This window comes from Lycium barbarum, chromosome 12 (assembly GCF_019175385.1).
Source record: "Lycium barbarum isolate Lr01 chromosome 12, ASM1917538v2, whole genome shotgun sequence".
Taxonomy (NCBI): domain Eukaryota; kingdom Viridiplantae; phylum Streptophyta; class Magnoliopsida; order Solanales; family Solanaceae; genus Lycium; species Lycium barbarum.
In genome coordinates this window covers 10,826,301-10,933,835 of record NC_083348.1, presented here as the reverse complement: position 1 = coordinate 10,933,835, position 107,535 = coordinate 10,826,301, and the positions used below count along the sequence as shown (strand labels likewise).

The 107,535-nt window shown below is 37.4% G+C and overlaps 2 protein-coding genes and 2 long non-coding RNA genes across 7 annotated transcripts; 3 read left to right on the top strand and 1 right to left on the bottom strand.

Annotated features, from left to right (window-relative positions):
* The first annotated feature begins 22,955 nt into the window (after positions 1 to 22,955).
* Positions 22,956 to 26,671, top strand: LOC132624319 (uncharacterized). The gene is made up of 5 exons (XR_009576531.1): positions 22,956 to 23,228; positions 23,705 to 25,976; positions 26,049 to 26,135; positions 26,227 to 26,306; positions 26,403 to 26,671. It is a non-coding gene; the product is annotated as an uncharacterized LOC132624319 (long non-coding RNA).
* A 17,774-nt stretch (positions 26,672 to 44,445) lies between these two features.
* On the top strand, positions 44,446 to 47,320 carry LOC132624785 (large ribosomal RNA subunit accumulation protein YCED homolog 2, chloroplastic). The gene is made up of 7 exons (XM_060339512.1): positions 44,446 to 44,671; positions 44,975 to 45,154; positions 45,870 to 45,959; positions 46,472 to 46,564; positions 46,652 to 46,732; positions 46,832 to 46,877; positions 47,055 to 47,320. The coding sequence occupies exons 1-7, from the start codon at positions 44,531 to 44,533 to the stop codon at positions 47,123 to 47,125; spliced, it is 702 nt and encodes a 233-aa protein (XP_060195495.1). The 5' UTR covers positions 44,446 to 44,530; the 3' UTR covers positions 47,126 to 47,320.
* Positions 47,321 to 47,688: 368 nt separating this feature from the next.
* LOC132624784 (uncharacterized) lies at positions 47,689 to 75,183 on the bottom strand. Of its 4 annotated transcripts, none has more exons than XM_060339509.1 (8): positions 74,894 to 75,183; positions 72,795 to 73,163; positions 71,672 to 71,724; positions 71,172 to 71,567; positions 66,620 to 68,111; positions 65,971 to 66,065; positions 56,994 to 57,135; positions 47,689 to 48,552 (listed from the first exon to the last, which is right to left on the bottom strand). In XM_060339509.1, the coding sequence occupies exons 1-8, from the start codon at positions 75,042 to 75,044 to the stop codon at positions 47,897 to 47,899; spliced, it is 3,354 nt and encodes a 1,117-aa protein (XP_060195492.1). In that variant the 5' UTR covers positions 75,045 to 75,183; the 3' UTR covers positions 47,689 to 47,896. The 4 variants fall into 4 exon arrangements, with proteins under 4 accessions (XP_060195492.1, XP_060195491.1, XP_060195493.1 ...); XM_060339508.1 differs by having other exon boundaries at positions 72,765 to 73,163; positions 74,894 to 75,182; XM_060339510.1 differs by lacking the exon at positions 74,894 to 75,183 and adding an exon at positions 73,787 to 74,854 and having other exon boundaries at positions 72,765 to 73,163.
* On the top strand, positions 57,771 to 62,826 carry LOC132624786 (uncharacterized). Its single transcript, XR_009576537.1, has 3 exons — positions 57,771 to 60,268; positions 61,023 to 61,067; positions 62,366 to 62,826. It is a non-coding gene; the product is annotated as an uncharacterized LOC132624786 (long non-coding RNA).
* Positions 75,184 to 107,535: the final 32,352 nt, after the last annotated feature.

Below are 107,535 nucleotides of genomic sequence, written 5' to 3'. Positions count from 1 at the left end.
GCCGGCTATGACTTTGGCCATTAAAAATTGATGCTTTCGCATCTCTATTCATTGCAGAGAGATTACCATTTTTAATAAGTACATTAGTTTTCATCTTTTGTTTGATGCTTCTATATTTTTCTATGTTTCGGACACAAAGGAAAACAGCTTATTCATCCTTTCTGTTTGTGCCGTGGTAAATCTTGAGGTAGTTAAACTCTCACGTGGCCATCCCACTTCACGAAGCCCAAGAAAATCCTTGGTTCGTTCGAAATTTTTCAACAAGCATTTGCTATGTGTTCAATGCATGACAAAAGACATTTTTCATCTCAAATCAATCACTGCATTGGGCATTTGCTAGAGTGCTACTGCTAGATGAGTTGCTGAATGAAGTTAGTGAGTCTTTTAAAAGAAAATAACTCATTCTTTTAATTTAAAAGAATAGTCCATTTTACGAGCGAAAGAATAACTTATTATATCAAGCTCATATCATAGAATAGAATCGCATTAGAAACAATCGAACCTAACTGAACTAATTGCAATTTGGTATTTGGTATGATCAGTGAAGAATTAAAAATCGAACACGAAATTCTTAAGAATCGAACTGAAGAACTGAATGCCCATCATTAATGTGGAGATCTCCTTTTCTTTTTGTTTTCATTTTCTTCTAGTTCCATTTTGGTTTTATCCTTATTTCTTTAACTGCAAAAAGATAAAAATAATTTGCCTATGAAATCAAAAGCTCTCGGTTTAAAATGAAATAAAATATCCATTTCGAAAGTTGATTACTGATTTACTGTAAATTTCCTGATATTGCAAAAGTAAGAAATGTACTTTAGGAAATTTTCTTTTTTTGAAAAAAAAGAAAAAAAAATCCTATATATTCCTTTCTTTCTAATAAAATGTAAAGTACTTGCATTTCTTTTCCCCATAATAAGAGGTCCTTATCCCAATTCCGATGAGCTCATCCACTGCAGCATTTTAAATAAGGTGCCGTTTGGCCATAAATATAAAAAATAAATTTATTTCTTTTTGAAATTTTTTAAGTTGAAGTTGTGTTTGGTCATAATTTTTAAAATTATAATTTTTGGTGAAATGTAGTGTAAAAAAGTGAAAAAAATTAAAAAATAAGTTTTTCTTATTTTTGATATTCTGGAATATAATTTTGAAGTTGTATTTCGAATATTTACGGCCAAACGCTTAAAAGTAAAAAAAATAAAAATAAATAAAAAAATATTTTTTATGGAAACGGCTACTAAGTATCATTTGTCTGCAAGGTGATAAAAAAAGTCAATCACCTTTCATCTGTAATAAATGATCAATTGAAATTACAATTGTACCTTTTTTGATGGGGGCAGCAACCGATGTACCTTTCTGAAGGGGCAGTAATCATGTACTTCCACCGTCCAATAATATTTGATCACATTATTAAAAATATATGTATCAAATTACTTATTTATTTATAAAATTAAAATAAATCAAGTAAATTTTCTCCATCTGACCCTTAGGGGTTGTTTGGAACGTAGATAAAATTATTTCAGTATTATAATTCTGGGATTAATTTATTCCATTTTTTGGGACTAATTTATCCTATTTTTTGAGACTAATTTATTCCATCTAAGAGAAGGGATAAAATAATACCAGAACTAATGGGATAAGATGACATATTCCATCTTTTATGTTTGAGATGCACTTTATACTTTGCTTGGTACAAGATATAAATTTATCCTGAGATAAATTTATAGCTTCTACCAAACATGGTACAAAATTAATCCCACAATTAGTGCTAGAATATCCCAGCTCATACCATGTACCAAACGATCCCTTAGCATCAAATGTTCTTGAAAATAGCTTATATTGATTAAAATATATTTATTAGAGAGAGACAGGAGTAAGATGTATGTTACTCGGACGCTTTAAAATTGTTGACGGATGCGTGTCGGATCCTCCTAAAGTAGCTTATTTTTAGAGGATCCGACATGAGTACGGCAGCATTTTTGAAGAGTCTGAGCAACATAGGGTAAGATAGTAAAATACATCTTTTATTTATAATTTTTTAAGAGGCGGGTAAAAAGAAAAGTGGTCAAGTAATGTGGAACGGATGGAGTACCTTTTTTGACGGGGGCAGTATGAAATAAATAACATGTGAAACATAAGAGAAATCTAACTGTCTAGTTACAGTGCTGGCTCGACCATACGGCCAGTAAAGTACTCCCTTCGTCCCATAATAAATGTCACCTTCGTAAAAATCACGTATATTAAGAAACAAATAATGCAATGTGAAGTTTATTAAATTATCCCTATATAAAAAAATTATTTTTTCCTCTTGATTAGAGCATGCATAAGTAGTAATCCTTTTGATTATAGGGAACCCAACAATATCAAGTTATTATGTGGCTTGCCCAATCATCATTTAGATGTTACTTTAACTTGTCATTTTTTTATTTAAGGATAGAGTTGAAAAAAACTAGTCAATTTATGTCTTGATTTTCTAAGGTGACACTTATTATGAGATAATTTTTTTTTACTAAAGTGACACTTATTATAGTACGAATGGGGTAATTGTCTGGGGCTCCAACTTTTTGAGGGTCCCATTTTAACTAACAAATTATCATATATAGTAATAAGATTATTGAATCATCAGAATTATTTCTATTTTTTTTTTGTTTACTTTTTAGCCACAAAGTCTTTGTGAACTCATACGACTTTCGTTCTTCCATTTCTTGTTCTTGGTTCGAACTGTTAGTTAAATTATTTCTTAATTTCATTCGTTTATTCATTCAATTCACAGTCACAAGGGATAGGAAGGACTTCTAGTCTATTAGAATCCCCTAGTATTATTAAATTCTAATTCACGCTTTTATTATTCTTATTATTACTAAATATTCTAATTCTGTATTATTTTAGTATTGCTTTTCTTTGCGCTGAGGATCTATGGGAAACAATCTCTCTACCTCTCAAGGTAGTGGTAAGGTCTGTGTACACATTATTCTATCGAAACTCTACTTGTGTGATTACACTGGTATATTGTAAATATTCTAATTTCAAAAAGAGATTTTTTTTTCTTTGAAGAATTAATTAGATCTCAAAAAGTAGCACTTGATAGCTATATTATTAATTGAAAAGGATTTGTTATGACAAATGAATTATAAAATAGTAATTAATGACTTCACATCTGAAAAGGCTAGAAAGATAGACTTTAAATAAAAATATATGTATATATGACGATCTTTCCTTTCTTTAAAAAAATTTAGAGCTTTTCTGTGAAATTTGGCTTTAGGCTTTCTATTTTGTTGAGCCTGTCCTGACTAGTTAGACCAACAAAAAGAAAAATTATCTGCAAGCGATCATGCGATACAACAATAACAAATTCAATGTAATTTTAAAAGTGGGATTTGAAGAGGGTAGAATGTACACAGACCTTATTTCTACCTTTGTGAGATAGAGAGGCTATTTCCGATCATGCCAAAGCTTTTTCTAATGTTATATGTTAATGAAATAATATGTATGAATGAACAGTTGGATAAGATTTTCTCGGTCTAGGAAGTGGTAAGCTAGGCACGCCCTAGGCCGAATCACATAAGATCTAAAAAAAAAAGAAATATAATGATAATAAATTCTGGTCTTACAAAATGTCAAAAACAATATTTCGTGCACCTTCCTTCGGTACATTATCATCCGACAACGTTAAAAATATGAACTAGAAACAATCTCTCTACCTCTCAAGGTAGTGGTAAGGTCTGTGTACACATTATTCTCTCGAAACTCTACTTGTGTGATTACACTGAGTATATTGTAAATATTCTAATTTCAAAAAGAGATTTTTTTTTCTTTGAAGAATTAATTAGATCTCAAAAAGTAGCACTTGATAGCTATATTATTAATTGAAAAGGATTTGTTATGACAAATGAATTATAAAACAGTAATTAATGACTTCAGATCTGAAAAGGCTAGAAAGATAGACTTTAAATAAAAATATATGTATATATGACGATCTTTCCTTTCTTTAAAAAAATTTAGAGCTTTTCTGTGAAATTTGGCTTTAGGCTTTCTATTTTGTTGAGCCTGTCCTGACTAGTTAGACCAACAAAAAGAAAAATTGTCTGCAAGCGATCATGCGATACAACAACAACAAATCCAATGTAATTTTAAAAGTGGGATTTGAAGAGGGTAGAATGTACACAGACTTTATTTCTACCTTTGTGAGATAGAGAGGCTATTTCCGATCATGCCAAAGCTTTTTCTAATGTTATATGTTAATGAAATAATATGTATGAATGAACAGTTGGATAAGATTTTCTCGGTCTAGGAAGTGGTAAGCTAGGCACGCCCTAGGCCGAATCACATAAGATCTAAAAAAAAAGAAATATAATGATAATAAATTCTGGTCTTACAAAATGTCAAAAACAATATTTCGTGCACCTTCCTTCGGTACATTATCATCCGACAACGTTAAAAATATGAACTAGTAACATTGTTTTTTCTTAGATTATGGTTAGGATCTACATATCCCTTAGTTTTTTTTAAGGGAAAAGGGTCAAATATACCTTTTTACTTTACTTTATTGGTTAAATATATTCTCCGTTAGTTAAAGTACTTAAATATATCTCTCTGTTAGCTAAAGTTATTAAATATACTCCTACATGGATGGAAATGACCAAATCAGATGCAATTAACCATTTAACCTAAAAAAAATACTTCATAATTTAACCCGACCCGACCCACAGATTTTGCTAAAGCTGACAATTCCAGAAGCAATTGAATGTTGCCGGCACCCATGAATGTGACAGGCTCTTGATGAATGATTTTTGAATTGGCAAGACAGTGGTATGACAAGCACAATGAATTGCGAGAACTAGTTTTTGAGGTTTTTTTTTCTCAACTTTCCGGTAAGAAGACACCAGTCCTCAAAGTTGGATGGTGTCATGGATGGAAATGCCCCATTATTTGTTAAACTAACTAATTTGTTTAGCCCACAACAAGGTTATCGAACCAAATGTAGTTGGTTAGACGTAATGAAGATGTCTTCTTTGTTCTTCCCAATTCATCATGGAATCATTAAAATGCGATTCAATATCTAAGACAACTATTAGCTGATTCTCTTACTTCCTAGTCCTAAAATGGAACTGAAGCTATTACATGCCATGATGGGGCATTAACTATCAGGTTAAAATTATGGGGTATGAATTTTTTTAAGTTAAATAGTTAATTTCATTTAACTTGGGCATTTCCATCCATGTAGGAATATATTTAACAACTTTAGCTAACAGAGAGGTATATTTAGGTACTTTGACTAACGGAGGGTATATTTAACCAATAAAGTAAATTAGAGGGGTATATTTGACCCTTTTCCCTTTTTTAATCAATATAATGAATCTCTTATAAGTTCTCCAACTGTACACCTGCCGTTCGCTCTTACTCCCTTCGTCTCATATTACTTATCACTTTTTGATAATTCCTAGTAATATGTTGCTGCTCGGGAAGGGGCAACAAAACTTTTCTTGGTAAAGATTAAAAAAAGGCAAAAGTCATAGATAGCCCCCTAAACTTTGCCACATTTTCCTCTGGGCTACCTAAACCGAGGGTTGTACCTATTGGGTACCTAAACCAGTCTAAATTTGATCCTATTGGGTACCTTTTTCACAATAATCAGCAAAATTAAGAGAGTGTATTACACTCTCCATGACGTGGCAACTTTGTCCAATGAAAACGTGACACGTGGCGGTGGGGTCCATCATAATAATCAAAAAATAAATTATACACCCCCTCCCCCAATTTTCATCTCCTTCGCGCCCCCCCTCCCCCCCCCCCAAACCGGCCGCCGCTCCCCCCACCACCGGCCGCCGCACCACCGCCCCCAACCGCCGTCTCCCCACCCCACCAATAATTTATTTCCCTTTTCTTCTCTTATTTAGGTCTATCAATGTCTTTACAAGACCCACCAACCTTTAATGAAAGGTGAGATAAAAAAAAAAAAAATCATAGTCATGGTGAATCCCCATTTTTTCCGGTGAACGAGTCATAATAATGGTGAATCCCCATTTTTTCCGGTGAACAAAATGGTAATGTTACTTTTCAGATCTAAAAAGGACAAAAAAAATAGTGGTAAAAAATAACATCCAATTCAAAAATTAATTTTATATAAATAATTACAAGAAATGAAGTGTTATAATGAAGAAGAAGAAGAAGAGAACAAAAAAAAATGGAAGAAGAAGAAGAAGAAAGGAAGAGAAACGTCCGGTGGATAAAAAAAAAAGTAAGAAGAAGGAGAAGAGAAGAGAACTACAGTGAAGAAGAAGAGAAAAAAAAGGAACGTACAGTGAGGTGGGGTCAGGGGACAGACAGGCGGCGGCTGGGGGAGGGGGGGAGGTGGGTTAGTTTTTTATTAATTTATCTATTAAATTTTATTTAAAGGAGGTAAAATTTTAACCAAAAAAAAATTAAGGATGAAAGGGCTGTCCACGCGCCCAACAAAAAGTGGAATCAATTGCTGCGCCACGTAAGCGCCACATAGGCAAAAGGTACCCAATAGGATCAATTTAGACCGATTTAGGTAGCCCAAAAAAAAATGTGACAAAGTTTAGGGGGCTATCTATGACTTTTGCCTTAAAAACAAATATAGTGTTTCTTGAAACCATACCATATACAAGCTACACATAGACTAGGCAATTTTAACATGTCTTCATTGAAGGGGATTTAGCTAAGAAGGTCTGGCAATTTTTTGGAGACTCCTTGGGCATTAATATGCAGAACCAGACTATTCAAGCAAGGTTTTTAACATGGTGGAATTGTAACACTAAGAACTCCATGCTGAGAGTGGCATACCAGTGCATCCCAGTCTTAATTTGTTGGGAATTGTGGAAAGCTTGGAGCTCTTTCAGATATGGAAACAAGAAATATTCGAAGGCCAAGATTTATTATGAAGTGATTCAACATGTGAAAGGCATCATGAACAAGAAAGGCTACAACATTGAGTCAAAAGACAACTGGAGCAAGATATGTAGTAGCATGGAAGCTTATAAAGCAGTGTTAACTAGCTTTCCTGTTGTTTGGAGCAAACCACCTGTGAATATCATCAAGATAAACACTGATGGAAGCAGTATGGTACTTTGTAACAAAGCAGGAATTGGTGGAATTGCTAGAAACTCTAGAGGAGACATTATTATGGCTTTTGCTAAAGCAGTGTAATTCTGTTCTAATAATAGTGCTGAAATCCAAGCTGCAAGTTTTGGTATAAACTGGTTGGACCATAATGATATTAACAATGGTATTATAGAGGTGGATTCAATCCTAGTGGTGAAGCGGCTAGATGGTGAATATAGCTCCCCTTGGGAATTCTTGAAGGAAATAGAAGACTTGAGGAGGATTATAGACAAAAGAAGAATCAAAGTGCAGCACTGTTTCAAGGAAGCAAACACAGCAGCTGATTCTTTAGCTAAATTTGGCAGCAACACACAGTTTAGTTTCATTGCTAACTTGTTTTATACGATGCAGGAAATCCCAAGGCAGGCTAGGGGAGCAGTGAGGATGGATAGAGCTCAACTAGCAAATTTCAGAATCAGAACAAGGAGAAGAACATGAAGTACATACAGGAGTGGAAAAGAAGAAGCAGCAATCAGTTCAACATGGAAGACATTAATCCAATGCATAGGCAGGAGCGTGATTTTTTGGACAATCTACTAACTATTTTTTGCTGGACTAATGGCAGCACCTTCACTAGGAATGTGTTACACCTCGGAAAAATTTCCCGTTGGTACGCAAGTAAATGAACTAATGAGGTGTGCGAGGAGTGAAAGTGTATAATGTTTCATGGGAGATGTATGTAAAGGGATGTGGATGATTAGAATGAAAAGTCGAGAAATGAGAAAAATTGAAAGTTGGCAAAACTGCCCAGTGGTCGTATATTGCAAAATACGGACCGTAAAGTGCAATACGGTCCGTAAACTGGCAGTCGTAAACTGCCATGCAAAAGCTTCAGCTTTCTGCCAGTGGTCGTAAAGTGCAAATACGGACCGTAAACTGGTATACGGTCCGTAAACTGTCAGGTCGTAAACTGGCATACCAAACTTCAACTTTCTGCCAGCTGAGGAAGAGGTATAATACGACCTGGTGGACGGACCGTAAAGTGATTTACGGCCCGTAAACCATGGTCGTAAATCACCATGCATGCAGGCCAAAGTTTCTGGTTCTGCTTAAGCTTAAAAACGACCACGAGGGACGGTCCGTAAACTGAAATACGGACCGTAAACCTCCATGGACGACCACTGTTCACCCAGCACAAATTTTTCAATTCATTAAATATGAGGATCAAGACTTGTCTTATTTCATTTACAACATTACACCACTTCTCTCTAGAACTTCCCTCTACATTTATTTTATGAGTTTTCAAGGATTATAAGTCATCCATAACATTAAGACAAGTAAATCAAGGATAAGGGAATCATCAAGGATCATCCAAGTCAAGAAATCCAAATGGAGAAAAACTAGGGTTATGCTCAAAGAAGAGTATTATCAACCAAAGCTTGTTCCTACAACTTCTAAGGTAAGATTCATGATTTTTACAAGATGTTTGAGGTATTGGAGAATTAAAATACATGGATTGTAGAAAATATGGTCAACTAGGTCATGAATGATGAATAGTGACATTTTGAGAAATAGTTTGAATTGAGTTATGAATGTTGTTGTGTTGTGATATGAATGTGTTATAACTGGTATAAAGATCATGAACTAAACACTCTAGACGAATGGACGAAGATGGGTGTTATAATCATGAATGTGGGTGAATTAGAGGCAAATTGAGGAATTCTAGATAATGTGGATAATGTGAATGACTAATGGCCATTGTTATGATATTAATGAAGGTATAAACGCTAGCATTGGAAGGGAACGTGCAAGCATAGAATAGTTCGACGGAAAGGTATGTAAGGCTAACCCTTCTTTCATAAGGCATGGTTCTTGGCCAAATTCCTAAATTCCTCTATATGAGTATGTTGTCTTCATATGGTTGACATTCCGAGCTCATAAGCTCAGGACCCTTGATATGTACTATGCTTATACTACGTTCCTCGTATGACGAGTAAGTCTATAATGTAAATGTAACGATAATGATGAGGATAGTAATGATGATGAGAGTAAAATGAGACTAGAGATGCTTACGAGCTACGATATATGTGTATGTGTGCCTATGAAGGGCTATAATAAGACCCCGAGCTTATTATGCCGGGTAAGACTATATGTATATGACCATGTATAAAGTATGTATACGATTACGAAACGCGCGCACACCTCTGCAGAGGGTACGGATAACCTTGATGCCTTGGTAGGGCCAGGTATGTATGACCTTGAGCCTTGGTTGGCCAAGTATGTATAAGACACCGATCCCATGAGGTCGGGTATGCTATGTAAATGCTATGTATATGAAATGACTATGTATATAATATGAATATGAATGTGAAAAGACTATGTATAGGAATACGGATAAGGACATGTATACGAATATGAGCACAAGTATGGTACGAGTATTACTATGGGATACGAACGACGATGTATGCAAGTAAGCGACATGATGATGATATTACTGTCTCCCCCCCCCCCCCCCCCCCTATGCTATATTCATATGATATCTATTATGCTTCTATATTGATGTTGATCATGCTTTACATACTCAGTACATTCTTCGTACTGACGTCCTTTTGTTTGTGGACGCTGCGTCATGCCCGCAGGTGCGCAGGGAGACAGATTTGATCCTTAGCTGCCTATTCGGAGATTTCATAGAGAGCTCCATTTCCTTCGGAGCCATATCTTTTGGGTACTCATTCTTTTGTGTATATAATTATGGGCATAGCGGGGTCCTGTCCCGCTAATGTGATATGTTATACTCTTAGAGGCTCGTAGACGTATGGGTGTGTGGGTAGATGTGTTTGGCCTTGTCGGCCTATGTTTTGTATATCATTTTGTCGGCCACGTTGGCCCATGTACATTGATGTGGCATAAATGCCTATGATGATATAAATGTGCGGTTGTCCATATGGGACTAGTTGATGAATCAATGGATATGCATGTATAATTGTGTGGCTCACCTAGATGTAAGTATAAGAGTAAGCTAAGAGGGTGCTCGGGTGGGTTAGCACCGGGTGCTCGTCGCGGCCCCGAATCGGGTCGTGACAAAAGTGGTATCAGAGCAGTTCAGTCCTAGGATGTGTCTACGAGCCGTGTCTAGTAGAGTCTTGGTTATGGGTGTGTTGCGCCCCACACTTATAAACGAGAAGCTGCGGACATCTTAGGAATATATGACCTTCTTTCTTCATAAGAATCGTGCGATAGAGCTATGATGTAAGAAATTCTTGTTCTTAAATCGTGTGTTGTGTATTTCAGAGATGCCTAAAAAGAAAAAGGCTACAGCAGCCCAAAAGGGCAAGACGGTGGCAGAAAAGCGGGCCGAAAGAGCACCGCCACCGGTAGTAGAGGAAGATGAGTCCCAGAGTGCAGCTCAATCTCAGTCCTCCCAGACAGTGCCTATTACTGAGGAGCACGTGGGAGCCTCAGCCGCAGCTCCAGCTCCTCCACCGAATGCTTCAGGCCAAGATGTGAGAGAGGCCATTAATTTGTTGACTCAGTTGGTTGCGGCCCAGACTCAGAGGCCAAGCGCAGGGCAAGGTGACAGGACTGTTAGTGCAAGGGCCCGTGACTTCATTGCTTTGAAACCCCCAGAATTCTTTGGGTCGAAACTGGAGGAGGATCCCCAGGATTTTATTGATGGTATGCTAAGGACGCTCCGGTTGATACATGCTTCAGACACCGAATCGGTGGAGCTAGCATCATACAGATTGAGGGATGTCTCAATCCAGTGTTATACGGTTTGGATGGCTTCGCGGGGAGCCAATGCACCTCCGCCGGTATGGCAAGAGTTTGTCGATGCTTTTCTCCGTCACTACATGCCTCCAGAAGTTCGGCGAGCTAGGGCCGATAAATTCTTGAATCTGAGGCAAGGTAGCATGAGTGCTACAGAGTATAGTCTCTGCTTCAATTCCTTAGCTAGGTATGCTTCGGCCATGGTAGCGGATATGGGCGATCGGGTGCACCGGTTTGTGAAAGGCCTAGGGCCACACTTGATGGATAAATGTTTGACTGCATCCCTTCAGGATGGCATGGATATTGCACGCATTCAGGCACATGCTCAGGAATTAGAGGAACACCTACAGCAGCGGAGAAATGAACGTGAGCAGGATAGGGGCCATAACAAAAGGGCCAGACCTTCGGGTTTGAGGAGCGAGTCCAGGGGCGGACACAGACAGCAGTTTCCCAGCCATTCAGGCTATTCTATGACCAGTACACCTCCACAGTTCACGGGGCAGAGATTTGACAGATCTACTCGTTCCGAGCCGAGTCAGGGTTATTCGGGGTCTCAGTTTAGAGGTGATTCAGGCCATCCAAGGCCACCCGTACCACGATGTTCTCAGTGTGGAAAGTTGCATTGGGTTCAGTGCCGATCAGGTTCAGACGCTTGCTATTCATGTGGTCGGCCAGGCCATATTATGCGTGATTGCCCCTCAGTACATGGTAGAGGTAGGACCCAGCCATCAGGGTCGGTAGCGGGATCTTCGACATCTGTACGCCCTACGGGGCTAGGCTCACATGCGCCAGTCGGCCATGGTAGAGGTAGAGGCAGAGCTCCCAGTACTAGCGGTCCTCAGCACCGTATTTATGCTTTGGCTGGACGCCAAGATCTTGAGTCTTCTCCTGATGTGGTCACAGGTATATTATCGGTATTCTCTCATGATGTATATGCTTTGATTGATCCGGGCTCCACATTATCATATGTTACTCCATATATTGCGGGTCGATTTATAATTGAGCCGGAGTCTATCAAACCTTTTGAGGTGTCTACACCCGTGGGTGACTCGGTAATAGCTAGCCGAGTATATAGGAATTGTGTGATTGTGATTTGTGATCGTCGTACCATGATTGATTTGCATGAGCTAGAAATGGTAGATTTTGACGTTATTATGGGCATGGATTGGTTGGCTTCTTGTTACGCCAACGTTGATTGCCGAATGAAGATGGTTCGTTTCCAGTTTCCGGGAGAACCAGTCTTAGAATGGAAAGGGAATGCGGCATCACAAAAAGGTAGGTTTATTTCCTATCTAAAGGCAAGGAAGATGATCAGGAAAGGGTGTATTTATCACCTAGTGCGAGTTCAAGATGTAGAAGCTGAGTCGCCGACCCTTCAGTCAGTTCCGGTAGTGAACGAATTTCTGGATGTGTTCCCGGAAGAGCTTCCAGGCCTTCGTCCCGAGCGAGAGATAGGTTTTGCGATTCATGTGTTGCCAGACACTAATCCCATATCTATTCCTCCCTATAGGATGGCACCCGCAGAGTTGAAAGAGTTGAAAGAGCAATTGAAAGACTTGCTTGAAAAAGGCTTCATTCGGCCTAGTTCATCCCCGTGGGGAGCACCCGTATTGTTCATCCAGAAGAAGGATGGCTCCTTGAGAATGTGCATTGATTATCGGCAATTGAATAAAGTGACAATTAAGAACAAGTATCCCCTCCCGAGGATTGATGATTTATTTGATCAATTGCAAGGTGCCAAATGGTTTTCAAAGATTGATTTGAGGTCCGGGTATCACCAAGTAAGAGTTAGGGAGAAAGATATCCCTAAGACAGCTTTCAGAACAAGATATGGCCATTTCGAGTTCCGAGTAATGTCGTTTGGGCTAACTAATGCACCGGCAGTGTTTATGGACTTAATGAACAATGTATTCAGGCCTTTTCTGGATCGATTCGTGATTATATTCATCGATGACATCCTAGTGTATTCTAGATCCAAGGCAGAACATGTGGATCATTTGCGAATTGTCCTTGGAGTTCTTCGAGCTCGAGAGTTATTCGCGAAGTTTTCCAAAAGCGAGTTTTGGTTGAACTCAGTGGAATTTCTGGGCCACATTGTTGCAGCTGACGGTATTCGAGTGGATAGCCAAAAGATTGAGGCCGTGAAGACTTGGCCAATGCCCACGACCCCTACGGAGGTCCGTAGCTTTTTGGGCTTAGCCGGTTATTACAGAAGATTTGTTGAGGTTTTCTCTTCTATTTCTGCACCGCTCACCAAGTTGACTCAGAAGTCAGCTAAGTTTCAATGGACAGATGCTTGCGAGCGTAGTTTCCAAGAGTTGAAGGACCGACTGACTTCAGCCCCAGTCTTGACACTTCCAGAGGGATTGGAAGGATATGTTATTTATTGTGATGCTTCGGGCGTCGGGCTAGGCTGTGTATTGATGCAAAATGGTAAGGTGATTGCGTATGCTTCTAGACAATTACGGAAACATGAGCAGAATTATCCTACCCATGACTTAGAATTGGCCGCGGTGGTCCATGCTTTAAAGATATGGAGACATTACTTATATGGTGTCCACGTGGATATTTATACAGATCATAAGAGTCTCCAGTACATCTTCAAGCAGAAAGAGTTGAATTTGCGGCAACGACGATGGCTAGAGTTGCTAAAAGACTATGACGTCGAAATCCTGTACCACCCCGGGAAGGCAAATGTTGTGGCTGATGCTCTTAGCCGTAGGTCGATGGGAAGTCTAAGTGATGTACGACCAGAAAAGAAAGAGATGGCCCGTGATCTTCAGCAGTTAGCTAGCCTAGGAGTCCGAGTGGTGGACTCCGGTAGCAGTGGAGCTATTATTCAGAATTCAGCAGTTTCATCGTTAGTAGCGGAAGTAGAAGAGCGACAATATAAGGATCCCATGGTAATGCAGTATAGGGATACACTCCCTCAGAAGGAGGAGTCATCATTTGACATTTCGGAAGACGGAGTTCTCCGATGTCGAGGCAGGTTATGTGTTCCCGATGTGGCAGGTCTACGCCATCAGATTTTGAGAGAAGCTCATTGTTCCCGTTACTCCGTTCACCCTGGAGCGACAAAAATGTATCGTGATCTTAAGACTATATATTGGTGGAATGGGATGAAGAAAGACGTAGCGGAATTCGTAGCTCAGTGTCCTAATTGCCAACAAGTGAAGATAGAACACCAAAAGCCGGGTGGCTTATTGCAAGCTATAGAAATCCCAACTTGGAAGTGGGAAGTGATTAATATGGATTTCATTACAGGGTTACCCCGTTCTCGACGTAAATATGATTCTATATGGGTGATCGTGGATAGGCTCACAAAGTCAGCGCATTTCTTACCGGTCAGAACGACCTATATGGCAGAAGATTATGCCAAGCTTTATCTTAAAGAGATAGTGAGACTCCATGGCGTTCCGGTATCTATCATCTCCGATAGAGGGACTCAGTTTACAGCCAAGTTTTGGGGGTCTTTCCAAGAAGGTTTAGGGACCCAAGTGCGCCTAAGCACGGCGTTTCACCCACAGACCGATGGGCAAGCTGAACGTACTATTCAGACTCTTGAAGATATGTTACGGGCATGTATGATAGATTTTGGAGGAAATTGGGATGACCATTTGCTACTCATCGAGTTTGCTTACAATAACAGTTACCATTCTAGCATTCAAATGGCACCGGATGAAGCTCTATATGGGCGAAAGTGTAGATCCCCAATTGGGTGGTTTGAAATTGGAGAAGCTAAGTTGATAGGGCCAGACTTGGTCCAGCAAGCAATAGAGAAAGTTAAGCTCATACAAGATCGGTTGCTAGCGGCTCAAAGTCGTCAGAAGTCCTATGCGGATAATCGTCGAAGAGACTTAGAGTTCGAAGTGAAAGATTGGGTATTCTTGAAAGTGTCGCCAATGAAGGGCGTGATGAGATTTGGCAAAAAGGGGAAGCTCAGTCCCCGGTATATTGGGCCATACGAAATTGTGCGCAAAATAGGCAAAGTGGCCTATGAACTAGATCTACCTCCAGATTTGGAGTCAGTCCATCCAGTATTTCATATCTCGATGCTTCGGAAGTGTGTTGGAGATCCTACGAGGATCGTCCCAGTGAATGATATTCAAGTGACAGAAAAGTTAACTTATGATGAAATACCCATTGCCATATTAGATAAGCAAGTACGGAGGCTTAGAAACAAAGAAGTGGCCTCAATTAAAGTTCTGTGGAGAAATAACAATCGAGAGGAAATGACATGGGAAGCAGAAGAGAATATGCGATCCAAATACCCACATTTATTTCAGCCCTTGGAAGAAGTCCAAGATGAGACGTCAAAATCATAAGGTATGCATGTTTTCCTTTTATACATTCAGGTCGTGTGTGGCCAAATTTCTAGTGTTGTTGTATTATTGCCCTGTGAGGCATTATTATTGTGGGTTGTTGTGACAGGGTGGTAGTGCCACATTACAGAGGAAACTCTGGCAAAATTTTTATAGAATTCCCCAAGCCTTTAACATTCGAGGACGAATGTTCCTAAGGGGGGTAGAATGTTACACCTCGGAAAAATTTCTCGTTGGTACGCAAGTAAATGAACTAATGAGGTGTGCGAGTGTATAATGTTTCATGGGAGATGTATGTAAAGGGATGTGGATGATTAGAATGAAAAGTCGAGAAATGAGAAAAATTGAAAGTTGGCAAAACTGCCCAGTGGTCGTATATTGCAAAATACGGACCGTAAAGTGCAATACGGTCCGTAAACTGGCAGTCGTAAACTGCCATGCAAAAGCTTCAGCTTTCTGCCAGTGGTCGTAAAGTGCAAATACGGACCGTAAACTGGTATACGGTCCGTAAACTGCCAGGTCGTAAACTGGCATACCAAACTTCAACTTTCTGCCAGCTGAGGAAGAGGTATAATACGACCTGGTGGACGGACCGTAAAGTGATTTACGGCCCGTAAACCATGGTCGTAAATCACCATGCATGCAGGCCAAAGTTTCTGGTTCTGCTTAAGCTTAAAAACGACCACGAGGGACGGTCTGTAAACTGAAATACGGACCGTAAACCTCCATGGACGACCACTGTTCACCCAGCACAGATTTTTCAATTCATTAAATATGAGGATCAAGACTTGTCTTATTTAATTTACAACATTACACCACTTCTCTCTAGAACTTCCCTCTACATTTATTTTATGAGTTTTCAAGGATTATAAGTCATCCATAACATTAAGACAAGTAAATCAAGGATAAGGGAATCATCAAGGATCATCCAAGTTAAGAAATCCAAATGGAGAAAAACTAGGGTTTTGCTCAAAGAAGAGTATTATCAACCAAAGCTTGTTCCTACAACTTCTAAGGTAAGATTCATGATTTTTACAAGATGTTTGAGGTATTGGAGAATTAAAATACATGGATTGTAGAAAATGTGGTCAACTAGGTCATGAATGATGAATAGTGACATTTTGAGAAATAGTTTGAATTGAGTTATGAATGTTGTTGTGTTGTGATATGAATGTGTTATAAATGGTATTAAGATCATGAACTAAACACTCTAGACGAATGGACGAAGATGGGTGATATAATCATGAATGTGGGTGGATTAGAGGCAAATTGAGGAATTCTAGATAATGTGGATAATGTGAATGACTAATGGCCATTGTTATGATATTAATAAAGGTATAAATGCTAGCATTGGAAGGGAACGTGCAAGCATAGAATAGTTCGACGGAAAGGTATGTAAGGCTAACCCTTCTTTCATAAGGCATGGTTCTTGGCCAAATTCCTAAATTCCTCTATATGAGTATATTGTCTTCATATGGTTGACATTCCGAGCTCATAAGCTCACGACCCTTGATATGTACTATGCTTATACTACGTTCCTCGTATGACGAGTAAGTCTATAATGTAAATGTAATGATAATGATGAGGATAGTAATGATGATGAGAGTAAAATGAGACTAGAGATGCTTACGAGCTACGATATATGTGTATGTGTGCCTATGAAGGGCTATAATAAGACCCCGAGCTTATGATGCCGGGTAAGACTATATGTATGTGACCATGTATAAAGTATGTATACGATTACGAAACGCGCGCACACCTCTGCAGAGGGTACGGATAACCCTGATGCCTTGGTAGGGCCAGGTATGTATGACCTTGAGCCTTGGTTGGCCAAGTATGTATAAGACACCGATCCCATGAGGTCGGGTATGCTATGTAAATGCTATGTATATGAAATGACTATGTATATAATATGAATATGAATGTGAAAAGACTATGTATAGGAATACAGATAAGGACATGTATACGAATATGAGCACAAGTATGGTACGAGTATTACTATGGGATACAAACGACGATGTATGCAAGTAAGCGACATGATGATGATATTACTGTCTCCCCCCCCCCCCCCCCCCCCCTATGCTATCTTCACATGATATCTATTATGCTTCTATATTGATGTTGATCATGCTTTACATACTCAGTATATTCTTCGTACTGACGTCCTTTTGTTTGTGGACGCTGCGTCATGCCCGCAGGTGCGCAGGGAGACAGATTTGATCCTTAGCTGCCTATTCGGAGATTTCATAGAGAGCTCCATTTCCTTCGGAGCCATATCTTTTGGGTACTCATTCTTTTATGTATATAATTATGGGCATAGCGGGGTCCTGTCCCGCTAATGTGATATGTTATACTCTTAGAGGCTCGTAGACGTATGGGTGTGTGGGTAGATGTGTTTGGCCTTGTCGGCCTATGTTTTGTATATCATTTTGTCGGCCACGTTGGCCCATGTACATTGATGTGGCATAAATGCCTATGATGATATAAATGTGCGGTTGTCCATATGGGACTAGTTGACGAATCAATGGAAATGCATGTATAATTGTGTGGCTCACCTAGATGTAAGTATAAGAGTAAGCTAAGAGGGTGCTTGGGTGGGTTAGCACCGGGTGCTCGTCGCGGCCCCGAATCGGGTCGTGACAGAATGTGATGCAAGTCCTATGTAAAATGTGTAGGTTATTGTTGTGCTATAGTTATGATGTCCCGTGAGTTGTTTGTATAATGAGAACATAACTAATTAGAATACTTTCTAATTAGTAGTGTTCTCCTAGCTCATAGGGGTAGATATAAGAGAGGAGGTCCTCACTAATGTAAAAGAGGGAGTCATGGCGTAGCCCTCCTCCCATGTATATTTTTGCTAATCTTATTAACAAGGTAGGGGTCAATGCCAAACCCCCCAATGGCCATAGACAATGGTAGTCTATGGAATTGGTTTAATGAAAAAAAAAAAAAAAAGACTAGGCATGTTTTACAAAGCTTAGCAATAAATGAAGATGGTCAGGGGCTGTGATGATGATTTGATACTTGGAAAAAAAAAAAAAGAGACGGTCATACAGTTATGTTAAGTATCTAGGCTGTTCTTTTTTTTTTTTTTTTTTTTTTTTTTTTTTTTTTTTTTGTGCGGATTGCCCTTCATTTGGGGGGTAATTTTTAATTTTGTTCTTTAAATTGGTGGTTTTTTAACTTGTCTCTCAAATTAGTGTTCTTTAACTTTTATCCTTTGCCTTTGCCAATTTTATCTTCTTAAAATAGAATTTTGTCTTAAGGCCCAAATTCTATCTTACATAGATAGAATTTGTAAAGTCAGAGGATAAAAATTAAAGACCATCAATTTGAGGGGCAAAAATTAAAGACCACCCCCAACGAAGTACAATCCTACAAATTCTCATTTTCCATAGCAGACCTGCCAATAGTGAAAATTTCTCAATTCATTGTTTCTTTATTTGGTATATAACGAGTGCTTTGCATTTTGCACCCCTAACGTGTACTTTTTTTTTTTTTTTTGTGATTTACACTCTATTCTATTTTTTTTTTTTTAACTATTTGTACCCTAATCTCTTCATTTCCTTGCAAAACAATTAAAATTCTCTTTTTTTTAATTATCCATGAGGGCAATATAGGAAAAATACAATTAACAAATTCCTAAAGTTTTTGCTTATGTGAAGAAAGCTAGGTAAAATCTTTCCTGTCATCTACCGTTGTTCTCTGGTGAAATCAAATTTAAACTACTTAAGCAGTAAACTAAACCAAAATGGAAACATAAGATTAAGGAGAAACCTAACTGAAAGGTAAAATGAAGAACGAAAAAATTGAAGGTTAATATCTCTTGTGCAAACATCAGATTCTATTTGAATGATTTTTAGTTCGTTAATTGGTTTTAAAGTTTGAAATTTATTTTTTCTTTTGTTTGACAGTAACGGTGTTTTATCGTTATAATACTAATTAAAATAATAATACTTAAAATTTATAGTGATCTGCCTACATGTGTAAAACCATGACAGGAAAGAAAAATTCTTCTTACCATGACGGGAAAGAAAAATTCTTCTTTCTCCTATGCTCTCAGAAGTTACAGTGTGCTCTACTCTAATTGTAACGCTGGTGAAATACATATACAAATATATGCTTTTCTTAAGATGTAAACAAAACACCATTTCCCAAAAAAAAAAAAAAAAAAAAAAAAAAAAAAAAAAAAAAAAAAAAAAGGAGAATTAAATGCAACAGACCGCTAATGTCTTAAATTGAACAGATTATTCCTATTGATGGGGTGGCTTCGAGGGAAAATGGGCAAGATATCTTTTAAGAAAAAACTTGAGTTCTTTATAATTATACATCATATCTTTTTTGGTTCTTATTTGTATTTTTCCCATCTTGTCCTGATGGATAACTAAAAATAGAGAGTTTTTATTGTTTTGCAAGGAAATAAAGAGATTAGGGTGCATATCATAAAAAAAAAAAAGATAAAATGCAAATCACAAAAAAGAGTACACATTAGGGGTGCAAAATGCCAAGGATTCGGATATAACTGTACGAAATTGAGTAGTATGAATTAATTGAAGGGGAAAGGGTCAAAAATGCCCCTCTACTTTGGGAAAAGGGCTAGAAATATCCTCCGAAATAATTTTGAGTCAAAATACCCCTCCCGTCATTAAAGTTTTCAAATATAATCCTGTCTTAACGTAAATCCACTACATAACCCGATTTCATTTTAAAACCTGTTTCATTTAAAACCAACCCAACTATATAAAAAATCTATATGCGACCAACTTGTTCCCGAGTCCTACATCTGGAACCACTAGGCACAGGAGGGGGCAACCCATATGCGTTTTTTATGTAGTTGAGCTGGTTTTAAAGGGAGCGGGTTTAAAAATGAAATCGGGTTATGTTGCGAATTTCCGTTAAGACAGGGGTATATTTGAAAACTTTAAGAGGGATATTTTTGACCTAAAATTAGTTCGAAGAATATTTTTAGCCCTTTTTCCAAAGTAGAGGGGCATTTTTGACCCTTTTCCCTTACTTGAATGACATATATAGAAATGTAGTACTCCCTCCGGATCAAAAAGAGTGTCTACTTAGCCTCTTTTTTGATAAAAAAAGAGTGTCCACTTATCAAATCAAGAAAGAATTAACCTTATTTTTTCAAATTTATCCCTATTAAGTGTTATGTGATCAAATCTCAATATCTATTTAATTAGGGACAGTTTGATCAGATTACTTATTTTTGTCTAGAAATTAATATTTTTCTTAAAGGATGTGCAAATGGCTAAGTGAATATTCTTTTTGATCTAGAGGCAGAATGAATTTATTGAATGACACGTAGAAATGTCGAATAAAAGAGTAAAAAAAAACTCATAAAGCATAAATTTGCCTCTTTCATATTCTAATATGTATAGTTTTGTTAGAATATGATATGAGATATAAGAAGCGAGGGCTAGTAATCATCAAAATTACAAGAAATCCATGTGGTGCAAGTCCAAATCCTTGGGTGGTCTTTGCTGTTTTCCCTTCAAAATACAAAAGAATCATAAATGAAGAGTTATTAGCTATGTCTATTACTCACTTCCAATAAAACAGAGAGTTCACTTAGCCATTTGCACGTCCCGTAAAAAAAAACCAACTCCTAAATAAAAATAGGTAATTTGACTAAAATATCCCTAATTACTGTTTTCCGTTCAAAATACAAAAGAATCATAAATGAAGAGTTATTAGCTATGTGTATTACTCACTCCGGATAAAAAAGAGAGTTCATTTAGCCATTTGCACGCCCCTTAAAAAAAACTAACTCCTAAAAAATAATAGGTAATTTGACTAAAATGCCGCTAATTAAATATGTATTAGATTTGATCACACAACACTTAATAAGGACAAATCTGAAAAAATAAGGTTAATCCTTTCTTGATTTGATAAGTGAGCACTCTTTTTATCCAAAAAGAAAAGGCTAAGTGAATACTCTTCTTGATCTGGAGGGAGTATATAGTTGCAGATACTTTTTGTGGTGGAAGGCATTTAATCAATTTTACATTTGGAAAAGAAAAATTGTGGCAGTTCTCTCACCGGCCTGCTCTCTTATAAAAAATTATATATTTATCTCTTCATTCATTTTTATTTGTTTATGTTTGACTTGACACACCCCTTAGAAATAATATATAATTTGACTTAACACATCCCTTAAGAAATAATTAATAAAATGATAAATTTACTTTACCCTTTAAACATAATAAATTCGTGGGAAATGTATTAGGAAATGACTATAATTAATAATAAGAGTAAATTAGGAATTAAGGGATAAATATCTCTTGATGTTTCAACCTAGTAAATATTGACATCCATCTAGTATAGTGGACAAGTAAATGGACGGAAGGAGTAGATTCAAAGTCCAATATTTATTTTCCCTAATTCAAATCAACCACCTTCTTTCCATCATTTTCCATAAATTTTTTATTTATTAGATTTATACAACTCATGTAACTGATTTTACTGAACTAAATATATTCAACTTCACCAAACCATTTAATTTTGACTTAACTAAGAAAACTTGTCAGGGTTTAGTTCCAATTGACAAGATCTTATTACTTTTATAACAAGATCCTTAAGAAGAAGGGAAAGACAGAAATACACTAAATTCCAACATTAGCAACCGTGCTGGTGCAACAAAAAGGGAACAATAGTGGAATTGATAATTGAAAGTCATGAAGAGAAAATAAAAAATCCTTCATTTCAAATATCTTGTCGCTTTGTGCTATTTGATTATCAACTTGTTTAACTTTTGACATAATAACATGGATCATTAGTTCGTCTACAAATACTATATGTTTAATATTCAACAAATACGTAAAAGAGTATATGTAGTTGGTTAAGAGTTATTTTAAAATGATATGGTCAAGGTTCTAACTTGGGGAAAGAAATTGAAAATCGAAAATGTTATGATCAAGGTTCTTATTCTGGGAAAGAGTGTATGTCACATGTATATTATTGTATCTCATGTATATGTCCTATGTACGTCACGTCTACATGACACACACAGGACACAATACGAAATACAAGTGATACATACATATATATATATATATATATATATATATATATAGACACATACATACATATCGTCTCGCATGAGATATACGCTCCTCAAGATGCTCTCAAACTCTTGGAACAACACTCAATCGAAAATGATTTCGTTTTTGCAAACCCAAATTTCAGATTCGGGCTTCAAAGCATCATCAATGGGGGTTTAGTTCTCCACGTTTTTGAATTCACCAAAACAATAGTCACTTAATGGTTTCCAGCAACTATTATGACAAGTAAATTCAGTTATCAAAAAAGAAAATTCAACTACGTCGTGATTGTTGTCGTTTAATTTAAATCTTCGGAGGACGTTAATGTAGATACGTTTGTGGAATAAATAAAGGAATCAAGGGAGGATGATCATGTACTTTTAGCATTGAATCATGGGAGATATATATTTCACCCCTGATTTGTGTTATTTGATTTTACCATAAATTGTATATCCAATCCTTTTTCATTGTGTTGTATAGAATCTGTTGTGCTTATGTTGCTACTTTTTGAAAATTGAATTCTATAGCTATTTTACGTAATACCGGCCTATTTTCATATATTTATGAAATTTTCCCTAATATCTATGTAATTTTTTTTTTAAAATCATTGAAATAGGGGGAAGCGGCTCATCTCCGGTACTAATCCCCTCCAGTGGGTCCAGTGCACAGTTAATATTGAGACATCTGTCCACCTTTTAATCTAATGGTTAGCATTTAATTAACTACAGCAGCCTCTCAAACCATTGTTAATACCCTGATTTATCCTTTCCCTTGCTGGCAGCATCAATTTAGCCTAAAATCTTGCTAACCAAAATAGAAGCATCCGAAAAAATTGCTAGAAAATCTTTCTCGTTGAAAATATATTTTCTTATGACGAAAATCATGGAAAAACATAGCAAAAAACAGCAAGAACAAAAGATTAAATCATTTAGATGGTACAATAACAACCAACGATCGCAAGAAAACGGAAGATAAGTTGATGAGCAAAAGTTTTTCCAGAGATTAAGTGACAATACCAAAATAGGTTCTTCTCCGCTCTTGCACTATTTTTTCCACTTCGAGATCAAATACGTTTTTTTCTTGTGATTCTCGTGGTGAAACAGCCAAAACGAACAAATGTCTAGAATGTGTTTGATAAAATGTCTCAATTAGGTTGATGGAATTTTTAAGTAAAAAATGGATATTTGAAATAGTGAGAAGTTGAGATACTTAAAGCACAAATAACAAATCGAATGAAGGTCACAACTTGTTCCACTTAAAGTTTTCATATTAATCTTATGAAAATAATGAAGTTCACTAATTTTAGGATGTGATAGTAACAGAGCCTTTGTTAGGACTGTTTTGATTAGTGAACTCCATTGTTGGTAGACTTATGGATATGATAGCTAGTAACAGAGCTTTGTTAGGTGTTGAAATTCATTTCTGATGAATTTTTAAATAATTTTTTCTGAAATTTAAGACTAAAAATTATTTATCTTATTTATACTTTTTGTAATGTAGATTTATGGATATCGCGTCAACTGAGTCTCAAGGTGGATGTAATGTGCTAATAAAACTTGGGATGGAATTTGACTCGGATGAGCACGCATATGACTGTTATAATGAATACGCAGCTTCAGTTGACTTTAGTATTAGAAAAGAATATGCTAATAAAAATAGTGTCCATGGGTATGTGACTTCAACAAAATTTACATGTTATAAAGAAGGTTATAGAAGCACGGACAAACGAGATCCGACGGTTCAAAAGCACAGAAACGAAACTAGGACAGGGTGCTTAGCTCATATTACTATTAATCGTCAATTGAGTGGAATGTTTCGCATCACTTCATTTGAAGAGAAACACAACCATCCTCTTGTTGATTCTTCTTTAGCTCATCTGTAACCATCTCAAAGAAAGATAAAAGTTGCTCAAGCATATGAACTTGACTTATTAGATGATTCAGGAATACGTCCTAAAGCTTCATTTGACTATGCTGCTCGTCAAGCTGGAGGACAATCTTTTCTAGGTTACACAAAGAGAGATCACAAGAATTATCTTTGGGACAAAAGACATGAAAATTTGAAACATGGAGTGACTCATAGCTTGGTGAATTATTTTGAGAAAATAACACTAGAAGATCCCGCTTTTCGATTTTCTTTACACTTAGATGATGATAATTTGATAACTAATGTATTCTGGGCTGATGCAAAGATGATAAGAGATTTTAAGATATATGGAGATGTTGTGTCTTTTGATACAACATATATGACAAATAAAGAGTATCGACCCTTCGCACTATTTGTTGGTTTGAATAATCATAAGGAAATGGTTATATTTCGTGCAGCTCTCTTGTACAAAGAATCAACTGAATCGTTTCAATGGATTTTTGATGCGTTCTTTAGCATTATGTCTGCAGATAAACCACAAACATTCATGACAGATCAAGATCCCGCAATAGCTGCTGTTCTCTCATCAGTAATGCCAAATGCATATCATCGTCTATGTGTGTGGCACTTGGAAAAAAATGTGTTTAAACATCTTAACCATATCTTTAGAGCTAATTCATCATTTCCGGAAGATTTTAGCAGATTGCTTTATGATTATGAGTATGAGGATGATTTCTTAAGTGCGTAGCAGGATATGCTTGAGAAATATAATCTTAGGGATAATAATTGGTTGAAAACTACGTTTGCTCTAAGGGAGAAATGGTCGATGACATATGGAAGAAATACATTTTCAGCAGGTATGTGAGTTCATGTGTGAAATTTCTTTGTTGAATGGAGGTGAGTTCAAGGTCTTCTTTGATCAGGAAATGCAAGCACACAATTAAGTGAGAGCTTTAATGGATCTTTAAGGGGATATTTGAAATCTGATTTGGATATCGTTCAATTTTTTAAGTATTTTCAGAGATCAGTTGATGATAAGCGCACCAATGAGAATAAGTCAAATTTTGATATGACTCAAAGAATACCTATTTTAAAGGTTAAACTTCCTTTATTGATTCATGCTAGGGATGTATACACCCCAACTATATTTGACATGTTTCAAAATGAATGGGAAAGGTCATTACTTGTTTCCGTGAAGGACTTTCATAACGAAGGAGATTTGTGCACATACAATGTTGGCACTTATGGAAGTGTAAAGGAGCATGCAATAACTGTCAAGCGATCAGTAACTCAAGTTTCTTGTAGCTGCAAAATGTTTGAGTTTGTGGGTATATTATGCAGACATGCTTTAAAGATCATTGATTTACTAAATGCAAAGGATATGATTCCTGCACATTATATACTAAAGAGATGGACAAAAGATGCTACAAACATGCATGAGATGGATGTCAATCTAGTAGGAACAAACTCTGATCCAAAAGTTGAAATTATTGCGAGGTATAGACATTTGTGTCAAACTTTTGTCCAAATTTCAAGTGAAGCTTCTGAATCCAAAGAAGGGGATGAATTGGCTGCAAAGTGTGCAAACGAGATAATTGTAAAGTTAAACGACGTAAAGAAGAGAAATGAATCACGTGAAGAGCCGATTCCAAGGAATAATATCCAAAATGAACCGAGTGAGACAATATTTTTTGACAATACAAATGTCACGAAGGTGACTGGGTTAAAAAGGAAGGAGCCAACTCGCCGCTCTAATACTCGGCCAAAGAGTTTTATGGAAAAGGCCCAAAGAAAAAATAAGACTTCATTGCCAAAATTTCCTCTTAGCTAAACTGACCAGCAGTTTGATAACTTTTCATCTCTTCAAGTCCCATGTCCGCCTTTACGAGATGCATCAATGACTATGGTATCTCACCTCATCTAAATCTTTTCTTGTTTATTATAACATAAGAACTTATATTTTTCCTTTAAATAATAGGGAGCTGCAGAAAGAAGCTTTCGTCCATGGTGCCCTTCACAATTGTCTCAAGGATCATCTCATGGAAGTTTGACTCAGCTCTTAAGAGTTACGTTAGTGAACAAAGTTTATGATGATTTTCATTTCTAATAAGTAATGCTACTCATCTCGACATGTGTCTCTTTTTAACTAATTGTAGGATGTTTCATTGGATGATTTAAACAAGTATTCTCGACACTGATTATGACAACTTCGAAAAACGAAGGTTTCATGGTGATGGTGATTTCTGCAACCATAGTCTTGATCTCAAATTTCAGATGTGTGCTTCATTATTATTGTTATTTTCTAACACAATAACTTGATTTTTCTCCACAGGTATTGTTCCAGAACGCGATTTGGCATCCTCTGTTAATGGGTTCTGTTCCAGAACGCGATTTGGCATCCTCTGTTAATGGGTTCTGTTCCAGAACGCGATTTGACATCCTCTGTTAATGGAGTTGTTTCTTTTTTTACATCAAGGCTGCAACTTATTTTATAGTGGAAAATTAGCTTCTACCTTGAAAATTCTTTTGTTTAGCATTTGATTATATGTAGAATGAACATGGTATATATAGCAACCATTGATGCAGTAGCTAGAAATGCTTTTGTCTAGTGATTAATCATAGTACTCTTTACTATTTGGCTGAAGCTTCTCTTGTTTATGTTTTTAAATTGTTGTGTTTGGCTAGCAGAATCTTTATGCCTCTGTTTTGTTCTGTTTTATTGTTTTAATCAACTTCAATGGTCTCGTGCGCAACGTGATTGGATTGCCGTTGCTTTTTCTAACAAGTTGCAGATGCTTTAAAGTATAAGGTGATTAGATGATTGAATTTTTTCTGTGAGATAACTACTACCACTAATACTGCTTTAGTATGTCTTTTGCTCCGTGGGGAAAAGGGGTTGGAGCTTGTTATACATTTAGATAGTTTCAACTTATTGTGTGTATCAAAAGAACAAACCAGGAAACGTTGATTCAGTAATTCTGAAATCTTGTTGATTCTTTTTTGTGCTATAGATTATGTATTAATGAGTTATTGAATGTAGGATGCCTTTTTTATGTGTTGTTTCACTTAGTGATGCAGTTCCTGTTATCACCTATTGGAAATAAATTTTGTATTGTATCTGTTGAGTTAGGGAAATTAATCTATATTGTGATGCAAGATGTGAAATAGCAGCACACTTGAACTAGCTACTACTAGTTAATATGACCTTTGAACCAATTATTGAATCATCAGACATTTTTAGCTTTTACTTATACTCCAGAGTTCTGCTTAAAATGACTTGGGTGATATTGTCTTAGTAAGTAATATGGCTTCGGATGACATTACAAATGTTCTTCAGCATTAAGTTGAATACATGATTTGACATTGAGTCCTTTTTAATATTGAGAAAATTGATTTGATCTATAAAGCTAGTTTCATGCAAAGAAGAAGAAAAACTATTGCAGACCATTTGGTCACTTGGAGTAGCATATATATACTTCTATCTTTCAAGTTGATATACCCGATAAACCGACCTGTTAACTAAATAACGATCTGATATCTTATTTGTTCGGTTAGCGGTTTAGTACATTTAAGAACCAATGAGCCGAACCGTTATGTGCAAATATCCAACCGATTCGCTACAAAACGAGACCGCTCTTATTATTCTTAAATCATTACAAACAAAATTATCATAAAAAAAAAATTAAGAGTAGCTCAAATTCATCGTAGTTCGACGTTACACATTGAAGTTTGAATGCAATATAATTTTCTGCTCGTATTGAAGATCAATCTTTATATAATGTCCTTTGAATAAAGACCAATCTCTATATAGTAAGAGTTACTGGAAGTATGAATATGGTACATGAAAAATTCAAGTTGTTAAATTATGAAAATGTGTTTAATCTTTGTTTTTAGTTTAAACATTTAAGATGAATATGAAAACAACGTTTGCTATTAGATTTAAGATATTTGGTTGTACGTATCCAGATAGGACCAGCAAGATTTTAGGCTAAATTGATGCTGCCAGGAAGGGAAAGGATAAACTAGGGTATTAACCATGGTTTGAGAGGCTGCTTTAGTTAATTAAATGCTGACCATTAGATTAAAAGGTGGACAGATGTCTCAATATTAACTGTGCACTGGACCCACTGGAGGGGATTAGTACTGGAGATGAGCCGGCGAACCATGGTTAATACCCTGATTTATCCTTTCTCTTGCTGGTTGTTACACCTCGGAAATTTTCCCGCGAACGTACCATGAAAAGTTGCAGGATCGCACTTGACCCAGTGGTCGTAAAACAAAATACGGCCCGTAAAGTGATTTACGGACCGTAAATTGCCATCGTCCTCCAGCCTTCCAAAAAATTTCAACTTTCTGTTAAATGTTGAAATGGTAAAATACGACCTAGAATACGGACCGTAAATTGAAATACGGCTCGTAAACTGAGTCGTAAACTGCCATGATCTTCAGCCAAACCTTTCTGTTTTTGATATGCTTAAATATGACCACGTTATACGGCCCGTAAACCAGTATACGGTCCGTAAACTGTGGTTTACGACCACTGTACACCCCGATGACTGTTCATTAAAAATCAGATTTTGTGATTATTATAAGTGACTTTCTCATTCATTTCATTTCATTTCTCACCTACACAACTCAAGAGACCTCTAGAACATTCCAAACATTCCATCCACAAGAATCAAAGAGAAATTAATGATCAACTATATGAAATTCATGAAATCAAGGGTGTAAAACTCAAGTGAAGTTCATCCAAACCAAGAAGTTCCAAGAAAGGTGAAGTAGGGTTTTGGTGCAAAAGGAAGGATTCCACTCTAAGCTTGTTCCACCACCATCTAAGGTAAGTTTTATGACTTTGGCATGTTGTTTAAAGTATTGGAAAGCTAAGACACTTGAATTGTAGCAAGACATAGAAAATGGACCATTACTGAGTGAATAGTGTCATAGTTGGGTGATAGCTAGGTTGGATCATGGATGTTGGGCTGCTATGATTATGAATACGTTGTAAATGATGTTTAGGTCATGAAATAAGTATTATATACAAGGAAATGCGATAACGAGCTATAACCGTAAATGTGAACGAATTGGAGAGAAATGGTGGATTTTGCTTAAAGAATATGAATGATGATTGTTGATTGCAATGTTGTAAGTGTTGTTGTAAACGTTGGGAGTTGAAATAGAACATGGGGAAAGTAGTAGAAACAAAGAAAATGCTATCCAATTTTCCCTAGAAATAACGATGCGTTTTCATAATCGATTAACTAACATTAGTCCGAATTCTCTCGTGAAGGTAACGAAGTGACATCGAAGGAGAACAAGTGAACGATAGCTTAGCTAAACGACAAAGGTATGTGAGTTCATGGCATGAATCCTACGACATGATTCTCCTTTCGTCCTCATGATTCTCCTACGTTTCTAAAGACTAAGAGTCTGAGGTCATGAATAATTATATGAGACAAGAGCTATGTTACGAGTTTAGTAGTGATATGATGTTATTCCTTGCTTACACTCACCTCATACATTAATTCCTTCGAGGTGAGGCAGAATGGTAATAAATGTTCATAATGAGATCGAGGGTTCACGACCTTCTGTCACCTCGATAAGAGTATAGTTGTTCTATAGTCCTTATGCATATATCATGATGAGCATATTATAATAAGCATGTTATGATGATAATACACCGCGCCTAGTTGGCCGGGCAGTCACTGCTAAGGCGGGCAGCTATGTTATACACCATGGCCAGTTGGCATGGGCAGACACCACTAGTGGGTCTCATGAGATGATACCCCGGACGTGGGAGGCCTGGACGCGGGCTAATGCTATGACTATCACACCGATCCTATATGGACGGGCAGTTTATACATTATGCATATATGATATGATGATGAGTATGAGTAAGATTGCATGCATTGCCTCTTTTATGATTATCAGTCAGATTCAGATGCTTCATATTCATATTCTCTTTATATCACTGTCTTATTTCTTTGCTTATGCCTCTCATACTCAGTACAACATTCGTACTGACGTCCGTTTCCTTTGGACGCTGTGTTCATGCCCACAGGTAGACAGGGAGGTGAGCTTGACCCAGATTCCTAGTAGCTGCCAGCCGATTGAGAGCACTCCATCGTTCGGAGGTGCTTATGATTGTTCTTTTGGTACATATGTATATTTTGGGCATGACGGAGTCTTGTTCTGTCTATATGTATAGTATGTCAGTAGAGGCTCGTAGATGCGCAGTGTGGGTAGTATGGTCTCACATCTTTCATGTATATGTACATTTATTATTTTGATAGCCTAAAGGCATATATATATAAAAGTATTTACGTTTTCATATGAAATATGATTTTTTTCCATGCGTTGGATATAAATGTGATAAGAAGGGCATTAAACGGATAAGGTGAGTCATAGAGCGAGCGGTGCTCGGTGGTTAGCCCCGGGTACCCGTCGCGGCCCCTAGCTGGGTCGTGACACTGGTAGCATCAATTTAGCCTAAAATCTTGCTAACCAAAGTAGAAGCATCCGAAAAAATTGCTAGAAAATAATTTTTGGTTTAAACATTTAAGTATGAATATGAAAACAACGTTTGCTATTAAATTTAAGATATTTGGTTGTACGTATCCAGATAGGAGCAGCAAGATTTTAGGCTAAATTGATGCTGCCAGCAAAGGAAAGGATAAATGAGGGTATTAACCATGGTTTAAGAGGTTGATTTAGTTAATTAAATGCTGACCATTAGATTAAAAGGTGGACAAATGTCTCAATATTAACTGTGCACTGGGCCCACTTGTCACGACCCAACCGCTGAGTCGTGACGAGTGCCTGACCACTTCTGACCAAGCACCCCTATACTCGTACCTGAACATCATTAAATAACTGGGTGGCCCATAAAACTTATGTCAGAACAACATTATGGTCTACCAACCATCTTTCCCTATATGCATACACATATACATATATACTGAAAAGAACAGTACGGGCCGACAAGGCCGCTACATCACATACTAACTACGTACCACTGTCTACAGACCTCTAACGGATCAGAAAGATATAGAAAAGGATGGGATAGGTCCCCGCCATACCCATGTATGATATACATGCATATACGTCTCAAAATAGCATACCCAAAATGGATCGTAGCTTCGGATCAAGGGGAGCGCACCGGCAATAGCTGGGGGAAAGTCCTACAGAGCTGGATCGTCTGCCTGTCTACTGTACCCGCTGGCATGAACGCAGCCCCCCTAACGATAAGGGAGTCAGTACGGATAATGTACTGAGTATGTAAGGCGGAACTGAAACAGTATATCTCAACTCAAATGATAAAGGAGTAACAGACTCAATCTGTACCTGTAACCAACACCACGAATCATGTATGTGCATATGAAATTTTAATACATCATGAGTAGATATGTATATAATGCATGCCTTCACACTGCTCGTAGCCTCTTCTGGCATAATAGCATAATGGCCCCATCGGGCAGCCCCTTCGGGCATCATAATCATTGTGTACTAACTGATCAAGTGGCTTGCGTACATAACGCCTTAGCCCTTTACCTCTTTTCCATAAGACATGTGATACATATATAAATGTGCAAATGTATAATAATATTTGTAAAACATCAAAAGACTCCCTTCGGAGCAACTTTTAGTTCAAAATATGAACTTCTTCCCCTTTTCATTTGTCTCCTTCGAGACTTAAAAAACAAATATAAAATGCATATGAATAAAGAAGCCTTATGAATGACCCCTTCGGGATTTAGACATCATTATGGAAACATACAACTTATGGATGCCCCTTCGGGATTAAGAAGTCAAGGAACTCGGGATATGAACAATACCAATACCAACACAAGAACATGAACTCCTACATCTAGGAGTAGATTTATTATAGATATCGTTATGTTTCGTACTTGTCATAGATCATGCCAAAATGAAAGAAAGTAACAGCCTTAACATACCTGGAAACTCACTTCCCGACCTTCCACCCTACCTTCTGTCTTGCAATCTACTTAAAATCGTTCGTAGTCTCGTAATCTACATATAAAATCATTCATACTATTGTTAGGCTCATCATCATACGCTTGTCTTAAGCCTCTAATTTAAATCCAATTAGGATCTACTGAAATTCGAGCAGCATCTCCCCTGTTTCTATGCCTAGCCCGAAATCACAATCTAATAACCAATAACAACAACAACAATACCAACATCAACAACAACAATATCAACACCAAAATACTCCATAAACATCGCACATGATGTTTATTCAATTTCTCCATCAACAGTTCATTATACGATCAATTAATAACTCTATCTTCGTAAATAAACCGAAATCAATATCAATAAGGGAAGATTCATACCTTGTCCTCGCTAGAGAAACAATATCTTCAATATTCAGCTTAAATCCAAGCCAACTCCATCGCAAGACAATACTATAATCGCAATTACACGTTACCCGGACCTCGATTAATATTTCGTCACTTGAAATTACTCAAAATCCAAACTTTTGTGTTGTATATATGCTCTCATATGTGACTGTGTGTTTTTGGGAATTATTGGGTGAAAAATGAGAGGTTTTGACCCTTATATAGAGGGTTGAAGTTGGTGGAACCGACTTAAAATTTTCCCTTCGCGTTCGTTGTCTTGGGTCACGTTCGCGAAAGGTTTTTCAGTACTACTCTTCGCGTTCGCGGCCCTTTGGTCACCTTCGCGAAGGGTTTATTTCTGCTCTGGCGGCCTAACTTGTAACGTCCATAACTCTCTACTCCGATGTATTATCAACGAGCGGTTTGTTGCGTTGGAAACTAGACTTCATGAACTTCAATTTAGGCGTTTAATTTGCTCCAAAACTCCTCATATACTAAAAGATATTCTTTCTCCAAGTTGGACCAAAATTTCCCCTCATATTTTCTCCAAAGTTCAACAAACTTAATTTCCTTGATTCACCTGCCCTCCAATCCTTCCGTATCTTATTATATGAACTTATACCCTCACAACCATAAGATAAGTGCAAATAATCCCATATATCCTTGGAGGTTACTCCAATGTCCATACTTAAAGCAACCAACACCTAACGAATCACAACGTACAAACTACGGGGTGTAACACCACTGGAGGGGATTAGTACTGGAGATGAGCCGCCTCCGAAATAAGGTACACGCGTAATGCACATATCCAAATCCTAGTATATATAATAGATTTTTACCCCGTGTATTGTTTGGCCTAAACTAAAATGGACCCTTATTCTTATATCTTACCCGATTTAGCCCATTTTGTATATAATTTAAAATATGTTTTCACTTATAATTAACAAGGCATTAAGAAACATAATTTTAATTCCTTTTCTCTTCTTTCCTCCTCTTTTCTCTTCTAAACTATTCTTTTCTTTGCAAATATTACCTTATGTTTGTAGACAAGAAACGAATTCATCCTTGTTCTTTTTTCTTTTTCTTTTTTTTTTTAAAAAAAAAGGATTAGGAGGAGAAAATCTCAGAATCTTCATTATTGAGATTTTTGAGTTTATTTCTTTAAATTTGAATCTAAAAGTTGTTGATTCTATTGATGGTTAGTTGAAAATCTTGAATTTGAAGCTCTTGCTAGATTTGAATGGTGAAAATCATATTAGAAAAGTAATCCATAATTGTTTCTCAAGCTTGAAAAAGTGGGTTTGAAATATGAATTTTATTTTGTGATAACTTTCGAACAAAAATTGCAATTAAAAATCATAAAAAAATAAATTATTACTGTAATTGGTGTCGTGTTATACACTTGTATACATTTTCATGCTGTAACAAATCCGCAAGACCACGGGGGAACACTACGCCGCAGCAACAGGGACAAACAGCCACCTAAATACTTGGACAAATATGTGGTCCCAAATGCTAAGCAAGGACCACTTGTACCAGTACCGTCAGCACCAAGTAATGTTGCCAGGAGCTCTCCACCTTAATACCTATCTATATAAGTTGAAGAGATGCTGCCAAAGAGGATCATTGATGAAGTTGTCTTTTAATTTCTTAGCTTGTAATAGTCTAGAACCTCCTTCCATTCTTATTTTTCTCTCTTTTTTAAGCTTTTCTACAGCTTTCAGTGATTGTTAGTTGTTATCTATCTTTCAATACAAGTTAATCTGTTCCATTTGGTGCTTTCATTGACCCTCCTCTACCAATGGGTGATGGTGCTCACAATACTCGTTTACGGACATTGGACGATGCCATCAAGCAGCTATAAGCAGATGTTGCTTCTCACGGTAAGGCTTTTGATTCCATTAACACCACCCTTCAAGATATTGTGTCTCAACTTTCTACCCTTCAGAACCCACATCAAACGCTTCCACCCTCTGAAAAAAGCCCTAACCCATCTGTACCTGGTTCTTCTTCCATGCCCCCACCTCAAAATGTTTACCAGCAACCCCTTCCCCAACACCAACCCCTAATTTCAACCAATTTCCTCTGCCACAACCTATCCAGAAACAGTCTTTTACACTATTTTGCCGAGACAAACCCGCCCCAATCGACTTACCAAAATTTGGTAGCCAACATGCTGAAAGTTGGGTGTTTCAAGCTAATAAATACTTTGATGTATATGGCATAACAGATGAAAACCGCTTGACCTTAGCCTCGTTCTACCTGGAGGGTACTACTAGGAATTGGTACTAACAGATGCATAAAAATCATCAACTTATCAGTTGGGATCACTTCACTAAAGCACTGATAATTCGTTTTGGTACCAAATCTATGGTCACCAGAGGGAATTTTGGCTAAGCTCTAGATGACTTCCACTATTCAAGACTATCTCTCTCAGTTCGAACAAATTGCCAATCGCACCTTCGATGTCAACCCTCCGATGATGAAGCATTGTTTTATTTCTGGGCTGCATCCAAAAATAAAAAGTGATGTATTATCCTCACAGCCCAATACTCTAGATGAGGCCATCATCCTTGCCATATTACATGAGCAAAAACAATTGGGCCAAGTGAAGCCACCGACCCGGTCCAATCAGTTTTCAAAGGCTCTGGCCGTATCTTTGCCTCCCCAGTCCACTTTCACTCCTAAAAACACTTCGCCTCTTTCACCTGCTTCTTCCTCGTTGCCTGCGACCTCACTTCCTGGCATTGGTTGTGTTCCCTTTCGAAAACTCACCTAGGCAGAAATTCAACGCAAACGTGAGCTTAACCTTTGTTTCAATTGTGATGAAAAATATCAAAAAGGACATCGTTGTTATTCTCCTCATCTCTAAGGATGAAGCACCGGAAGAATCCCCACTTGCATCTCCATTCCCACCACCAGATCCTAATATTTCTTCCCCCACAACTGAATCATCTCTCCTTACAATCATCAGCTTTCAGGCTTTTTCTGGCGGGCCTCTCTCCATCACTTCTCTTTGTTTCATATGTCAGGTCAAAGGCCAGACTGCTTAAGTTCTCATTGACGACGGGAGCACTCATAATTTTATCACTTCTCGACTTGCGAAATCTCTTAAACTACCCATTGAATCTTCTGCCAAATTCTCTGGTACGGTGGGTAATGGTCATAGTCTTCCCTGTTTAGGTGTCGTTCTCGATCTTCACATCACTATACAAGGCCACACTTTCTCGATGGACTTCTTTGTCATTGATTTACATGGTTCTGACTTGGTTTTAGGAGTGATTTGGTTGGCTACTTTGGGTCCAATCGTGACAGATTATGCCCAACGTCTTTTTCAGTTTGATTTCCATGGGAAAATTATATCATGGTTCGGTGATCCTCCTTCCACTCCGGAACAGGTCCAACCCTCTGCCTTACGACGTTTTAGTCGAACGGATTCCATCTCTTGTTTATTTCGTTTGGAGCTGATGTCTTCTGAGAAAGCTGAGGATTTTGACCACCCTCTGGCTCTTACCCAGTTTCTTGACTCTTATTCGGATGTATTTGTGTCTCCAACAGCCTTACCACCTTCCCGTCCTCAACATCACCGTATTCCGCTGATTCCTGGCTCTGCTCCTGTGAATATCCGTCCATATCGCTATCCTCATTTTCAGAAGAGCGAGATTGAGCGGTTGGTTTCTGATATGCTCAAAACGGGTGTTATTCGACCTAGTTTTAGCCCTTATTCATCCCCCTAACTGCTGGTATGTAAGAAAGACGACACGTGGCGCTTTTGCGTTGACTACAGGGCTTTAAATTCTATCAGTATAAAGGATAGATTTCCTATTCCCACAGTGTATGAACTATTTGATGAACTCCACGGTGCTTGTTTCTTTTCTAAACATGATTTGTTGGCTGGGTATCATCAAATTCGAGTCCATCCTGATGACATTGAAAAGACAGCATTCCGAACCCATGATGTCCATTTTGAGTTCCTTGTAATGCCTTTTGGACTGTCTAATGCCCCGTCAACATTTCAAGCCACCATGAATTCCATATTTAAGCCTTTTATTTGCTAATTTGTCCTCGTCTTCTTCGATGACATACTTATATATAGTCAGTCTTGGCAGGATCATATTATCATCTGCGCTCTATTTTTGAGCTTTTGCGCCAAAATTCCTTAGTGGTCAAGCGTTCCAAATTTCACTTTGGACAACCTTCTATTGCATGTCTGGGACATATTATCTCCTCTATTGGTCTACATGTTGATACGGAAAAGATTCGTGCTATCGAATCATAGCCCTGCCCATCTCCGCTCAAAGAAGTTTGTGGGTTTTTGGGCTTAGCGGGGTATTACCGCCGATTTATCAAATGGTATGCCCAACTAGCCTCGCCATTAACGGACCTTTTGAAAAAAGACTCCTTTTTATGGTCAGACGCTTCCTCGACAGCTTTCATCACTCTAAAACAGGCTTTGAGTTCTGTTCTCGTTCTCGTGTTGCCAAATTTTGCTAAATTTTTTTTTGTGGAAATAGATGCTTCAGGAACGGGTATTGGTGTTGTTTTATGTCAAGAAGGACACCCTATTGCCTTTTTCAGCCAAAAGTTATCTCCAAGGATGCAGGCAGCCTCCACTTACACGAGAGTGATGTTTGTTATTACGGAAGCTGTTCAAAAGTGGCGGCAATATTTGTTGGGTCAGAAATTCCTCATTATTACGGATCAAAAACCACTAAAAGCTCTCACTAATCAGTTTATCCAAACACCTGAGCAGCAATGCTGGCTCAACAAGTTGATTGGTTTCGATTTTGAAATCTTATATCGGCCAGGCTAGCTGAACTCGGCTGTTGATGCTTTATCTCGAGTTCCCACCTTGTTGGCTTTAACTCTAGCGGTCACTGAGCTAGCCTTGATTACCAAATTGAGACATCTAAACAGGACAAATACATATTTGCTTGACCTTCAGCAACAGTTGAGCACTGACCTTGCCTCGCTGCCCCAATTCTCCTTTCAAGAAGGTCTGTTGCTCTTTCGAAACCGCTTGGTCATTCCCCCCGATCCTGATCTCAAGTAGATACTCTTAGAGGAATTTCATTCTTCAAATATTGGTGGGCACGCGGGTATTTTAAGAACTTTTCACCGCATTTCGTCCAACTTTTACTAGCCGGGAATGCGCACAGATGTCAAGCAATTTGTTCTAACTTGTCAGATATGTCAATAGATGAAGGATACTTGTTTTAAGCCTACTAGTCTTCTCCTTCCCCTTCCCCTTCCCATTCCATCTGCTATTTTTGATGACATCTCTATGGACTTTGTAACTGGTCTTCTCCTTCCCCTTCCCATTCCATCTGCTATTTTTGAGGCCATCTCTATGGACTTTGTAACTGGTCTTCCGCCTTCTCATGGCCGCACTGTTATATTGGTTATTGTCTATAGACTTTCAAAGTATGGCTATTTTATTGCTCTGCCACCAAAGTTCACAAGTCATAAGATTGCAGAGGTGTTGTTCAGGAATATATCAGACTCCACGACTTTCCATCAACAATTGCATCTGACCGTGATCCCACTTTTTTTGTCTGAATTCTGGTCTGAAATTAACAGATTACAGGAGACTCAATTGGCTAAAAGTTCCACCTATCATCCTCAGTCGGATGGTCAAACGGAGGCTCTTAACAAATGCTTAGAGATGTATCTCCGCTGCTTTGCAGCCTATACTCCTACCACTTGGTTTCGTCTTCTTCCTTGGGCAAAGTTTTGGTATAACACATCTTACCAACATAGCTCTAAGCTCACTCATTTTGAGGTAGTGTATGGTCGTCCTCTCCCAACAATTGCTTGATCTATTATGGATGGAAACACCACACTTGCTGTGGCTGATTCGCTTAGGCAACGTGATGGTACCTTAGCACTGCTGAAGTCTAATTTGCACTTTGTTCAAGCTCGTATGAAAATATATGCTGACAAAGGACGCAAGGATATGGCATTTCAGATCGGAGATTGGGTCTTTGTTCGCTTACGTCCCTACAGATAACTTTTTCTCCGCCTCCAGCGTCATACCAAACACAGTCACCGTTTCTTTGGGCCATTTCAAGTGCTTCAACGAATTGGTGAGGTCGCCTACAAGTTGGACCTCCCACCTTCTTCAAAAATTCACCCCGTATTTCATGTCTTAGTTCTTCGAAAATGTTTGGGAACTCCTGAGTAGCAAGTAACTCCTATTGACCTCTTCGACCATTCTTCTTCACTCATTCTCTCCCCGGAAGCAATTCTAGACAGACGTACCATTACTAAAGGTGCACATCAAGTATTGTAATTTTTGATCAACTGGCAGGGGCTACCTCTTGAGGATGCTACTTTGGAGGATTTGCATTCTCTTCGGCAACGATTTCCTGATTTGAACCTTGAGGACAAGGTTCGTTTTCCTAGAGGCAGCAATGTAACAAATCCGCAAGACCACGGGGGAATATTACGCCGCAGCAACAGGGACAAACAACCACCTAAATACTTGGACAAATATGTGGTCCCAAATGCCAAGCAAGGACCACATGTACCAGTACCGTTAGCACCAAGTAATGTTGTCAGGGGCTCTCCACCCTAATACCTATCTATATAAGTTGAAGAGATGCTGCCAAAGAGGAGCATTGATGAAGTTGTCTTTTAATTTCTTAGCTTGTAACAGTCTGGAACCTCCCTCCATTCTTATTTTTCTCTTTTTTTAAGCTTTTCTACAACTTTCAGTGATTGTGATACTAGCCGAGCTTCATAAAAAACATCCACATCAAGCTGAGCTAGGGATCACGTCTTTAGAGACTTACTAGGTGCTTGGATTGAAGGAATGAAGCTCAAGAATATGCTAAAATGGAAGTATCGGCCTCATTTGCATGAAGTAGGGAGAAGAAGGACTTTTTCTCATCTTTTAAGAAGACAACCAACCAAACAAGGCCTTTACTTCATTAAGGGTATTATTGTAATAATGAAGTTGTCTTCCTTTTCTATCTAGTATAAATACTACCTTAGTTTATTTCATTAGGTAGACTTGTTATGATATGAAATATTGAAATTGTGAAATTGTGAGACTCCATTGGGAGCATGAGAGATGAGAGCGTGTTGAAGCTTTTGGTTGAATTCTTTGTTGAGAAGGTTGGTTGCTTGGGGACTTTGTTTCCCTTGAGGTCACCTTAAGATGTTTGGTGCTTGTGATTACTCAATTGGAGGTCTTGGTTATATAGAACCTTGGTTGCCAATTGGTATTTCTCTTTGTGTCAACTTATCTATCCTTTAATTCCCTTGTCTTTTTTGAATTCCTAGTTAGTTTCTTTGTTCTTCTATCCGTTCTTGTATCAATTGGTATCAGAGCTTGGAATAGATTTGTTTCCACAAATCTAGTCTTGGATTTTGATTCCACAAAAAAAAAAATTATATCCAAAATTTTCAAAAATTCCATAATCTGTGTCAAATCCTTGCTTTGTTGTTGATTCTAGTGTTGGATTCGAATTCCTTCGAGTTTTAGGGTTTCAGATCTGAAATTTGAGTCAATTTGGAGTTGGGGTTTGTGTTCCACTATTGTTGAGCTTCAAAGCTTCAAGAACAAGGTTGGTGGGTTTGAAGAAGGAGGAAAATTGAGGGTTCAAGTTGATTGGGGTTTGTTCTCTAGTTGATAAGGACTCTAAATCCGAAATTTGGAGGTATTTGGCCAAGGGTTGAAGGATCTACCATTTTGGAATTTGAAGCTTTGAAAACTTCAAGAACGTGAAAGTGGGTCTTGTTGAAGAAGGTGAAATTGAAGGTTGGAACCTATTTGGCTTTGTGCTCTATATCAAAGAGAACTTAGATCCTAAATTTAAACTAATTTAGAGTTGATTTGAGGGTAGTTGGATTTTTTAAATTGTTCTTGTGTTCTTGAAGGTATTCATATCTTCATGTGAGGAAGATGACCCAAGAGCTAGTTTGATCCAAAATTTCAAGTACAAAAAGTAGAAAAAGTGTTTGTTGGGTCAAATTTAGCAAAATTTATGATCTAGTGGGCCCAAATTACTTCAAATTAAAGGAGATTTTCAGAAAATCTAATCCAAAAATGAGGTACGACTTGCAAAATTCATCACATTGATTTGGAAATACCGTTAAGATTAACGGACCGTATAAAATCCACGGCCCGTCGTTCTCAACCGTATAATCATACACGAAGAGGCAAGCTACTGGACTTGATATACGGTTATCATTGACGGACCATATAAACATTACGGTCCGTAAAAGATCAAGTGCTCCCACCGTAATTTAAGTGAACAAAAGTTACGAGCTACTGTTGCAAATCTACGAACCAAGATACGGTCTGTAAATCGTATACGGACCGTAAAATATCAAGTATCTCAACCGTAGATTTGAAAAAAAAAAACTACGGACCATAAATCGCACTTGTCAACTGCGACTTATGCTTTCGCTTGTGGGCCCGCTTCGGCCCTTTGTAGGTCGCATTTCATGACATGAAGAACATATATGTGAAGCCTCAACTCCTAGTTCCACCCGCATTTTCCCGAAATTTCATTGCAAGTTTGTTCCTCAACCCGGTTTCATCTCTTCTTCGTTTCTAGGTTTCTCTAGGTAATTGATAATTCTTTTTCTTAGCTAATTACTTTAAGTAATTGTCCTTACTGAGTAGATAATTAGTTCTTGAGTCCCATTTCATTCGTACCAATTCTTTTCGTTCTTTTCTCATTTTTACCTCGTTGTGAATTTCTTGGCTCAAGTCCGCTAGATTAAATCGAGTCATCCTTTCTTTCTTCGAGTCGATAAGAATCCACTCTTGACCTCGAGTAGTGAATGGGGCCTTGTGACCCAACCGGATTAACAAGCATACAACCATTAGCCGAAGCAATTTGTAAGGCATTCACAGGTGCGCATACTTGAGCGTTTGGTGAGTTATTTTTAACTAACGTAACATGTTTGCTTGCTTTGTTAAGTTTCTTAAATAGGTACTAATGGCTAATAGATGCGGAGAACCGGAAGTTCCCATCGGGGAATTTACACTTGTTGATTTGATGAGATTGTTACAAGATATGAACAACAAGGTAAGGAGATTGAATAATCAAATGGATCACCTAGAGAGTAGGATAGAAATCGCGGAATGTAAGGAGAAACGACGAAGAGAGCTTGATTGGTTCGAAACTCATGGACTTACCTATGAAAGAGAGGGGCACAAGTATGTGGTGGACAAATGCAGGAGTCTTCTCTTTACACAACCTCTTCCACAAGAGACAATATATGCAAGGTTGCAAAAATCTCCTCCCATGGAAACCTTGTCAACTAAAGAAGATTCTTCGTGTGAACTTCAAGGTACGATAGCTAAACTCAACACTTCCAACTCTTTGAATGCACAAGTTCGTGATGTGAGTGTGAGTAGTAGCTTGTCGTTGTGTGATTTTAATGATTCTTTACCATGTGATGATAATGTCATTGTTGAAAGTGTCCCTACACTAGTTGATCCTTTAGATGACCGAATTGATTCTTCTTGCAAGATTGATTTGTGTCCAACTAGTGTTAACACTTGTGCTTTGAATGAAAATACATTTTCATGTGATCAACTTGAGTGTAATGTTAGTGCACTAGTCGAAGAATTTTGTGATGTGATTAATGAACCTCCGATTAGTGATGATGTGGTTCTAGTTGATCATTTGAATGAGTGTGACACCCCACCCTTGTTTGATGAATGTGGAAATGAGTCTCTTGGCTTTATCTTTGTGTCGAGTGATGAGACTCCTGTTTGTGATGGTGATGTGTGTCATGTGTATGGTCATGTAAATGAAGGTACTTTGAAAAATGACATTTGTCTTTTTGAGAATGAAATTACATGCTTCGGCTTACCATTGTTCATTGATTATTCTCTCTTTAAAGATAATGTCTTATTTGATGATAACATGACTAATGAGAGTGAAGTGCCTAGTGGAATGTATTGTAATGTTGAAAATGTAGCCACTTTTAGGGACTACATGGTATTTGAAAATCCACAATGGAATGATGACGCTCTTCCTTGTGATAGAAAACTCCCCTTGGGAAATGATAATACACTTGTGGGGAAGGAGTGTTTTTAAAAGAGAGGTGATACTTGCTTGCAAATTGTTAACTCTTCCTTGTGTGTTCCGAGTCTTAGTAGTATGCTTGATCATGGACTTGAATTTAATAGTGAAGCTACATGTGAGGACACCATAGATGAAGTTGTTTTGTGTAAAACCTTTCTTTACTATCTATTTCATATGATGACATTCATGCTTGTGTTGGGGGTGCATCTTATGTTGGGAGGGGATCTAATGGGGTAGATAGTCATTCTCTTGGCCACTATGTGTGTATATTCTTCCCTTTTGACCCCGGTGATGTTTTAAATTGGTGTGACTTGGTCATAGTGTTACCTTTGGGGTGGTATCACTTTGAAGTTGAGGATCATTTGTGTGTCATGTCTATTAGAATCAATGTGGTATTGCCTTTTCGGTATTTTGAAACCATTGGTTCCTCTATGATATCTTCATTTCATGTTCGTTGCGATAACCAAGTTCTTAGTGCTCTATATGAGAGCTTGTTCTTCTTAATCATGGTTGATACTTGGTTATATCACAAGTGTGTGCATACTTGGCATGTTAGTAGAGTAGGCTACTCTAACACTAACCCTCATCCTTTGAGGACCTTATTGTTGCTTGTCTTCCCTATGGTTTTGCAAGGTTTAGATTCGAGGACGAATCCTTTTCAAGAAGGGGAGAATGATACAAGCCGAGCTTCATCAAGAATATCCACATCGAGCTGAGCTAGGGATCACATCTTTGGAGACTTACTAGGTGCTTGGATTGAAGACATGAAGCTAAAAAATATACTAAAATGGAAGTATAGGCCTTATTTGGATGAAGTAGGGAGAAGAAGGCCTTTTTCTCATCTTTGGAGAAGACAACCAACCAAACAAGGCCCTTACTTCATTAAGGGTATTATTGTAATAATGAAGTTGTCTTCCTTTTCTATCTAGTATAAATACTACCTTAGTTTATTTCATTAGGTAGACTTGTTATGATATGAAATATTGAAATTGTGTAATTGTGAGACTCAATTGGGAGCATGAGAGATGAGAGCTTGTTGAAGCTTTTGGTTGAATTCTTTGTTGAGAAGGTTGGTTGTTTGGGGACTTTGTTTCCCTTGAGGTCACCTTAAGATGTTTGGTGCTTGTGATTACTCAATTGGAGGTCTTGGTTATATAGAACCTTGGTTGCCAATTGATATTTCTCTTTGTGTCAACTTATCTATCCTTTAATTCCCTTGTCCTTTTTGAATTCCTAGTTAGTTTCTTTGTTCCTCTATCCGTTCTTGTATCAGATTGTAAGTTGTTATCTATCTTTCAATACAAGTTAATATGTTCCACATGCACTTTTATATAATGTTGATATATTTTCATACAATAGTATTTCCCTTTTACGAAGTAGATAATTGCTTATATAAGTGAATAAATATTATATACTCCGTAAAAATGTATATGTATGTATAATCATTGTTGCGAAAAAAGAGCTGGTATAAACTAAAAATATAAATACGTGGGTTGTGTACTTTTGAAAAATTTCCTATATATTATGTGTTGCTCACGTGCGTTTGTATTTGAGTCAAGCATGTACAATATGTGCGCACATACATTTTTGTTTGAGTCAAAACACGTACTCCCTTCGTTTTAATTTGTTTGTCTTAGTCTGACTTGACACAAAATTTAAGAAAGTAAAGAAGTCTTTTGAATTATGTTGTCTTAAACTAAAGATATATATAATGTATCAAATTGCCATGTAATTTTGTGGTCTTAAATATATCAGTGGAATATTAAAATTAAAGAGTTGTCAAATTAGGAATGAAACCTTATTTTTTAAACAAACTATACGAAAAGTAAGACAAACAAATTGAATAAAGAGATTATTAGGATTCTCACCTAAAGAGAAATATCTTTGCAAATTATCAAAGTTAAAAATCCAGAAAAAAATAAGAAAAATAAATATACATCTGATCTCCACCTATTTTGCGTACCCAATATGTTGTGAGAATAAGGCCACGCACACCATAAGAATTAAGAAGCACTATAGAAGATAAGGAGAGAGAAAGGGGAATTAAGGATATGGCAAAAGCTGGAAGTTGGATATCAAGAAGCTGCATAAACACCATACCAAGAGGAGAACCTACTAAACCTTTCTCCTATTCCCCCCCAAGGGCTACCAACACCACCAAAGCTTCATTAAAAGGAAATGACTTATCATTGGTAACTTCTTCTTCTTCTAGTAATGAAGCTATAAAGTATTTTTTTCCCCTTTCATATACACTGATAAAGTAAGCAAACGTTACACTATCATGTCAATTATTGTATCAAACCTTTATTAATTGGTAACCTATAAAAAATGATAAATCACCTCATTGTAGCATATAAAAGTAACGTAATAGTGTAAAAAAAAAAACGTTATTGATATTTATAAGCTATATATAGAGTATATACTCTATGTATATATTGACTTCAAGTGGTGGTTTTTCTTGTTTAATTTGGGTTAAATATTTCCAATTGTTGAAGATAACAAAAAGAAGCCAAAGGGGTTCTAAGCGTTTGGTGAGGATCTCTACTTCAGAAGGAAGATGGCATGGAGAATGGAGTTGTGACTACATTTTCTCTCTTAGAGATCTTCAACTTGAAGATTTAGCTGAAGATGCTCATAGAGATACTCAAATTTCCATTAATCTCTCTATCCACAAGGTCTCATCCATACTTTTCTTTGCTCATTTTTTATGACATGAAATGACACCAAAGATTGGTCCGTTTGATTATGTCAACCATACATACTGACCCTAGTGACCACAACTACCAGAGGTTCAATAAATTGATGCACATATAGGCTGATCATATATAAATTGAGTTTAGTTTTTATAAATGGAATTGTTGCTATAAAATAATTACAAGTAATCAACCGTCAACAAATAATAGGATTAGCAATCTGAAAAATAAAGTTTGTTGGTTATATGCTACACCAAGTTAAGGCATATGGATAGTGTAAATTTTTTTCTACACTATCAATATATACAGTGAGGATGCATACAGTGACTACGTGCATAATATTAACATGAGACGAGCTTAAATGAAGGAATATGGTCAGTGAAGCTTTCCAACTTATCTGAGACTGAGGTGTAATTATTATTGTTGTTGTATCACTATATACTGTCAAATCCTATTTTCATTGTATGGCCAATAGTAGCATTGTTATGTTGATGATATTACTTAGAGATATATATACTTCATAGGCGTTTGGACAATGGCTGAGGTTTAAAAAAGGTATTTGAAGTCGAAAAGGAGTACCTTAAAATTGCGATCGAGTTTGAAAATAAATTTGACTTGAAAAAGAAATTTAAGTTTCGGTAAATGAAAATTATTGTTTCACCAGCATTTGATACAAGAACTCTTTATCCATGAGCAGCATGCAGGCTTCGGCCTGTCGGTGGATGGAAAAATTATGACATCTTTCACCAGAAAATGTAGCAACTGCTCTTCCCCATACTGCAGAGAGGTATTTCTACTACTCTAAATCTTATAAGCTCTAGCTCTTTATTCTATCACGTTCTTGTACGTAACTTTTTAATATTTTGAAATTGGAAATATTTTTACTTTGTTATAACTAGAATGGTTGTTTTTTAAGTAAATAAGGATAAAGGTCCAAATTTGTTCCTGTATTTTTTCTTCCGTTGCACTTTTGGTCAATCTATACCTTGCCATTAGTAAATCATTTTGTATTTGTTCTTGTCATTGATGGAGCTCCAGTACAAAATGGATAGACTTGATGGGTCCAAATTCTTCGAGAAATAAAAGGTCCAATTTTATCCCTTAAACTTTTGATTATAGGTTAAAATTACTCTAAATGATATTAGGCCAACAGTCTAATGAATTGCAAAGTTACTCAAATTTGAATAATACAGGGACAAATTTAACATCTTTTTCCCATTCCAATTACCGTAATTCTTGTGCTTGATTTCTCATATTTTTTCCTTGATCAATCTGAATAATTTGTTCCACTTTGATCAGATTGATACAAGCTTTAAAGTTTGGGTATTACCATCAAGCAGACAGAAAGGATCTGCAGATGAACTTCCAGTGCTTGGTGGGGATGATCCATCTGTAAGAATTTATACAAATCAAGACTCTTCTATTCTCTTGTTAATGAACTAAGAAAGTTATAAGAATTATCCTTTTGACACTTTGCAGGTTATCTATGTGAAACCAGGATTTGAAGCTGACCTTGATTCTTTAATACAAGATACCATTAGACTCGCTACCTCTGTAAAAGTACACAAGTTTTCTTTATACTCCCTCCATTTTCTTTATAGGGAAAAGAGAGAGAAAAAAAAAGGGCATAATTTGATCGACATTGCTTAATTTTTGCAGGAGACTTGTTCAGAATCATGTGAGAAATCTGAACCTAAATTACTGCGTAAGAAACACTGTTACTCCTGTTCTTAAATAGTTTAGCTTTTAGAGCAGAGCGTATCCGAGATTTAAACTTGATTGGTATAATTTTTAGGAAATCAATTTGGCAAAAAGAAATATATTTTCTATAACAATTCATATAATATTAACATCCATTACTTTTTTAATTGGATAAGTGCAGCTTTGGGTAAACAGAATGCTGCTTCAATTGATAGGAGGTGGTCCAGATTATTGGAGCTCAAGAAGTTCTGAAATCTCAATAGCAATAGAAGGCAAGGCAAATGTACCACTGTAAAAAGAATATATTAGGAATAAAATAAACATATTACTTTCTCCTTTTGTTGAAACTCTATGTTTTCATACACTATACTATGGTCTTCGAAATTGAATGTTAGTTCAACTGAAAATGAGTTGCAGTAAAGGAATATCAACTGTTTGATTTGAGTACTATATGGCTCATTTTGTTGCTGGAAACAGTATTATACTGGATCCTACATAACTTATCAAGGATTAGTTTTTCAGAGATGAGACTCTTAAAAGACCAAAAAAAAAAAACCCTGATATCATCCTCCTATTTCTTATTTACTTTAAAAGAAAAGGTAAAACTGTAAGATTTTATATCGTTCAGAGAGTATCCCAATTTTAACCAATAAACCAAGCATTTGCCAAAAAAGATCATATACACTAAGTAATCCAGCAATTTTTTATCATGTACTATAATCTATGTAAAATTTTGTCCACGAACCAAACAACCCCCAACTTCATATGTGTGAGGGGTATACAGAGAGGGGGTAAGGACGGAAGACAGACGAGACTCACTGAGATGTCATAGTTAAAATGAAGGGTATATGGTACATAAACAGGCTGCATTAGGATATGAATGTCGCTTTATCCAACAAAAATGTTATACACTGCCTATTGAAAATCAAATTCTATTGTTGAACTAATAGTTTTCGTACTCTGGCTGGCTCTTAAATGAAATAAATACCTAATAATAGATTCAGAAATTTAATCCGATCTAGGTCATCTCCAAGGCCAATCTATTTGGTCCTCATCATGATTTCTTACAATCCAAGCTCCTTCAGCAATTTCATCAAATAGCTGGCCCCAACCCCAACTCGAATATCCCAAAAAGAACCAGAAGTCATGGATAGACTGGTTTCCTAACCTTAGCTCTTCTATGATACCTACTGTGGCCCTTTGGTCAAGAAAAAATACATTTGGCAGCACTTCCATGGACTGGTTAACTATATACTTCCTGGAAAACGCAGCAAATGGCATTCCACGTTTCATGACAGGGCCACCAAAAGATAGAGGAGCCTCCTTCAGGAGCTGTACTACTCCGTCTTCAAGCTCATCAAGAGAGTCCCAGCGGATATGTTTGTTGACAATCAGACCTTGAAATCCTGTGCTTTGATCCACTTTCACAATAACTACTTTGGATCCATCGAAAGGGTGAACATTTTGAAGCTTGTCTGTAGCAACAAGGACGGAGCCAACAATCACATGAGGGGCTGCTTTCGCAGAGCTACTAAGAGGAGCTCTAATTTGGTTGAACTGAGCATCTAATGTTGGCGGTCCTCCTTGAAGTATAATTTCATGTGGCGAGTTCTTAAATGGAGGAGCCTCTGAATTCATGTTATGAATTATGCCTGGTTCACCTCCAGTCCACAGTATACCTGATGTAGGAAAAGGGAAAGACAAACTTGAAAACATATAAAAAGAACTAGTGATATGCAACTATATAGGCTAACTGCACTGAAAAAGCAAATCAATAGAAAAAACTTATTGACGATAGGTTTCAACTGGATGCTATAGGAACAACAACAACAACCCAGTGGAATCCCACATCGTGGGGTCTGGGGAGGGTAGAGTGTACGCAGACCTTACTCCTACCAAGGTAGAACGGCTGTTTCCGAAAGACCCTCGGCTCAATAAAAGCATAAAAAGAAGTCAGATAAGGTTAGGGGATTCAAAGCGATATGAAATGGAATAATGCAAGCGGCACAGATAACACAGGATAATCAAAGCACAGGAAATAACAGATAATAGCAGAAATCTGAGCACAAGAAATTATATCGCGATAATGCGACTACTAATAAGAACGGAAAACGAGACTATCTACTAGCCTTCTACCCTAATTTGGGTCCTCCAAAGTCCAAACCCTCCTATCTAAGGTCATGTCCTCGGTAAGCTGTAATTGTGCCATGTCGTGTCTAATTACCTCTCCCCAATACTTCTTCGGTCTACCCTTACCTCGTCTGAAACCATCCATGGCCAACCTCTCACACCTCCGCACTGGGGCATCTGTGTCCCTCCTCTTCACATGCCCAAACCATCTCAGTCTCACTTCTCGCATCTTGTCTTCCACCGAGGCCACCCCCACCTTATCCCGAATATGCTCATTCCTAAACCTGTCACTCCTGGTGTGGCCACACATCCATCTCAACATTCTCATCTCGGCAACTTTCATCTTTTGAACGTGAGAGATCTTAACTGGCCAACACTCCGCCCCATACAACATAGTCGGTCTAACCACCACTTTGTAGAACTTGCCCTTAAGTTTTGGTGGCACCTTCTTGTCACATAGCACTCCGGAAGCAAGCCTCCATTTCATCCATCCTGCCCCCAATACGATGTGTGACATCATCGTCGATCTCCCCGCTGCCTTGCACAATAGACCCAAGGTACAACTGGATGCTATAGGAATTTTCCTTTAATTTATTCCACCAGATACTATAGGAATAGTCTTATTAATGTTTGACATGAAATGCAAACCAGCGACCTAAGGAATAAGAACAATAGAGGATTGAGCATATATACTTTTCAAGCATAAGAGAAAACAATGCCAAATTTACTACAGGTGCTACTAACTTTCTTTCCTAAACATGGTCGGCAGTTTTCAATAATATTCTTGCAGCTCTGGTAAGTGGTAGTTAACTATTTTAAGAATATATTCTACTATATGCTCCCAGGGCTTGGTTCAAGTGACAAAGGTTGAGGGACTTGTGACTTAGGTCATAGGTTAGAGCCCTGCCCCATGATAACGGAACTTGGTATTTAAGTTGCGAAGCATAGAGCAGCCAGCCCATTATCTCCGAGTTTTGAAAGCTTTTAACGGTTTTAAAATCAGCACTGGAAATCCTATTATAGTGCATCCAATGATTTCAGACCTTTTTCATTTGATAGCCAAATTATATGCTTGTTTATCACCCTAATATTATTTCCATTTTAAGATCTAATTTTGTACTGATAGAGCTGACATTTAAAAAGGCGTGTATTTTTTAGGTTCACTGGAATTTTAGATGGTAATGATGCATTTAATTTACTTAAAGGTTATTTTGGTGTACTAAGAGGCAGTTATGTATACCAGATAGGTGACTTTTTCAACTTCCTTTTTTCTTTTAGAATTTCAAATTCTGTAGATTTTTGGAACCTTCAATCAACGAAATAATCCAATCCATTTACAGTTCTTTTATAACTGAGAAATCCCCGAGACTCAATGGTGCACGGTTCGAAACTCAATGGATAATGGGCCCACCACTCTTCCCTTCTCCACTTAAACTAGTGTTATCAAAAGCAAAAAGCGCAAAAAAGCTCTAAGGTCAGCTGGGGCTTTAAGCGCAAATAAAGTGTGGGCTTTAATTTTAAAAAAAAAAAAAGTCGCAATAGCATAAAAATACAAACATATATATGTTTAGTCCAAGAGTAATAATAATAAGCATGAATAGCAAATATATGGACAAAGAAATTGTAAAAACATTACGATAAAGTGAAATATCAATTATCTAGTGTCATCTCTTCAAGAGAGGCTCATTGGCAAGGAAAAGTATGTCTTAGAGCCTGGATGATGACACTTAAGCGCACATAAAGCGAGGCGAAGCGCTCATCATGTTTTGAGCCTCGCTTTGGGGCTTAAGCGCGCCTTTGACAACACTGACTTAAACATCAAGCTATTGTATGTGGCGTTTTCAGTGTGTCATTTAATCCTTCCATGGAAATGATTATACATGGAACAAGAGCCACATGTATCCAACTAATGAGGTAAATGAGATGTTGACTTTAATTCTTGGAGGAAGAATAGATGAATTGCAGCATGGTGTTTTGGAGAAATGTGGAAAAAAAAAATTAGCAAACTGAGAGTCAATACACGGGGCGGGGGGGTTGCTTAATTCTAATTATTGGTGTACTTATGCCTACCTATATGATGTATTTATTTTCAATTCCTGCAAATATAGTGAAAGAATAAATACACCAAGGAGGAACATCTTCTGGCCACGTAACAGCAATAAATTCTCTAACAACTAGCACAGAAAGAAGGGGGACTTAGAATTAGAAACTTGACAGCTCAGAACCAAGGTTTGATGATGAAGTAGCTATGGAGGCTTGTTCATTGTGGAAGAATATAATCGGGCTAAAGTCCATCAGAAATTTATGGCCTGAGTTCATAAACAAGTCCAGATTCAAAGTAGCAAATGGAATGAAAATATGTTTTGGGAAGACACTGGCTAGGTCGAAGACCAATGAAGCAGTTATTTCCTGATATCAATAAGTTGAGTCCGCAGGAGAAATTGGGGGAGTGGTATGGACAAAACAGGGATGCAACCTCAGCTTCGGAAGAATATTAACTGATTGGAAGATTGGCAGGTTGGCAAAGTTCTAAAATATCCTAGAACAATTCAAAAGGACCTCTGCTACTGAAGACTATATGAAGTGACAAGGAAATAAGCAAGGCAAGTTCTCTGTTAAGTCAGCATATAAAGAATACAACACATCAAATAATCAGATTGGTTTGGCAAGAGAGGTAATATTGGCAAAGGACGATCTTATTAAGAGGGGACACCAAATATGTTATGTTACTTAAGCAGAGAGGAGGCAGAGACAATCCATCATCTATTGATGCATTGTAAGAAGACAGATCAACTATGGAAGATATTTATCAACCTGAGGGGAATTATGTGGGCTATGCCAAGGAGAATACCTGAAATTCTAGCCTGTTGAAACATATATGGTAACCTCTTCGGTCAGATAGAGAGGCAGAGGATTTTCTCAGCTTGTATTTGGTGAACAACTTGGAAAGAAAGAACTCAAAGGTGCTTTACATAAGCTAGAGATGAAGTGTCTAGTCCTTTTTATTTTTTGGTGTAAACAAGAGTACCTAGAAGATCTTGAATCTATTTTTACGTCTACAATCCTTGTAAGAAGACAAAGCACTGGGAATCCTTCATGTACTCCAAACTGTAATTATGGGTGATTGCACATGTTTTTAGTGCAGTCTGTTTTACATATATACAACATATGTTACCTTCTAAAAAAATCTTTGATATTCTCGCCTCTACTTTTTTTGGCAGCAGTGCTAAGAAAGATGCATTGAGGTACTTCTCGAAATTCCTCGTGGAACAGACGCAGTCTATGGCACTCATGACAACTTCTTTAACTCTGTTGCGGCATTGATGTCGAAGGCCATTGTGAAGCAATTTCCAACCCAGTACTTTATCTCCTATACTCCTAACCACCTCCCAAACTTCTTCCTTCTCAAACTCTCTCCAGCTATTTCACATCCTCCTCCCTCCAATATTGTTGAACTTCACTTCTCTAGCCTCGGCCTCACTCCACATAGTCATTATACAACTGCAAAATTTTAAGTGGCCCCTTTGCCATCCTCTTCAAAAGATTTCTCTAGGTGTTACCCATTGGGATATTTTGGATATGCTTGAGCACAACAGAAAACTCCGCCTGTGTGAGCTCGCTCACATTGCCGGTCCCAAGCCCGGATAAAGGAGGAGGGTTGCCGAGGGTCAATCGGAAACAGCCTCCCTACCCAGGTAGGGGTAAGGCTGCGTACATCTTACCCTCCCCAGACCCCACTATTGTGGGATTACACTGGGTAGTGACCAAGACTTGAGCACAACAGAAAAAAAATGGAAGAAGTTTGTATTATAATCCTTTATTTAAGGCACAACACCCTACATTTCGCTCTCTATTAATGCCTTAGGAAATTATTGTATTTGATAACTCCCTCCCCCCCCCCCCCCCCCCAAAAACAAAATCGTCATTTGTCATATTTTTTTCTCCCTCGGTTAAACCATCCTACCCTTCTTTCTTTTCTAATGGCCCAAGTTCATTCATGCGTTTTTCAATTCTATTTCCATCCTCCAGAATACATCTTTACACCATATTGTCAAATCATTTTTTCACAATTTTGAGCTTTTTTGTCAAGCAAAGAGATGGTGCACCTATGATTTGATAACTCCTTGAAGTTGTGTGCTTATTAATAATAAAAGGTGCTCGTCTTCTCTTCCTACTGCTATCCAGTAACATAGGTGAATGATCAAACGCCAACCTAAGGATAGGAAAATGAATGAGCTTTCCTCCCATTCAGTGAAGATAAGGGACTTGTTGAGCCTTGATTTCGATCTCGACTCTCAACTCTAGACCAAGTGTACGGAAGCACAATATAGTGGAAGATCAATCAACTGACGAGCTGTGATGATGTCCAAGAATCCCTCCATGTCCCTTTAGAAGGTCACACCCCACTTTCTCTTCCGGAAACCAGAGAGCGTTAAAATCTCCCCTATTACCAAGGTGTCTCTGTAGTTCTCATCCACTCTAATTTCCTCTAAAACTCCCTTTTTGATCTCTCACCTACATGATTGTAAACTCCCATAAAATTGAACTCTTATTACTAGTGTCTTTGAATATTATGGGTATAGAGTAATACCCCTCTCACCTCTCGAGCTTTTAATTTTCTCTCATCCCAAAGTTCTAAAATCCTTCCCGCTCTCTCTCTGACCGGAAGTATATCGCTTCTGTATGACCTCCATCCCAACACACTTATTAATAATAGATTTTAGTATGTCGTCCTTTTTTATTCCTTGTAGACACACCAATTCCACATCCTTCAACTCTCTTTTACTCGGTTCATTCATCCCCTTTACACACTTCTTTATGCATCTTACCACCACCAAACCCCCCCCCCCCCCCACACACACACACACATTTTTCTCTCTCCCCCTTATTTTACATGTGTGATCATTTATGAAGCACGTCAAATTTTTTCAAACACCTTCACTTTTTAAGTTTTGCCCCTAGAAATTCCTCCTGTCTAAATAATTGTGCATAAATCTTATTAGTAAATTTACGGCCAAATTGCATTTTCCTCACCACTGTTTCATTAAACCAGCCATACATTTCATTTCAACTATATAGAAATGTGAAGAGCATGACGACCAAGGGCAATATTGGAATTTCAGATTTCTTCGATGGTACATGCAGCATCTTCTGGCTGTACATTCGATTCAGTTTACCAAGAAAAACAAACCCTTTTGAAAGAATTCCTTTTACGTCCAATCTCCTTCGTTCAAGCTTACACGTGTCCTTAAATGTATTTCTCAGTGGGCCCACTTCTCTTTGTGATTGAGGCTGACAAGTTTTTGCATATAGTAACCTTTTAGTACAGCTAATTTGTTCTAGAAAATTCTTTGTATAGATGTTGTACCAAATATACATAGTAAAACACAATCCAGATGAAAAAAAAAAAAATCCACAAAGCCAAAATATTCCTAGATGGACTCTTCCTCTGTTTTTCATTACTCTATTTATATCAGTTACATTCGGATTACTTAGAAAGGCATGCTTAGTAATTAAAAATGATAATTTCCATGTTTGATGCTTTATGTTTTCATTTGATTTTCTCACTTGTTTAACAAAAACTAATTCTAACCACATTTCATTTGCAGATTGTTTTGGTAAACTCTTTAAAAAGTCTATATAGAGAAGTATTTTGTATAGGGTTTGGGAAAGTTTTATGGCTAATAAACATGTAGTTTTGGTTTGTTGTAGCTTTAATAAACTATCCAAAAAAAAAAGTGGATCTTAAAGGGATCTTTACTAAAAGTTCTGTTAGGATTTTCTCAGAGAAAACTCAAAAAAAAAAAAAAAAAAAAAAAAACTGAATGTTTCATTAGAAGGTTTTTCGATTATGTAATTCAATAACCTATATACTTAGATGTGGAAGATTGTATTTCATTTTGATGTTTCCTATAGCTTTGGATTCTTAATTATGTTTTAAATAAGGATTAGTGGTAAGTGGTAACACAGTGAGGGTTATGGAAAGTCACTTAAATCGGTCTTCTTCTTTGATTCTAAGCCTCCAATAAAAACGTTCTTACTAAGTTTTAGATTATGTCATTCCCCTGTAATTGTAAAATGTACGATAAGGTAATGTTTGAATTAAGTTTTAAAGAATATCACGCGAATACATTAAAGACTGCAAGGAAGTAAGAAATTATGATGAGATTAAGCTACTTAACTGTCAATTTATTGCGTCAAAGTTACTAAACAATTTTTTTGTAATCGAAAGGTCGCTGAATATTGTCTAAATTACAATTTCCGTAATACTTAGGTAAAGTTTGCTACAAAAAGTAGTTTAACAATTTTGACGCAATAAAATAAAAATTACCCATCCATGAATCATTCTGATATTGAAGTGGATAATGTTGTTATATATTCAATTCGATGGAACTCCTTCCTCATATTTTTGATGACATGGAAACCCGCAGCCGCTATCCTTCGGGTGCGCACAGGATAAAACCAGCTCTTGTGTAATAGCTTGCAAACTACACAGGAGAGATAACCCGCACTAGGCAAGCCCCGTGTGACAAGCTCGACCCAGAAGGCAAATCCCCCGGAATTCCTCTCTCATAAGCAAGTATAGAAAAAACAATAGGATCTTCATATAAATACCTAGCCGGATTTATTGTTTACAGGAAGCCCGATAATATTTGAAGTGTCAGCTCAATGTTGTGAAAAGCGCTCGCTTCTGCGCTTTAAGCGAGGCGAGGCGCAGCCTTTGCGCTTCCCTGCCCTAAAGCGAGGCATGGGTTAAAAAGTGCACGCTTTAGGCCGAGAAGCGAGAAGCGACAAAAGCGATAAAAGCTCGCTTAAGCATGGTGCACCTAGGTTTTTTTTCAAAAGAATTTGTTAAAACACTCTTTCTCTTCTATTTGGACTCTTATGACTTGGGACTTCTTTTTACTGCTGCGACTGCTTCTCCTCATCTCTTTACTGCCTCTTTCAAGTTTCAAGGTAAGTTTTCTCTTCTTTTCCTCTTCTTCTTTTCTCTGTTTCACCTGCTGCTACTCGACTGGACTGCCAGTTTTTCTCTCTCTTTTTTTTTTTTTTTCCTCACTGGATTGCTCTTTTTTCTCATTTTCTTTTCTACTTGTTTCAGTTCTTAGACTGGGCTGCAATTGTTTTTTCTCTGTTTTGTAATTTCTTTCACTATTTTGCCCTTTCTTTTTTTTTTTTTGTCTATGTTCTTCGTTTTTTCTCTATTTTGTAATGTTTTTCTCTGTTTTGTTCTGTTTTTTTCATCTCTGTTGACTGTTCTGCAATTGTTTCACTGTTCTGATTTATTTTTTTGTTGTGATTGTATTAAATTCTGTTTTTTTATTTAATGGCATCAAGCCAATATGTTATTTTTATTGAGTTCTTGGTTCTTTATCTATGCCTATTTAATATTTTTTATTTTTGTATTACATTGCGCTTCACATGAAAAAAGTGCGCGCTTCGCTTCACGCTTTGGTGAAGCGAGGCCTCGTCGCTTTTTTCCGTTTCTCGCTCTCCAAAACCTTGTGTCAGCTTTTGAAAGGACAACTTCTCCCTCAGTGGTCCATTTTTCTGGTCATGTTAGGTCCGTGCTAGCACGGGCTTACAATCACCTAGTTCCATTATAGATTTATAGGAACTATCCAGTGAGATAATTCTAAGAGCAAGGCATGTGACATCTAAAATGATATTGGCCGATTGAGACAATAGCGATTTATGTAAGGTTATCAAACTTGCAAATAAACAAACTGATAGGTATATCAGTGAATCTTGACTATCAACAATTATCTTACTTCAAAAGAGTTAAAAAAACGAAACAAGCACAATATCCTGGACATATAAAAGATATGTTTAGTTAATCAGATTAAGCCCTAAGTGTATTATACCAATGATAGAAAACACGCATCAAAGTTTTTGATGAATAATATGGAAAATCAATAATTCCCTCTTTCCTCCGTTTTTCCTCCTTCACTCAGATGGGTGGTGAGCAACAGTAAATCAGGAAACTCACCTTTCTCCTGAAGAAGATCGTAAAAGTGGCTCCCATGGTGAGCAAGAAAGTTAATGATATTAGATACTGCCATATCTCCACCATAAGGGATAGCTTTCTTCCTTCCAGCGGGAAATAAGAGTAGAGATGGATAAAGTTCCCTCTGCAAAATTGCAATGAACAAGCACAAGATTAACACTCAAACACAAGTGGATGCATGACTGTGGACTGCTTAAGTTTAGTTAGGAAGCATTAGAGTTTAGAGACTATAGAAGCTTATAATTTTCCACCTGCATTTCACATGCCAGGAAGAAATTTGTAACAAGATTTCGCCGCAAAAGTGCAAGATTTTGTTTAGAAGGCACAAAAGTGCATGATTTTCAGCCATTAATTTTATTTGATTAACAGGATCACCCAACAGCAAAGCTCTTTTTGAATTAGGTTAATTTTATTTCAGAACATCTGAGCATGGGAAGCACTTATGCTTGGCAGATCTCTAACTATACAAAGAAGACCTCAGCCCAGGCGTGTGAAATAGTAAAAGTAGTGGCATCTCTTGGCAAAAGGGTGAAAAGAAGGATGAGAATCCAAATTGCAGATAGTTATTATCTGTGTGCCTTTGGGCCAACAATTTGGCAGCCACCTAAGTATGTTGCTAACAATGGAATATAATACTTCTAGATGTAATCAGCTGAAAAAGCTATCTTGGGAAGTCAAAATGCATTGTATACAGGGAAAATTCTTGGATTATATATGGGAATCCTTTTTTCCCCTTTTCTAGGTCCATGAATACTAAAAAAGTACTTATCAACTAGCATTCAAAGTGTTTAAAGTAACTTTTAAAAGTTAGTAAGGACGGAAATATTCAGATGGTGACTAATTGAGTATCAACACTACTAAAGCCAGACCTTTTTAGTCTAATTGATAATTTGCATATTAATGTAAGAGCCTAACCAAGTGAAGGGGGACAACCAAAAACTGTAGAAATTTCACGAAATCATGTCAGTTCCTAGATTTCCTTTTGTCTAAATGAGGATCCTTTCAAGATCTTATCCCTCCTCTTTTTTTTCTTTGTTCCTTTAATTTTTCTTTTCAAACTTTAATTTTCATCTTCTGTGCTTATGCATCCCTTTTTTTTCATAAGGTAAATAATTTTAGTAATATTGGAAAAGCTCATCAAAACATGATTCTCTACAAAAGACACCCAATCATCTATACAAATAGGAATCTCATGGGAGCACCAAAAAGCAATCAAAGACAACCAGGTTATTCCTCAGATATAAAAAAAGAAATTCAAATGATAAAGGTTTTTGTTGATTTGTATTATCCGATTTTGATCAGATGGGATCAAATCAAATAAGTTAGGAGAGTTTCAGCTTTTTAGAGATTAGGTTCAAATTAGACGACTGTAAAGTTATCTCCGTATGACCTATAGGTCACGGGTTAGAGCCGTGAAAGCAGAGCCACTAATGCTTGCATTAAGTTACGCTATCTACATCACACCCTTGGGATGCGGCCCTTCCCCGGACCCTGCTAACACGGGATGCTTTGTGCACCGGGATGCCCCTTTCAAATTTAAATTAGACTTATCCCTTTAATTCTGGACTATCTAGAATCAAGCAATCATTTTTCTTTTTTAGTGATTTGTTTTCTCCATACACTTTGAGTTAATAGAACATACTATTCCACTACCAACACTTTCATGGTATCAGGGCAGTAGCCTTTTTTCATCTGTTCATGGCTAAGGCAGCCTTTATGAGCATGAACCCCAGCGGCAACAACAGAAGCCGAGAGTTCTGTTAGTGCAGTCCCTAGCGAAACAACCACGAGTTAAAGCAGCAATTCATCTCATCTATCCTTTTGACTAATGTCCCATAGGTTGAATGGCCAAAAAAGTATCTGTAGAGGGCACAATATGTCACCGGTTAGCGATTGACGTCCGAGGAAAACTTGGGCACTTGACTGGTGAAATCAGGAAACCTGAAGCTGGAGATCCAAAGATAAACGCCTAGAGGTCCGAGAACTCATTGGTGAGATTGTGTGGCTTCTAAACTGTATGGAACCAAACAATAGGTAAACCCTATTTATTTTTGCCTACTGCAAGAGATGTATGGAGTTTGTTAAAGAAACATATTCTGATGTAGAAAATGCTTCTCAAATTTTTAAATTAAAAATTAAGATTTGAAAGGCTAGGTAGTGAGAGAGAGAGGTGACCAGCTATTACAATGAAATAGTTTCATTACGGCAAGAGCTAGATCAATGCTACAATGATGAATGAGGATGTCCGACGGATAGTGTAAAAGCAATGAAAAGAAAAAAGAAAATAAGAAAGTTTATCTATTCCTAGCAAGACTAAACCGAGAATTCGATGAAGATCCGGATCCTTGGAAACAGGGGCAGACGCACATTGGGGCAAGTGGTGTCATCCAACACTGTTTGCCGAGAAACTTTTATTATTATATATAAATATAGCCTGCGCATCGAAACAGTAATAATAAAATATAAGTGACACTGCTTGTCAACACGGGCTCTGCTGGCGCGCTGGTTAAGGTCATCTATTTTATCATTTTTAGCTTTCTTCGGAAGAAAAGTTATTGTAGCCAGTAGGTTTCGATCCCTCGACTCTGCCTAAAATGGAGTAGCAAAACCAAATGGACCAGCATCTCTTACATTAGTTTGACTGCCAGATACTTTATTTTGCTCTTCACCTCAGAGTATCTAAATGTTGAGAATGTTTTCTCGGCGATGAAGTTGATTAAGATTGACTTACGGAATTTAATGGATAATAAGCTTTTGAGTGGTTGTTTGTTGTCTTATATAGAAAACGAAGTATTTAGTAATATTTTGAATGATTCTATTATGGATGCAAAACTCGTCGAGGAGAGTTATAATATTATACTTGAATTGTGTTTTTCTAAATCATGGTGTTGTTACATTGATCTATTCATTTATTCACTTCTTTAAATGTCGACACTGCTTAAGAAAAATCCTGCGTACGCCACTGCGTAAGACATACTCAGAAAGAAGAAGAGAAGAAGCCAGGAGATGGCATGTTGAAATCAGATCCTAATCAAGATTCAAAATGAAAAGATTCTTCTGCAATGGTGGCTGCAAAAGGAGATGCTGACATCATGGCAGCCAAGCATTCCGAATAAGCAACGAAGAGCAGGGGCACCGGTTGAACTTCAGAGGTGTCTCCGTTCACTAAGGAGCAATTATAACTCTTGCACAAGCTTCTCCAAAATCAACTCCAAACCAGTAAACCAAGTTGTTTCAATCCCTCTTCTTCTTTTTAGGTATTGTGTGCCCTCCGCTTTTTTGAGTACTCATTCAAATGGTGCAAACTCCTGGATCATCAATTCAGGAGCTAGTGACCATATGACGGGAAAAGAATTGTCACCTAGGGAAGAAAAGAATTGGAATTGCTGATGGATCTTTTTCAGCAATGATTAGAAAAGGAACTATCAAACTGACACCTTCCTTGACCCTCTTTGATGCTATGTTGCTCGGACTCGGGTGCGGGTGTGGAATACGTGTGTGGATCTATAGGTCGGATTCGTCATGATCTAAATTTTAAGATTCGTGGGTACGGATCCAGGTTCGAATACAGGTGCAGGGATTCGGCAAAAAATAATTCAAAATTCTAAAAATAGAGTTATAAAACCTAAATTATGAGATATTATGTGAAAAACTTGAGGAGAAAATATTGATCAAGAGGAGAATCTCGAAAGGAGATAAAAGAAAAAGGAGTGACATAGAAATTTCTATATACAAGTTATTCCATTTTCTTCAACTTGACCATAGCTTTTGCTTTGATATTTCTCCCTCGATTTTGGTCAAAGTACCCAAAATTGGTTGACCAGATCGGGTATGGATCCCACACCAATCTCGGGTCGACACGGGTGGGGCACCGAAAGTGAAGAGTCCGAGCAACATAGCTTTGATGTCCTTCATGTTCCGAAATTGACTAGCAATCTTGTGTTTGTTACCAAATTAACCCAATCACTCAATTATCGTGCAACATTTGACCCGTTTTCTTGTGAATTTCAGAACAAGGTCTCGAGGAGGATGATTGGCAATGCTAAAGAGTCGAAGGTCTCTATTTTCTTGAGGATGGCAACAATTCAGTAAACAATAATTTTATTTGTTTGAACTCTATTTTTATTGAGAATAAGGTTACGTTTTGGCATTATAGGAATGGTCATCCTAGTTTTTATTATCTAAAGCTTTTGTTACCTCAATTGTTCATGAATAGAAGCCCATCTATTTTTTGGAGTGAATTTTGTAAAATTCGAAAAACATCGACATTCTATCATTTTCCCTCATCAATATCATGCCTCAAAACCATCTAAGCTTATCCATAGTGACGTTTCAGGGGCATCTAGGGTTTTGACAAATAACGGAAAATGGTGGTTTGTGAGTTTTATTGATGATCACACTAGGCTAAGCTGAGTTTATCTGTTGAAAGATAAAACATAGGTAAAAAATGTGTGCGGTCTTTTATGCTAAGATTGAAACACAATTTCAAGAGAAATTCCAAATAGGTAGTAGTGGCAATGGTAGGTAGTTTTTCAATAAGCAATTAGGAACTTTCTTTCAAAATAAGGGGATAATTCATCGAAGTTCATGCTCTAACACACCCCAACAAAATGGGGTTGCCGAGAGAAAGAATAGGCGTTTATTAAAAGTAAATTAAGGCTTGTATTCTTACTAGCAGAGTACCACAAAATTTATGGGAGAAGCTCCCTTGACTAACACGGTACCACCTATCTGGTAAATAGGATATCTGGAATAGGATGCCATATAAGGTTCATAGTTTTAGAACTCTCTTTAACCTATTCAACGAGAAATTTACTACATCTAGGCTAACTGCTAATTTGATTAAAAACGTTCAGATGTAGTGTTTTTATCACAACCATGATCACAATAGGAGCAAGCTACAACCTCATGCAAGAAAGAGTGTATTTGTAGGCTATGCTCCCAAGTCAAAAAGGCTATAAGTATTATGATCCGAATACACAAAAGATTGTGGTTACAATGGTTGTTACTTTTTTTGGGTCCCAACCTTTCTTTAGAACTCATCTTCAAGGGGGAAATTTTGTAGAAGAAGATTCATTTTGCAATAATGAGGAAATGAGTCAAAATCAAAGAGATCCAAATTACCTGATAAACAAGGGTGGGCTAAATGTGGGTGATAGTGATCTAGCAAAGATAATGAATGAAAATGCTATAGATAATAAAGGCTCTGATTCTAGGCATGTAAAATCAAAGCATGATCTGATTTAGTAATTGATGTGCCGTGAAATTATGGCACATCTAATGCTTTTTTACTCTAAGTTTTACTTGTTTTCAAGTAAATTTGTGTTAGTTTGATGAATTTTGTGTATGTGCAGGTATTTAGAAGCGGAATTGCAAAAACAGTTGAAAACACGGAATTTTGAAGACAAGGCACTGTGTTGCACTTGTACGAACCGTCAACGAGCTCGACGGTCCGTCAAGTTGGTCGTCGAATTGCACTGAGTGAAATATCAGAGACTACCATATATTGATGTAAAACGACGGGAAGGTCAACGGACCGTCAACATGATCGACGGTCCGTCGATGTACAAGGACGGGGGAGTTTCTGCAGCATGAAAATTGTCATCAGATTGTCGAAGTGCATCGTCGACATTCGACGGTACCGTCAATGTGCAAAGATGGTCCGTCGAGTTGCAAGCCGACCTGGAACTAGATTAAGATTAATTATTCCGAGTTTAACTTGTATAAATACCAAATACCTATTTAGGTTTTATTTTTCAGACATCTGGAGTTTTAGACTTGTAGTAATTACTTTTGGGTTTTTAGTACAATTGAAGATTTTCCAGACAATTACATTCGTTTAATTTCAAGTTTATTCGTAAGTTTAATAAAAAATTCAATATGCAACCTTCAATCTTTTATTGTTTTCTTATTGCCATGAGTAGCTAAACACCTTTACTAAGGTTGTGAACCCAAGGATGAGTGTTTTGTGATTGGGGATTGTGATTGATATACGCATAATGGATTGTTAGGGTTTATTTGTTCTTCATTTTCATCATATAGTTAGTGGTTGCAAACATTAGTTAACGCCATAAACTGTGGTTTATTTGGGAAAAAACTAGGGTTAGGTAAGAACAAATAATAAGAACTCAAGGCTTTAAACCTTGTTTAATAAATCCACTTAGGAATAGGAGGAATTTACTTGGCATAGTTAACCGTTCTTCATGCATACTTTCTTATCTTTGGAAAAAGCATAGAAAGGAATAATCTTTTCTTATTGGGAAATAGTCTAATTCACATAGAGGTGTGCATCCATACAAACGATCCATTAGAAGTATATCAAGATCGATACCCATGATCATACACTTTATCTGACGGGGACACAACCTTGGTTCTTTTTACCCATATATTTTACAACTCTAAATTTCTAGTCACTTTAAATTAGTTCACAAACCAAAACTCCTATAAAACCCTTTTTTTGGAATACACCAGGACGGCAAGATTAGTATAATACTTATTTAGTAAACTTTTCACACCATATTCTCTGTGGGATTCGACCCCAACCTTGTTGGGTTACTATATTTGACATCGTCCGCTTTACGCTATTAAAAGGTGTAATTTGAGCGTATCAGTAATGAGAATGGTGAATAGACAAAAGAGTTGCGTGTTTGCACAAGGAGAAACTGATTCTGGGAAAAGAGACCGAGAACTCTCCACATGGTCAGTCATCCCCTCCACAAGGCCAGAATAAACTTCCAGGTAATTCCTTAAAAACGACTATTGTTTTGATACATCTCGTGTTCTCTCAGATCTTGATCTTCCTACAGCTAAAAGAAAAGGTGTGAGAGAAGCCGGTAAACACCTTATGTCAAACTGTGTGTCATATAAAAAGTTGTCCGCTTCCTGTTCAGCTTTCTATCTTGATTATCTGGTTTGAAGATGCCAAAAAATGTGCAGGTTGCTTTAAATGTTCCTGAATGGAGAGAGGCAATTCTACATGAGATGAGGGCCCTAGAGAAGAATGGAACTTGGGAAATGATGGATTTACCACGGGGAAAGAAAATTGTGGGTTGTAAATGGGTTTCACCACCAAATTCAAGTCAGATGAGTCATTGGAAAGGTATAAGACGCCCCTTGGTAGCTAAGGGTTTTACTCAAACCTGCACCATCGACTACCTTGAAACATTTCCTCCGGTAGCCAAGCTGAATTCTATCAGAGTCCTTACAATTGTTGCTAATCTTGACTAGACCCTTCAAAAGTCAGATGTAAAGAATGCATTCCTCAATGGAAACTTGAAGAGGAAGTCTATATGGATCCTTCACCGAGCTTCAAAAACTGATTTGGAACAAAGGTATATAGACTTAAAAGGTCTCTATATAGATTGAAGCAATTTTTTTTTATGACATAGATTAAAGCAATTTCCTAGAGCCTGATTTGAAAAATTTACTCAAATTTGTTAAAGGGATAGGATACTTCCAAGGACAAGCAGATCACACCATATTAAGTCGTCATTCACTACAAGGATAAATAAAAATCAGTGTACGTTGATGACATTATATTTGCGGGAGAAGACTCAACTGTGATGAAAAACCTGAAGGATGAGTTAGCATCAATACTCGAAATCAAAGGCTTGGGACCTTTGAGGTACTTTCTAAGCATGGAAGTGGCTTGACCAAAGGAGGGAATAATGGTGTCTCAAAGAAATATGTATTGGTTCTGTTGAAAGACACAGGGATGAGGGGGTGCTGACCAGCAGAAATTCCTCTTGATCCAAACATAAAGTTCGTGAATAACGAAGATCCACCGGCAAAGGCCAATATTAGAGATTGGTAGGGATGTTAATCATCTTCCTATTGCACATTCATTCTGACATAACTTTTGCAGTAAGATAGGTCAGTCAGTTTATGCATTCTCGCCAAAAAGGACATCAAGTGGCTGTTTAACGAATTTTGAGATACTTGAAAGGCTCACAGAAAAAAAAAAAAAAAAGGAATGTCATTCAAATCAGTGATCAAAGGAGCCTTGAGGCATACAAGATGCAGATTGGGCAGGGTCCTCTACTGACAGAAGGTCTACTTCTGCGTATTGTATTATTTGGGGAAATCTAGTGACATGGAAGAGTAAAAAGCAAAGTGTTAAGGCACGAAAAGTGCAAAAGCAAAGTACAGATCCGTGGCTCATGGAATCTGTTAGATGATTTGGCTTAGGAAAATGATGGAGGAACTAAGAAGACCTAACTCTATCGATGAAACTATACTGAGATAAAAGCTTCCATAAGCATTGCCCACAATCCAGTTCAACATTTTAGAACAAAACACATTGGGGTGGATAGACAGTTCATCAAGGAGAAGCTCGAAGATGGAAGCATGTGCTTGCCATTCGTGCCAACTGATCAGCAAACATCATATATTTTTACTAAGTGGTTGTTCACGTTAGGCATGTTAGATATCTACATGCCAACTTGAGGGGGAGTGTTGATTTGTATTATCTGATTATGATCGCATGGGATCAATTCAAATCAAATAAGCTAAGAAAGTTTAAGATTTTTAGGGATTAATAGATTAGAATTATCCCTTAGTTCTGGACTATCTAGATTTAAGGGATTACTTTCCTTTTTTATTGATTTGTTTTCTCCTATAAACTGTTTACTCTTTAATGAATAGAGCATACTATTCTGATACCAAAACTTTCAGTTTTCAAATGTATAAAATCATTTTCAATACCCTCAAACGCTATCCTATTTCTCTGCCTCCATCCCATACCCTTTGTGTGGCTTCAGTATCTCCTTAATATGTTTTTATCAAATTATACCACTTGTTTACTGTTCAAAAGAAATCAGAGTGTTCAAGAAATGAAGCACAACATAATTACTCTAAATGTGACCTTAGGATGATATACTTTGTAATTAGCAGGAGCACAAAACCTAACAAGTATACCAATGCCAAAATGACAAAATTTTAATCTGTGGCTAGTTCACACCTGAAGCACTGATTCCAGGATTAAGCTGCAGTCATTTAATGTACAATCCATCAAGTAAATCACTGGAAACTTCGGGATCTCATTTCTCACCTCATCTGCCACAAATTTAACAACTGGTCAATAAAAGGATACTAAAGTAAAGCAAACCCCAAGTATGTAATCACGATGGTAAATCAACATTACTTTTTACCGCAACCAAGATTTTGGCAAAGATGTGCACAATATCACTGAAAAGACAAGATATAGCAAAGCTTTTGCACTAACTTGATTAATTTGATGCAGGATATCAACAGAACAAACTGAAATTGGCTTGTTCCGAATATTATTATGTCTATTATTTTCTTTCACATGGCCTCAGAGCAAGGATAGGCATGGATAACATAAAATAGCTTCTCAACTTTTAAAAAGTATTTAGAACACTTGTTTAGTAATTTCAAGCGGAAAATAGATCTTTTCTACTATGAGATGAAATCATAAGGATTTTATGTTTTAAATGATATGATAGTTTAAAAACGACTTTAACCATTATACATGCTTACAATCATAATCTCAGACCTATTTTTATATAAAAATAGGGTATCTTATAAATAAATTAGTATATAAGTTGGCTGGAAACCCAAGGAAGAGCAAAATGGGCTGAACTTCTTACCCCCATTCAACAACAGTTTCTCATTCTTAAACCCATTCCTCAGGGTTTTATTATACCCCTTGATTGCACGGTATACTTCACGAACAACCAGTTCCATCCTCTGGCAAAAACCACACCAGCTATTGCTGAAAAGCACTAAAATATCCCTATCTCGAGAACTACCAGAATTTTTGGAATCAGATTGATTATAAAGGACCAGCTCATTGAACATATGCCCTGTCACTCGAGGGATAGCATCAGCCTCATGAAAATCCAGATTAACAAATGGTGGAATTGGAGCCTCCCTAATGCTTGGAACAACATGCTCAGACTGTTGATATGGGAGAAGACTTCCATTGAGAAAGCTATCAAGAAATTCAGATAGCAAAGTGCAGCTGAAATCTGCTTGCTCGCTTAAAACATAGTGTTGCTGTGAAGTGGGATCAATAATTACCGCAGATGGTATTTTTGAACCTGATGTTAGAGCTCTAAGACATCTATAGTGACCATCGAGAAAGAAGAAGGAACCTCTGAAGTTATTCTTTTCCTTCTGCGAATCCAGCTCCTTGATTGTTTCCCCGGCAGTAGGGCTATTAGCAACCTTCTTCACATCATCGTGACCAAATTTTACAGATATTTGTGAACTTTCATCTTCAAGAAAATTCTTCTCATCATTTTGCTGAGGCAAGTCAGCGTTAAGGGGGTTTGATTCTTCAATCTGCTTCCCGTCCTCAACGTGCAGCATTTGATCCTTATCTAAATCAGTAGGCCCTTCTGGAACATCTTCTACACGACAAAGTTGATCTGACTGAAGTTCTGTATGAACCAGTACAGTTTCAGCATCTTTTGGGCAAACATGAGAAGACTTGGCTTCATTTGATTCAGATTGTTCATTGTATTGCTTCTCCAAAATGGTATCTTCAAGTAACATTGTTTTCCTATCTGGATCAATAATACCTTCAGAAACACCTTCCAGAAGGATCTCTGAAGCCTTGTTTGACTGAAATTCTGTTTGACCTGGTAAAGCTTGGGCAGTTTTGATGTCAAGATCTTCAGATAAAAGTTGAAATCCTGCATCTTTCACAAGTGAGCTCAATTTCACTTCCTTCTTTTGCTGAAGTGCATATGCCAAGATTTCATGCAATGTACTGCCATGTAAACCTGAAACCAGATCTTCTAGGATGACTTGTTTCCCCTGATTCATTACAACAATTGACATCTTGTCTTTGATATTTATCTTTTGAGATGCTGGCAACAGCCCCACTTTAGGGTGTCTGGAAGTACTTCTTGATGCTTGGGAACCCTTAAGAGATGTCTCTTGTGATTTGAATGCTTTTGGTTCACTCATTTCATTTGACATCTGAATTTTCAGGGCAAACTCTCTAAAAGAATCAAGAGCCTTCCTGCTCTTTTCTCTGATCTTCAAGGAGTCAGATGATCTATCAATAAAAAGAACAACGGATGGCTTATTTGCTGGAAGAGCATTCTCAAGATCATCCAGATCATCCTCCAGCTGCATAGTAGGATATCTATGAATCAATACAGAATGATAAATAATGAACTGAGAGAGCAACCACATCAGCACAAAGAAATATGTGATCATGTATACAGTATACAAATATTAAAACTGATGACTTATCTGCTTGGACCATGATAAAAAAAAAAAAAAAAAAAAAAAAAAAAAAAAAAAAAAAAAAAACTGACGCCAAGCATTATATGCTAGGACCATGACTTAAGTAGGTTCCTTTCATCAATTTGTTAGCTATGATGATTGACTACAATTCAACAGGTCATTAATACCCATAGTTCTATCAAAAAAGAAATGACTATCCAAAGTCCTATTGTTCCTAGTTTTTTGTTTGGCTTCCCTCAATCTGCCCTGCTAACTATAGCCTCGCTAGTCAAAACTTCATCTCTCTGCAACATTGTCCTCCGTTCTTTCCCAGAATTGTCTCCTTTTCCTATAACGAGAATAACTAGTAAATTATGGGAAAATCTCTGTGTACAAGCAATATACCAAAAGTAAACAATCTACAACACAATATGATTCTCGAAGAACGACACCCAATCTTCTATACAAACTTAGTGCTACTGTACATAGTCAGTTCTCTATTCCTTCAAAGCTCTCTTATTTCTTTCCTTCAACAAGATCCACATAAGTACCAATGGCGCAACATCCCACACTGTTCGACTTCTCTTCCTTCTAAATTCCAACTACAGAGTGCCTCCTTCACTAAGCCTAGCATTGCCCATTACAACCCGAACCATGTCAAATCTCACATCACAAACAAGTTGCCACCTGACAATGAAGGAGGAGGTGGTCCACATATTCACCTAAACATTTGCACACAAAGCACCAGCTAACATTTGTAATCCTCCTTTTTGTCTCAGTTATCAAGATTGCTCCCTTTGCTCCAGTAAAGTGAAAAAGCTCTGAGTATCCAAACCGATAAGTAAGGAAAATCCAATTCTTCCCTCACCAAGAGCGTATGATAATATGATTGTACCAATAATCATCCATCTCTTACCATCAACTTTCATTTTTTTGATCTTCAGCTTCAAGCATTGCAACACCAACTTGCGTGATTATATCTGACTTATTTTCTATTTTCATTTTCTTATGAATCCCCAAGTGGAGAAGTTTAAACACCAAGATAACATACACCAAGTTGCTTTCGTTCTATAAATTAAGGCATGTTGATTACACAAATGACACAGTGCTTCTTGACATTTGGGACCTCTTTTAGCCACAATTTTTTCAGTCTTCTCCTTGATACAGAGTGATAAAGGATGTACTTATAGGACAACTCACACGTCCACAACTTAGCCTTCTCTTGTATGAAGATAGAGTTGTTCATTCACTTATCTTGACTCAAATTAACTTCACCTGTTCCACTTTTCAGTTTATAACAATTAAAAGTCCTCTAAGTTTCTCAATATGCTCAAAACAAATTAAAGCTTACAGACCAAAGTGAAACTGTTAAAGCTTTTCTGACAAAGCTAACAAAAAAGGTAGCATATAGCCCCCTATACTTTCAAGAATGAGTTTTTTACATGAGCCAATATTATATTGACAAAATTGGCCTCCAAAGTTGTCTCCATGCCCACCCCTGTGACCCCTCCCTAGCCCCAAACTCTTGTGATCCTGCTCGTACTACACCCTCACACATTTCCCGAACAGCATTGTCAATGGCTCATTCGAGGCGTGTTTAAGCCCTGAAGCTCAGGGTAGGTGCTTCGTGTCACTTAGGTTGCGCTTCAGTGTAGGCAAGAAACTAAGGCATGCGCCTTATTGCCCATAAGTTCTATCTTGAATAGAACATTACTAAACAATAAGTATATGATTGGCAAATAGATTTTTTAATTATTCAGGAGACGAATGACGTTGTACTTTTTTCTTCCATTACATATATATGAGCCTGTTTGGATGGGCTTAAAAAAAGCAGCTTATAAGCTGTTTTCAGCTTATAAACTGCCTTTTTTAAGCTAAGTCAAACGGGCCAACTTATTTTTTTGGGCTTATAAGCTGGTCAGCCAAACACTCAAAAAAGCTGAAAACAGCTTATATGAGCTGTTTGCAGCCACTTATAAGCTAAGCCAAACGGGCTCTATGTTTTTTTTTTCCTTCTTTGTGCCTTATTCCACACTTTAATTGCACTTTGCTCTTAAAGCCCGATAGACTTCGAGAGCTTTTTCACGCTTTTTGCTTTAGACAACACTATTTCCGAACCCCAGAACCCCGTCCCATCTCCCCAAGCAATCCTCCATGAAAATCCAAGCCTTTCATATCCGTAGTACGATAAGAAAGGAAATCTGTGATTTGACCTTTCTAAATGAAAACTGTTGAAGATATAATTAAGTCCATAAGAGTGTATTCTCTAGCAGCTTAAGCTTATAGAAGAGATGGTAGAGATCCTGGGTTCAAATCTCAACGCCACCTTTCATCAAGAGAATTTTAATGTGCTCGGTCAAACAAAAATTAGGCCCACACATGAAGGGGCGGGTTGAAGATATATTTAAATAAATAAAAGTAACAGCTTAAGCTTTTAAATGAGATGGTCACACATTTCGACAAATATAAACATTACTTGATAGAAGGAGAGATTTCCCAAACTTGGCAAGCAGACGAATCAATCTCACAAAAGTGTTAAAAAGGCTGCCAATGAAGCACACTGTCATGTAAAAATAGAAGACAAAGGACAAAGTAGAGATGAAACTTATATGCCAAATTTCAGCGCAATTTAAATACTTCCCCAATTGAAAGGAAAAAAGATCTCAATGAAATCTTGAAAATTTAATTGATTGGCAGGGAAACCCCTACATAAAGGATGTAGCAGAAAGGTAGACAAAAAATATAATTCTCTGAAAATGCAAATAATTACCTATACTATCATCAGTAATACCCCCATTACAAGAAAATTCAAATGTCAGTAACTAGGAAACTCTAGAGTGAGATTTCACACAAAGGTTATCAAGTATGTAAAACACAAGTTTCCAGTAATTTATGCAATAGCCAAATGGTCCCATAAATTGCTGGATCAACTTAAGGACAAAGGAAACAGCAGAAACTTGCCTCTGCAACTGGCCAAGCTTGAATCTTGGCAAAAGCTTTGAGATCAACACCTTCTCTGAGAACCTTCAAACAACTGGGGCATCCAGCAAAATGCAATGTCACCAACCACGATCCAGAATCCTCAATGTTCAATGATGAAAGCAACGCTCTATCTGGAACCAGACCAAATCTTAGCCTTTCAGGGGGAAGAAATAAGTCTCTCGAAACCGTCAAAAACTTTGGTAAGAATGATTCAAAACGTTGGAATTCATCAATTTTACAGGAAGCCCCACTATTAAGACTCATATTCTCAGCCACGAGGAAAGCGTTACTGTTTGCTGAGGTAAACTCACTAAGCCAAGGCATGTCACTAAACAGATCGTCACCACCACAATCCATCTTCGCATTTTCCATCCCCTATTATTAGAAATGAATAAAGGCAAATTCATTACGCAATATGGATTTCACAAATCCAACAATAGCTTCATAGTCATAAGCAATAAGAAGCTACCATCTGCCACCTGATTTTCATTTTCTTTAGCTGCAATTGTTCCATTGAACTGTTCATGAAATCCTGTTTCAGAATAAGCACATCAATTTAGAACTTCCAAGCCATCATTCAAGCACTAAATAGAAGAAGAAAGAAAAAATGCAAAGAGAAATCATACTATTAAATGTTTATCCACATGATAGAGCAATCCCCGCTTAATCGCATATTATTTGCATTTCACAGGAGCAATTTCTAGTTACTAAGCAAGAATGATACAAACAATCACACATAGACATCTACAAGATACTAGAAACAATGGATTATGTAAAGTGTTGTACCACCCAAGACAAAAGCATCGTTTCACTTCAAGGCCCACAAAGACTTAGCATACTAAACGCTCTGAGTAGTTGGACCCTTTTTGTGGCCCCCATGCAATAGTTCTAGAAGCAGGAGATTTTTAGCATGTTAATAAGTAGGTGGTAGATAGACAGGATACAACAGGATAGCAACTTCAATCACAACATTGCAGGAAATGAATAACTTTCCCAGTTTCAAAACACCAGCACGGACACATGTCCTTTTTGGAACCTAAATGCTTAGACATAGAAGTGCATAGCATACAATTTAGAATGTTACTTTATTGCTCAAGCAGAGCAAATTATGTTACCCATGACCAACTAAGCCCCTATTGATATGTAAATATGTAATGACTACTAGACTTTTAAGATATAGCAACAACAGTAATAATGATGATAGAAGTATCTTTTACACTAGGATGTCAATGACTTTCCCACCTTTATTAAAGTATAATTAGGAGCAGTCAATCGTACTATGTCACTGAGGAACAGTTTTCTGTGGATGCTTAAATATGTTCAGAACCAATCATTCAGTTGAAATTTCAAAGAACCCGGTTTGTTAAGTGCTACAAATTGTTAAGTCAAGTAAGAATTTTGATTGAATTAGAAAGGTCAATGAAATCATTTCAGAGCATGACTCTACTACTAATCTTCCATGAGACAGTTTAATTGTTTTTTATTCTTCTACTTTTTAAATATTAAGGATTATTCACGTTTCCATTACTGGAAATAAAGCAATAAAAACCTGAATTGAAGTTTACAAGTTACCAAAACCATGTTTACTGCTGTTACTGCCACCTTTTGCTAGCAATTTCTGGGTCCATCCACAAAATTCAGAAAGAATCAACGCCTTGTCGGTTGAACCGAGGAAAATTTCTAAGTCTTCGGGTGTCTTCAGAATTTTGAAGGGAAGCTGTTCTGGCAACAGAGACATAACATAATGGACAGATGACAATATATTCTGCACGCGAAGTCTTCCCTGATACTTGTAGGAGTGTGAGTGATGATAGTATAATATTGTTATTCCCTCATCAGCTCCAACTGCATCTGCCAGCATTCTCTCACTGCTCCTATATAAAACCATCAGCTTCAGTGAACCAAATCTCCCTTGATCATGAGAAACTACATCAGCCAACTCCTTCATAAGGGACCGAGACTCACCCGACCCTGATCAATAAGCAAACTCATCAGACAATATACAGAGATGCATAAGAATCTAATGAAACATGGTTGCACCCAGCTGTCCCATTTACCATGTCTCCAACAAAATAAATCCTAATCAGCTTTATGTATTATTAGACCTAAAGGATGGGTAGAGGAGCAAATATTAAACTAAAAATATAGAAAGAGGAAAATTGTACAAAAGTAACAAAAATTAGTCTAAAACAGGAGCCATTCACTAATTTTAAATCAACTCATAAAAAATAGTATCAAAGCAGTGAGAACCAACGGAACCATGGGTGCTAAGCCGGATAGGTAATGAACTTCTACACAGCTAATGCCGAGTGCCCCCTTTAGAACCTTAAATTGTCTAGTGATGTCAGATTAAACCTACAAAAGATATTAAGGATTTGACAGGTTATCATGTTACATTCCGGCCCACATTTGATACTGATGGATGATTCAAATGGTTTATAGCTCTTTAGGTACTTTTATCTGATAACTTGAGCTTAAGTTTCACTTTTAAGGAAATAGAGGATGAAAGCATACAAGATATTTGCACCTATAGCTAGATTCAAGTGACAATCAGAAGTCCATTAAAGAAAGTACAAATAAGGAACAATGACAACCTAATTTCTAGCACTATATCCAGTTTCATTGCACAGCAGCCACCTTGCACACCACTCAAAACCTCTTCTCTTTACTAAACCAAAACTATAAAGCTTGAGTTGACAACGTCCCTTTAATTCCCAGAAGTAAAGCTGAATAGTATTCTGCACAATCATTTTCTTCGAAAATGTAATAATTTTTTTTTTTATTACAGAGTAGCATCCAGAGAGTGCGACAGATGAGTAGTACAACCCCCAACAATACGCATCGAAGTACACTCACTACACATGAAAAGAAGTAAGGAAATTAGCCATCCTATCTACTTCTTGTACATTCTAATTTTTACACCGAAAGGCTAAGACAGCTTAATATCTATGTCTTGAGGAACATTTTACTTTTTGCCTTCAAAGTACTCCAACTTCTTTCCATCCACAGAGTCCACCATTAGTTGTTAGTGTAGTGTTCCACAAATTTTCTTTCCTTTGAACTCGTGAACATTTTACTTTTTGCCTTCAAAGTACTCCAACTTCTTTCCATCCACACAGTCCACCGTTAGTTGTTAGTGTAGTGTTCCACAAATTTTCTTTCCTTTGAACTCGTGATGTACGCCCTACCACACAGCTCATGAAGCACCTTATCACTGAACCGAAGCCTTGAGGACTCAACTCACACACTTAGTATCTATTTTCAAAAAAAATATGAAGAATCCATGACTAATTGAAAACTCACTCAAGTACTACTTTTTTCTCTTTCTATTTCTTGTTTCTTTTAGCAACCCCTCAAAATCGCTAAAACACAGTCAAACAAGAACTACAACTATGCAATGTGAATACCCTAGCAGAAGTTGGACATCTGATGGCAAAACCACTTCAATACCAAAAGATGCTGACTGTGTTTTAACATTGCAGCACTCTGCGTTCACAAAGTAAATTTAACAAAATATCTCAAAACATGGACGCTACCATAACAACTATAGTTGACATACAAACATTTCAAGCGATAAATGATACTCCCTCCGTCCCATATTGGAATTTCTTAATATTTTAAGTTGTTAATTATAGTGATTTATGGGCATATATATCCTAAAAAAAGACAAAAAGCTGATTGAGGGAAAGAAGAAAGATTACAAGGGAGAGTAACGAAAAGAAGGAGATGAGGATGGAGGCGAATGTGGGAAGAGTAGTTCTGCTTCGACACCGTCTCCCATTCCTCAGCATCCGCAACAACAAACGCCAATAGCAGCACTACAAGCACAACCATTCTACTATCCCTCCTCATTTTCCGACCAAATTCACTTTACTTTCATTTATTGGTAAACGGCAAACCTCATCACAAATGTTCCTCCTTAATAGCTTGTGCCTCTGGTTAACACTTCCTCCTATTACTTTATTCCATCAAAAATGTTCTCACTAATAAATATATGCCAAAAGGGTCAAAAAAAATACTCCTCCTACTTTCATAAATTGGCTATTGTTACCTTTCGTTACAAGTTGGGTCAAATCCCTCCCGTTACAAGTTAGGGTCAAATATACCCCTATCATTAGTAAAATTTCAAAAATACCTTTCATTTCTAACATATTCCCACATAAGCAAACCTAGTCATTTGAATTGGGTAACATGAACATTTAACTTATTATATGGTGGTGACTACGTGGTAATTTTTTTAAAAATAATCTGAAAAATTAATTTTTTTTTAAATAAATCTGGAAAAAATGGCTTTTAATAAAAATTTGAAACCCATTTTAGCACTTAATGTCACCGGAAGTGATTTCATTGTACCGGAGGTACCGCTTGGTCCGAAAGGCTGTTGGAATAACTCTGGAGGAGAGTGTCACGCCCCGAACCATGGCCTGGGCGTAACACGGCACTCGGTGCTCATCTGCATGTGATCGAGCGAACCAACTGGCTGGATGAATCAATATGTGATATCAGACATACTAAATGCATAAATAACACTGACACATGTTGATCTACTAAAAGTCTGACTAGAATATCATAAATGCTGAAATACTGAATAAGTCTGAAAGTCTGAATAGCCGACAAGGCTAACACAAAAGTTGCTAAACATCTGACTGACTGGACTATAGTCTACGAAGCCTCTAAAGAGTACTGAACTACTAACTGTTTATCGGGACAAGGCTCCCGGCATACCTCACTAACAGAACTACTATAAAGACTGAAAGTATGATAACGCCCTGAGGGAACTGGGGCTTACCAAGCAGTTGATACAAGAAGATCCTAACAAGAAGAATCGTCAACCTGTAAATCGTCACCTGCATCGCAAGATGCAAGCCCCGGGCAAAAGGGATGTCAGCACATTTGAATTGCAATGGTATGTAAAGCAACTGAAAGAAAGAACTGTAAATACTGAAATTGAACTGATAACTGAAATAAGGAAGTAAAGATATGAATACTCCCTATTCTGAATGAGGAACCACCTGTTTATCTGAGTAAATAATTTGCAGCGTCAGGCCTAATATATATGTGCACAAGCTGCGGCCTCAGGCCCAAGTATACGTATACATAACTATGGACTTAGGCCCAATAACACGGGTGTTCATCATTAAACAATTTACATAAAAGAACTGAGAATCACGCTGAAAGATACAACACTAACATACTGGGCAATGATTCACTCAGACATGTATTCATGAACTGATTATAAGAACTGAAGCTTTCATGAACTAATTATAAGAACTAAAGCTTTAACTATTTATAAACATGCTGGGTATTCTAGACTGAGACTCATTGGTATCAAACACAAGTCTATATCGATTACATACTGAGCTCACAACATTCGGAATGAAAGTCATGAATGAATTATAAAACTAGGGGATAGAAGTTCTGCAACCATTCAAGGAACTAAGCTTAACTATATTTCTGAGGCAATTAGTAACGTCGTAAATGAACGTGTCGTAGGGAGAATCATTAACATTCCTAAACGTAGAGAATTAGCCTCACATACCTTAATTTCGGCCTTTGAGTGTAATACAGCGTTCGTCAACCCTTTCAACTTTAATCTATAGCAACACAAGTCAAAGGGATTCCATATTAACAATAATATCCATGCTTTGGTCACCTAAGCATTTTATCAAACACTTAGTGGGCATAAAGCTCCAGAACCTTCATTAATGGTATTTTCTTCACCCAATTCTCATTCTATTACTTCTAGGTGATTCTACAGTCTCAATTTGATGAAAGTAATATCATTCTTCATCACGCATATGACCACAACAATCCTAAGTTAATAATCCAAAATCCTAGCATAGTTCATATGATACTCTCTATCAAACATATTTACGATTCTCCCAGGAACTCATCAATTCACTAAGTGATTAGACAATAGAAGTGTTACCTTTTTTAAGTTCAATCCTCTTGAATTCGGATTCTAGGATTCTTTTGTCCAAGACGAAGATTTAATCGATAATCTATGGAATAGATGATGATTCTAGAGTTAATCTTTGTTAGATTGATGTAATAATCAATGGGGTTTGAGTCTCACCTTGGATGCTTTGTGGAAGCCCTAGGGTGTTTTCTCTCTAAAAAAACGGTTTAGAATGACGTGGGAAAAGTTTTTCAGAGTTGGGTACATATAAAATTCGAAAAAAGGTCGTCATAATTTGGCCTGGTGCGTCGCCCCGGGCGTCGCAGGGGACGGCGCACTAGGTCTATACTACAGGACATGATGAATTATATATTTTTCTATGATTTTGGCCTGGCGCGGCGCCCGGGGCGTCGCCCTAGGCCATTTCTAACGGCGTTAGTTAAAATAGGCATAACTCCTAGAACAAAGATCCGTTCAGCCTCCACAATATATCGTTGGAAGGGTATTTTAAATATCTACAACTTTTATGCTTTAAGTTTTCTCAAATTCTTAACGTATTTTCATGAAATTGGGCTGGAAGGCAGACGTATCGAAAACTTAGGCGATTCTATCGAATCTTAAGCGCCTTACTATTAGCCATCTTGAGACGATCATATCTCCCTACTCCGATCTCTGATAGGCCTGTTCCTTATATGGTTGGAAAGGTATTTCTACGTACTACAACTTTCATTAAAGGTACTTTCCCAAATTCCCAACTAATCAAGGGTTATGGTTTCCCGAAGTAGGTCTGTCAACCATTTTCGGAAAACGTTCAAACTTTCAGTTTTTCCACTAAAACTTAACAATACGAGTCTAACCTTAGTTCTAAGATACAGGGTGCAACAGAGAGCCCAAGGGGCAGCTGTTACAGATCGGGTTGGACGTTATCTATTGGTATTATTAGGCTTAATTGTCCCTGCTTATTATTATTATTACTCAGTTAATGTTCAAAATGGGCATGGGCATAATACATGAAATGTGTGCCCCTAGATCTTGGTATAAATAGAGATTATCATTCCCATTGTAAGGACATGAAATGGAAGCGAATACATAACTTACATATACAATTGCTCCATTTTAAAGATCTTTTTTATTTTGCTAAGTTATCTGTCACAAGCCTGACCGGAGGAACTAGTATCGGGTTCAACCGAGGCTCAGGCTATTCTTAACCTTGCTTTGATTTATTTCACTTTAGTCTAATATATTTGCATACTGTACTAATTTACGGGTCATTTTGATCCACGTGTCCTTGACCACGAACGCAAATTCAACTGAACCATTTTTCGGGTAAACAGTTTGGCGCCCACTGTGGAGCCAGGATAGTTGTTGTTGTCATTGTGACCATCGTTTGTCTTACTAATTTTTCTTGAGTTTCGTGTTTTTCTGAGTATCCATTTCAGGTATGACAGGAGCAAATGACAAGATGAATATTAGAAACAATTCAGACAACTTTCTGATAGGTCTGGAAGGGGTGCCCCTCCAAATACCATTGGATTGTTTGCATCCTCAAGATCCAAAAGGGGATGCAACAGGAGGGGGGCAGGACCACCGCACCACCGAAGGCGACATTCCCACCGACGAGACTGGTGGTGAGGCAATGCAGATCCTAAGGGAGCAATATTATCGATGAGGGAAGAGATGGATCAGATGAGACAAACCATCGCGTCCCTCACGTCCGGTACCCCAGGCAGAGTCATGATTCTCGGCAAAGTCCTGACAAATCCTACCGATAGAAACGCCACCGCCATAGGTAGCGGACAAACCATAGGAAGGAACGGAGATGCTTTCGGCAGTGAGTCCGCTCCCGACGATCCTTTCCAAGCCAAAGTCAAGCGGTTCATGAGAGAAATCACTGGGAAAATAGATCAAACTTCCAAGGAGGCCTAGAAGAATGCCAAGGATTTCCAAAGGCGCTTGAGTCAAATTCCTGGGGCTCCCCGGGTCATAGAAGGCCCCGAGGCAAGAAAGTATATTCAACGAGCGTACAAACCTGAAGCCACTCCGGAGTTGATCCCAAAGAGGTTCAAGATGCCCCACATTACCAAGTATGACGGAACGACGGATCCACATGAGCATATTATGTCTTACACAATGGTGGTGAAAGGCAACGACTTGAAGGAGAAAGAGATTGAGTCAGTCTTAATCAAAAAATTCGGCGAGACCCTCGCCCGGGGGCCTATGACATAGTACTCCCAACTGCCGGAGCATTCAAGTACCTCTTTTGCCATGTTGGCCGATACATTTATCAAAGCTCACGCCGGTGCCAGAAAGGTGAAAACAAGAAAGGAGGACATCTTTCATATCGCGCAGAAAGAATTCGAACGCCTCCGAGACTTCTTTACACGGTTCCAGAAGGAACGTATGCTTTTTCCTGCCGTACCACAAGAGTGGGAAGCTCAAGCTTTCACCAAGGGATTAAACCCCTTAAGTTCAGATGCTTCTCGAAAGCTCAAAGAGAACCTCCTGGAGTTCCAGGCTACTACCTGGGAAGACGTGTACAACAGATATAAGTCAAAGATCTGAGTCGAGGATGATTTACTAGGGGCTTCCTCGATAAATTCCCCTACTAAGACAGACAAAGGCTTCGGGCCAGATCAAAATTCATCGAAGAATTATTTCCAACCATACCTACCTCTTGAAACGACCAGTGGCGGGCCAGGCTACCAGATCGTTGGAAGCACCGAATGTAAACAAGAAGGAAAACCACAGGAAGAATGAATTCGAGCTGCAGCCCAAGAATAATCAATCCGGGACAGCTCCAAAGGGGACAGAGTATCCTAAGCTCGCAGATTACAACTTCACCATCTGTGAAGCTCAAATAGTGTCCATACTGAAGTCCGATCCGGCATCACGCCCTCCTAGACCGTTGTAGTCGGATTCTAATACTCAAGATCAGACAGTTTAGTGTGAGTTCCATGGGACCCCAGGGCATAAAAACACAGATTGTAGACACCTCCGGGAGGAAGTGGCTAACATGCTCTCCAAGGGTCATCTTCGGGAGTATCTCAGTGAAAGGGTGAAAAATAATTATGGTAGAGTCGGATAAGATTAAGAGAAAGGTGCACCCAATGCGCCACCACATGTCATTAACATGATTTTTGGCGGATCAATGATTGTTGGGATCAGCTTCGCTGCTTCCAGGAAAATAAAGATCTCGGTAACACGGGAGAAAAGAACTCGGGACTTCCCAGAGAAGGATTTGATTACTTTCTCTGACGAGGATGTAATGGGCATTACTTTACCTGATAATGACGCCTTGGTTCACTGTGTTTATTGGCTGCTGTCGGATAAGGCGTGTGATGGTTGATCTGGGGAGCTCAGCTAATATTCTCCGCTGGAAATCAGTAAAACAGATGGGTCTAATGGAGAAAATCATACCAGCAGCAAGGACCTTTGCTGGCTTCAATATGTCTAGTGAAACAACCAAAGGCGAGATCGACTTACCAGTGGAAGCCGGAGGGGTTCGCTCCATGAAATATATTAAGTTACACTTTATATATTTCATTCCACTTTATTTGGGCATTTTATTTTCTCAAATCAAATCCAAGAGCTCTCCAAAAACCCTCTCTTCCACTCCATAGACTTCAAGAATTCTTTGGATATTGAAGCTAGGGTTTTCATATAAGTTGATAGCTTGCTCCAAAGCTCACTCTTATGAGATAAAAGGTAAGTTTTCATGCTTATTACATGTTATCAAGAATGTTTAGTTGTTGAACAACTTGGGTTGAAGGAGAAAGTAGAAGATGAGTTCTAAATGTATTTTTTATGATGTTTTTGAGTAGTAAGCTAACTTGAGTTATGATTCTTAGTATGACATGGATATAATCTTGCTATAGAAGGTAATAATGATGATGAGAAAGCGTTCTATGAAAAATGTGCAAAGGGTTAGTGTGAAGTTGTTAGTGTAAGTTAAATGTGAGAATGAATATGGAAGACTTAATGGAATGTGACTACGTGATTATGATATTGTAGATGTTATTATGGTTATTTGGGAGTTGTTTTGTAATATGGTAGAAGTCGATGAAATATGGGAAATGCTGCCCAATTTTCGTTAACTCATGAATTGTTCTAGTTTGGATTTAAGAGTATCTTTAAGGCTTAACCAAGGTATGAATCTTTTTAAATGTAGATTTTCGAAGCTTCGACGGTGAACGTTAAGTAGTTAAGAAGACAACGAGGTATGTAAGGCTAACCCTTCTTTTATTAAGGCATGGTCTCATTGCTAAATACCTTCATACGAGTTCTATAGCGTCTTCCAAATGACTTCATTCCTAGAATCGTTAAGGCTCATGATCCTTGATAAATCTCATTGGTTCCATCGGTCCCATCCTATGATAGTTGATTCTCTAAGAAAGGATATAATGAAAATGATGATGACGATGATAATGTTGAGAACGTGTATGTGCTTCTATGTATGTATGTATATATATATATATATATATATATATATATATATATATATATATATATATATTAAAGTATGACTACTAAGAACACCGAGCTTATATGGCCGGGTATGATATCTATCACGCGCACACCACTGCAGTTGGGTACGGATAACACTGATCCTTGGTAGGGCCAGGTACGTATAACACCGAACCTTATTATGGACGGGTATGTAAGATATCGAACCTCTATGGTCGGGTATAATACTACTACAAGTATAAATGTATGAAATGGAAGGTTCCCATTAGAAAGGGGATAAGTAAATACGATGAACAACGCTAGAGGTATAAATGGCTTCATTGTCTCATGACCTCTCTATCTTATGTTATTTCTTACGTTTTTATTATGATGTTGATCATGCTTTACATACTCAGTACATTATTCGTACTGATATCCTTTTGTTTGTGGACGTTGTGTCATGCCCGCAAGTGGACAAAGAGATAGACTTGACCCATAGACTGCTTGTTCAGAGACTGCATAGAGGAGCTCTATTTGATTCAGAGCTGCAACTTTGGGTATTATTCTTTTGTGTATATATGGGCATGGTAAGGTCCTGTCCCGTCCTTATGATGAAGTTTCTTACTCTTCTTAGAGTCTCGTAGACAGTCATGTATAGTAGATGTCTTTTAGCATTGTCGGCTCATATTTTGTATATGATTTTGTTAGCCTCGTCGGATTGTGTATATGGATATGGGCATAGTTGTTGATAATGATATAAATGTGTCATTGCCCAATAAAATTAGTATTATTTATGTATATAAATCATGAGTAGGTCATGTGGCTCACTTAGATATCAATGTGAAGGTACGATGAGAGGTGCCCGGTGGGTTAGCTTTGGGTGCCCGTCATGGCCCTCCGGTTGGCTCGTGACAAAAGTGGTATCTGAGCAGTTCTGTCCTAGGGTGTGTCTATGAGCCGTGTCCAGTAGAGTCTTGTTTATGGGTGTGTTGCGCGCCACACTTATAAACAGGAGGCTGCGGACATTTTAGGAATGAATGACCTTCTTTCTTCATAAGATCGTGCGATAGAGCCATGATATAAGGATTTCTCTTTCCCTAACCGTGTATTATGTATTTCAGAAATGCCTGTAAAGAGAAAAGCTACGGCAGTCCAAAAGGGCAAGACAGTGGCAGAAAATCGGGCTGAAAGGGTACCGCCAACGGATATAAATGAAGGTGAGTCCCAGAATGCGGCTTAATCTCAGTCCTCCTACTCAGTGCCTATTTCAGAGGAGCATGAGGGAGCCTCAGCACCAGCTCCAGTACCCCTAGCTCCTCCACCGGACGCTTCAGGACAAGATGTGAAAGAGGCCATTCATTTACTTACTCAGTTGGTTGCCGCTCAGACTCAGCGGCAAGGTACAGGGCAAGGTGATAGGGCTGTTAGTGCAAGGGCCCCGTGATTTTATTAGCTTGAACCCTCCGGAATTCTTTGGGTCAAAGCCGGATGAGGACCCTCAAAACTTTATTGATGGGATGTTGAGGACACTTCGGTTAATGCATGCTTCAGACATTGAATCAGTAGAGTTAGCATCCTATAGACTCCGGGATGTCGCGGTTCATTGGTATACGGTTTGGATAGCTTCACGAGGAGTCAATGCACCTCCCCCGGTATGGCAAGAATTTATGGATGCCCTCCTCCGACATTACTTACCTCCAGAGGTTCAGCGGGCTAGAGCCAATAAGTTCTTAAATCTCAGGCAAGGAAGTATGAGTGCCTTAGAGTATAGTTTCCACTTCAATTCTTTGGCTAGGTATGCTCCAACAATGGTAGCGGATATGGGTGACCGAGTACACCGATTTGTGAGAGGCCTAGGGCCACATTTAATGGATAGGTGCTTGACGGTGTCCCTTCAGGACAATATGGACATTTCATGCATTGAAGCCCATGCCCAGAATTTAGAGGAAAGCAAACAACAGCAAAGAAGTGAGTGTGAGCGTGAGCATGACAGAGGGTACAACAAAAGGGCTAGATCTTCAGGTCCGACGAGTGAGTTTAGAGGAGGGAAAAGACAGTAGTTTTCTAGACATTCAGGCCATTCTATAACTAGTGCGCCTCCACGGTTTAAAGGCCAGAGATTTGATAGATCTACTTATTCCAGGCCGATTTAGAGTTTTAGGGCTTCAGGTTCTCAGTTCAGAGGCGATTCGAGTCAGGAAAGGCCACCCCTGCCACGATGTTCCCAGTGCGGAAAGTTACATTAGGGCCAGTGTTGACTAGGTTCAGAGGTTTGCTATGCATGCAGTCGGCCAGGCCATATCATGCGTGATTGCCCCTGGATTGGTGGGAGGGGTAGAGTCCAGCCTTCAGGATCGGCAGTCGGGTCTTCATCATCTATACGCCTTATGGGGCCAGTTTCACAGACGCCAGTCAACCATGGTAGAGGTAGAGGGAGAGCTCCCAGTTCTAGTGGTCCTCAACATCGTATTTATACTTTGGCGGGACGCCAGGATCTTGAGTCTTCCCCCGATGTCGTCACAGGTATATTATCGGTATTCTCTCATGATGTATATGCTTTGATATATCCGGGCTCCTTATTGTCATATGTTACTCCATATATTGCAGGTCGGTTTGGGGTCAAACCGGAGTCGATCAAACCTTTTGAGGTACCTACACCCGTTGGTGAACCGGTAATAGCTAGCCGTGTATATAGGAATTGTGTAGTTGTGATTTGTGACCATCGTACTATGGTCGATTTACATGAGTTAAAAATAGTGGACTTTGATGTTATCATGGGCATGGATTGGTTGGCTTCTTGCTATGCCAATGTTGATTGTAGAATGAAAATGGTTCGCTTCCAGTTTCCGGGAGAACCAGTTTTAGAATGGAAAGGAAATACTGCATCCCCGAAAGGTAGGTTTATTTCCTATCTAAAGGCAAGGAAAATGATCACAAAAGGTTATATTTACCATCTAGTTCAGGTTCAAGATGTAGAAGCTGAACCGCCAACTCTTCAGTCTATCCCCGTGGTGAATGAGTTCCCGGATGTATTCTCGGAAGAGCTTCCAGGCCTCCCTCCAGAGTGGGATATTCATTTCGCTATTGATGTGCTAAGCCCATATCTTTTCATCCCTATAGGATGGCTCCCGCAGAGTTGAAAGAGTTGAAGGAACAATTGAAGGACTTGCTTGAAAAAGGTTTTATTAGGCCTAGTTCTTCCCCGTGGGGAGCACCCGTGTTGTTTGTGAGAAAGAAAGATAGCTCCTTATGAATGTGCATTGATTATCGACAACTGAATAAAGTGACGATCAAGAATAAATATCCGCTTCCAAGGATTGATGATTTATTTGACCAATTACAAAGCGCCAAATGGTTTTCAGAGATAAATTTGAGATCCGGGTATCATCAGGTGCGAGTTAGGGAGAAAGATATTCCTAAGACGGCCTTCAGAACAAGACATGGCCATTTTGAGTTCCGGGTAATGTCGTTCGGGCTAACCAATGCACTGGAAGTATTTATGGATTTGATGAACAATATGTTCAGGCCCTTCCTAGATTTACTTGTGATTGTTTTCATCGACAATATCCTGGTATACTCTAGGTCCGAGGCAGAACATTGGGATCATCTACGCACCGTTCTTAAAGTTCTTCAGACTCGAGAGTTATTTGCAAATTTTTCAAAATGCGAGTTTTGGTTGAATTCAGTGACCTTTCTGGGGCATGTTATTTCAGCCGATGGTATTCGGGTAGATACCCAGAAGATTGAAGCCGTGAAGACTTGGCCAAGGCCTACAACACCTATGGAGGTTCGTAGTTTTCTGGGCTTAGCAGGTTACTACAGAAGATTTGTAAAAGGTTTTTCTTCTATTTCTGCATCATTGACAAAGCTAACTCAGAAATCAACTAAATTTCAATGGACGGATGCTTGTGAACGTAGTTTTCGAGAGTTAAAGAATATGTTAACTTCGGCCCCGGTCCTAACACTTCCAGAGGGCTCGGAATGTTATGTTGTCTATTGTGATGCTTCAGGCGTTGGGTTAGGCTGTGTGTTGATGCAATATGGTAAGGTAATTGCGTATGCTTCAAAACAGTTGCAGAAACATGAGAAAAATTATCTGATCCATGATCTTGAATTGGCTGCAGTAATTCATGCATTGAAGATGTGGAGACATTATTTGTATGGCGTCCACATTGATATTTATACAGATCATAAGAGCCTCCAGTATATTTTCAAGCAAAAGGAATTGAATTTACGGCAACGGCGATGGTTGGAGTTGTTGAAGGATTACGATGTTAACATCTTATATCATCCTGGGAAGGCGAATGTTGTGGCTGATGCTCTTAGCCGTCGATCCATGGGAAGTTTATGTGATGTTCAGCCAGAGAAAAGAGAGATAGCTCGTGAGCTCCAGCAGTTAGCTAGCCTAGGAGTTCGAGTAGTGGACTCAGGCAGTGTGGGAGCTATCATTCAAAATGCAGCGGTCTCGTCACTAGTAGTGGAAGTGAAAGAGCGTCAATACGAAGAACCCATGCTAATTCATTATAGAAATACACTCCCTCAGAAGGAGAAGTCATCATTTTAGATTTCTGGAGATGGAGTTCAAAATGCAGCGGTCTCGTCACTAGTAGTGGAAGTGAAAGAGCGTCAATACAAAAATCCCATGCTAATTCATTACAGAAATACACTCCCTCAGAAGAAGAAGTCGTTTTTTGAGATTTCTGGAGATGGAGTTCTCCGAAGCCGAGGCAAGTTATGTGTTCTTGATGTTGCAGGATTACGCCACCAAATATTGAGAGAAGCCCATTGTTCCCGTTATTCTGTTCACCCAGGAGCAAAGAAGATGTATCATGATCTTAAATCTATATATTGGTGGAATGGGATGAAGAAAGATATAGCAAAATTCGTAGCTCAATGTCCTAATTGTCAGCAAGAGAAAATTGAGCACCAAAAGTCGGGTGGATTGTTGCAAGCTATGAAAATTTCAACTTGGAAATGAGAAGTAATTAACATGGACTTCATTACAGGCTTACCCAGTTCTCAACGTAAGTATGATTCTATATGGGTGATTGTGGATAGACTCACGAAGTTAGCTTATTTTTTACCGATCAGAACTACATATATAGCAGAAGATTATGCAAAGCTTTATATTAAAGAGATAGTGCGACTTCACGGTGTTCCAGTATCTATTATCTCGGATAGAGGGACTCAATTTACAACCAATTTCTGGAAAACTTTCCAAGAAGGTTTGGGGACTCAGGTGAGCCTTAGCACGGCATTTCACCCGCAGACTGATGGACAAGCTGAATGTACCATTCAGACTCTTGAGGATATGCTACGGGCATGTAGATTAGATTTTGGAGGTAGTTGGGATGATCATTTACCGCTTATTGAGTTTGCTTACAACAACAATTATCATTCTAGCATCTAAATGGCCCCGTATGAGGCTTTATATGGGCGAAGGTGTAGATATCCAGTTGGGTGGTTCGAAATAGGAGAGACCAAATTGATAGGGCCAGACTTGGTCCAGCAAGTTATCGAGAAATTCAAGGTTATACAAGATCGATTATTAACAGCTCAGAGTCGTCAGAAATCCTATGCAGATAATCGTCGAAGAGACTTAGAGTTCCAAGTGAAAGATTGGGTATTCTTGAAGGTGTCGCCAATGAAGGGCATCATGAGATTTGGCAAAAATGAAAAGCTTAGTCCCCGGTACATTGGACCTTATGAGATTGTACGCAAGGTAGGCCAAGTGGCTTATGAATTAGACCTACTTGCGGACTTGGAGTCAGTCCATCCGATTTTCCAAGTATTGATGCTTCGTAAGTGCATTGGAGATCCTTCTAGAGTTGTACCGGTAGATTATGTTCAAGTCACTGAGCAATTATCCAACGAAGAAGTTCCCATTCCCATTGGCATTCTAGATAGGCAAGTACGGAGACTCAGAACCAAAGATATAGCTTCAGTTAAAGTCTTATGGAGAAACAATAACAGAGAGGAAATGACATGGGAAGCGGAAGAACACATGAAGTTCATGTACCCCTATTGCCCTCAGGTATGTGATGCTTTGTTCGATGTTTTCTTGGTCGTGTGTGGCCATGGTTGTTGATGTTGTTGTTGTAGCACTGTGACCCGATATATATTTTGGGCTGCTATGACTGGATGGTAGTGCCATATTATAGGGGAAACTCTGGCGAAATTTTTGTAGAATCCCCAAGAGTCTATCATTCGAGGACGAATGTTCCTAAGAGGGGGAGAATGTTACACCTCGTAGCTTCGTCCGTTGAGATTCGTTAGGTGTTAGTTCTCCTAATCGTGGAAATTGGAGTTACCTTCTAGGATATATGAGATTATATGTTCCCATATTATGGTTATGGGGGTTTAAGCCCATGAAATAAGCTATGGAAGGATTTGAGAACAAGCAAATTAAGGAATGGAGTTTGTCGGAAATTTGGGATAACTTGGCAAGATTTTTAGACAGGATTTTGGTCCAACTTGGGAGAGGTATATCTCCTAGAATATGAGGAGTTTTGGTGTGTTTATTTTATCCAAATTGAAGTTCATCGAGTCTAGTTCCCAACGCAACAACCCGTTCATCAATGTGACATCAGAGTAAGAAGTTATGGGTGTTTTAAGACAGATTGTCCGAGCAGGAAATTTTGACAGACCAGTTTGACGGCCGCAGAATATTTTGACGGACCGCAGAAATTTCTGCGGCCCGTCAAATTGCACCTTCCCAGCGTAAAACAGTCACAATGAGCCATGTTTGACTGGGCAGTTCTACGGAGCATTTTGACGGCCCATCAAAGTGGGTGCAAGATTGCCCGACGGGATTTTAAATTACACTTTATATATTTCATTCCACTTTATTTGGGAATTTTATTTTCTCAAATCAGATCCAAGAGCTCTATAAAAACCCTCTCTTCAACTCCATAAACTAAACCAAGCCAAAATCCAAGGGAGATTAAAGATCAAGAGGCAAGAATCAACATACTCATGTGTTAGAAGTCTTGCTAGGGTTAGTAGACTTCAAGAATTCTTTGGATATTCAAGCTAGGGTTTTCATATAAATTGAAAGCTTGCTCCAAAGCTCATTCTTATGATATAAAAGGTTAGTTTTCATGCTTATTACATGTTATCAAGACTATTTAGTTGTTGAACAACTTGGGTAGAAGGAGAAAGTAGAAGATGAGTTCTAAATATAGTTTTTATGATGTTTTTGAGTAGTAATCTAACTTGAGTTATGATTCTTAGTATGATATGGATATAATTGTCACACCCCAACCTTGGGGGTGCGGCCGGCACCCGGCATCCAAAGAGCCGAGCGAACCAACTATGATATCTAAACTCTGTAACGTGAATCATAGGCCGACAAGGCCGCTGAATAACAATAATAAGAAGTATATCATAACAACCTGCAAGTAGAAAAGGCCCAACAACACATATATGCATTACAAGGGCCAACAATGCCACGACTAAGAAAGACAACTAGTCAGAAGGCCGGCAAGGCCAAACACAATACCTGTACACTGACTGATAGTCTGTAAGCCTCTAAGAGCACTAATATGCATCAACTGGTCGGAACAGTGGCCCCGACGTACCCATAGCCATACTCTCTCTCTCTCTCTCTCTCTCTCTCTCTCTCTATATATATATATATATATATATATATATAGATATATATGCATGCATCCTATTTAATGACTCTGACCATCAACTCCGGAGAATGGAGTGCGAACATCCCTGCTGAACTCTGGTATCCTACTGAGAAAGGTACACCAATCTGTCTACCGTACCTATGGGCATGATCACAGCGCACAAAATGCGTCAGTGCGAAATATGTACCGAGTATGTAAGGCAATAAGCATAAACATAACATAAGCATAAGAGATACGGATAATCATGGGAAGAGATCTAGAGATAACCTGAAACTCTGAACGAGGCCACTGAGGGCGACCATAACCACGACATAAATGTAAATGCATGCTCGTAAAATCATTCCTCACTGTGGAGGCATATATCATATCATATAACAATAATAAATCCCTCTGTGGGGTGAGCTCATCATCATAACATCGTCTCTGCCCAACTGATCAGTGGCAATGCACAGCTACGTGCCTACCCGGCCGCCTGCAACACGGCTCGGTAAAGAAAGAAATACATCTAGGTGCACAGCTACGTGTCTACCCGGCCGCCTATAACACGGCTCGGTAAAGAAAGAAACATGTCAAGGTGCACATATAAGTACCTACCTGACCGACTATAGCGCGGCTCGGTAATGAAAATAAATACATATATATAAGTGAAATGCAAGACTGACCTCAGAAGAGATATAATAAAAAGAGTCGGAGTAACCTATCGTTGTTAGCCTCCGACTATCGTTATTGTCGTTACGTTATTTACCTTTCAATTCAAGAGACAACCACATGGAGAACATGTAATATACTTGGTATGAGTTACACATGAAATAGAGTTCTACTCATTCGGATGGTATATGATCAATCCAAGTTTAGCGGAACATTCCAATTCGGTGGCCAAAAGAGATATGTAAGCATGAAAGGCGTTTGATGCAATCATATATGAAATAAAGATTAGCCCATCACAAGGAAGCGTATTCATCTCATGTTTAGTGAAACTCATATCTATGGAAGATCCGTCATCTTTAAGTGTTGGACAAGAAAGATAAGGATGCGGGAATACACTTTAATACAAGCTATTTCGGAGAAGAGGTAAGCTTAACCAATTCGGGATACGCCCGACTCAAGTTTTACGAAAACGTTTCAAGCGATAACCAAAGAAACATGGAAATATGGAAAACACTTTAATATAAGTCGTGTATGAAGTAGAGGGCTGCTCAAGTAAAAGAATATGATCGACTTATGTCTTCACGAAATGAATGTATCAATGAAACGTTCGTCGAGTTCTAGTCATGCCACAAAAGAGAAGAGAAATCCCTACATACCTCGTCGATGGAGTTATATATGTTTCCCGAGTCCTCAAACGCCTTACGCATGATTTCCTATATAATACGGACTATTCAAGATCAAAACCAAGGTCATAGCTTATAGAAATCTTCATTTAGACATTTAATCGAGCAACTTATGGGCATGAATTTATAGGCCCTTTTTGTAGCGAAATTTTCCCGTAAAACGCTACCGAATTCTATTTTTCTACTTCTCCTCTTCAATATGATCCCCTCCATATCACCATAACTCCAAACAACACAACAAAACCATATAAAACAGCCCAACAAATAAGCTAAGTTCATGAAAGTTTCATAAGAATATAGAAGAGCTTGTTCTATGGGGGTTTTCACCAATTTCTATGATCAATTACTTGTAGAAGTTCAAAGAGATCAAAGGAAGTTAAAATATACCTCAGATGATCAAAATCACTCCAAAATCCAAGTTACTTCAAGGTGAAGTTCTTATCCGAGAAGCAAATTAGCGAAGAAATCACAATTCCATAATTGCCATGGTTTTCTCCATGTTGAAGTTGATATATTTGCTCTTGGTTTGGATTGAGATTGATGGAGGATTAATAGAAGAGGGTTTGAGGGTTTTCTAGGTTGGGGATGGTGAGAGAATGGAAGAAAAATTCGTGCAAGGGGCCTATATATACTTGGGCAATTTAAAGCAACACACTATTCCCGCGGCAGTTTGCGTCCCGGGACGGAAATGTGAATTTCTCTCTACTCCGATATCGTATCGATGAACGGTAAAATGCACTGGAAACTAGACTCGTAGGCCTTCGATTTTATAGGTGGATCACCCCGTAAATCCAAGTAGATTGACAGAAAAGCTCCGAGACATCTGACTCAAATTTCAGTGAAATTTACAAACTTAACTTGCGACGCCCTTTGTTGACTTTCGTATTACAACTCGTTTGACTTGCAAACTTAACAAGAGACCATTATACAATTCAAACTCTTCATATCATTACTTGCTTAGCATGTGAAGCACTCTCAATCTCACCCAAAAGTACAAGTTATCATATTCCCAACTTGCCGACTTTTGACAAAACTCATGCTTCTTTGATTCATTCACCCTCCAAATCTTCCGCCACTTACTAATATTATTTATAGACTCTTGCAACCATTTTATTAATAAGCTCAATCCCTTTTAACTTCACGATAATTTCTTTTTAAACTTGCGTCGACTAACTCATGATGCGACTTTAACGTGAGAAAATCTGAGGTGTAACAATAATCTTGCTATAGAAGGTAATAATGATGACAAGAAAGCGTTCTATGAAAAATGTGCAAAGGGTTGGTGTGAAGTTGTTAGTGTAAGTTGAATGTGAGAATGAATTTGGAAGACTTAATGGAATGTGACTACGTGATTATGATATTGTAGATGTTATTATGGTTATTTGGGAGTTGTTTTGTAATATGGCGGAAGTCGATGAAATAGGGGAAATGCTGCCCAATTTTCGTTAACTCATGAATTGTTCTAGTTTCGATTTAAGAGTATCTTTAAGGCTTAACCAAGGTATGAATCCTTTTAAATGTAGATTTTCGAAGCTTCGACGGTGAACGTTAAGTAGTTAAGAAGACAACGAGGTATGTAAGGCTAACCCTTCTTTCATTAAGGCATGGTCCCATTGATAACTACTTTCATACGAGTTCTATAGCGTCTTCCAAATGACTTCATTCCTATAATCGCTACGGCTCATTATCCTTGATAAATCTCATGATACCATTGGTCCCATCCTATGATAATTGATTCTCTAAGGAAGGATATAATGAAAATGATGATGACGATGATAATGTTGAGAACGTGTATGTGCTTCTATGTATATATATATATATATATATATATATATTTATTTATTTATATATTAAAGTATGACTACTAAGAACACCGAGCTTATATGGCCGGATATGAAATCTATCGTGCGCACACCACTACAGTTGGGTACGGATAACACTGAGCCTTGGTAGGGTCAGGTGCGTATAACACCGAACCTTATCATGGACGGGTATGTAAGATACCGAACCTCTATGGTCGGGTATGATACTACTACAAGTATAAATGTATGAAATGGAAGGTTCCCATTAGAAAGGGGATAAGTAAATACGATGAACAACGCTAGAGGTATAAATGGCTTCATTGTCTCATGACCTCTCTATCTTATGTTATTTCTTACGTTTCTATTATGATGTTGATCATGCTTTACATACTCAGTACATTATTCGTACTGACGTCCTTTTGTTTGTGAACGTTGTGTCATGCTTGTAGGTGGACAGGGAGATAGACTTGACCCATAGACTGCTTGTTCAGAGACTGCATATAGGAGCTCCATTTGATTCGGAGCTGCAGCTTTGAGTATTATTCTTTTGTGTATATATGGGCATGACGGGGTCCTGTCCCGTCCTTATGATGAAGTTTCACACTCTTCTTAGAGGCTCATAGACAGTCATGTATAGTAGATGTCTTTTAGCCTTGTCGGCTCTTATTTTGTATATGATTTTGTTAGCCTCGTCGGCTTACGTATATGGATATGGGCATAGTTGGTGATGATGATATAAATGTGTCATTGCCCAATGAGATTAGTATTATTCATGTATAGAAATCATGAGTAAGCCATGTGGCTCACCTAGATATGAATGTGAATGTACGATGAGAGGTGCCCGGTGGGTTAGCTTCGGGTGCCCGTTATGGCCCTCCGGTTGGGTCGTAACAGTCTAGGCGCACCTGTTCAATAGCAATTACAGGATCTGAAACCCACATTAGTTGCAGTTTAATAAATTTCGTTGGAGAACAGGAACGATGTGGGACTGGAAAAAGCTAAAGATGAGTACAAAGTCCCAAGATACTTTCAACTTGCCGACAACTCACATTCCACCAATTCTACGATTGAGGAGCTCGAACAGATCGCCTTGCATCCAGATCAACCCAAACGAAAGGTATACATAGGCATGGCACTGACCCCGGAGCTCAGGGAGGCAATACTTAATTATTTGACATATAACAGTGACTGTTTTGAAGGGTCCCATAAGGATATGACAGGTATACCTTCGGACATGGCAACACACAAGCTCGGGCTGGACCTCAGTTTTCTATCGGTGCACCAGAAGAAGTGGCCCATTGCTGAAGTTCGAAATAGGTTTGTCAAAGAAGAGATATATCATTTGTTAAACATAGGATCTATCCGGGAAGTAAAATATCTGGACTCGTTGGCAAACGTAGTCGTAGTACCAAAAAAGGGCAATACATTCAGAATGTGCATAGATTTTAAAGACCTAAATAAAGCCTATCCGAAGGATTCATTTTCGCTACCGGGTATAACCAAATAAGGATGCACCCGGAGGGTCAAGAGAAAACTTCCTTCAACACCAATTTTGGTACTTATTGTTATAGTGCAATGCTTTTTGATTTAAAGAATGCTAGAGCCACTTACTAGAGGCTTGTAAACAAAATATTTGAGCAACAGATAGGAAAGACAATGGAAGTATATATTGATGATACGTTAGTTAAGAGTCTCCGTACTGGGTACCGTCTAAGTCAATTGCAGGACATATCGATTCCGGTAAAATTCGGTACTCCCAGTCCAAGGTACGACCTGGCGTAAGAGCAACCCAATACGAAGGCAATGTTGGTGCACTTGGATTTACTAGAAGAACAGAGAGATCTGGTACGTGTTCGGATGATCGCCCAAAAGGAGCTGATGGAACGTTTCTACAATCGTCGTACTGACCTTCGACACTTTAAAGTCGGGGACTTGGTACTTTAGAGGGTGGCGCACAATACCCGAGATGCCAGTGTTGGAGAGCTCAGACCAAATTGGGAAGGTCCTGACAAGGTAACCGGCATTGCAGGTAGGGGATCGTACTAGCTGGAAGATGGAAACGGGAACAAGGTCCCAAGCAATTGGAACGTTAGCTTCCTCAAAATGTATTATGTCTGATCGGAGAAATTGTTACCAGTGGTGTCGTATTCTTTTTTCCTTCGTCCAATTTTTGTCCGAATTGGATTTTTCCAGCAAGGTTTTAAATAATGCAGCATCATTCGGTTATTCAAACGTTTTCCCGGAGGCATTCACCGGTGCTTGGAACTTCATTCTTTACTCCCAAACATTGGGAGGGCTATGTATACACTACTATGGAGCTATGAGACTTGGACTTGGCTCGAAAGTCAAACGTTTGAGTCTGCAACCATAACCGGGGATAATTATGTGTAATCGGACTGACCACACTAGATAGCAATCCTACTTATGTTTTGTAGCTCAAACTGAGAAAGTAGTGGAATTAATAAAATTTTCCCATATTTTGAAAAATATTTGCCACGGAAAGCAAATACTTTAAACAGATGCAATTTTAAGCACACCGAAAACTTGTGCCAAAACAAACTAGAGACGTCCTTTTCTAAAGCACCAAAAAATAAGGGCCCTCTCTTATTAATAAAGCCTCTTCCGATATTTTAAAGGAAAAAGGAAAGAAGGTTAAAATTAGGACATAATAACAACCGAACAAAAAAAAAATTCCGGCATGACAACCGGAATCGTTTCTAATAAATCTTGTAGGGAATTGGCAGTTTAGATTGATAAACGGCATCTTTTCTAATATAATTACATTCCGCATCTCCATTTCTCTCTGCATTTGTGCGTTATGTTATTTTTTAGTTCAATGTTGATGATTTTTTTTATATTCATGAATTCTTTATGTGATTATTTTTCAAAGGTCTTCATTTTTATTTTTTTGGCTTTTCATAATGTCGCGTGACTTTAAGTTGCATATGCGTATAGAAAAAATCTACATACTATCTAATGTAGTTTGCATATGCTTGCAGGATAGAAGGACCGATGTTGACATGAAAAACATTTGCCTACATACTTTCACTTATGTTGATTAAGTGAGATCGGGTAAAGTACCAGTATAATCTTTATAAGAATATGATGTTTTATGATCTTTTGACTCAAGTACTATGTGTGTAAATTGTGTTACATGTTAATTGCTAAGATTTGTTTCTTAAGAATTTGTATTGTGTAAATTGTAAAATATACCTTATAAATCGTCGGTGTGAGAAGGGATGATGTATTGTTGAAAACTGCAAATTGTTGTTCTAAGACTTAGAGGGGGTTAGAGATACAACTGGAAATTGCTAATTGCACTAAATAATAATTATTAATATTAATGATATATTTTATAATAGATTCATAGAAAGACGTACTTCATCCATTATTAGTATGATAGAATTGTTATTTTCTTCTCCAAAATAACTGTACTAAAAGTAAGTTAGTTACTTAACTATACTAAAGGTTATGCCAAATAAACCCCTTTTTACGTAAATATATGATTCTATTACTCTATTAATCATCGGGTTTATGCAACAGAAGGAGTCTTATTATATATGTGTATAATTTGTTATAATTATATTAGAGAGTTCGTACATTTTCTTTTATTTTTTTATCATTGAGCTACAAATTTTTGTTGATGTTTTCAAACGAAAAATTAATCTTTTTGAGTGTGGTTAGTTTTGTTGAACTGTTTCTAACAATGATAATTGTCTAAGCTTACGTTCTACAGGGTTTAAAGTAAGTTGAATGATTTCTTTCTTTTAGCTTGAGCATTTTTTATTTTTTTATGAAGTAATTGATTCTATTCAAGGCATCCAGAAGATGCAAATAGTTATAAAAGATTGAGCACAAAAATGTCAACTTTAGTACATAACTAAAGAGCAAACAAAATCTAAAAGGCTATCAAGGGAATCTATTGGGGATAAAAAGGCCGAATTATCTAAATAAAAAAGACATTTAGCTTGAAGATTTTTGTACAATGTTGATCAAGTGTGTTAAAAAAAATAAGGGTAGACAAATGTTTTTTTTTTTTTTGGAGTCATAGCTGGTAATTGTTCAGACCTAGGAACTTAACTACATGTTAGCAAAAGAATGATAATGCATAATTTTTGTTGTTGTCGATACATAATTGTTTTAGACCTAATAGAAAATTGTGTGGCATGATTATAATTGAAATTTTATTAAGTGCTCAAATATATAAAATAATCCTTCTTAATATGATAATAATTTTTAATGTTGTCCGCGTATCGTGCGGGTACTAATACTAGTATAGAGAGTAAGAGAGAACTTTTTATTCATTCTTCCAAGTATGCTTCAAGTGTGTAAGTCCATCACCTATCATACCTCTATTTATACTACTAGATAGAGGGTAGTCAAAAGGTGGACATAAACATGGCAATAACTATGAAGGTTATGGGGGAAGACCATGGAGATATGAGAATTAATATTTACATTATGAGGATAGGAGTAGGGAGATGTAATAGTCACATCATGGAGAAGAGTAGTGGGAGCTAAATCTTTTAGGAGTTGGACATCCACCATAATATTCTAATCTATATATAATAAAGTTAGACATAGATAAGGTGATGTGACACCTCTCTATGGTCACCATTCCTATTTATCTTTTTTCTCCTTTTTTTAACATTTTCCCTCCATTTCTCTATCTAATAAAATATACTCCCTCCATTCCAAAATAAGTCTCTTTTAGTTCATGCACGCCCCTTAAGAAATTGCTCACTCCTAGAAAATTAGGAGTGTTTTAACCAACTTACCCCTAATTAATGCTTAGAAAAAAAGAAGTTATTTAATGATTCTTGATAATAAATAAGGATAAGTTTGGAAGAATAGAATTAATTTCTTCTTGAAATTCTAAAGTGTCACTTATTTTGGAACAAAATAAAAATCCTAACAGGACACTTATTTTGGAATGGAGGGAGTAATCTATTAACTAATTGAATTATAAAGAGCCTCACCCATGCATGTTTAAACCAATTTATTGCATTTCAATAACCATTATGATTGCATATCAGTTAGATACCTTTTCACCTCCCCGCTTTTCCATATTCTCATAAATTCGCACATTTAGTGTGCTATTGTAAATGCCAACTAAGATAGTGCTGAAAGGTAGTACATTCCAATTTAGCGTTTTCAATCCCATTTATTGAGAATCCCATCGTGTTCAATTGCTTCCTATTTTCTTTTGCTTCATGTTATTGATATGTTTCTCAATGTCCTATATTCTGATGAAACAAATGCAGGTTGTCCGGTAAGAGTTAGCATAATAAAGAGAAATAGAGTTTCAATAAGTATTTTTACTGTTTTAATTTACATGTACTTACGTGTATCGTCGTATCTGAACTCTTACATAAAAGTAATGCATACTGTTTCTTTCATGTTTAATTTCATTTTTGTCGTTTGAAATTTGCATGAAGTGGTTACTTTTAACAACTATTGATAGTATGGAGATAATATCATTCATTTTCACTCCATCAGAAGAAAGGTATATATGTCCTACTTCTTTTTATACTATTTTTTCAGTTAAAGATCTAATTAATCTTCATTGCTTTCTTGCATGTAGCTTTAATATTTTCCAAATGGAAAATATTAAAGCTTTCTCTCCAAATGGATTAGAGAGAAAGTGTGAGATCTATTTCCTGAACAAATTTATTTATGAAAAAGAGTTTTAAAAAAGAGTTGTCGTAAATGAAGTTTGGTGCCTATCTAAAAGAATAGTGTGAGAAGAGCGAGAAATTCTTATTCTTATTTTAATAAGTTATATGACAAGCTCCACATACTTGAGTTTTAATATTTTCTTGATAAGTCATCTTAAGAAAAAACTAAATTCATATTAAAATTAATTAGTGTTAGAACTTAGAATTACTTTTTTCCATATAAAAATGTTTTGTAAGTAATTTTCTCAATCAATATGTTTACAGTTGACTAACGTAATTGTCGTCTGTCATTCAACTTTTACGTTATTAATTCTACTAATATTTCGTAGATAATATAACAAAATTCTTAATGCATATACTAAGAAGGAATTTTTACATGATATAGCTAATATATAAGAGGTACCTAAGTATAATAACTACACTTTAATTTTGTTACAAACTGTAGCTATAAGGTATTTGTATTTACAATTCGTAACTATAAAGTATATGCATCTGGCTTACTGTAATTTTTTGGCAAACTAGATGTACTTGACTGTATGTGTTGTTTGACCGATCTATATACATATGCATTTCGCTGACTGTATTTGGCAAAGTAGAGTATTTGACTGTATGTGTTGTTTGACTGATCTCTCTCTCTCTCTCTCTCTCTCTCTCTCTCTCTCTCTCTCTCTCTCTCTCTCAATATATATTTGGCTGACTGTATTTTAGAGGGGTATATTTCAATACACCCGAATATACGCGAAACAAGTAAACCATAGCTACAAATTGTAATTATTATTTGAATTCAATGTATAATCAATACGGTGTTAATTTGGAAGGAAACAGTTTTCTTTCAAAATAAAAAATAAAAGTTATAATATAATATTTTAAAATAAGTATTATAGTAATGAAATTCTATACCTTTTGCATGAGAAATAAAAAGACCTCGATGGTACGAAAATGAAAATGCTAAAACTTACACATACATATATAAGAATAGATAACTAAAAATAAAGAGAAAAAAATTACACTAACTTTATTTTTTAAATATACGATTTAATTAGATTTTTTAAAAGTTAAACTAATACGAATGTAATTTTTGTGTTATATGTGTAATTATATTTTAACGTGGAAAGAATATGTTGTTTAATGTGGAAAAAATATGCTATTTAAAAAAACTTGAATTTGAATAGAAAGATTAAATAACTTGAAAAATAATTTAAATTGAAAGATAATATATTTGAATCGAGATTAAAAAGAATATAGATTTGAAAAAGGTGGCTTAATAAAAAGTATGGTTTGATTCTTTTGCTGCCTTTTAACCATGTGATATTTAATTGAGTATAAAATATGAATTTGGTTAATGAGTTTGATGAGTTAAATATGTCTATTATTAAAATAAAAAAATTGGGCTTTAGTGACATAGCATACCAACTAGGAGAGAAGGAGGCTATTGAGGTGTTTATGTACTTTTTGAGGAAAATTATTATCCTAAATGAAATAAAAGTGATTTTTGTAAGAAATTCCCTAAACTTGGGTGACCATCAAAGGAATTAACTGTTATAATTTATGCCATTTTATAGGGTATTGTGCCTTTTAATTACCCACCTCTCATCTTATGAACTTTCTCAATTAACTATTCTTCTTCTTTTTTTCATATTTTTTTATTTTCTTGCTATCTATTTTTTTCTTAGCTATGCTATTATTTTTTAATGATTCTAATGTTAAAATTTATAAAGTGAATAAACAGGTAAGATATTTTTTTAAGAGCCTAAAGCTTGAGATTTCTATCTAAACTTTTGTGGATTCTCTTCACCTTTTTTTTTATGTGCGCAATGAATTCTTAGGAGAAACTTTCAAGAGAAATACGTACATTTTTATAAATCGTAAAATTTTAATATATTTAATGATATGCAGGATGAAATAAAATTATTTAGAGTAAAATGTGGTTGTTCGTGAAAAGGTGACAAGAAGATAAGGGAAGAAGAGGAGAAGGAATTCAAAATAGCCATTTTTATTGAGAAATGAATGACTATACAAGGACGTAAGAAAGGAAAGAAGATGAAAAGAAAGAAAATGTAAAGTAAGAAAGTAAAGAAGACGAAAAAGAACGAAAATGTAAATTTCATTCTTATTTAGCTTTAAATTTTTCTTTAAAATTTTAAATTAAGAGAAAATTTTGAAACCTCTAAAATTTAATTCTTAATGATATGGAAAACTTTTAGTATTTTTATACACATATCAAATGTACAAAGTAAAAAATCAATGTATTTAAATTTATTAACATATGCACATAAAAGATCACTTTCTTCCTTCTAAATGCTTTTTAAAATTAAAATAGAAAATAATTTCAACTATATTAATCTATTTAGAATTTGAAGATAAAAAGAATATCAAGATTTTTTGTTTTTGCAAGATATTTTAATATTCTGCTATTTTAATGTTCAATGACATATTTTATTACTGCACGAAGTACTTCATAATAGAAAAAAGATAAATATGATTTTTGGCCAAAGAGATGTGTCACATCGCTTTTCTTTTGCCTAGCTTTATGCGCGCGCACACACACATGATCTAATTATAGACAGACAACTCAAAAATGTCCTTCTCCCACCTGTAGAATTAAAAATGTAATTTTAGTTCTCCAGGTTGTCTCTTGCTTGCCCATGAATTCAGTAGCAATTCGAAAGGTTGTCCTGTCCGGGAATCTCCGGATCTATGCTTATTTTCAACTCCCCGAAGCATTTCGTCGATTACTACGCCCTTGCTCGTCTCCACTGTGTCATGAACTGCAAGTTAAGCATTGCTATGTCCTGTTTAATGGTGTTGGACAGAATTCATTGTTATATATTGTGGATAAGATAAAAATAATCAAAACTTTGTCGTCTTTTGTATCACGTCAAGAGAAATGACATAGATAAGATCATTGCTTAAAGAGTTTCATTGTCGAATTGCTTAATGTATTAAAAATGATTCAAAAAAGTCCTCTTTCCATTTTGCACCTAACGTAATAGTCAAGCTTAAAATTGCTCCTCTATTATCGGTATAATTATATGAAATTTAATTAAAATAAAAACCTATATTTATTAATCCACATGACATTCTGACCCAATTCAAAGGGATCCAACTCATTCATGACCAACACAAAATCTGTTTTAGATTATCACAACTAAGCAATAAATTACTCCTTCCGGATGGAAAAAAGTGTTTACTTTTCCTGAAATCAAAAAAGTGTCTACTTATCAATTCAATAAATAATTAATCTTATTTTTTTATATTTGCACCTATTAAGTATTATATCATTAAATCCTAATACATATTTAATTAGGAACAGTTTAATCAAATTACTTACTTTTCTTTAGAAATTAGTATTTCGGTGTGTAAATGGTTAAGAGGTGATCCGGAAAGAGTAAATAGCGTGGCTTTGGGATTGGAAAAGATATAATTAAAGAGAGCCGAAAGGACCAAAAAAGAAAAGATTGAAAGGGCAGAGAATTGATGCATTTGGTCATTTACTAACCTCGGGGTGGGTGGTCCTGCCCATAATATAGAGTGCCGTGAGAAAATGTGATTTCCAAAGAGGAAGAAGGTATTGGGTTAGAAGTTTAGAGGACATTGATTACGCCTTTGCTGTTAAAAGATGGTGGAACTTTATAACCAAACAATTTTTGTTGACAGGGTTTCTGAAGGCAAAGTATTGCCATAGAACGCCCCCGTAGCAAAAAGGAAAGGTGCAAAATAGTTTCATGCATGAATGAAGCTCTAATGATGTCAAAGACAAAGCTGAAAACTGTATCACGTGGAAGATCCAAATTACTACAACAAAAAGTGCTTTTAGCGACAAGTATTTAGCCGCAAAAGTTAATTGGTACAATTTATTTTCTGGAATGAAATGTTACCGGTGGTCCATCTTCATCGTACTGAGGACATGACCCTTCCTATCAAGGTGTGGAAGGTCGAGGATTAGGGTAGAAAGATAGTAGATAGCTGAGTGTTATCGTAGGAGTGACGGGGGGGGGGGGTCTCCTCTACTCATATTCTCCTTATTTAGTAGTGTTATACCCCATTTTAATCGGAGTTAAAATTAGGGTACAACATATTGGAGATTCCTATTTTGTTTATTTTTAGGAGTCGCCACCTAATTAATTTAACGGTGAATTAGGACACCTCGATGTTAACTAAGGTAAAGTTAAAACTAAACTTCCGTTAATAGTCTGCTTAACCAATGTGATTCTAGGTAAGGGCTCTATATTATCCTAAAGGGAAGGGGTTAGGCATCCTTTAGAATCCGCTAACTACGGTTATCCGACCAAACTTAGGTTAATTAATTAAGATTAAATATAATGCTTAAATCTTAAGAAAAATAGGTTGTAAATGTTATTGGGGTTTTAATGGAAAACATAATGATGCTATTTAAACTAACTTGAAGAAATACATAGTAGTCCACTTAAAAATAAAACTTATAAATGTTGTTAAGCTTAAAATAATAATTTTATTGTAAAAATGAGACTTGCAAAATATAATGATTTGTATATAAATAGAAGCTTTTAAGAGAAAATCTAGCCAATTTAACATGGAATAAAATGACATTATATCAGTATAGTAGTGTAGGAAATCTAGACTTGTAAATAGGATTCAAAAGGAAGTGAGTTTTCTTTCTCCTTTTTTATTATTTCTTATTAATTATGCTTAGTTAAAAAATATGCATGGTTGATTCAAACTTGAAGAGTTATTTATAAAATATACTTATAATTGCGTATTAGTGACGTTTATGATAAAATATGATTCCCTTTACTTAAAATATATAGTCATGCCATTTTGCAAATCAATTATTCCAAATAAAATAAAAGCATGAAAAGAAGAGAATAACTTATGGAATTAATTGTTAGTTTCTCTTAAATTAACTACCCATGACTAAGACTAAACCCCACTAATTCTACTAAAGTTCATCTAAGTTAAGAAAAATAAAATAAGATAAGGTTAGTCATACAAAGCAAATAAAAATATACAACAGTAAAATAAGGTAGAGGGGAAGAAAATTGAATGGATCTGGCTCATTTTTCAGGCCCAACTGCTGCGGCCTATTCCTGCCATTGGGATTCGGCCCAGTAACTTTCATTGTAGGGCCGCAGTCTGCTGCTGCTGTATGGGCTTTGGCCCAATAATAATTTTTATACGCTGTTGCGGATGGACTGATGGAGAATGACTCAAGAGGATTTCGTTGGGCTTTTAGCCCAACAGCGAATGCAGGAGAAGAACGAGTCCTCGGACTCGTATGCGATGGTCATGCATAAAATGAAAGGAAAAGGATTAGAATAAGGAACTCTTATCTTCAACAGAATAAGTAAAAGGAGATAAAAATAAACATCACATCCTCAAAGATAATAAATATACGCTTATGAACCAAGCTCGTTCTCGAAGTGTTCTGCTAGGTACTCATTTTCCTTACATTCATCTTTTATATCAAGAGCACATTTTACCACGAACGAGATATATTATTGGCCATAAGCATGAGAAGAATATTATTAAAACTAAATGAAGAAGCCTCTTTAGTTTATAACAGAATTCTCATTCAAGCTCTTCTGATAAGCTTTCATCATCAACACTAATGTGAGTTTTGAATCTCAGATCCTGTCAAGAAGAGACTGAGTCTAGTACTACAACATGCCTTTTGCAGAAGCTCTGTAACTCATCTCAAAATAGTATTAATCTTGTCCTTCGTTAAAGATTTAAACGAACATTTAGCACCACATCCTTTTTCATAAAAAATGTTTCTAACTTCTGAGTTATGTTTCCCTGATTCCAAAACAGAGGAGGGAGTGATAGGCTTATAATTATCATAGTCAGCTGCTATTCTAACAACAATACATAGAACCGAAAATTTTAAGATGCACAAATAGTATTACACATTCAGGAGAGGCCTTAATGACACAAAACAGTAACCACCAGTCAAACACATACTCCTTCGAAGGGGCAAAGACAAGCAGTAACAGCAGCTATAAGCAAGGCAAAAGGGAGAGGTGTGCAGTTACTAAAGACAAGCAAAGGCAAACCAGGCAAAGACCATCTCATGAGTGGACTTAGAGTCTCAGAGGACAAACATGATAGGTAAGGGTGTACCTTAAAATTCAATGACAAACTTAATTCAAAGAGAAGCATCTCATATCCAGCAAATGGTAGTTAACCCCAATCGTTAAGCCAAATATAGCTAGACTTAGATAGATATGTCAAGTATGCACACTAAAATGAAAATAGGTATGTTTAACTTATCTATAGGAGTATGACCATCAACCATGATCACAGACTCAAACAAATTAAGAGAAGTCAGGTGAGTACTACAGGGTGATAGCTATATCATGGCATCTCAAGAATGGACAAAGGCAGACAAGTTCAATTATTCTGGCATGATAACAGAACAAACATCAAGTCTTAGCTAGATTCAAAATGATATCAAGAAATGCATAGATAAATTCAAGACTAACACTTGCTATAAATCAAAGAAAAGAGCAAAGAACAGGCAATCAATTATGTTTTTGAAAGGCTGAGACTTTAAATGATCCTAGTGACCAGATGATTCTTTTTCAATGATTTTAGGATTCAAATCCCATCTCTGTTAAAATTGCTCTTTCTTTTAAGGTTCAGCAAACAAAACAACAAAGCCATAACCATGAGCTTATCAAAGCAGCGACAGTCTAGACCGAAACTTAAAGAGATTTAGGATTTAGAGTTATTTACTACGATTCTTAAAAGCCTGCGAGCAGCAGCTAACTGGAACAGAGGGAATACCCAAATGTCTTGACATGTTTCAAATAGGTAATCAAATGAACAGGCATTTGGCATTCCCATTCCAACATGTTAACTAGATGTAGCAGTTTCAACATTCATACAGGTTTAAATGAATATCCCTAAGGATGTATACTCATATGATTCATACAATGCTCAGAAGCAAGCTTAGACAGATTCAACTCCACAGGGAATGATCACATAGCATACAGTTAGCATGTTTTATCAATAAGGAACCTCAAATATACTTTCGGAATTCAGCAGAGCCCTAACATATATTTGAAGATACTGAAGCTGAATCTAAAATGTTGATCAGCCTTATTGACATATCTTCAGTCTAACCATACCCACATCATCTCAAAATAAACCTAACATGCTAGATATCTATAGCTAAATCATGGTTGCTACTATTAACAATTGATCAACCTACAAGATCATTAAATCATACTAAACTCCATCAAAGAAATAACCACAGTAAAGGCATGAAGCATACTAACCATATTCAGACCAATTGCTAACAATGATCATATGCGAACTAAACACAAATGAAGCAAATAGCAACAAAGCAAACAAGCGGAGATTAAATAGAATTAGACAGAAAAGGGGAGGAAGGTATTTACTTACTTAAAGCAAACTAAACTAAACAATCATACCTAAACATGCTTGACCACATAAACAGGCTAACACAGAAACATATTTAACTAAACCTGAATCGAACTTGGCATATAAACACAAGAACACATCTTGACTGCTAAAACAGAAATTAACTAAATAAAGAAGAGTTGTTTACATACTTAAGTAGACCAAAACTAAATTATCATACATAAACATGTTTTACCACATAAAACAGACTAACACAGAAACAGATTTATTTATCGAACTAGAATAACTTAACTAAAACTAACATACTTGAATTATGGAACAATAAACTAAAATAACACAGAACAACAAAAACGCAACAGAAATAAAAAAAGAATGGAGAATTACCTTCTTCGGGTGCAGCGAAGTGGGTGCGAATCTTCGATCTACACTCGAACACTTTGAAATTCGAACTTGCGTATGCTCGGATTCGAACGAACACCCACAGCAAAAACAGAACAAGATCTAATATTTTGTGACGATATCGAGCAAATTGAAAGCCGATGTTTTAAAGGGGAACTGGAACAATTAAAGACTTGTATTTTCAAGGGAAATCTGGCGATTCAAAGACTTTGATTCTTGGGATTTCTGCGATTAAGAACCTCTCTTTGTAGAGGATTTCAGCGACTAAAAAAACTATGTCTTTGTAAAAGGGATTTCCCCGTCTCCGAACCTTGTCTAATGAATTAACAGAAACGATTATTTATAGGGCGGATTAGGGTTTTCGTTTGAGAAGAGCGTGGACAGAGGAACGTGGGGATGGCAGAGGAGTGTGGGGGACAGGGCGTGGTGGAGATGGCAGAGGCAACATGGGGGGAAGAAAGGGAGAGAAGAGGAAGGGTAAGAGAGAGACGGAGAAAGAGAGAAGGGAGCGTGGGGGATGGGGTGTGCGGCGATGAAGGAAAATGAAAGAACCCTAGGGTTCTTTTGTTTCAACTAACCCGGGTCGGGTCATTGGGCTGGACCGGGTCAGTTCAAATAGTGTGTTGGGTTGGGGTCGAATAAATATGGGCTGAATTCATGAATTAGGCTTTAGCCCAAATAGTTTTAGGATTTAATTATGAACTGAATTAAAACGGACTAAATATTACTTAATATAAAATATGTAATTATTGGTGCTTAGATAAAAAATAAAATGGCGCAGTAATAGCTGTGCAATAATATTTCGAAAATCCACAGTAAATAAACACTATTATTTAATTATGCGAAGACAAATGCGATGTGTGTGCGTAAGCTGGTAAAAAGTGATGAAATGATAAAAAATGTGAATTATAATAGTACTGGTAACATAATAATAATAATAATAATAATAATAGAATAACGAAACGCCGGTATAGATAAGAAGCTAATAATTATAGTAAAATATAAATATTCCTTTTTTTTTAATTTGCCAAAAATATTAGAAGCGTAAATAGGTATTTCGAAGGAGAGGCGGGACAAAATTGGGTGTCAACAAGTAGTAGTATTATTTAGTATTTGGGTGGTATCGTATTCTTCATTTCTTACCCCCTGTTTGGATGGTGGTTTCCCGTGGTTCATTAATGTATGATTTTCTATGAAACCATGTTTGTTTTCATTGTTCTTAAAATTATGTGGTATGGTGTTGTAAACCCTTGGTTCGTCCCATGGTTATATAATCATGAAAAGTCCAAATTTTTGTGACCATGGATTTGGTGATTTTTCCGTAGTTACGTATTTCATTTCTCCATTATACCTCACCCTCCACCTTCCACCCCACCCACCCTACCACTTACCCCCACCTCCGCCCCACCCTCCACCATCCACCATCCACCCACCCCCACGCTCACCCTACCATTTACCCCACCCCCGCCACTCACCCCTACACTACCACCCACCCCACCCCCAACTATCCCACTCCTCTGCTACCCACCCCAACCACCACCCACTACCTATAACCACCACCCAAGGCCACTCCACAACCACTCACCCCCACCCTACCACCCACTACCCCCACCTCACACTACCCACCCCTCCACCACCCCCACCCACTACCCCTCACCACTACCCAACCCCCACCCACTACCCCTCACCACTACCCAACCCCCACTCACTACCCCTCACCACCACCCTACCACCCACGCACCCTGACCCTACCACACACTACCTGCTTATTTTTTTAAAGTTTCCATTT

Bases quoted from the DNA above. Each gene is read 5' to 3' on its own strand.
- LOC132624785 (XM_060339512.1), top strand. From the start codon at position 44,531: ATGGCAAAAGCTGGAAGTTGGATATCAAGAAGCTGCATAAACACCATA. The intron at 44,672-44,974 runs GTAACTTCTTCT...CAATTGTTGAAG, and splicing joins AAGGAAATGACTTATCATTG to ATAACAAAAAGAAGCCAAAG. The intron at 45,155-45,869 runs GTCTCATCCATA...ATCCATGAGCAG, and splicing joins TTAATCTCTCTATCCACAAG to CATGCAGGCTTCGGCCTGTC.
- LOC132624784 (XM_060339508.1), bottom strand. From the start codon at position 75,044: ATGAGGAGGGATAGTAGAATGGTTGTGCTTGTAGTGCTGCTATTGGCG. The intron at 68,112-71,171 runs GCAAGTTTCTGC...CCTACTATGCAG, and splicing joins AAGCTTGGCCAGTTGCAGAG to CTGGAGGATGATCTGGATGA. The intron at 66,066-66,619 runs GTAAGAAGTTCA...AATTTGTGGCAG, and splicing joins GAAACTGTTGTTGAATGGGG to ATGAGGTGAGAAATGAGATC.